Source organism: Tasmannia lanceolata, unplaced genomic scaffold (genome assembly GCF_043159265.1).
Source record: "Tasmannia lanceolata isolate RefF3 unplaced genomic scaffold, GAP_Taslan_0.1 ptg000257l, whole genome shotgun sequence".
In the NCBI taxonomy this organism is placed as follows: domain Eukaryota; kingdom Viridiplantae; phylum Streptophyta; class Magnoliopsida; order Canellales; family Winteraceae; genus Tasmannia; species Tasmannia lanceolata.
Window position 1 is genome coordinate 11,998 of NW_027518932.1, and position 135,502 is coordinate 147,499.

At 38.9% G+C, this 135,502-nt stretch overlaps 11 protein-coding genes across 11 annotated transcripts; all 11 read left to right on the forward strand.

Annotated features, from left to right (window-relative positions):
* The first annotated feature begins 13,601 nt into the window (after positions 1-13,601).
* LOC143867510 (germin-like protein 8-2) lies at positions 13,602-14,656 on the forward strand. Its single transcript, XM_077376113.1, has 2 exons — positions 13,602-13,788; positions 14,014-14,656. Exons 1-2 carry the CDS (start codon positions 13,671-13,673, stop codon positions 14,568-14,570), a joined length of 675 nt encoding a protein of 224 aa, XP_077232228.1. The 5' UTR covers positions 13,602-13,670; the 3' UTR covers positions 14,571-14,656.
* A 12,631-nt stretch (positions 14,657-27,287) lies between these two features.
* On the forward strand, positions 27,288-28,319 carry LOC143867513 (germin-like protein 8-2). The gene is made up of 2 exons (XM_077376115.1): positions 27,288-27,474; positions 27,700-28,319. Exons 1-2 carry the CDS (start codon positions 27,357-27,359, stop codon positions 28,254-28,256), a joined length of 675 nt encoding a protein of 224 aa, XP_077232230.1. The 5' UTR covers positions 27,288-27,356; the 3' UTR covers positions 28,257-28,319.
* Positions 28,320-32,560: 4,241 nt separating this feature from the next.
* Positions 32,561-33,509, forward strand: LOC143867509 (germin-like protein 8-2). The gene is made up of 2 exons (XM_077376112.1): positions 32,561-32,711; positions 32,937-33,509. The coding sequence occupies exons 1-2, from the start codon at positions 32,594-32,596 to the stop codon at positions 33,491-33,493; spliced, it is 675 nt and encodes a 224-aa protein (XP_077232227.1). The 5' UTR covers positions 32,561-32,593; the 3' UTR covers positions 33,494-33,509.
* A 9,099-nt stretch (positions 33,510-42,608) lies between these two features.
* Positions 42,609-43,688, forward strand: LOC143867503 (germin-like protein 8-2). Its single transcript, XM_077376106.1, has 2 exons — positions 42,609-42,759; positions 42,989-43,688. The coding sequence occupies exons 1-2, from the start codon at positions 42,642-42,644 to the stop codon at positions 43,543-43,545; spliced, it is 675 nt and encodes a 224-aa protein (XP_077232221.1). The 5' UTR covers positions 42,609-42,641; the 3' UTR covers positions 43,546-43,688.
* A 16,473-nt stretch (positions 43,689-60,161) lies between these two features.
* LOC143867508 (germin-like protein 8-2) lies at positions 60,162-61,180 on the forward strand. The gene is made up of 2 exons (XM_077376111.1): positions 60,162-60,312; positions 60,538-61,180. The coding sequence occupies exons 1-2, from the start codon at positions 60,195-60,197 to the stop codon at positions 61,092-61,094; spliced, it is 675 nt and encodes a 224-aa protein (XP_077232226.1). The 5' UTR covers positions 60,162-60,194; the 3' UTR covers positions 61,095-61,180.
* A 12,707-nt stretch (positions 61,181-73,887) lies between these two features.
* Positions 73,888-74,938, forward strand: LOC143867502 (germin-like protein 8-2). The gene is made up of 2 exons (XM_077376105.1): positions 73,888-74,026; positions 74,252-74,938. The coding sequence occupies exons 1-2, from the start codon at positions 73,909-73,911 to the stop codon at positions 74,806-74,808; spliced, it is 675 nt and encodes a 224-aa protein (XP_077232220.1). The 5' UTR covers positions 73,888-73,908; the 3' UTR covers positions 74,809-74,938.
* A 5,731-nt stretch (positions 74,939-80,669) lies between these two features.
* On the forward strand, positions 80,670-81,688 carry LOC143867514 (germin-like protein 8-2). Its single transcript, XM_077376116.1, has 2 exons — positions 80,670-80,820; positions 81,046-81,688. Exons 1-2 carry the CDS (start codon positions 80,703-80,705, stop codon positions 81,600-81,602), a joined length of 675 nt encoding a protein of 224 aa, XP_077232231.1. The 5' UTR covers positions 80,670-80,702; the 3' UTR covers positions 81,603-81,688.
* Positions 81,689-99,621: 17,933 nt separating this feature from the next.
* Positions 99,622-100,676, forward strand: LOC143867515 (germin-like protein 8-2). Its single transcript, XM_077376117.1, has 2 exons — positions 99,622-99,808; positions 100,034-100,676. Exons 1-2 carry the CDS (start codon positions 99,691-99,693, stop codon positions 100,588-100,590), a joined length of 675 nt encoding a protein of 224 aa, XP_077232232.1. The 5' UTR covers positions 99,622-99,690; the 3' UTR covers positions 100,591-100,676.
* Positions 100,677-113,307: 12,631 nt separating this feature from the next.
* Positions 113,308-114,339, forward strand: LOC143867517 (germin-like protein 8-2). The gene is made up of 2 exons (XM_077376119.1): positions 113,308-113,494; positions 113,720-114,339. Exons 1-2 carry the CDS (start codon positions 113,377-113,379, stop codon positions 114,274-114,276), a joined length of 675 nt encoding a protein of 224 aa, XP_077232234.1. The 5' UTR covers positions 113,308-113,376; the 3' UTR covers positions 114,277-114,339.
* Positions 114,340-118,580: 4,241 nt separating this feature from the next.
* LOC143867516 (germin-like protein 8-2) lies at positions 118,581-119,529 on the forward strand. The gene is made up of 2 exons (XM_077376118.1): positions 118,581-118,731; positions 118,957-119,529. Exons 1-2 carry the CDS (start codon positions 118,614-118,616, stop codon positions 119,511-119,513), a joined length of 675 nt encoding a protein of 224 aa, XP_077232233.1. The 5' UTR covers positions 118,581-118,613; the 3' UTR covers positions 119,514-119,529.
* A 12,711-nt stretch (positions 119,530-132,240) lies between these two features.
* On the forward strand, positions 132,241-133,272 carry LOC143867519 (germin-like protein 8-2). The gene is made up of 2 exons (XM_077376121.1): positions 132,241-132,427; positions 132,653-133,272. The coding sequence occupies exons 1-2, from the start codon at positions 132,310-132,312 to the stop codon at positions 133,207-133,209; spliced, it is 675 nt and encodes a 224-aa protein (XP_077232236.1). The 5' UTR covers positions 132,241-132,309; the 3' UTR covers positions 133,210-133,272.
* The last annotated feature ends 2,230 nt before the right edge of the window (positions 133,273-135,502 follow it).

Consider the following 135,502-nt stretch of genomic DNA (forward strand, 5'->3'; position numbering starts at 1 on the left):
AGAGAGAGGAAGAGAAGAAGAAGAAAAGGAGAGAGAGGAAGAGAAGAAGAAGAAGAAGAAAAAGAAAAGAAGAGTGAAGAAAGAGTAAAAGAGAGAGAGGGGGAAAAAGAGAGAGAAGGAAAAAGGAAATCCACTATCCAGGTAAGTCTGTCAATAGTTATTTATTTAAACAGTGAAATAACGGTGATATGGTTGGTTCTACCACCTATGGATAAAGCGTGCATATGAGGCGATAACTCGTTATCGATTATGCAAACTTTATCATCATATTTGAACGGTGAAATGCTCGCATAGTAACCGTAAAGTAACATACAGGGCCCACATGAATAGTACATACAGGGCCCACATGAATAGTAACATGCGGGGCCCACATGAATAGTAACATGCGGGGCCCACACGAATAGTAACATGCAGGGCCCACATGAATGAGTAACATGCGGGACCCACATGAATAGTAACATGCGGGGTCCACATGAATAGTGCATACTGGCCCCATAATCTTAAATTTGATAGAAAGGACACAGGGAATCAGAAAGGAATTTGATAGAAAGAACATTGAACACAGGAAACATCAGAATTTGAAAAGGGTACTTCTCAGCTACACTATCTCGCTCCTTTCCACGTACATTCAGGCAAGTGAATATGGACTCACTTCATAACGGTAATTCAGTGTAATTCCTATGATTATTTGATATGTGATTGTGTTAGAAGGTAAAAGTATCTTCAAAGGAAAAAGCATCTTCAATACCATATTGCTTTAAACTTTCATTTCAGAAAGCAAAATTTGCATATTCCAGAAAACAACATTGCATAAATTCTGCATGCCATTCTAGGTTGAAATGAAGGGAGGGAGGACTAAGGCAGACCCTTAAGATCCGAGATAGGACTAAGGCAGACCCTTAAGATCCGTGAGAGGACTAAGGCAGACCCTTAAGATCCAAGAAAGGACTAAGGCAGACCCTTATGATCCGTCCTTGGGCAAAAGCCAAAAGTTAGGACTAAGGCAGACCCTTAAGATCCAATAAAGGACTAAGGCAGACCCTTACGATCCGTCCTTGAGCAAAGCCAAAAGTTACCCAGGCTGAGAGCGTACGACACCTGGCTAATAATGCATATTCGGGTGGAACCATATGGTGACCCAAAGGAAATCCTAGAAAGGAGCACGTCTCATTAGGGGGACGGGGGTTCCTTGATGGTCAATAGTTGACGGCCAGGCCAAGGCCACCGAACATGATCTTATTGGGAATTGCCGTATGACTATTGGGGGAGAGAACATATTTGGGAATCACAGTGAGGATGAGAGTTCATACAAAGTTGATTTATTTCCAAATTTGATTTATTTGAGAAAAACTGTATAGTTTAAAATGGATTCTAATGTTGATCATTGAAAATTTTTATGGTTATTGTACTGTTTCTTTTATGTCGTGAACCTTTTTCCTTGCTCTTACGTTGCTACATTTCCCTCCACAGGATTAGTAGAAGAGGGAGCCTTCGCAAACGAAGACATATAAATAAAGCGGGAATGGGAAATAAATAGAGAGGGTGGAGTGACAGATGGGTCACCTGTCGTATTTAGACTCAGTTTAAGTATTTAATTTCGGACTGTAATAAATTTTATTTGGGATGCTAGGTCCTTAATTTAGAACAGAGTTAGTTTAAAATTTTAAATGGATTTCATTATTGAGAATACTTCCGCTGCTCATAAAGAAAAAAATCAGGTGAATTTGTCAAATAGGTGTAACGGCTTGGTTTTGAGAAAATCGGGTCGTTACAGTTATGGTATCAAAGCTGCGCCAGGTTTAGGCTGTGAGGAACCTGGTGAACGAGTCTTGGGTACGTCTTAAGATGGGATACGAAGACCTAATAATTAAAAGTTATGACATCTTCCTATTACCTCGGAACAAACTTAAAGGAAAACACACACCAACATAGATCGTTAAGATATTCGAGTTAAAATCTTCCAACACACCCTGGAAATGTAAATTAATTGTAGGCATCCCAACATCAGCCTCAAACTCTGAGACAGTCTGCCCCTCAGCAGAACCAGTGGAGGGGTAATCAGAATCAGTGGAGGGGTAATCAGAACCAGCCGCAAAATCAAGAGAAGAGAAACCAATATCGCCCTCTGAGTCAAGATGAGAAAGCGCAAGGAGGGTCAGGAAATCGTTTCTTTGCACTCGTTAACGACAGTGCTAAGACATCTACTGCGATAACTGAAGGTCAGGATTTTAATTACTATTCTCCTTACAATTTTATTATTCGTATAACTAAAAGTAAGCCTGCGAAAAGTTAGATATGAGATGGTAGGAGGCAAATCTTTGAGACATCTGTTCAGGAGTCACTCAGGATAAAAAGGCAGGAAGGCAGGAACTTGAGGTCATCATAATAGAAGATAGTGACTCCGAGAGTGAACCTTCAGAGATCAAGAAAATCCCATATTCAGCTCAGATTACTATGCGAATAGTAAATTTCGGGGACGAAATTTTCATTAAGGGGGGTAGAATGTAATAACCGGTAAAAATATATATATATATAGTCACTATGCAAGATTACTATGCAGAAATACTATGCAGAATTACTATTCAGAATACTATTCAAAACTACTATTCATAGTAGGACCCACCAAGTACTATTCACATCAGCGGGTCCCACATCAGCGGGCCCCACATCAGTAGGTCCCACATCAGCGGGCCCCACATCAGCGGGCCCCACACAAGTAGGTCCCACATCAGCAGGCCCCACACAAGCGGGACCCAACACAAGCGGGACCCAACACCAGTCAAGCACGCCGTTACGAGTCAAGCCCACCAACAACGAAAATAAATTTAAATAATAATTAAATAATAATTAAATAGTATTATTTTACTATTTAAGGTACTATTGAAAATAATTAAATATACTTAATTATTATTAAATAGTCTTTACTATTCACGCAGCAGCCTTCTACTATTCATAAATAATTAAATAATAGCCTTTACTATGCACAAAAATGCCTATAAATAGAGGAAGAGAAGAAGAAGAAAAAGAAAAGAGAAAGAGAGAGGAAGAGAAGAAGAAGAAAAGGAGAGAGAGGAAGAGAAGAAGAAGAAGAAGAAAAAGAAAAGAAGAGTGAAGAAAGAGTAAAAGAGAGAGAGGGGGAAAAAGAGAGAGAAGGAAAAAGGAAATCCACTATCCAGGTAAGTCTGTCAATAGTTATTTATTTAAACAGTGAAATAACGGTGATATGGTTGGTTCTACCACCTATGGATAAAGCGTGCATATGAGGCGATAACTCGCTATCGATTATGCAAACTTTATCATCATATTTGAACGGTGAAATGCTCGCATAGTAACCGTAAAGTAACATACAGGGCCCACATGAATAGTACATACAGGGCCCACATGAATAGTAACATGCGAGGCCCACATGAATAGTAACATGCGAGGCCCACACGAATAGTAACATGCAGGGCCCACATGAATGAGTAACATGCGGGGCTCACATGAATAGTAACATGCGGGGTCCACATGAATAGTGCATACTGGCCCCATAATCTTAAATTTGATAGAAAGGACACAGGGAATCAGAAAGGAATTTGATAAAAAGAACATTGAACACAGGAAACATCAGAATTTGAAAAGGGTACTTCTCAGCTACACTATCTCGCTCCTTTCCACGTACATTCAGGCAAGTGAATATGGACTCACTTCATAACGGTAATTCAGTGTAATTCCTATGATTATTTGATATGTGATTGTGTTAGAAGGTAAAAGTATCTTCAAAGGAAAACAACATTGCATAAATTCTGCATGCCATTCTAGGTTGAAATGAAGGGAGGGAGGACTAAGGCAGACCCTTAAGATCCGAGATAGGACTAAGGCAGACCCTTAAGATCCGTGAGAGGACTAAGGCAGACCCTTAAGATCCAAGAAAGGACTAAGGCAGACCCTTATGATCCGTCCTTGGGCAAAAGCCAAAAGTTAGGACTAAGGCAGACCCTTAAGATCCAATAAAGGACTAAGGCAGACCCTTACGATCCGTCCTTGAGCAAAGCCAAAAGTTACCCAGGCTGAGAGCGTACGACACCTGGCTAATAATGCATATTCGGGTGGAACCATATGGTGACCCAAAGGAAATCCTAGAAAGGAGCACGTCTCATTAGGGGGACGGGGGTTCCTTGATGGTCAATAGTTGACGGCCAGGCCAAGGCCACCGAACATGATCTTATTGGGAATTGCCGTATGACTATTGGGGGAGAGAACATATTTGGGAATCACAGTGAGGATGAGAGTTCATACAAAGTTGATTTATTTCCAAATTTGATTTATTTGAGAAAAACTGTATAGTTTAAAATGGATTCTAATGTTGATCATTGAAAATTTTTATGGTTATTGTACTGTTTCTTTTATGTCGTGAACCTTTTTCCTTGCTCTTACGTTGCTACATTTCCCTCCACAGGATTAGTAGAAGAGGGAGCCTTCGCAAACGAAGACATATAAATAAAGCGGGAATGGGAAATAAATAGAGAGGGTGGAGTGACAGATGGGTCACCTGTCGTATTTAGACTCAGTTTAAGTATTTAATTTCGGACTGTAATAAATTTTATTTGGGATGCTAGGTCCTTAATTTAGAACAGAGTGAGTTTAAAATTTTAAATGGATTTCATTATTGAGAATACTTCCGCTGCTCATAAAGAAAAAAATCAGGTGAATTTGTCAAATAGGTGTAACGGCTTGGTTTTGAGAAAATCGGGTCGTTACACGCCATGTATTCGGGCTCGGTACAGGATAATGCAACCGTTGGTAGCAAGTTTGACATCAAACTAATAAGACCATTCCTAAACTCGAATACATTACCCATAATAGATCTTCCTTTGTCCATAACATTAGCATAACTTGCATAAAAAAAACCATGCAGCGACTTCGAATCCTTCTCATATGTGATAGCATAATCACTAGTACCTCTTACATAGAAAAGCGCTCATTTGACTGAAACTCGGCAGTGGAATCAATATGCACGGCAGAAACAAGATTGAGCTAAAAACAAAAACTTTTCGATCCACCAACTGAACCAAGATCTTAGTTGCTAGATTAATCAATGTTTATGAATTGAAATTCGGATGGTTAAGGACATTTACCAATTGGTTGACCGATACTGCCAATCTCTGCTTGATCTACTCCCCATTAGGTACCCGACGTTTCTGAAACCCAAGCTGGTCCGGAAGTCGAAGTAGTGGCTTCTCAAACCGTGCGGTTGAAGGAGAAATAGGAGAGAACTTGGAATCCTCTCCCAAACTAAAACCAATAAGGCTTTCAAGTTCTTCTAAAGAACTAGAAACAAAACTAGAAGCGGGAAAAAGAAAGGAGAAAAATGAAATTGGGAGGGGAGATGGGCTGGACGAATTTTGCATATGGGTTTCCAAATTGTGCAAGTAATCCAAATTGTCCACCCATCCCCTCCGTTTATAGAGTTCCCTCTAGCAATTCGTTCCCTTGTATGTGTCCCCTTGATTTTGGAAACTAAATTCAATTAAAACTCTCTGTTTCTTAAACATGTAAAACACATGGATACTCAAAATGATTTTTTCTTATTGAATGTTACCAATAACCAATGGGACTTTTAGAAATAGGAAACCTTCTCCAACTCAAATTCTCTCTTTTCCTTTTTAAATTTCCACCAATAGGAAATTAGAATAAATCAACCAATGGGATCTCTCATAACTGTTATCCAATAGGATTTGAGCATTTAATAAGCACATGTTAATTAAGACATGTACACACCATAATATGGTGTATCTCATCTTTAATACATGTGTGTGCACCCTATGTATGGTGCTCTTCCTCCCTGTATCACATATAGTGGATCCAATCCATATCACACATACGATCAAATCTGAAACCCATATTGTCCAACAATCCATAAGGGTCTAGCGAGTTGTGAGTGTGATCGGCCCAGGGATCCAATGATCATTCTCACAGGGTCCACAATGGGCCCTACTGTGATCTCACGCAATGTAGTCCAACTACGATAGCATTAGGCAAGTGACCCCCACCATGACGTTACCCTGAAGAAGACCATTAGATCAAATTACCCAAATCACATCCAATGTGTAGTCCTTCCTCCAATCCTTCATTTACCGAGTTGGGTCTTGTGGAGGGTGGACATCAATTACCCCATGGGCTCACTCAATGGTATACCTTTCTATCTATCAAGCTTGGGCCCGCAAATGCATTTGCAGCTCCCTTTTGAAACAATCAATGTTTTTGAAAAACTTTGATAAACAATTTATCAAACGGATTGGCCAGTCATTATTTAATGGCCTAGCTGAGATCGAAATTGCAAATGATTTTCCTCTATGGGAGGGGTGGAGGATTCAATGATGGGCATCACTATTGACCCCACGGGTTTACCCCATGACCCAGCACTACCCGCTGGTAACCCCGGACCGGGGACTACTGTTAGATAGACCAAAGCCATAAGGTGCGCCCACAGACTAAAAATATCCCTCAGGTCTAAGGACATATCCAAGGGTCCTGTCTGACAGAATAACCTTATCCAATTCCTTGTCCACAGGTTATTCTACGAAGCCATCCGTTCAGTGTGTGATCCAATCATTTCGCCCATTCCACCTACTTAGAATCAACTACCTCAGTGACCTAGATAGGCCACCCCAATGCGTATATGGAGGCAGGTTCGATTCTAGTTGTGTACAGGTACGAGATGTCCAATCTCAACCCCAACCAAGAACATTCTAGGTCTGCAAAGAACCTGAAGATCATATCTCCCCACCACATAATCTCAATGTGCATGACCTATCCTACGATGCTACCTAAGGATAAAGGTGTGCCTAGAAGCACATTAGGTTAATGGTTTATCTATCTTTTAAGGGTTTCTAACATCTAAAACCTAAGGCTCCATGGGTTGACCAGTCTCATGCTTGGGTTGCATTCATGGAAGAGAATTGTGTCTCCACCCTTAAACAATTGGGCATATAAGTTAATAATATATTGTTGCCAGGCATATTCTCACGATTCACTCCAACAAATACCCAATAGATGTCATGTAACAATAAATAATAGTTGCAACATTACAACAACTGGATTTTGATTAGGGCACACACCCTAACAATGACGGCTTCTGAATGCGCTTTACCCAGATTCCCCATAAACCGGCTTAAAACTCCAACCGCGTAAGTAATTTTTGGCCTAGTATATACCATGGAAAACATCAAGCTCCCGACAAGGGTAGCATATGGGATTCGATCCATTTTCTTCACATCCTCTTCCGATTTTGGGCACTGATTGGAACATAACTTAAAGTAAGCTGCTAATGTGTCTTTATCGGCTTAGACTTGCTCATCCCAAACCATTCAAGCACCTTTTTTATAAACATCTTTTGTGAAAGCAACAAAGTTCCAAGGATAAAAAGAATGGAACTTTGTTGCTTTCACAAAATATGTTTGTAAAAAAGGGGCTTGAAAGGTTTGGGATAAGCAAATCTAAGCCGATAAAGCCATCATCAGCGGCTCACTTTAAGATATGTTCCGATCAATTCCCAAAATCGGAAGAGGAGATGAAGAAAATGGATCGAGTCCCATATGCTAGCATTGTTGGGAGCTTGATGTTTATCGTGATATGAACTAGGCCGAACATTGCTTATGCGGTTGGAGTTTTAATCCGGTTTATGGCGAATCCAGGTAAAGCACATTCGGAGGCCGCCAAATTGGTGCTTCGCTACCTAAGAAGTACTACTGATTATGTTATGATATATGGAAAGGATTCGAATCCGTTGCATGATTTTGTTGATACAAGTTATGCTAATGATATGGACAAAGAAAGATCTACTACGGGTTATATATTTAGGTTTGGGAATGGTCCTATTAATTAGATGTCAAAGCTGCAACCAACGGTTGCATTATCCACTATCGAGGCATTAAGTTAAAACCTATGGATTTATTTTGTGATAACATGAGTATCATTTATTTGGCCAAGAATTCAATTTTTCACAAAGGACCACATATATATCGGTTCAATATCACTACATTTAGGAAGTCATTAAAGATGGAAGGATCTATTTGTTGAAGGTGTGAACCAAAGAGAATGTGGTGGATATGCTCATAAAGATGGTTCAAGGAGAGAAGTTATATTGAAGTTTATCTTCCCCCAGTCTCAAGAAGGAAGGGTTGGCACGCTGGTGATTGTGCATCAAGGTGGAGATTGTTAAAATGGTGACGCATGAGCACCATTTTTTTATTTCTTTTTTCGAAGTCGGTATCTCTTGGTCTTTTAAATGGGATGTTTTCCTTGCCTCTCTCATATGGTTTTTTAAAGACAAAAGATAAATAGGGTTTAAAAAAGGAGAAGAGTGAGAGATTTGAGAGGAGAAAAGGTTTAGACAAGAAAAGAGGGGTTTCCTCTTGGGGCTTTAGGAGGGCTTTGTGGTAAAGCGAAAACAAGTTTCTTCTTCTTGGTTTTCCAAGGTGTGTTCCTCTTCTTATGGTGTGCCCATCAAATGGATGGTTTGGATCTTCCTATGGTGTGGCACGTACAGTACTTTTTGGCAAGTGGGATTGGAAATTAGGGATCTGCTAGGGACTATCGATCAATTAAATGAATCTGAGAGCAACCACCTTTGTCCTCAGGTTAATAAAATGAATAAGACAAAATCTTAGCCTGTGTGGGTTGTGTGGCTACTCTCACATGCAACAGCCAAGCCGCAACATGCCTGAAGTGATTGTCCCTAGTAAATCTTTAGTTTTAAACCTAACATTTAACAAAGTAAAGTGATTGTCGCCAAAGGATGTGGGGCGGGGATGGGGATTAGATATTCCCCATGGGGAGGGGAGGGGGATTCCCCATGATCCCCGCAGTGGGGAGGGGAAGGGGAGGGGGAAAATTCCCCGCATAGGGCAAGGGGTAGGGGACCCCAACATCCGGCCCCGACCCGCCCCGTTGCCAGCCTTAAGAAAGATCTCTCAAGGAAGAAGATGCTAGTGTGTTTAAATCTGTCAGTGATAACAAACTGATCTTGATCAGTTCTTCTTCATGCATTCAACAAGAAAATAATGGAATGAAGAGAAAAAGGACTATAACACTAGTCTACAATTCCAATTCATTAACAAGGAAAGAAAGAATAAAGGAGAAGAGCCTCTCTCTCTCTCTCTCTCAAATCAATGTCATTCTCAGAAATGAAATGAGATTGGCTTCATATAGACAGCCCTTACAACTAACATCAACCAACATAACCCCCAATGGTAAAGAGACTAAAAAAGGACATGTATAATAATCAAATGATTAATAATGATGACTACTAAATATAACAAAATATGGAAGGACAATAGTATAATAACATTACTATTGCAAGTAATGGTGAAGCAGATGCACCAAAGGATGTAGTGCATCACACTTGCCTTCTTAGAAAGAACTCGGCCCTGAGTTCACATAAATTCCACCCGGGAATTAGTCCACCTGGATCAAAGATGAAGATATACACACCCTCGTCCCAAGGAATATAACCTCCCACCTTAATTCTCTTATTGAGTTGTATCTTACCATGTGATGTGCGTGGGCTAGTAGAATACCTATAATCCCCAATTCAATGTCTGCTGAATATGACATATGTGTAGTAGTCCGCTGTTTAAACCAAATATGACATATGTGTAGCAGTCCACTATGTAAACGTATCATATATAGAATTGACAACCATTAGCCCCATCTCCTTCTCTTTGAAATGACAAGTGTAAGGGCCGTCTCTCTCTCTCTCTCTCTCTCTCTCTCTCTCTCTATCAGCATTAAAATCATTAAATGTTAAAAACGAAATAAATGTAAAGTGTAATGATAAAGGGCGGTGAAACTTTGAGAAATTCGGGTGATAGAATTTTTTTTTAATACTTTATAGGTTCTAATAGTTTATATAAAAATAAGCCATGGAAAATATTAATTATAAGGGCCGTGACTACAAGGTTCTAATTCTTCACACGCACACACACGCACACGCACGCACGCACTAGCACACTGGCGCACACGCACATAGGGATTTGCTAGCATTCATCGCAGAAGCCATTTTACGGCTGCGCTGTTGTATGTGAGGGCAGCCACCTCGTGAATGAAGACAAACTCTCACATCGCGGATGGTCTGTTGATGGATGCTAGCAAATCCCTACGTACACTCACACACGATATAGTTACTTAACTTTTAAAGAGGCAATTCCTTAATATTCTATTTGTAGATACGATTAATTTAAAATTAACCTATTTACACATTATGCCCCTTCGTATTTGATTGTTTAAGGCGTTCATATATTTGGCCCGATTGCGGATGGACCATTGTTTCAAAAATCTCCATTGTGAGACAATCTTAGAATCTAAATTTATGGCATATAAATGGATGAAAATGAATTATTGTAAGTTTAAAAAAAAAAAAAGATTAGCGGCATTAACTTATCTATTTTAGGAATGTTTTAAAAGATCAAGAATGGTAGGGATTATTATTTAAAAACAAGAATAAGTCGCACCCTTAGCGAATTCATCAGAATGATAATCTCTTCAAAATTTGGGGAGTTTTCTTAAAAAAATTGGACCATTTACAAATCCTAATTATAAGATATATAAGACCATATGTAGATACATAAGACATGAGAGATATAATAGCTTATATTACGAAATTTTATTAGTTTTTTTATAAACACATAAGATATAAGAGATTTACTCTTGGCATTTACACTTATCTGTTCAGATTGTATAATTATCTTCGTCATATGCAAAAGAAAATTTAGGGCAGAATGTGAAATTCTCATCATTTTTATTTGTACCATGAGCTTTATCTTAAATGCGAATGATTTTTTAAATTAAAAGAAATTTTGTGTAGTTGTTTGATTTTTTAACTTTTAATAATTTATGGACAAAGGAAGATCTATTATGGGTTATGCTAATGGGAATGGTCCTATTAGTTGGATGGCAAAGTTGCAACCAACGGTTGCCTTATCCACTATCGAGGCCGAGTACATGGAGACAGCGGAAGCTTGCTAGAAAGTAGTTTGGCTTCAAGGTTTGATGGGTGAGATTGGCATCGAGTCAAAACCCATGGATTATTTTTTTGTGATAACATGTGCATCATTTGTTTGGCCATGAATTCGGTTAATCACAAAAGGACCAAACATATATCGGTACAATATCACTACATTCAGGAAGTCTGATGGAAGGATCTATTTGTTGAAAGTGTGAACCAAGGAGAATGTAGTGGATATGATCGTAACGATGGTTCAAGGAGAAAAGTTAGATCGAAGTTTATCTTCTCTCGGTCTCAAGAAGGAAGACTTGGTATGCCGATGATTATGCATCAATGTGGAGATTGTTAAAATGGTGACGCATGAGCACCAGTTTTTTCATTTTTTGTTTTTTTGGAGCGGGTCTCACTTGGTCTTTTAAGTGGGATGTTTTCCATGCCTCTCTCATATGGTTTTGTAAAGGCAAGAGATAAAAAGGTTTTTAAAAAGGAGGAGAAGAGTGAGAGGTTTGAGAGGAGAAAAGGTTACTACAAGAAATGAGGGGTTTTCTCTTTGGGCTCTAGGAGGGCTTCTCTGGTGAGGCGAAAACATGTTTCTTCTTCCTGGTTACTTAGGGTGTGTTCCTCTTCTTTCATTCTTCATTTCCATTAGTTTTTCCTTGCAACCCTAGCATAATGTTGGAGGTTTTTTTAAGGGGATTTCTCCTCATACTTAGTGTATAGATTTGGGGGTTTTTTGTGATTGTATAGAAGGTTGGAGAGAAGGGTTTTTCGGTGGTTTTTACAAGTGTGGAGGTAACGTTGTGCTATTTGGTTTGAAATAATGGACCTGTGTTACCTTGTCGTTGGATGTAGCCCATTATGGTGAACTGCATATATTGTTTTCTTCTTGTGATTGCTTGTGATTTATTTCTTTTGCTCCTCTTAAAAACTGGGCTGCTGTTGGATCAAATATCAAGGGGGTACCGCCCACATGGGACTTGACCGTCGGGCACCGTATTAAAACTCTTGTTTTATAATATTGTAAAGTAGTAACGGTTTGCTAGAAGAACTCTTAATTTGACAATATATTTTCTGAATTATAGTTTATAATGTAAAAGATATTAACAAGGGAAAAGTGTTTCTACTCGGTCAAAAGTAGATAACGTCGTCTACTACGTCGCATGAAACAAAGTGGGCCCACATTGCTTGGATAATCCAGAGCATTCATTTGTTAGGCCCTGAGATAGATAGGGTGTGCCCTAAAAATCAACTTCAAACGATCATCCTAACCCTTCAATTTGTGGAGGTTAAAAATGGGAGGTTCATAGCCCTCCATATTTAACCTCCACAAATAGAAGGGTTGGGATGATCTTATGGTTTTTATTTTATTTTATTTTATTTTGGCACACCCTAACTATTGCGATCAGGACCCAAACAATGTGGGCCCCACTGTAACTTTGGCCGACGGAGTAGATAACGTATCTACTCGGCCGTGTAGAAACACTTTTCCCTATTAACAATTAGATTGGTATGGTAATTCCATCACAATATTATCCGAAAACATGAAATTGTCAAAACGATTTCCCGAAGGAAATGATATATTAAGACGTTTTTTGATAAATTTGCCATCAGTGGATCAGGATCATCCTATCATAGTTTTAACGTAGATGATGGATGGATTTTTTATGTGAGTGGGGGTCCACCATATCAACAGCTTGAACGACAGAAAATCGACACCAATTATTTCTCAAATCGCATATTTGAAAAACATCCAAATGGTCAAAGGAGTTTAAAATATATTTATTTACCATTTAACCAAGTTTTGGCAACTAATCTTTAATAGCGAAGTAACGAAAATAAAATTTTTTATAGATGCTGTAAGTTTTTTTATAATTACAAGTGAAATTTTATTTTCTACCCCATTCCTCCGCATATCCATCCTTTTGTTTGTGCTTTCTTGGAAATGACTATTTTCAGGGAAAGGCAAACAAAAGGTGGAAATATAGCCATTCTTACGAAAAGATAAACAAGAGGAGGTGGTAATGCTGAAAAGGGGTCGGGAAAAATCAATTTCCTAATTAGAGTGGTATTGGCCAACCTTAAAAAAAGGTCTGCAAATTAGCAATCAAATGGGTAGGTATAAATAGGGTAGGCATTGTTCGAGACCATGTGGGAGATCACCCAGTTTGATTTCAGCATGTCCTTCGCTCGGCTAATAGGGTAGCGGACCGTTTCGCGAGAGATGGAGTAAATTGGATCTTTGATTTTCTTCCTCCATAATATGTTGTTTCTTATTTTTCTTTGTCTGTACTCATGACCAGTTGGGTGGTGGGGCAAGCCCCACTTATTAATTTAGATCTAAGCATTTAAAAAAAGGGCAGGCATTTTTCAACTCAGATAAGTTACATTATAATTTAGGTACGAAAAGATTGTTTCAACTTTCACAGAAAAAAGAGTCTGACGACTGCTTCTATTCTTTGCGGGGAAAGATCTACTTGGATGAAAAAAATAGATTAGATAGCGTAGTTGTTAAACCATATATTGATTAAGTTGTAACAAGACCATTTCCATGAAATCACATGACACTTAAGCCATGCATCTGTTTCTCTCTCTCTCTCTCTCTGCCTATAAATATGCACCCATTCTAAGCTTCTTCCACACCATCAAAACACTCGCACCCAATACTCCTCTTTAGATTGATAAAATGGAGAAGGCTACTCCCCTCCTTGTACTTGTACTCCTTTCCTTGGCATCTTCTCTTACCTTTGCCGCTGATCCCAGTCCTCTACAGGACTTTTGTGTTGCTGACAATATGTCTCCAGGTACAAATGCTTTTTTTTTATTTCTCAATTTAACTTCCATTAGTATCATGATAATCACGTGTTTGTGCAAACCCAATTCCATTTTTGGTAGGTATTGTGGGGTTTGGCTAGATGACTTGAGAAATATTGTTATTGCATTTACTCTGCGTGTGGACACCGGCCCTACGTGCATGGGTTATGTTTTTTTTTATTGGCTGATCTTTTTTTGATGTTTTTCCTTCTCAGTGTTAGTCAATGGCGTGGTTTGCAAGGACCCAATGCTCGCTCAGGCAAGCGATTTCTTCTTTCCAGGGCTTGACATGCCACGCAACACAAATAACCGAGTTGGGTCCAATGTGACCGCAGTGAACGTGGTCCAAATACCAGGACTCAACACTCTTGGCATCTCCATGGCTCGCATAGACTTTGCACCCTACGGACTAAACCCTCCCCACACACACCCAAGGGGCACTGAGATGATTGTAGTTCAAGAGGGCACCCTCCTCGTTGGTTTCGTCACCTCTAACCTTGCAAATGGCGAAAATCGGCTCATATCAAAGGTCCTCAATAAGGGTGATGTGTTTGTGTTTCCAATAGGTCTCATTCACTTCCAATTCAATGTTGGACAGACCAATGCGGTGGCCATTGCCGCTCTGGCAAGTCAGAACCCAGGTGTGATCACCATAGCTAATGCCGTCTTCGGATCAAACCTGCCCATCTCCGATGATGTTCTCGCCAAGGCCTTCCAACTTGACAAGAAAGTAGTTGATTTTCTTCAGGCACAGTTCGGGCCCAAAAACTAGATAACTACCGACAAGGATCCCATGCATTAACTACAATAGTGTATTTGAATAAGCAAACTTGGTGTTTGCATTTCTTAAAATCGTAATAATAATACAGTTTGAGCATGTCAATGGGACAATCAAGCGATTGATTGAATATACAGTCTTGTTTTTCATGAATTCTCTCTCTCTCTCTCACACACACACACACACACACACACACCCAAATCCGAGATCCAGGCCGGGCAAACGACGGTGCCTCATACCTACAACGCGACCCTCACAATCTGGTAAGGTAATTAGAATCATATATCGGAAATAAATCCAGGCATATATCAGAGTAGTAAAGCCAATGTAAAACTAAAACATCGATATCCATCAATACTATTAAAAGATGTATACACGCTCAAGTGCAAATTACTAGTCCTTTGACCAAATAAAACGAGGGTACGCTCCCACTCCAGATCTTTGCACAAGTCCAATTTCAATATCTGAAAATTTTAAACTACGAGTGAGCTAACGCTCAGATAGTAAACAAGCATTACTCTAGCTGGGTCTAGCATGGTAGGGAAACAGAAGGCTGCAACAGAAAGTCAAAGTGAAGCCGAAACTTAGAGTGAGGGATACACTACACATTCTGATGGTTCAACACAAGTAATTTTGAGCCACACAAAATATGCTTAACACAAGGTAAATAATCAGGGATTCATATTACCACAAATGGATAAGAGCCAAAATAGAACATACAAAATTTGCATGTAGAAACCGAAACTGAAATGAGAAGCATGGCCACAATTATAAAAGCCGAAATAGGAGGCAAGGAGCAATGTGAAGTAAAATAGGCATAGAATGAGTAATCAGAGAATCATTTTCCCAAGATACGAACCAAACAAGATCAAATCACATACCTAGACTAAAAATGAAGCTGGAACTGAAATATGCAACAAGAAGCATGGTCGCGTATTTCAAAAGTTCACAGTGGAGATTTTACAAGCAGCATGATCAAACACAAGTAACTGAGATCAAAATATACCAATAGACATAGTCAGGATATTCAAAAGGATTCACTTATCACAAGACATAAACAAGGTCTTCATCATAATATTTTCAAGAAGATCAAAAGTTTGAACCTTCTTCCAAAAATGATTTTAGTAAAGAACTTGAATATTTGAAGGAAGAAAATGAAACCCTCAAGGAAGAAAATGAGGGATTAATTCTTGAATTTTCTTATCAAATTGTTGAATTAAAAAGTGATCATGAAAATTAATAAATACTCAAACAGGGAAAATCAAGAAGAAATTAATGATTTTTTAAACCAAATTCAAGATCTTAAAAGAGAAAATGAAAAGTTGAGAATATGTCTAAATAGGTTTATTAATGGGGATAGAATTGTAGACATTATTCTTAAAAGATCTAGATGCACAACTTACTATAGAACATATTTTGCATCTAGAAGGCATGCTAACCCATCCATAAGATGTCACTATTGTGGATCTTATGGACATTATAAATTTCAATGTGAGCATAGAAATCAATATTCTAAATGGGTTAGAAGGAATGGACCCAATAAAACTTGGGTTCTAAAAGCTCCAACATGAATCATTGTTTGAGTTTTTACTCAGATTTAGGGGCTGGAGCTAAAAATTGAAAAATCTTTACAATTTGAAAATGAATGTTGAAAATCATTTTGAGATGATGAGTTAAGCCGAAGGTTGAACTTAAAATGAAAATTCTAGAGTCCTTGGCAATTTCTTTTTGAAAACCCCCTCTTATATTGAATTTCTAAATAAAAAAAGAGGGAGTTGTAGTTTTAAATTCTATTTGACTAAGGCGAACCTAAAACTTATGTATTAATATTTCAAAACCCCTTGATATTTTGATATGCTCTCATCTCTTCTTTATGTGGATGACAAAGGAGGAAAGAAATTTGGTGTTATGTTTTAAAGTTCTAAGTTGGAATATCATTTACTTCAAAACATATTTTATTGGAAAATCCCTTGTATGATGTCATCAAAAAAGGGGGGAGATGTAAGCCTAATTGTTCAACCCTTGGCTATCTTCTATTTTATGATGATTCAAAACACAAATGATTATATGTACTAATTGTGTTTGTTATTTAAGTTGAAGGTTCGTCAAGGTTCAAAGTCAAAGCAAGAGGAGATCCATGAAGTTGAAAGGGACTAGAAGACACAATTTGAAGAAGATCAAAAGTCAAGTCTTGTGTCAAATAGAATGTAAAATCCAATCCCACACTTAGGATCCAAACAAGGCATCAAAAGAGGGTTAAAATACCCCAAGTAAGCTAATGGAATGAAGAAAATCAAGCGGACCAAGTTCCCAAGGCAAAACAATAGGAAAATATGAAATGGCCAAAATTCAGGGGGGGGACGGTCGATCGAGACATGGTCGGTCGACCGGTGCCATTCTGATATAAAAAAAAGGAAAAAAATACATTTACACCCCCTCTTGTTTCTGACAACTCTAACCCTGACTTTCAAAACGTGACAAGTACACCCCCTGAGGTTTCAATTTGTGACAAGTACACCCCCTCCTTCAACTGTCCGTCGGTTTAACCTGATAGAAAGACTAAAACTAACCATGGTTAATATTTTGACGCCAGAAACACCCTCATTTGCAGAGGGATTAGGGTTACGCCATTTTCCACTGCTGCCGTCGCCACCTTCGGCCACCGCCGACACCTCCGGCCACCGCCGTCACCTCCACCACAAACAATGAAACCCCACCCATGGCTACATCAAAGCCACATTTCAAGAAAAAAAATAAAACAAAAAAAGCCCTAAAATATTAGGGTTTATGTGCAATTCATGATAATGGTGCGAATGAAGATAAATAAAACTCCTAAATCAAGGGTTTATGTTGATAAATAAACAAGGGTTTGAATCAAACCCTAATTTCAGTTTTTAAGTAACCCTAATTTCAGTTTTTAAGTCTGAAAACCTTAATTTTCAGTTGGGGAAGACGAGGGCATTTTGGTCATTTCTACCTCGCCATCTACTCCGTCACGTTAAAACAACTTCAGGGGGTGTACTTGTCACGTTTTGAAAGTCAGGGTTAGAATTGAATGTGTTAGAAACTAAAGGGGGTGTGTCTGTATTTTTCCCTTAAAAAACATGAGAGAGCCTCTGGCGGTCCACCGTGAGTGACTTCGCAAGTATTTTAAATAGCCTAACGGCTAGTTTAAACTATCCATTACAGAGCCGTTGGGGGTGTCCCAAATGGCTAGTTTTTGGGTTTTTGGCTATAAAAGGGTTCTCAAACCACTTAGACAAAATCAACAAGCTCTAATATACACTTAAAGCATCTCTTGAGTGAAAAGTCACTCCTTGTGCCTCTCTTCGAGAAATCTTATGAGGGATTGGATTCAAGGCTTAAAATTGTATATCTTTATGAGAGCATCTTGTGTAATTGCCTTTGAACAATGCATTCCTTCATTCTTTTAATCTTATATTTGGCAAGTAATCAGAGATGCAGAGCCTTCTCCGAAGGTGAGTGTTGGGAGACATAGATCCGTCTCCGTCGACAAGTGTTGAGGCGCAGAGCAACCTCGTTGTATTGGTTTGATCTTCACCGTTAAGAACAGATTTTAGTGACCATCAACAGTTGTGGTGGAGATGTAGGTCTGGGGTTTTAAACCGAACCCCTATTAAATCTCATTGTACTCCTTCCCTTATCTCCTTTACTTTACTTGTGCATTGATTTTAAGTTCTTTGTGTTTATTGTTAAAATTTTCTTTGATTTAATTTCTTAATCAATCCTTTAAAAGGGCACAATTTTATAAATCTAATTCGCTTCCCCTTTGGGTTGCAATCACCTAGGCCTACACATATTTATTTTCAGATTCCTTGCAAGATTCCATTGCCGCCATGTATTCGGGCTCGGTACAGGATAATGCAACCGTTGGTAGCAAGTTTGACATCAAACTAATAAGACCATTCCTAAACTCGAATACATTACCCATAATAGATCTTCCTTTGTCCATAACATTAGCATAACTTGCATAAAAAAAACCATGCAGCGACTTCGAATCCTTCTCATATGTGATAGCATAATCACTAGTACCTCTTACATAGAAAAGCGCTCATTTGACTGAAACTCGGCAGTGGAATCAATATGCACGGCAGAAACAAGATTGAGCTAAAAACAAAAACTTTTCGATCCACCAACTGAACCAAGATCTTAGTTGCTAGATTAATCAATGTTTATGAATTGAAATTCGGATGGTTAAGGACATTTACCAATTGGTTGACCGATACTGCCAATCTCTGCTTGATCTACTCCCCATTAGGTACCCGACGTTTCTGAAACCCAAGCTGGTCCGGAAGTCGAAGTAGTGGCTTCTCAAACCGTGCGGTTGAAGGAGAAATAGGAGAGAACTTGGAATCCTCTCCCAAACTAAAACCAATAAGGCTTTCAAGTTCTTCTAAAGAACTAGAAACAAAACTAGAAGCGGGAAAAAGAAAGGAGAAAAATGAAATTGGGAGGGGAGATGGGCTGGACGAATTTTGCATATGGGTTTCCAAATTGTGCAAGTAATCCAAATTGTCCACCCATCCCCTCCGTTTATAGAGTTCCCTCTAGCAATTCGTTCCCTTGTATGTGTCCCCTTGATTTTGGAAACTAAATTCAATTAAAACTCTCTGTTTCTTAAACATGTAAAACACATGGATACTCAAAATGATTTTTTCTTATTGAATGTTACCAATAACCAATGGGACTTTTAGAAATAGGAAACCTTCTCCAACTCAAATTCTCTCTTTTCCTTTTTAAATTTCCACCAATAGGAAATTAGAATAAATCAACCAATGGGATCTCTCATAACTGTTATCCAATAGGATTTGAGCATTTAATAAGCACATGTTAATTAAGACATGTACACACCATAATATGGTGTATCTCATCTTTAATACATGTGTGTGCACCCTATGTATGGTGCTCTTCCTCCCTGTATCACATATAGTGGATCCAATCCATATCACACATACGATCAAATCTGAAACCCATATTGTCCAACAATCCATAAGGGTCTAGCGAGTTGTGAGTGTGATCGGCCCAGGGATCCAATGATCATTCTCACAGGGTCCACAATGGGCCCTACTGTGATCTCACGCAATGTAGTCCAACTACGATAGCATTAGGCAAGTGACCCCCACCATGACGTTACCCTGAAGAAGACCATTAGATCAAATTACCCAAATCACATCCAATGTGTAGTCCTTCCTCCAATCCTTCATTTACCGAGTTGGGTCTTGTGGAGGGTGGACATCAATTACCCCATGGGCTCACTCAATGGTATACCTTTCTATCTATCAAGCTTGGGCCCGCAAATGCATTTGCAGCTCCCTTTTGAAACAATCAATGTTTTTGAAAAACTTTGATAAACAATTTATCAAACGGATTGGCCAGTCATTATTTAATGGCCTAGCTGAGATCGAAATTGCAAATGATTTTCCTCTATGGGAGGGGTGGAGGATTCAATGATGGGCATCACTATTGACCCCACGGGTTTACCCCATGACCCAGCACTACCCGCTGGTAACCCCGGACCGGGGACTACTGTTAGATAGACCAAAGCCATAAGGTGCGCCCACAGACTAAAAATATCCCTCAGGTCTAAGGACATATCCAAGGGTCCTGTCTGACAGAATAACCTTATCCAATTCCTTGTCCACAGGTTATTCTACGAAGCCATCCGTTCAGTGTGTGATCCAATCATTTCGCCCATTCCACCTACTTAGAATCAACTACCTCAGTGACCTAGATAGGCCACCCCAATGCGTATATGGAGGCAGGTTCGATTCTAGTTGTGTACAGGTACGAGATGTCCAATCTCAACCCCAACCAAGAACATTCTAGGTCTGCAAAGAACCTGAAGATCATATCTCCCCACCACATAATCTCAATGTGCATGACCTATCCTACGATGCTACCTAAGGATAAAGGTGTGCCTAGAAGCACATTAGGTTAATGGTTTATCTATCTTTTAAGGGTTTCTAACATCTAAAACCTAAGGCTCCATGGGTTGACCAGTCTCATGCTTGGGTTGCATTCATGGAAGAGAATTGTGTCTCCACCCTTAAACAATTGGGCATATAAGTTAATAATATATTGTTGCCAGGCATATTCTCACGATTCACTCCAACAAATACCCAATAGATGTCATGTAACAATAAATAATAGTTGCAACATTACAACAACTGGATTTTGATTAGGGCACACACCCTAACAATGACGGCTTCTGAATGCGCTTTACCCAGATTCCCCATAAACCGGCTTAAAACTCCAACCACGTAAGTAATTTTTGGCCTAGTATATACCATGGAAAACATCAAGCTCCCGACAAGGGTAGCATATGGGATTCGATCCATTTTCTTCACATCCTCTTCCGATTTTGGGCACTGATTGGAACATAACTTAAAGTAAGCTGCTAATGTGTCTTTATCGGCTTAGACTTGCTCATCCCAAACCATTCAAGCACCTTTTTTATAAACATCTTTTGTGAAAGCAACAAAGTTCCAAGGATAAAAAGAATGGAACTTTGTTGCTTTCACAAAATATGTTTGTAAAAAAGGGGCTTGAAAGGTTTGGGATAAGCAAATCTAAGCCGATAAAGCCATCATCAGCGGCTCACTTTAAGATATGTTCCGATCAATTCCCAAAATCGGAAGAGGAGATGAAGAAAATGGATCGAGTCCCATATGCTAGCATTGTTGGGAGCTTGATGTTTATCGTGATATGAACTAGGCCGAACATTGCTTATGCGGTTGGAGTTTTAATCCGGTTTATGGCGAATCCAGGTAAAGCACATTCGGAGGCCGCCAAATTGGTGCTTCGCTACCTAAGAAGTACTACTGATTATGTTATGATATATGGAAAGGATTCGAATCCGTTGCATGATTTTGTTGATACAAGTTATGCTAATGATATGGACAAAGAAAGATCTACTACGGGTTATATATTTAGGTTTGGGAATGGTCCTATTAATTAGATGTCAAAGCTGCAACCAACGGTTGCATTATCCACTATCGAGGCATTAAGTTAAAACCTATGGATTTATTTTGTGATAACATGAGTATCATTTATTTGGCCAAGAATTCAATTTTTCACAAAGGACCACATATATATCGGTTCAATATCACTACATTTAGGAAGTCATTAAAGATGGAAGGATCTATTTGTTGAAGGTGTGAACCAAAGAGAATGTGGTGGATATGCTCATAAAGATGGTTCAAGGAGAGAAGTTATATTGAAGTTTATCTTCCCCCAGTCTCAAGAAGGAAGGGTTGGCACGCTGGTGATTGTGTATCAAGGTGGAGATTGTTAAAATGGTGACACATGAGCACCATTTTTTTATTTCTTTTTTCGAAGTCGGTATCTCTTGGTCTTTTAAATGGGATGTTTTCCTTGCCTCTCTCATATGGTTTTTTAAAGACAAAAGATAAATAGGGTTTAAAAAAGGAGAAGAGTGAGAGATTTGAGAGGAGAAAAGGTTTAGACAAGAAAAGAGGGGTTTCCTCTTGGGGCTTTAGGAGGGCTTTGTGGTAAAGCGAAAACAAGTTTCTTCTTCTTGGTTTTCCAAGGTGTGTTCCTCTTCTTATGGTGTGCCCATCAAATGGATGGTTTGGATCTTCCTATGGTGTGGCACGTACAGTACTTTTTGGCAAGTGGGATTGGAAATTAGGGATCTGCTAGGGACTATCGATCAATTAAATGAATCTGAGAGCAACCACCTTTGTCCTCAGGTTAATAAAATGAATAAGACAAAATCTTAGCCTGTGTGGGTTGTGTGGCTACTCTCACATGCAACAGCCAAGCCGCAACATGCCTGAAGTGATTGTCCCTAGTAAATCTTTAGTTTTAAACCTAACATTTAACAAAGTAAAGTGATTGTCGCCAAAGGATGTGGGGCGGGGATGGGGATTAGATATTCCCCATGGGGAGGGGAGGGGGATTCCCCATGATCCCCGCAGTGGGGAGGGGAAGGGGAGGGGGAAAATTCCCCGCATAGGGGAAGGGGTAGGGGACCCCAACATCCGGCCCCGACCCGCCCCGTTGCCAGCCTTAAGAAAGATCTCTCAAGGAAGAAGATGCTAGTGTGTTTAAATCTGTCAGTGATAACAAACTGATCTTGATCAGTTCTTCTTCATGCATTCAACAAGAAAATAATGGAATGAAGAGAAAAAGGACTATAACACTAGTCTACAATTCCAATTCATTAACAAGGAAAGAAAGAATAAAGGAGAAGAGCCTCTCTCTCTCTCTCTCTCAAATCAATGTCATTCTCAGAAATGAAATGAGATTGGCTTCATATAGACAGCCCTTACAACTAACATCAACCAACATAACCCCCAATGGTAAAGAGACTAAAAAAGGACATGTATAATAATCAAATGATTAATAATGATGACTACTAAATATAACAAAATATGGAAGGACAATAGTATAATAACATTACTATTGCAAGTAATGGTGAAGCAGATGCACCAAAGGATGTAGTGCATCACACTTGCCTTCTTAGAAAGAACTCGGCCCTGAGTTCACATAAATTCCACCCGGGAATTAGTCCACCTGGATCAAAGATGAAGATATACACACCCTCGTCCCAAGGAATATAACCTCCCACCTTAATTCTCTTATTGAGTTGTATCTTACCATGTGATGTGCGTGGGCTAGTAGAATACCTATAATCCCCAATTCAATGTCTGCTGAATATGACATATGTGTAGTAGTCCGCTGTTTAAACCAAATATGACATATGTGTAGCAGTCCACTATGTAAACGTATCATATATAGAATTGACAACCATTAGCCCCATCTCCTTCTCTTTGAAATGACAAGTGTAAGGGCCGTCTCTCTCTCTCTCTCTCTCTCTCTCTCTATCAGCATTAAAATCATTAAATGTTAAAAACGAAATAAATGTAAAGTGTAATGATAAAGGGCGGTGAAACTTTGAGAAATTCGGGTGATAGAATTTTTTTTTAATACTTTATAGGTTCTAATAGTTTATATAAAAATAAGCCATGGAAAATATTAATTATAAGGGCCGTGACTACAAGGTTCTAATTCTTCACACGCACACACATGCACACGCACGCACGCACTAGCACACTGGCGCACACGCACATAGGGATTTGCTAGCATTCATCGCAGAAGCCATTTTACGGCTGCGCTGTTGTATGTGAGGGCAGCCACCTCGTGAATGAAGACAAACTCTCACATCGCGGATGGTCTGTTGATGGATGCTAGCAAATCCCTACGTACACTCACACACGATATAGGTACTTAACTTTTAAAGAGGCAATTCCTTAATATTCTATTTGTAGATACGATTAATTTAAAATTAACCTATTTACACATTATGCCCCTTCGTATTTGATTGTTTAAGGCGTTCATATATTTGGCCCGATTGCGGATGGACCATTGTTTCAAAAATCTCCATTGTGAGACAATCTTAGAATCTAAATTTATGGCATATAAATGGATGAAAATGAATTATTGTAAGTTTAAAAAAAAAAAAAGATTAGCGGCATTAACTTATCTATTTTAGGAATGTTTTAAAAGATCAAGAATGGTAGGGATTATTATTTAAAAACAAGAATAAGTCGCATCCTTAGCGAATTCATCAGAATGATAATCTCTTCAAAATTTGGGGAGTTTTCTTAAAAAAATTGGACCATTTACAAATCCTAATTATAAGATATATAAGACCATATGTAGATACATAAGACATGAGAGATATAATAGCTTATATTACGAAATTTTATTAGTTTTTTTATAAACACATAAGATATAAGAGATTTACTCTTGGCATTTACACTTATCTGTTCAGATTGTATAATTATCTTCGTCATATGCAAACGAAAATTTAGGGCAGAATGTGAAATTCTCATCATTTTTATTTGTACCATGAGCTTTATCTTAAATGCGAATGATTTTTTAAATTAAAAGAAATTTTGTGTAGTTGTTTGATTTTTTAACTTTTAATAATTTATGGACAAAGGAAGATCTATTATGGGTTATGCTAATGGGAATGGTCCTATTAGTTGGATGGCAAAGTTGCAACCAACGGTTGCCTTATCCACTATCGAGGCCGAGTACATGGAGACAGCGGAAGCTTGCTAGAAAGTAGTTTGGCTTCAAGGTTTGATGGGTGAGATTGGCATCGAGTCAAAACCCATGGATTATTTTTTTGTGATAACATGTGCATCATTTGTTTGGCCATGAATTCGGTTAATCACAAAAGGACCAAACATATATCGGTACAATATCACTACATTCAGGAAGTCTGATGGAAGGATCTATTTGTTGAAAGTGTGAACCAAGGAGAATGTAGTGGATATGATCGTAACGATGGTTCAAGGAGAAAAGTTAGATCGAAGTTTATCTTCTCTCGGTCTCAAGAAGGAAGACTTGGTATGCCGATGATTATGCATCAATGTGGAGATTGTTAAAATGGTGACGCATGAGCACCAGTTTTTTCATTTTTTGTTTTTTTGGAGCGGGTCTCACTTGGTCTTTTAAGTGGGATGTTTTCCATGCCTCTCTCATATGGTTTTGTAAAGGCAAGAGATAAAAAGGTTTTTAAAAAGGAGGAGAAGAGTGAGAGGTTTGAGAGGAGAAAAGGTTACTACAAGAAATGAGGGGTTTTCTCTTTGGGCTCTAGGAGGGCTTCTCTGGTGAGGCGAAAACATGTTTCTTCTTCCTGGTTACTTAGGGTGTGTTCCTCTTCTTTCATTCTTCATTTCCATTAGTTTTTCCTTGCAACCCTAGCATAATGTTGGAGGTTTTTTTAAGGGGATTTCTCCTCATACTTAGTGTATAGATTTGGGGGTTTTTTGTGATTGTATAGAAGGTTGGAGAGAAGGGTTTTTCGGTGGTTTTTACAAGTGTGGAGGTAACGTTGTGCTATTTGGTTTGAAATAATGGACCTGTGTTACCTTGTCGTTGGATGTAGCCCATTATGGTGAACTGCATATATTGTTTTCTTCTTGTGATTGCTTGTGATTTATTTCTTTTGCTCCTCTTAAAAACTGGGCTGCTGTTGGATCAAATATCAAGGGGGTACCGCCCACATGGGACTTGACCGTCGGGCACCGTATTAAAACTCTTGTTTTATAATATTGTAAAGTAGTAACGGTTTGCTAGAAGAACTCTTAATTTGACAATATATTTTCTGAATTATAGTTTATAATGTAAAAGATATTAACAAGGGAAAAGTGTTTCTACTCGGTCAAAAGTAGATAACGTCGTCTACTACGTCGCATGAAACAAAGTGGGCCCACATTGCTTGGATAATCCAGAGCATTCATTTGTTAGGCCCTGAGATAGATAGGGTGTGCCCTAAAAATCAACTTCAAACGATCATCCTAACCCTTCAATTTGTGGAGGTTAAAAATGGGAGGTTCATAGCCCTCCATATTTAACCTCCACAAATAGAAGGGTTGGGATGATCTTATGGTTTTTATTTTATTTTATTTTATTTTGGCACACCCTAACTATTGCGATCAGGACCCAAACAATGTGGGCCCCACTGTAACTTTGGCCGACGGAGTAGATAACGTATCTACTCGGCCGTGTAGAAACACTTTTCCCTATTAACAATTAGATTGGTATGGTAATTCCATCACAATATTATCCGAAAACATGAAATTGTCAAAACGATTTCCCGAAGGAAATGATATATTAAGACGTTTTTTGATAAATTTGCCATCAGTGGATCAGGATCATCCTATCATAGTTTTAACGTAGATGATGGATGGATTTTTTATGTGAGTGGGGGTCCACCATATCAACAGCTTGAACGACAGAAAATCGACACCAATTATTTCTCAAATCGCATATTTGAAAAACATCCAAATGGTCAAAGGAGTTTAAAATATATTTATTTACCATTTAACCAAGTTTTGGCAACTAATCTTTAATAGCGAAGTAACGAAAATAAAATTTTTTATAGATGCTGTAAGTTTTTTTATAATTACAAGTGAAATTTTATTTTCTACCCCATTCCTCCGCATATCCATCCTTTTGTTTGTGCTTTCTTGGAAATGACTATTTTCAGGGAAAGGCAAACAAAAGGTGGAAATATAGCCATTCTTAAGAAAAGATAAACAAGAGGAGGTGGTAATGCTGAAAAGGGGTCGGGAAAAATCAATTTCCTAATTAGAGTGGTATTGGCCAACCTTAAAAAAAGGTCTGCAAATTAGCAATCAAATGGGTAGGTATAAATAGGGTAGGCATTGTTCGAGACCATGTGGGAGATCACCCAGTTTGATTTCAGCATGTCCTTCGCTCGGCTAATAGGGTAGCGGACCGTTTCGCGAGAGATGGAGTAAATTGGATCTTTGATTTTCTTCCTCCATAATATGTTGTTTCTTATTTTTCTTTGTCTGTACTCATGACCAGTTGGGTGGTGGGGCAAGCCCCACTTATTAATTTAGATCTAAGCATTTAAAAAAAGGGCAGGCATTTTTCAACTCAGATAAGTTACATTATAATTTAGTTACGAAAAGATTGTTTCAACTTTCACAGAAAAAAGAGTCTGACGACTGCTTCTATTCTTTGCGGGGAAAGATCTACTTGGATGAAAAAAATAGATTAGATAGCGTAGTTGTTAAACCATATATTGATTAAGTTGTAACAAGACCATTTCCATGAAATCACATGACACTTAAGCCATGCATCTATTTCTCTCTCTCTCTCTCTCTCTCTGCCTATAAATATGCACCCATTCTAAGCTTCTTCCACACCATCAAAACACTCGCACCCAATACTCCTCTTTAGATTGATAAAATGGAGAAGGCTACTCCCCTCCTTGTACTTGTACTCCTTTCCTTGGCATCTTCTCTTACCTTTGCCGCTGATCCCAGTCCTCTACAGGACTTTTGTGTTGCTGACAATATGTCTCCAGGTACAAATGCTTTTTTTTTATTTCTCAATTTAACTTCCATTAGTATCATGATAATCACGTGTTTGTGCAAACCCAATTCCATTTTTGGTAGGTATTGTGGGGTTTGGCTAGATGACTTGAGAAATATTGTTATTGCATTTACTCTGCGTGTGGACACCGGCCCTACGTGCATGGGTTATGTTTTTTTTTATTGGCTGATCTTTTTTTGATGTTTTTCCTTCTCAGTGTTAGTCAATGGCGTGGTTTGCAAGGACCCAATGCTCGCTCAGGCAAGCGATTTCTTCTTTCCAGGGCTTGACATGCCACGCAACACAAATAACCGAGTTGGGTCCAATGTGACCGCAGTGAACGTGGTCCAAATACCAGGACTCAACACTCTTGGCATCTCCATGGCTCGCATAGACTTTGCACCCTACGGACTAAACCCTCCCCACACACACCCAAGGGGCACTGAGATGATTGTAGTTCAAGAGGGCACCCTCCTCGTTGGTTTCGTCACCTCTAACCTTGCAAATGGCGAAAATCGGCTCATATCAAAGGTCCTCAATAAGGGTGATGTGTTTGTGTTTCCAATAGGTCTCATTCACTTCCAATTCAATGTTGGACAGACCAATGCGGTGGCCATTGCCGCTCTGGCAAGTCAGAACCCAGGTGTGATCACCATAGCTAATGCCGTCTTCGGATCAAACCTGCCCATCTCCGATGATGTTCTCGCCAAGGCCTTCCAACTTGACAAGAAAGTAGTTGATTTTCTTCAGGCACAGTTCGGGCCCAAAAACTAGATGACTACCGACAAGGATCCCATGCATTAACTACCATAGTGTATTGGAATATGCAAACTTGATGTTTGCATTTCTTAAAAGAGTAATAATAATACAGTCTGAGTATGTCACTGGGGAAATCAAGGGATTGATTGACTATACAATCTTGTTTTTCATGAATTCGTCTCTCTCTCTCTCTCTCTCTCTCTCTCTCTCTCTCTCTCTCTCTCTCTCACACACACACACACACACACACCGATCATGAAGTCTGCAACAGGATGATCCTAACCCACTGATGGGAAACATAAAGTCAAAGTGAAGCCCAAACTTAAAGCGAGGGATACACTACACATTCTGATGGTTATCTTTTATAGTTCATCACAAAGAAATTCACATAGGGTTCATCACAAGTGATTTGGAACCACACAAGGACCAATGTGAAGTAAAATAGGCATAGAATGAGTAATCAGAGAATCATTTTGCCAAGATACGAACCAAACAGGATCAAATCACATCCCGAGACTAAAAATGTAGCTGAAACTGAAACATGCAACGAGAAGCATGGTCGCGTATTTCAAAAGTTCACAGTGGAGATTTACAAGCATGATCAAACACAAGTAACTAAGATCAAAATATACGAATGAACAAAGTCGCGATATTCAAAAGGATTCATATATCACGTGACATAAACGATGTCTTCATCATAGTAGACCAAAACTGAAAATTAGCACCTTTAAACAAACGAACGTTTTGCTGAAAACTTGAAGAATTGGTATTGCCTGCCATATTGCCAACTTACCGAACCCGTGCCGGTCTTCTTTCGAAATTGTCCCCAGCCTTTCTGCTCTGATACCACTATGTAGAATTTAAAGAACAAGTAATACAGAAACACAGAAGAGAACAGAACACAAAAGAACTTTATTATATTGCTGAATGTATTTAACACACACGAAATAGCCTTTCAATAAGACTTTGACTTTGTATCTCGCGGCCAATCCATAAAGCATGTTTCCTATCTACTTTTAACCGATACAACACTACTCCAATCCGGTGTCTCTCTCTCTCTCCAACGTGCATGAACTGTTGGTGGGCCCAATAATTAATTTGTTTTAATTTGTGAGGAAGGTAGGTCCCACCATAGGATGATCCAAACCATCCATTCGATGGCCCACAACGTAAATAGGTTGCACCGCGAAATATTATTTCCAAAGCTCTGATCTAAAGAGAAACCTCTATAGATTTGAGGGTTGCGATCATCCTTTGAAAATGATATTTTGAAAATGATATTCTGGAGTGAAACCTATTTAAGTTGTGGGCCATCGAATAGATGGTTTGGATCATCCTATGGTTCAGGTCTTACAGTAACATTAAGGCCCAATTGTAGGTAGGGGTGGTTATTGGGTTTAACCGAACCGAATAGACCGAAATTTGGTAACCGAAATAATTTCAGTTACCAAATTTCGGTAACCGAAACCGAACCGAATAAAAATTCGGTTATTCAGTTATAACCGAATAACCGAATTGTAGGAGAAATAGAGGGGAAAAATTAAAATCTCGGTTTGGATCGGAGGGCTAGGATCATCCGATCAGAATGATTTTTTGAGCACAACCTAATTAAGTTGGGATCAATCAAATGGACGGTTTTAATGGACGATCAATCAAAAAAAACCAAAACCGAACCGAACCGACCAATTCGGTTCGGGTATTCGGTTTTAACCGAATAATGCTCACCCCTAACTGTAGGCCCCACTTATATTTTTCAAAATGAACTGTACGGTCCACACAATAGGAGGATCCAAGCCGTTCATTTGATGGGCCGCAACGTAAATAGGTTGTTCCCCCAAAATCATTTCCACGGGATGATCTCAAACCTCCGATCTATAATATTTTGGGGTGCAACCTATTTATGTTGTGGGCCATCAAATGGATGGTTTGGATCATCCTATGGTGGGGCCTACCTTGCTTGATGTAGTGTTGTACAGCTGTAGAGTAGAGTGGGGTGATTTTATCCTGGAAGGGGAGAGAAAAAGGAAATGACTGCTTCGTCGGTAAAAAGTAGATGGGAATCGTACTTTATAGTTAGTGGGCTGTCAAGAGGGAAACTAGCCTCCAAGGGGGCCGTCAAGGGCGAAAATATCAGCGCCCTAAAAATAAATTAACATGCAAAAGGAGTTTTGTATGCTTTCTAGATGACTATACGATGGACTTGAATTAGGTGGGCCCCACAAGTTTTTAATTACTTCATCTAACAATCTCGCAAGGGGGTTTTCCACATCACAAGTTCACAACTACCTCGTCACCTAGTTTAGTGAAATGACGTATACTCAGCTCAACAAATCAATAATTAGTGGGAACAGAAACTTTGAAAATGTATAAAACTGGACGTGGCATGGAACTGCATTGTTCTCTGTCGTTGGAGGATACACATCCTTGGATAAGCAATTCTTTGGATTGGCCTCCTTTCATATATAATTTCAAGACGAAAATGCTAAAATGAATGGTGCCCTTGCAAAAAACCATCTGCATGGGCGCTCCTATTGGGACTTCTGATCAAGGTGGATTTCTTTTTCCATTAATTTAATATCTGTCCGTGCCATTTTCATATTTTTCTGTGCTCTTTCAAATGATTTTTGTTGGGATGGACCAATGTGGAGCGACCTTTAGCTGGTTTTTGCAAGGCAGCCATTCCCATTATCATTTCTCTAATTTATATATGGAATAAACCCCTTGGATTAGCTACATATAGAGTATGCCTTTCCCGCTCAATAAGTGGTGCCCTTTTCAAGATAAATAGGGCATTAATTAAAGGGAAAAATACAGGATACATCCCCTCAACTAGGGCGAAATTCCACTTCTAACCCCGTGGTATCGAAGGTACCAAAGGCAACCCCTCAACTTTCTGACATTTTTAAGTAGATCCCCTACTTTTCACCCTATAGTTCAAAATCCATCAAAGACACCCCCTAACAATTTATTCGTTCCTGTACACCCCGTCATATAACAAGCATTATTGAAAACTAAGGGGGTGTCTTTGGTACCTTTGATACCACGGGGTTAGAAGTGGAATTTTACCATATTTGAGGGGGTGTATCTGTAATTTTCCCTTAATTAAATTATCCAACCTAATGAAAGTCCAGTTGGGAAAAAAGATGTATTAGGTAGTAGTAGATATACTATTGGAGCCATATTGGTACAAATATATAGATAAGGGCGTCTTAGTTGCCCCCAAAATTTATGATATTAAGTTATTGAAAAAATCGTTTTTAAATTCTTTAAGACGTTTTTTGAAAAATTTGCCATCAGTGGGTTAGGATCATCCTACCATAGTTTTAGCGTAGATGATGGATGGCCTTTCGGTGTGAGTGGGGGTCCACCAGATCAACAGCTTCAACGATAGAAAATCGACGCCATTTTTTTTTCTCAAATTGCATATTTGAAAAACAACCAAATGGTAAAAGGAGTTTAAAATATGTTTATTATTTTATTTACAATCTAACTAAGATTTCGCAAAGAATCTTTAATAACGAAGTAACTAAAATAAAAATTTTTAGAGATGCCATAAGTTTTTTTTAACAATTACAAGTGAAATTTTAATTTCTACCTCATTCCTCAGCATATCCATCCTTTTGTTTGTGCTTTCTTGGAAATGACTATTTTCAGAGAAAGGCAAACAAAAGGTGGAAATGTAGCCATTCTTAAGAAAAGATTAACAAAAGGAGAAGGAAATGCTGAAGAGGGGTCGGGAAAAATCAATTTCCTAATTAGAGTGGTATTGGCCAACCTTAAAAAAAGGTCTGCAGATTAGCAATGAAATGGGTAAGTATTTTGGGAATATATACATGGTATAAATAGGGTAGGCATTGTTTGAGGCCGTGTGGGAGATCACCCAGTTTGATTTCAGCATGTCCATCCCTCGGCTAATAGTGTAGCGGACGGTTTTGCGAGAGATGGAGTGAATTGGATCTTTGGTTTTCTTCCTGCATAATATGTCGTTTTTTATTTTTCTTTGTATACTTACGACCAGCTCGGTCGTGGGGCTCGTTCCACTTATTAATTTAGATCTTACCATTTCAAAATATTAAAAACAAAATTTACACACAAAAACAAGTCCGACGACTGCTTCTATTCTTTGCTGGAAAAGATCTACTTGGATAAAAAATTAGATTAGATAGCGTAGTTGTTAAACCGTGTATTGATTTGGTAGTAACAAGACCATTTCCATGAAATCACATGACCCCTAAGCCATGCATCTCTCTATCTATCTCTCTCTCTCTCTCTGCTATAAATATGCACCCTTTCTAAGTTTCTTCCACACCGTCAAAACACTTGCACCCAATACTCTTCTTTAGATTGATAAAATGGAGAAGGCTACTCCCCTCCTTGTACTTGTACTCCTTTCCTTGGCATCTTCTCTTACCTTTGCCGCTGATCCCAGTCCTCTACAGGACTTTTGTGTTGCTGACAATATGTCTCCAGGTACAAATGCTTTTTTTTTATTTCTCAATTTAACTTCCATTAGTATCATGATAATCACGTGTTTGTGCAAACTCAATTCCATTTTTGGTAGGTATTGTGGGGTTTGGCTAGATGACTTGAGAAATATTGTTATTGCATTTACTCTGCGTGTGGACACCGGCCCTACGTGCATGGGTTATGTTTTTTTTTATTGGCTGATCTTTTTTTGATGTTTTTCCTTCTCAGTGTTAGTCAATGGCGTGGTTTGCAAGGACCCAATGCTCGCTCAAGCAAGCGATTTCTTCTTCCCAGGGCTTGACATGCCACGCAACACAAATAACCGAGTTGGGTCCAATGTGACCGCAGTGAACGTGGTCCAAATACCAGGACTCAACACTCTTGGCATCTCCATGGCTCGCATAGACTTTGCACCCTATGGACTAAACCCTCCCCACACACACCCAAGGGGCACTGAGATGATTGTAGTTCAAGAGGGCACCCTCCTCGTTGGTTTCGTCACCTCTAACCTTGCAAATGGCGAAAATCGGCTCATATCAAAGGTCCTCAATAAGGGTGATGTGTTTGTGTTTCCAATAGGTCTCATTCACTTCCAATTCAATGTTGGACAGACCAATGCGGTGGCCATTGCCGCTCTGGCAAGTCAGAACCCAGGTGTGATCACCATAGCTAATGCCGTCTTCGGATCAAACCTGCCCATCTCTGATGATGTTCTCGCCAAGGCCTTCCAACTTGACAAGAAAGTAGTTGATTTTCTTCAGGCACAGTTCGGGCCCAAAAACTAGATAACTACCGACAAGGATCCCATGCATTAACTACAATAGTGTATTTGAATAAGCAAACTTGGTGTTTGCATTTCTTAAAATCGTAATAATAATACAGTTTGAGCATGTCAATGGGACAATCAAGCGATTGATTGAATATACAGTCTTGTTTTTCATGAATTCTCTCTCTCTCTCTCTCTCTCTCACACACACACACACACACACACCCAAATCCGAGATCCAGGCCGGGCAAACGACGGTGCCTCATACCTACAACGCGACCCTCACAATCTGGTAAGGTAATTAGAATCATATATCGGAAATAAATCCAGGCATATATCAGAGTAGTAAAGCCAATGTAAAACTAAAACATCGATATCCATCAATACTATTAAAAGATGTATACACGCTCAAGTGCAAATTACTAGTCCTTTGACCAAATAAAACGAGGGTACGCTCCCACTCCAGATCTTTGCACAAGTCCAATTTCAATATCTGAAAATTTTAAACTACGAGTGAGCTAACGCTCAGATAGTAAACAAGCATTACTCTAGCTGGGTCTAGCATGGTAGGGAAACAGAAGGCTGCAACAGAAAGTCAAAGTGAAGCCGAAACTTAGAGTGAGGGATACACTACACATTCTGATGGTTCAACACAAGTAATTTTGAGCCACACAAAATATGCTTAACACAAGGTAAATAATCAGGGATTCATATTACCACAAATGGATAAGAGCCAAAATAGAACATACAAAATTTGCATGTAGAAACCGAAACTGAAATGAGAAGCATGGCCACAATTATAAAAGCCGAAATAGGAGGCAAGGAGCAATGTGAAGTAAAATAGGCATAGAATGAGTAATCAGAGAATCATTTTCCCAAGATACGAACCAAACAAGATCAAATCACATACCTAGACTAAAAATGAAGCTGGAACTGAAATATGCAACAAGAAGCATGGTCGCGTATTTCAAAAGTTCACAGTGGAGATTTTACAAGCAGCATGATCAAACACAAGTAACTGAGATCAAAATATACCAATAGACATAGTCAGGATATTCAAAAGGATTCACTTATCACAAGACATAAACAAGGTCTTCATCATAATATTTTCAAGAAGATCAAAAGTTTGAACCTTCTTCCAAAAATGATTTTAGTAAAGAACTTGAATATTTGAAGAAAGAAAATGAAACCCTCAAGGAAGAAAATGAGGGATTAATTCTTGAATTTTCTTATCAAATTGTTGAATTAAAAAGTGATCATGAAAATTAATAAATACTCAAACAGGGAAAATCAAGAAGAAATTAATGATTTTTTAAACCAAATTCAAGATCTTAAAAGAGAAAATGAAAAGTTGAGAATATGTCTAAATAGGTTTATTAATGGGGATAGAATTGTAGACATTATTCTTAAAAGATCTAGATGCACAACTTACTATAGAACATATTTTGCATCTAGAAGGCATGCTAACCCATCCATAAGATGTCACTATTGTGGATCTTATGGACATTATAAATTTCAATGTGAGCATAGAAATCAATATTCTAAATGGGTTAGAAGGAATGGACCCAATAAAACTTGGGTTCTAAAAGCTCCAACATGAATCATTGTTTGAGTTTTTACTCAGATTTAGGGGCTGGAGCTAAAAATTGAAAAATCTTTACAATTTGAAAATGAATGTTGAAAATCATTTTGAGATGATGAGTTAAGCCGAAGGTTGAACTTAAAATGAAAATTCTTGAGTCCTTGGCAATTTCTTTTTGAAAACCCCCTCTTATATTGAATTTCTAAATAAAAAAAGAGGGAGTTGTAGTTTTAAATTCTATTTGACTAAGGCGAACCTAAAACTTATGTATTAATATTTCAAAACCCCTTGATATTTTGATATGCTCTCATCTCTTCTTTATGTGGATGACAAAGGAGGAAAGAAATTTGGTGTTATGTTTTAAAGTTCTAAGTTGGAATATCATTTACTTCAAAACATATTTTATTGGAAAATCCCTTGTATGATGTCATCAAAAAAGGGGGGAGATGTAAGCCTAATTGTTCAACCCTTGGCTATCTTCTATTTTATGATGATTCAAAACACAAATGATTATATGTACTAATTGTGTTTGTTATTTAAGTCGAAGGTTCGTCAAGGTTCAAAGTCAAAGCAAGAGGAGATCCATGAAGTTGAAAGGGACTAGAAGACACAATTTGAAGAAGATCAAAAGTCAAGTCTTGTGTCAAATAGAATGTAAAATCCAATCCCACACTTAGGATCCAAACAAGGCATCAAAAGAGGGTTAAAATACCCCAAGTAAGCTAATGGAATGAAGAAAATCAAGCGGACCAAGTTCCCAAGGCAAAACAATAGGAAAATATGAAATGGCCAAAATTCAGGGGGGGGGACGATCGATCGAGACATGGTCGGTCGACCGGTGCCATTCTGATATAAAAAAAAGGAAAAAAATACATTTACACCCTTTAGACGGCGAGGGAATCGGTAGAGGGACTTCCAATTAGGCATCGGCTTTAGTAACTTCATCAACTGTACCAAATCAATTGCAGCCAGCCATGTTCATTTTGCTATGCAAGCCTCTCCTAGGCTTCTTGGACCATGGATCGAGAGAGTGATAAAGAAAGACACTCAATTGCACAATGACTTGGATACAAGAAAACAGATTCATGCGAGTTCGGTAAAATGGGCGTATCTCCTTCAATATAGGCCAGAATGACCTGATTCCAAAACCAAAATTTCAAGGACTCAATGATCTAGAACTTTGATGAAGAAAGTTTTCTCTGAAAAATACTGTAAGGCAGTCGAAAACAAGATGGAAGTGGGGGTGGTCCAGCAAAGACTGAAATCAGTGTAAAGATAACAACTTCAATGGCTACTCTTCTAGGTTGCCAAGGAAGGTGGATAACATCAATTCTTCAAGATTGATGGTTTGCAACTCTTCAAGGATGCAAACAATAGAGGAAAAATCCTACTCTTCAAGGAAGGAGTGAAACTCTTCTAGGTTTCAAGGTTGAACTCTTCAAGGTTCAAGGAAAAATGCACAATGCAAAATTTTCATTCAATATTCACTAAAACTCCATTACATATGTTTGATACTCTTCAAATAGAGAAATACATGAGAAAATTTGTTCAAACTAGTCCACTAACTAGTTTAGGGACTCTCATACATCATTAATAGCTTAGGAACTCTAAACACATTAACTAGTCAAAGCTAACAAACACAGTCTACCAAAATAGCCATAACTCTTCAACCACGGGGTCAAATTAAGAGAGCCTTTGGCTGTCGACCGTGAGTGACTTTGCAAATGTTTTAAATAGCCTAACGGCTAGTTTAAACTATCCATTACAGAGCCGTTGGGGGTGTTCCCAACGGCTAGTTTTTGGGTTTTTGCCTATAAAAGGGTTCTCAAACCACTTAGACAAAATCAACAAGCTCTAATATATACTTAGAGCATCTCTTGAGTGAAAAATCACTCCTTGTGCCTCTCTTCGAGAAATTTTATGAGGGATTGGATTCGAGGCTTAAAATTGTATATCTTTATGAGAGCATCTCGTGTAATTGCCCTTGAACAAGGCATTCTTTCATTCTTTTAATCTTATATTTGACAAGTACTCAGAGACGCAGAGCCTTCTCCGAAGGCGAGTGTTGGGAGACAGAGATCCATCTCTGTCGACAAGTGTTGAGGCGCAGAGCCACCTCGTTGTATTGGTTTGATCTTCACCGTTAAGAAGAACGGGTTTTACTGAAGCCATCAACAGTTGTGGTGGAGTGGATATAGGTCTGGCGTTTTAAACCGAACCACTGCACTCCTTCCCTTATCTCCTTTACTTGTGCATTGATTTTAAGTTCTTTGTGTTTATTGTTAAATTTTTCTTTGATTTAATTTCTTAATCTATCCTTTAAAAGGGCACAATTTTATAAATCTAATTCGCCTCCCCTTTGGGTTGCAATCACCTAGGCCTACACATATTTATTTTCAGATTCCTTGCAAGATTCCATTACCGCCATGTATTCGGCCTTGGTACTGGATAATGCAACCGTTGGGAGCAAGTTTGACGTCAAACTAATAAGACCATTCCTAAACTCGAATACATTACCCATAATAGATCTTCCTTTGTCCATAACATTAGCATAACTTGCATAAAAAAAACCATGCAACGGCTTCAAATCTTTCTCATATGTGATAGCATAATCACTAGTACCTCTTACATAGAAAAGCACTCATTTGACTGAAAGTTGGCAGTGGAATCAATACGCACAGCGAAAACAAGATTGAGCTAAAAACAAAAACTTTTTCGATCCACCAACCGAACCAAGATCTTAGTTACTAGATTAATCAATGGTGATGAATTGAAATTCAGATGGTTAAGAGCACGTACCAATTGGTTGACCGATACTGCCAATCTCTGCTTGATCTACTCCCCATTAGGTACCTGACGTTTCTCAAACCAAAGCTGCTCCGGAAGTCGAAGTAGTGGCTTCTCACACCATGCGGTTGAAGGAGAAATAGGAGAAAACTTGGAATCCAATCCCAAATTGAAACCAATAAGGCTTTCAAGTTCTTCTAAAGAACTAGAAACAAAACTAGGAGAGAGAAGAAGAAAGGAGAAAAACGAAATTGGGAGGGGAGATGGGCTAGACGAATTTTGCATATGGGTTTCAAAATTGTGCAAGTAATCCAAACCGTCCACCCATCCCCTCCGTTTATAGAGTTCCCTCAAGCAATTCGTTCCCTTGTATGTGTCCCCTTGATTTTGGAAACTAAATTCAATTAAAACTCTTTGTTTCTTAAACATGTAAAACACATGGATACTCAAAACTATTTTTTCTTATTGAATGTTACGAATAACCAATGGGACTTTTAGAAATAGGAAACCTTCTCCAACCCAAATTCTCTCTTTTCCTTTTTAAATTTCCACCAATAGGAAATTAGAATAAATCAACCAATACGATGTCTCATAACTCTTATCCAATAGGATTTGAGCATTTAATAAGCACATGTTAATTAAGACATGTACACACCATAATATGGTGCATCTCATCTTTAATACATGTGTATGCACCCTATGTATGGTGCGCTTCCTCCCTGCATCACATATAGTGGATCCAATCCATATCACACATATGATCAAATCTGAAACCCATATTGTCCAACAATCCGTAAGGGTCTAGCAAGTTGTGAGTGCGATCGTCCTAGGGATCCAATGATCACTTTTGCAGGGTCCACAATGGGCTCTACTGTGATCTCATGCAATGTAGTCCAACTACGATAGCATTAGGCAAGTGACCCCCACCATGACGTTACCCTGATGAAAACCATTAGATCAAATTACCCAAATCACATCCAATGTGTTGTCCTTCATCCGATCCTACATTTACCGAGTTGGGTCTTGTGGAGGGTGGACATCAATTACGCCATGGGCTCACTCAATGGTATACTTTTCTATCTATCAAGCTTGGGCCCGCAAATGGATTTGCAAATCCCTTCTGAAACAATCAATGTTTTTGAAAAACTTTGATAAACAATTTATCAAACGGATAGGCCAGTCATTATTTAATGGCCTAGCTCAGATCGAAATTGTAAATGATTTTCCTCTATGGGAGGGGTGGAGGATTCCATGTTAGGCATCACTATTGATCACATGGGTTTACCCCATGACCCGGCACTACTCGCTGGTAATCCTGGACCGGGGACTACTGTTAGATAGACCAAAGCCATAAGGTCCGCCCATAGACTAAAACTATCCCTCAGGTCTAAGGACATATCCAACGGTCCTGTCTGACATAATATCCTTATCCAAATCCTTGTCCACAGGTTATTTTACAAAGCCATCCGTTCAGTGTGTGGTCCAATCATTTCGCCCATTCCACCTACTTAGAATCAACTACCCCAGTGACCTAGATAGGCCACCCCAATGTGTATATGGAGGCCGGTTCGATTCTAGTAGTGTACAGGTTCGAGATGTCCAATCTCAACCCCAACCAAGAACATTCTAGCCCTGCAAAGAACCTGAAGATCATATCTCCCCACCACATAATCTCAATGTGCATGACCTATCCTACGATGCCACCTAAGGATAAAGGTGTGTCTAGAAGCACATTACACACCCCAACAAGTACCCAATAGATGTCATGTAACAATAAATAATAGTTGCAACATTACAACAACTAGCTTTTAATTAGGGCACACACCCTAACAATGACGGCTTCTGAATGCGTTTTACCCAGATTCCCCTTAAACCGGCTTAAAACTCCAACTGCGTAAGTAATTTCCGGCCTAGTATATACCATGCCAACATCAAGCTCCCAACAAGGGTAGCATATGGGATTCGATCCATTTTCTTCACATCCTCTTCCGATTTTTGGCACTGATTGGAACATAACTTAAAGTAAGCTACTAATGTGTCTTTATCGGCTTAGACTTGCTCATCCCAAACCATTGAAGCACCTTTTTTATAAACATCTTTTGTGAAAGCAACAAAGTTCCAAGGATAAAAAGAATGGAACTTTGTTGCTTTCACAAAATATGTTTGTAAAAAAGGTGCTTGAAAAGTCTGGGATGAGCAAGTCTAAACCGATAAAGACATCATTAGCGGCTCACTTTAAGATATGTTTCGATCAATTCCCGAAATCGGAAGAGGAGATGAAGAAAATGGATTGAGTCCCATATGCTAACATTGTTGGGAGCTTGATGTTTTTCGTGATATGAACTAGGCCGAACATTACTTAAGCGGTTGGAGTTTTAATCCGGTTTATGGCGAATCCAGGTAAAGCACATTCGGAGGTCGCCAAATTGGTGCTTCGCTACCTAAGAAGTACTACAGATTATGTTATCAGATATGGAGAGGATTCGAATCCATTGCATGATTTTGTTGATACAACTTACGCTAATGATATGGACAAAGAAAGATCTACTACGGGTTATATATTTCGGTTTGAGAATGGTCCTATTAATTGGATGTCAAAGTTGCAACCAACGGTTGCATTATCCACTATCGAGGCATTAATTAACATGAGTATCATTTATTTGGCCAAGAGTTCAGTTCCACCCCTCACACACACACACACACACACACACACACACCGATATATATATATATAGGAAGTCATTAAAGATGGAAGGATCTATTTGTTGAAAGTGTGAACCAAAGAGAATGTGGTGGATATGCTCATAAAGATGGTTCAAGGAGAGAAGTTATATTGAAGTTTATCTTCTCCCAGCCTCAAGAAGGAAGGGTTGAAAAGCTGGTGATTATGCATCAAGGTGGAGATTGTTAAAATGGTGACGCATGAGCACCATTTTTTTATTTGTTTTTTGGAAGTCGGTATCACTTGGTCTTTTAAATGGGATGTTTTCCTTGCCTCTCTCATATGGTTTTTTAAAGGCAAGAGATAAATAGGGTTTAAAAAAGGAGAAGAGTGAGAGGTTTGAGAGGAGAAAAGGTTAAGATTAAAAAAGAAGGGTTTCCTCTTGGGGCTTTAGGAGGGCTTTGTGGTAAAGCGAAAACAAGTTTCTTCTTCTTGGTTTTCCAAGGTGTGTTCCTCTTCTTCCATTCTTCAGCTCCATTAGTTTTTCCTTGAAGCATAGCTTTGGATGGTATTTTAAAGACGGTTTTCCTCATACTCAATGTAGAGATTTGGGGTTATTTTGTTGTTGTATAGAAGGTTAGAGAGAAAGGTTTTTTAGTGGCTTTTATCAAGGTGGAGATAACACTGTACATATACAACGAGTATTGTGGCTATTTTGAGTGGGCCATCATCTTTTGTATTAGACTGAGGACTAGGCAACAGGGCTTTGTCAAATAAGTTCAATGTGATATCACTTTTAAATGTTTTCTACATTTATCTTAGGGAGTTAGAGTACACGCCATTAATATTTGATATCACTTAGTCACTCATACAGATAAGTGAGTAGTTCATCCTTTCTTATCAAAAGAATAGTAGACCTGGTCATTTCATACGAATGGCATCCTAGGGATACATTAGAGGGGGCTGTCCCATATACACTAGAGGGGGCTGTCCCATCCAAAAAAATAAAAAAATACACTAGAGGGGGCCGTCCCAAGTAAAAAAAGGTGAATATGTCACCATCCAAAGTAATACATGGTGTGAAAATTAGCAACTGAAGTAACACATTAATAATCAGTTCAATTGATGTAACACTTTAATAATCAGTTACTGACCTAGAAATTTCGCAAGGTGGTTTTCCACATCACAACCACCACGTCAACAAAATAAAATTACATCTTCAAGCTCTTAAAAAAATTATTTGCTTCGTTTTATATGGATGCAAGCAATGGAACGATAAGAGAGAGAGAGAGAGAGAGAGAGAGAGAGAGAGAGAGAGATGGCCTTTTGGTGTGAATGGGGGTGAAAACTTAAAAAAAAAAATTCTGAGATCCCACTTCAGCCAAGAGTACATGTAGTCCCTTAGGAAATCAGAGCACAATGCAATGATGTTTACACCAAATAGTGGGATTTGATTGGATTTTCTTGAGGGTGATGAATATGGGGCTGGATTTGGGGTTTTTTGAAGGTATTCGGTTGTATAGATGGTGTAAGTTTTTTTTTACAATTACAAGTGAGAAAAAAAGAAAAAACACAAACAAAAGGTGGAAATGTAGCCATTCTTAAGAAAATATACCATTTAGGAGATCACCCAGTTTGATTTCAGCATGTCCATCGCTCGGCTAATAGTGTGGCGGATGGGATGGAGTGAATTGGATTTTCGATTTTTTTTCCTCCATAATATGCCATTTCCTATTTTTATTCATGACCAGCTCCGTCGTGGGGCTTGCCCCATTTACTAATTCAGATCTTACCATTTCAAAACATAAAATTGGGAAGGCATTGTTTCAACTCAGATAAGTTGCATTTTTAATTTAGGTAAGAAAAGGATTGTTTCAACTTTCAACTAAAATGACATTCACACAGAAAAACGAGTCCGACGACTGCTTCTATTAGGATAAAAAATTAGATTAGATAGCGTAGTTGTTAAAACATATATTGATTTGGTAGTAACAAGACCATTTCCATGAAATCACATGACCCGGCCTTAAGCCATGCATCTCTCTCTCTCCTTCTCCCTATAAATATGCACCCTTTCTAAGCTTCTTTCACACCATCAAAACATTTGCACCCAATATTCTTCTTTAGGTTGATAAAATGGAGATGGCTACTCCCCTCCTTGTACTTGTACTCCTTTCCTTGGCATCTTCTCTTACCTTTGCCGATGATCCCAGTCCTCTACAGGACTTTTGTGTTGCTGACAATATGTCTCCAGGTACAAATGCTTTTTTATTTTATTTCTCAATTTAACTTCCATTAGTATCATGATAATCACGTGTTTGTGCAAAATAAATTCCATTTTTTTGTAGGTAATGTGGGGTTTGGCTAGATGACTTAAGAAATATTATTTTTGCATTTACTTTGTGTGTGGAGACCGGCCCTACTCGCATGGGTTATGTTTTTTTTCTATTGGCTGATCTTTTTATGATGTTTTTCCTTCTCAGTGTTAGTCAATGGCGTGGTTTGCAAGGACCCAATGCTCGCTCAAGCAAGCGATTTCTTCTTCCCAGGGCTTGACATGCCACGCGACACAAATAACCGAGTTGGGTCCAATGTGACCGCAGTGAACGTGGTCCAAATACCAGGACTCAACACTCTTGGCATCTCCATGGCTCGCATAGACTTTGCACCCTATGGACTAAACCCTCCCCACACACACCCAAGGGGCACTGAGATGATTGTAGTTCAAGAGGGCACCCTCCTCGTTGGTTTCGTCACCTCCAACCTTGCAAATGGCGAAAATCGGCTCATATCAAAGGTCCTCAATAAGGGTGATGTGTTTGTGTTTCCAATAGGTCTCATTCACTTCCAATTCAATGTTGGACAGACCAATGCGGTGGCCATTGCCGCTCTGGCAAGTCAGAACCCAGGTGTGATCACCATAGCTAATGCCGTCTTCGGATCAAACCTGCCCATCTCGGACGATGTTCTCGCCAAGGCCTTCCAACTTGACAAGAAAGTAGTTGATTTTCTTCAGGCACAGTTCGGGCCCAAAAACTAGATAACTACCGACAGGGATCCCATGCATTAACTACCATAGTGTATTTGAATAAGCAAACTTGATGTTTGCATTTCTTAAAGTAGTAATAATAATACAGTTTGAGTATGTCACTGGGGAAATCAAGGGATTGATTCACTATACAATATTGTTTTTCATGAATTCCTCTCCCTATCTCTCTCTCTCTCCCTCTCTCTCTCTCTCACAAACACACACACACACACCCCGATCTGAGATCCAGGCCGGGCTAGCGATGGTGCCGCATACCTGCAACGGGAACCTCACATTCTTGTTGTTGAATTTAAGAACCAAATACTTAACAAAAGAAAACAATAAAAGAACCAAATACTTAACAAAAGAAAACAATAAAAAAATTAGCTATGGTGATCACAAAAGAAAATAATAATACAGTTTGAGTATGTCACTGGGGAAATCAAGGGATTGATTCACTATACAATCTTGTTTTTCATGAATTCGTCTCTCTCTCTCTCTCACACACACACACACACCCCGATCCGAGATCCAGGCCGGGCAAGCGACGGTGCCGCATACCTACAACGCGAACCTTACAATCTTGTTGTTGAATTTGAGAACCAAATACTTAACACAAGAAAACAATAAAAGAACTTTTATTGAAGGAGAAAATAAGAACACTAAATTATGGTGAAATTTTTTTCTGATCAGAACTACTGCTTCATAACTCTATCCCAATTATTAATAAAATAAGTAGAACATAGAGCTGCTCCTTTGTACGGTGAATAGCCATATGACCATACGTTTCTTGACTTTCATGGTTGTAGTAGAACTCCTCCTAACACCATGACTCTTTAAAGGATAAGAATAAACAAATACTACTTCACACTAGGAACTCATGACCGACTCAAGCTCTATAAGATAAAGTTAAACTAGACTTGGGTGGACTTGGGTGGGCCCCACACAGTAATTCACTGTTTAAAATTACTTTCCAACACGCCCCCTAATTCAAACTAGGTGAATGACTGTACTCCCATCATCTGACGAAATTTCTTGAACTTTTTTTCTGGCAAAGCTTTGGTGAAAATATCCTCCACTTGATCTTTAGTGTTGCAATGTTTTAGTTCTAGTTCTTCTTTGGGTGTGACTTCTCTAATGAAATGGTGACGAATTTCAATGTGCTTCGTCCTCCCTTGAAGAAATAGATTCCTTGTCAAGGCAATTGTGGATTTGTTGTCACAAAACATCCACGCAGGCCAGCTTTCTTCGTCTTTCAAATCACGCTAAATCCTTCGAAGTCAAATTGCTTGAAAAGCTGTAGTTGTGGCAGCGATATACTCGGCTTCCGTGCTTGAGAGCGTCGTAGGGAATTGCTTCTTAGATGCCCAAGCTATGACACCTGATCCAAGGCTAAAACAATAGCCCGTTGTGCTTTTCCGATATTCTATGAAACCTGCCAAATCTCTATGAGAAAACTAAATCAATTTGTAGTTAGTGGCTTTTGAGTACACAATACCAAAATCGATTGTGCCTTGGATGTATCTTATAATTCTCTTTGCTGTCCCAAAATGATGCTTGCTTGGACTGTGCATAAATCTGGAAATAATGCTAATTGCAAACATAATATCTGGCCTTGTATGTGTTAGATAAATCAAACCACCAACTATGCTTCTAAAATTCTTCTCGTCTGCTTTTTCAACCCCATCTTGTAAAGTAAGTTTCTCATTAGTATTCATAGGTGTTTTTGTAGGCGTACAATTTGTCATACCAAAATTTTACAACAAATCCAAACATACTTTTTATGAAATTTGAAAATTCGATTAGGTCCTTGAATAACTTCAATTCCAAGAAAATAATGCAATAGACTCAAATCTAACATTTCAAAAATTTTCAACGTGCTCTCTTTAAATTCCTTAACCATATCAAGAGAACTCCCAGTATCTACCATGTCATCGACATATAAACAAACAAATATGATATCATCACCATGAATTTTAACATAAAGAGTTCGTTCACTAGCACTCTTTTGAAATGAGCTTTTAAGAAAATACCTGTCAATTTTACTATACCATGCTCTTAGTGCTTGTTTGAGCCCATAGAGTGTCTTCTTCAATTTGTACAGTTTATGCTCCATGCCTTTGATTTCAAAGCCTTGAGGTTGATCCACATACACTTATTCCTCAAGTTCTCCATTTAGAAAAGCTGATTACACATCAAGCTGAAAAACTTGCCAATTCTTTTGAGCAGTTAAAGCCAAAATTGTTCTAATAGTATCCATTCTAGCCACAAGTGCAAATGTTTCAAAGAAATTAATACATGGCTTTTGGGCATAACCCTTTGCAACTAACCAAGCTTTATGCCTTTGGAGAGAACCATCGGCATTGAACTTGGACTTGTAGATCCACTTAAGTCCAATTGCTTTTTTATTTGGAGGCAAATCCACCAATGTCCAAGTGTTGTTTTTAGTAATTGCATCAATTCCTTCATTGCTTCACACCATTATTTCTTGTAGGGAATTTACCGAGTAGAACTCAACCCTAAAAGCTAGCTGTTAGAGGGAGGGTGCTCATTCCCTCATAACCCATCCACATCCATCTCACATGTTTGATGTGGGACTATTGCTTTTGCGTGGAACCCTAACAATATCTCCCTCCACGCAGAAGTAACGTGGACAATCTCGCCCCTCCACGCGGCGGCAACGTGGGAACTACGAGATCTTCTCCGAGGGAATTCCACCGTCCTCGGAGGCACACTGGGGTTACCGAGATCTTCCCGGGTTACCACGCCCTAGCTCTGATACCACTTGTAGGGAATTTACAGAGTAGAACTCACCCCTAAAAGCTAGCTGTTAGAGGGAGGGTGCTGATTCCCTTATAACCCATCCACATCCATCTCACATGTCTGATGTGGGACTATTGCTTTTGCGTGGAACCCCAACATTTCTTTTTTACTGCATCTAAAACTAGAAGGCTCCATTGCAAAACAGGCAAACTCACATCAATCATATATATATCAGCAAGACTTCTCATTCTTATGGGAGTTAAATCACTCATCAGGATACTGTAAACAAATCTCAAGGGAAGGTGCCTCACATGATGTGTTTTCATTTAGAACACATATGGGGGCTTCTACACCATTTTTCCAATTCCAAGCATTTTTTTCATTAAAAATAACATCACGACTTATAATCAATTTTTTAGAAATAGGATCATAAAGCCGGTACCCTTTTGTCTCCACACTATAGCCAATAGAAATACACATTTTACTTTTATCATCTAACTTTTATCTTTCTTCAGATAGAACAAAAGCATAGGCTATTGAACCAAAAACTTTAAAATGACTCACATTGGGTTTTCTTCCACTCCAAGCCTCATATGGAGTTTTTCTTTGAACTGCTTTTGTAGGACGGCGATTGCATATGTATACTGTTGTGGCTACACCTTCAGCCCAATAATCATTAGGCAACCCCTTGTCTTTAAGCATGCTTCTTGCCGCCTCAACTAATGTTCTATTTTTCCGCTCTGCGACTCCATTATATTGTGGGGTATAGCTTACTGTCAACTGTCCTTTGATTCCACTTTCTTTGTAGAAATTCTGAAATTCCTTGAAAATAAATTCACCACCACGGTCAGTACGAAGAGTAATAATAGAATGACCACTTTGGTTTTCAACAAGGGCCTTGAACTGTTTGAAGATAGAGAAAGCCTCATATTTTCGTTCCCGAAAATAAACCTGTGTCATCCTTGTGTAATCATCAACAAATAGAATAAAATATCTATTTCTGCTCAAGGATAAGGTTTGCATAGGGCCACAAATATCGGCATGTATAAGCATCAAAGGCTTATATGCCCTCCAAGACTTACCACTTGGAAATTGCTCACGGTGGTGTTTTCCCAAAACGCAAGCTTCACACACTTTTCCACCAGATTTCAAAGAAGGAAAACCAACAATCATATTCAACTTTTGCAATAAAGACAATCCACCAAAATTCAAATGTCCATATCTCCTATGCCATAACATAGAGTCATCATCAGATGCACTAAAAGCATTTAATACTAGTTTTGACAACACTAGTGAAAACATCTTATTTTCTGTCTTCTTAATAGAAAATACTAATTTTATACTTTTCTTCTCATAGAGTTTACATTCTCCTTCATCAAAGATAGCACGGTACCCCTTTTTATCAATTGTCCCAAATTTAACAAATTTTGAGCCAACCCAGGAACATACATAACATCATGAATTTGTTTCTTGCCGACCATTGTAGAAACCACGATGGGACCAATTCCATGGGCATTAACATGATTTTTATCACCTATTCTTACTCGTGGTTTGACAGTTTTGTCTATTTCAAGAAAATAATCCTTGTTCCCGGTCATATGGTTACTACAACCACTATCTAAATACCATATTTCATCATTCAATTCAACATTGGCTTGAAATAATGGATCTGTATTACTTTGTCCGTGGATATAGCCCATTCTGGTGAACTGTATATATTATTGTCTTCCTGTGATAGCTTGTGATTTATTTCTTTTGCTCACCTTAAAAAGCTGGGTTGCTGTTGGATCAAATATCAAGGGCAGTATCGCCCACACGAGACTTGACTGTTGGGCACCGTATTAAAAATCTTGTTTTATAATATTGTCAAGTAGTAACGGTTTGCTAGAAGAACTCTTAATTTGACAATATGTTTTCTGAATTATATTTATTATTTAAAAGATATTAACAAGGGAAAAGTGTTTCTACTCGGTCGAGTAGATAACGTTATCTACTCCGTCGCATGAAACACAGTGGACCCATATTGTTTGGATAATCCAGAGCATTCATTTGTTAGGCCCTGCGATAGATAGGGTGTGCCTAAAAAATTGGCTTAATAGGATCATCCTAACCCTTCGATTTGTGGATAGGTTAAAAATGGACAGATTTGTGGAGGTTTATAGCCGTCCATTTTTAACCTCCACAAATAGAAGGGTTGGGATGATCCTATGGAGTTGTTATTTATTTATTTATTTGGCACACCCTATCTATTGCGATCAGGACCCAAACAGTGTGGGCCCCATTGTAATTTTGGCCAACGGAGTAGATAACAAATCTACTCCGCCATGTAGAAACACTTTTCCCTTTTAACAATTAGATTGGTAAGAAAATTCCATCACAATATTATCCGAAAACTTGAAATTATCAAAAAGATTTCCCAAAGGAAATGATATATGTGCCCCTTTTTCACTTGGGACAGCCTCGTCTAGTGTAAAAGAGTAGTCATAAATACAGTAGAGGGGGCTCTCCCAAGTAAAAAAAAAGGCGAATGCGTCACTTCCTTTTCCCAAATGATTTTATACGAATCAATTCTTGAACTAGTCCTCAATTTGTCAGCATATCCAAAGGAAATAATGGTGTGAAAATTAGCTAAGATCTATATTGACATGACTATCCACTCCTTTGAAGTATACGTTCAATTGATGTAACCCATTAGGGAGAGTGTAGGAAATTTCGCACGGCATCCTAGGGATACACATTAGACATTTTCTAAACATAAAATACACAAAACAAGAGGCACTCAAGACGTGCGGATAGCGGTGCAACTTGGGTCGGGTTGGATCGGGTCGAGTCCAAACCTAACCCAACCCGAGATAGCATTCCCTCAACCCTAAGCCAACCCAACCCGAGCCTCAGGTTGAGGATGGTCAACCCTAACCCAACAAGCCTCTAAATCTCTCAACCCTAACCCAATCCATCTAACTCGAAATCGGGTTGGGTTGGTTCGGGTTCACCTTGGGCCAAACAGAAAAATACAATAACCTAAAGAAAATCAAGGTAAAATCAGAGGACGAAGGTATGGTTCGGGTCAGGTAAGATTTCCAAGGCCTCAACCCTAACCCAACCCGAAATTAAATCAAGGTGGCTTTTCCCAACCCTAACCCAACCCAACGTGAGGAAATGCAAACCCAACTTGAGCCAAAATTGGGTTGAACCCGACCCAAGTTGCACCCTTACGTGCGGAGGCCTGATGCTTGCAGACATGTGCTTGTGACTAATTGAGAGAGAGAGAGAGAGAGAGAGAGAGAGAGAGAGAGAGAGAGAGAGAGAGAGAGATGGGTTTTTGTTTTATAATATTGAAGTAGAAAGGGTTTGCTAGAAGATCTCTTAATTTGACTTTATATTTTATGAATTAAAGTTTAGGAAATTTGACACAGGGGGGACAAATAAATGACATAATATCACAGGGGTCAAGTATTTGGTGAAAATCACAAAAGGGGGTCAAAACCCTGTTAACAAAAATTCGAATGACTAGAATGCCCCTCTGCAGAAACAGAGTGATTTGACTTAGAAAAATAAAAAAAACATTTAAGTTTTCCCTCTTCTCTCCTCTCGTCTTTGTTTTTTTTTTTTTTTCGTCCTCTCCTCCGGCGATCTCTACGGCAATCTCTCCGGCGATCTCGACGGCGATCTCGACGAAGGTGAAGCACGTATGAACGGTTGCGGTTCAAAAAATGTGAGTTATTTCGTCTCTCTCCCTCTCCTAACTGCCATGCCATATTTTTTTTTATTTTTTTTCTTCACCTATGTAACCATGAACTTTTTTTGATGGGTAATCTTTGATTTGTAACCATTTTTCTGCTAATTTGTGCTTGGATTTGTGATAGGATTTCAATGGTTGAAATATAGGATTTTTGAAGTGTGATGAGTGTCGGATTGAATCAATTGAAATGACTAAAGTTTCCAACAGTTGTGCTTGTTTAGTGTTTGATGAAAGTTGTGACTTAGCAATATCTTATCTTCCACAAAATTTAGACAATAAAACATGTCACCAAGTTTCCTTCTTGTTCCTTCTCATGATTTGTCTTCGGTGTGAACAGAATTTTGTCCAAGAGCTATTAATTTTACCTTAGAAAGTAATTGTTATCACTAAACATAAATCTTACTTTCGAAACATTCTGTAACAGGGGAACATTCAACTATACTATGAGGGAAACCATTCTTTAGGCCACATTAGGTATGAAAAGAAAACAAGCATTAAAAAAGAAGGTGTAAAAGGGGAACATTCAACTATGCTACAAGGGCAACCACTCTTTGGGCACATTAGGTATCAACAGAAAACAACCATTGAAGAAAAAAGGTATCAAAACAGGTTCATATGTCTTCTAATTCTTCATCTCAAGTGCAAACATCGTCCGAATGACATCAATCTCTAATTAGTTGCATTTATGCTTTTGAACTTTTCATGAATAAAAGCTTTCTTAAGATCCATTTATCTTGAGCATCAAATTCTTCAAACTAACAAATAAAGATTAATGTTAAGGAAATTGATGCTTTAACAATAGGGGATGAGTGTATATTTAGAAAAAAAAAAAACCATTTGTGGCAAACACACCGTTCTTACAGTTGGGGTACATGTTTCCAGATGGCATTCTTATACAATCACATATCTTTGTCCGTTGCCTTCACCCCCTTGTTATCTTTCATATTATTTTCTTTACTATCTGAAAGAAATAATTTCTAAAGATCTTATTTAAGGCAATTCTGGCAGTGTGATATAATAATGCGCAAAGGGTGGTTGTGGTCCATAAGATATTGCTGTTATTAGTAATTCAAAACTCATGCTATCCCATTTAGCTTTGGTGTTAAATGTGAAAGTGCCTGCGAAAACAAGACAGACATGAGTTTGATGAGTGTAGGGGTTGAATTTTTCATGTTGTGATTTGTTAGTGACATAAGAGATTCGGTCCCTGTTTGTATTTAATTTTTAATATCCTCTCTATTGAGCATTGGGTAAAACAAATGGCAATGATTTCATCTTGCAACTCATATTAGAAGTCTCATGTGGCGATTTGAAAAGAGGAAAAGAGCAGATTCAATGTGTAGGAGAAACATCACGATTTGAAGTATGACGGTAATTCAAGTCATTTGAGATTGAGAAAGCCAAGTCTATGGTTCGCTTCTATCAAAATAGGCAAAGAAAATATCCAGGTGGGTCGTGGCAATGCTCCAATTGGATGAATAATTTATTGTTGAGAGCTTAATTTTTTAGAACTCCAATTTCAGCCCCTTTTATTTCTGCACTCTATCATCAGTTGCACCTGCAATTCTATTCCCTAGAGCAATTCGAGATCTTTCTCATTCAATATCAGGCTTTCATTATACTACAATTATCACCTCTATTGGCTTTGATACAAACCTTTTAGCCCTCTAACAATGATCAGGTCTTATTTATCTCCAATTTCATCAAACTTTAAAACCCCACTCTCTCTCTCTGTTCGTTAAACATTGCCTATTTTTAGAACTTGTTAGAGGATGATGAAGGAGCTGCATTTGCAGATTTTAGAGAAAAAAAAACGGAACAGATTTACAGCCATCATTCCCACCATTTTCTCCGAGCTTAAACCAGGCAAGAAAAAGCAAATAGGAAAATAGGAGTGATCAGCCTACCTCTGTTTATGCACAAGATAAACCCATGAATCAGCTCCTGTTTTGCACAAGTTCCGATCTAGGATTCCCATTTATGTAGTTGAAAACCCTTGAGTTTGATGGGCCCTCCATGGTGACTTATTCAACCCCATTTGAGGGCCCATAATCCCTTCTGTAATACCATGTTCAGCTCCCCTCTATTGCCCTTGAGAAGCCCCCCCTCAGGTACTAGGAACCCCATTTTTGTAGCTGAAAAGCCATGACTTTGAACTTGATGAACATCTTCTGGATTTGATGGGCCCTCCAAGGGTACTTCTTCTACGCCATTTGAGAGGCCATAATCCCTTCTGTAATACCATGCGCAGCTCCCCTCTACTGCCCTTGAGAAGCCCCCCTTAGGTACTAGTAACCCCATTTTTGTAGCTGAAAACCCATCACTTTGAACTTGAGGAACATCTTCTGGATTTGATGGGCCCTCCAAGGGTACTTCTTCTACCCCATTTGAGGGCCCATAATCCCTTCTGTAATACCATGCGCAGCTCCCCTCTACTGCCCTTGAGAAGCCCCCCTTAGGTACTAGTAACTCCTTTTTGTAGCTGAAAACCCATCACTTTGAACTTGAGGACCATCTTCTGGATTTGATGGACCCTCCAAGGGTACTTCTTCTACCCCATTTGAGGGCCCATAATCTTTTGTAATACCATGCGCAGCTCCCCTCTACTGCCCTTGAGAAGCCCCCCTTTAGGTACTAGTAACCCCATTTTTGTAGCTGAAAAGCCATGACTTTGAACTTGAGGAACATCTTCTGGATTTGATGGGCCCTCCAAGGGTACTTCTTCTACCCCATTTGAGGGCCCATAATCCCTTATGTAATACCATGAGCAGCTCCCCTCTACTGCCCTTGAGAAGCCCCCCTTAGGTACTAGTAACCCTTTTTGTAGCTGAAAACCCATCACTTTGAACTTGAGGAACATCTTCTGGATTTGATGGGCCCTCCAAGGGTACTTCTTCTACCCCATTTGAGGGGCCATAATCCCTTCTGTAATACCATGCGCAGCTCCCCTCTATTGCCCTTGAGAAGCCCCCCTTAGGTACTAGTAACCCCATTTTTGTAGCTAAAAACCCATGACTTTGAACTTGAGGAACATCTTCTGGATTTGATGGACCCTCCAAGGGTACTTCTTCTACCCCATTTGAGGGCCCATAATCCCTTCTGTAATACCATGCGCAGCTCCCCTCTACTGCCCTTGAGAAGCCCCCCTTAGGTACTAGTAACCCCATTTTTGTAGCTGAAAACCCATCACTTTGAACTTGAGGAACATCTTCTGGATTTGATGGGCCCTCCAAGGGTACTTCTTCTACCCCATTTGAGGGCCCATAATCTCTTCTGTAATACCATGCGCAGCTCCCCTCTACTGCCCTTGAGAAGCCCCCCTTAGGTACTAGTAACCCCATTTTTATAGCTGAAAACCCATGACTTTGAACTTGAGGAACATCTTCTGGATTTGATGGGTGCTCCAAGGGTACTTCTTCTACCCCATTTGAGGGCCCATAATCCCTTCTGTAATACCATGCGCAGCTCCCCTCTACTGCCCTTGAGAAGCCCCCCTTAGGTACTAGTAACCCCATTTTTGTAGCTGAAAACCCATGACTTTGAACTTGAGGAACATCTTCTGGTTTTGATGGACCCTCCAAGGGTACTTATTCTACCCCATTTGATGGCCCATAATCCCTTCTGTAATACCATGCGCAGCTCCCCTCTACTGCCCTTGAGAAGCCCCCCTTAGGTACTAGTAACCCTATTTTTGTAGCTGAAAACACATGACTTTGAACTTGAGGAACATCTTCTGGATTTGATGGGCCCTCCAAGGGTACTTCTTCTACCCCATTTGAGGGCTCATAATCCCTTCTATAATACCATGCGCAGCTCCCCTCTTATTGCCCTTGAGAAGCCCCCCTTAGGTACTAGTAACCCCATTTTTGTAGCTGAAAACCCATGACTTTGAACTTGAGGAACATCTTCTGGATTTGATGGACCCTCCAAGGGTACTCCTTCTACCCCATTTGAGGGCCCATAATCCCTTCTGTAATACCATGCGCAGCAACCCTCTACTGCCCTTGAGAAGCCCCCCTTAGGTACTAGTAACCCCTTTTTGTAGCTGAAAACCCATCACTTTGAACTTGAGGACCATCTTCTGGATTTGATGGACCCTCCAAGGGTACTTCTTCTACCCCATTTGAGAGCTCATAATCCCTTCTGTAATACCATGCGCAGCTCCCCTCTACTGCCCTTGAGAAGCCCCCCTTAGGTACTAGTAACCCCATTTTTGGAGCTGAAAACCCATGACTTTGAACTTAAGGAACATCTTCTGGATTTGATGGGCCCTCTAAGGGTACTTCTTCTACCTCATTTGAGGGCCAATAATCCCTTCTGTAATACCATGCGCAGCTCCCCTCTACTGCCCTTGAGAAGCCCCCCCTTAGGTACTAGTAACCCCATTTTTGGAGCTAAAAACCCATGACTTTGAACTTGAGGAACATCTTCTGGATTTGATGGACCCTCCAAGGGTACTTCTTCTACCCCATTTGAGGGCCCATAATCCCTTCTGGTGTGATTTATTTAAGAAAATATTATATCCTTGCCAGATCTAACATGTGAAACTAATTTCTGGTACATTTCGTCTTTAAACTAGATTTGGTATTGTGACCTGTATACTTGAAATGCAATGTTCACTTAAGTGCAATTATTTGCATGCTTTAGTCTGGTATTAAATGTACTCTAAATAAAAATGTTATCATCTTCTTGTCATGTTTAAGTCTTAACCATATCATATACTCCTTTTGCAGACAAGTTCTCAATCAGGAAGCTCATATTTTGTTCTTTCAAGACCAGAGTTGTCTGGTTCACCTCCTCAACGTGTGCCTCCCAATGTTTTGGTTAAGCCGGCCTCTACTTATTCGCCTTAAGAAGCCCCCTTTACGTAGTGGTTCTTATGATATCTTGTTGGCCCTTTGCAGGTCTTCGTAAAGTGGCACGCACAATGGTTTCTGTACTGTTACACTATGATGGCATACTGAAGGATGAAGTTAATTGTGAATATGTTGGTGGGAGTAAGAAATTCTTATTGGTAAGTCCCCGAATGAATCTTAAAGAATTGGAGGCTCTAATCCACAGTCGAATTGGGAGTATTGCAGGACGGGTGTCACTATCCATCAAATGTCGATATGTTGTTGATCCATATATAAGCACTCTAATCGACGTTGATAGCGATGATATCTTCCAAACGTTGGTTAAGGTGCTTGAGAAAGATACTTTCAACTCTGTGATGCTATACATAACAAAAATTAACAATGGCCTATACAATGTCATACCTTCTACTTCAAGAGGGCACCCTCCTCGTTGGTTTCGTCACCTCTAACCTTGCAAATGGCGAAAATCGGCTCATATCAAAGGTCCTCAATAAGGGTGATGTGTTTGTGTTTCCAATAGGTCTCATTCACTTCCAATTCAATGTTGGACAGACCAATGCGGTGGCCATTGCCGCTCTGGCAAGTCAGAACCCAGGTGTGATCACCATAGCTAATGCCGTCTTCGGATCAAACCTGCCCATCTCCGATGATGTTCTCGCCAAGGCCTTCCAACTTGACAAGAAAGTAGTTGATTTTCTTCAGGCACAGTTCGGGCCCAAAAACTAGATGACTACCGACAAGGATCCCATGCATTAACTACCATAGTGTATTGGAATATGCAAACTTGATGTTTGCATTTCTTAAAATAGTAATAATAATACAGTCTGAGTATGTCACTGGGGAAATCAAGGGATTGATTGACTATACAATCTTGTTTTTCATGAATTCGTCTCTCTCTCTCTCTCTCTTTCTCTCTCTCTCTCTCTCACACACACACACACCGATCATGAAGTCTGCAACAGGATGATCCTAACCCACTGATGGGAAACAGAAAGTCAAAGTGAAGCCCAAACTTAAAGCGAGGGATACACTACACATTCTGATGGTTATCTTTTATAGTTCATCACAAAGAAATTCACATAGGGTTCATCACAAGTGATTTGGAACCACACAAAGTATACTTAAGACAAGGTAAATAATCAAGGATTCATATTACCACAAATCGATAAGAGCCAAAATAGAACATACAAAATTTACATGTAGAAACCGAAACTGAAATGTGAAGCATGGCCACAATAATAAGAACCGAAATAGGAGGCAAGGACCAATGTGAAGTAAAATAGGCATAGAATGAGTAATCAGAGAATCATTTTGCCAAGATACGAACCAAACAGGATCAAATCACATCCCGAGACTAAAAATGTAGCTGAAACTGAAACATGCAACGAGAAGCATGGTCGCGTATTTCAAAAGTTCACAGTGGAGATTTACAAGCATGATCAAACACAAGTAACTAAGATCAAAATATACGAATGAACAAAGTCGCGATATTCAAAAGGATTCATATATCACGTGACATAAACGATGTCTTCATCATAGTAGACCAAAACTGAAAATTAGCACCTTTAAACAAAGGAACGTTTTGCTGAAAACTTGAAGAATTGGTATTGCCTGCCATATTGCCAACTTACCGAACCCGTGCCGGTCTTCTTTCGAAATTGTCCTCAGCCTTTCTGCTCTGATACCACTATGTAGAATTTAAAGAACAAGTAATACAGAAACACAGAAGAGAACAGAACACAAAAGAACTTTATTATATTGCTGAATGTATTTAACACACACGAAATAGCCTTTCAATAAGACTTTGACTTTGTATCTCGCGGCCAATCCATAAAGCATGTTTCCTATCTACTTTTAACCGATACAACACTACTCCAATCCGGTGTCTCTCTCTCTCTCTCCAACGTGCATGAACTGTTGGTGGGCCCAATAATTAATTTGTTTTAATTTGTGAGGAAGGTAGGTCCCACCATAGGATGATCCAAACCATCCATTCGATGGCCCACAACGTAAATAGGTTGCACCGCGAAATATTATTTCCAAAGCTCTGATCTAAAGAGAAACCTCTATAGATTTGAGGGTTGCGATCATCCCTTGAAAATGATATTTTGAAAATGATATTCTGGAGTGAAACCTATTTAAGTTGTGGGCCATCGAATAGATGGTTTGGATCATCCTATGGTTCAGGTCTTACAGTAACATTAAGGCCCAATTGTAGGTAGGGGTGGTTATTCGGTTTTAACCGAACCGAATAGACCGAAATTTAGTAACCGAAATAATTTCAGTTACCAAATTTCGGTAACCGAAACCGAACCGAATAAAAATTCGGTTATTCAGTTATAACCGAATAACCGAATTGTAGGAGAAATAGAGGGGAAAAATTAAAATCTCGGTTTGGATCGGAGGGCTAGGATCATCCGATCAGAATGATTTTTTGAGCACAACCTAATTAAGTTGGGATCAATCAAATGGACGGTTTTAATCATCCTACGGAGTGCACATATAGCACTTTTTTTTGGAAAAAAAATGGTTTTCATCCATAATTTTGGTTATTCGGTTAACCGATTTTTTTTTTAGAAAACCGAAACCGAATTTCCAAAAAAAAAAAACCAAAACCGAACCGAACCGACCAATTCGGTTCGGGTATTCGGTTTTAACCGAATAATGCTCACCCCTAATTGTAGGCCCCACTTATATTTTTCAAAATGAACTGTACGGTCCACACAATAGGAGGATCCAAGCCGTTCATTTGATGGGCCGCAACGTAAATAGGTTGTTCCCCCAAAATCATTTCCACGGGATGATCTCAAACCTCCGATCTATAATATTTTGGGGTGCAACCTATTTATGTTGTGGGCCATCAAATGGATGGTTTGGACCATCCTATGGTGGGGCCTACCTTGCTTGATGTAGTGTTGTACAGCTGTAGAGTAGAGTGGGGTGATTTTATCCTGGAAGGGGAGAGAAAAAGGAAATGACTGCTTCGTCGGTAAAAAGTAGATGGGAATCGTACTTTATAGTTAGTGGGCTGTCGAGAGGGAAACTAGCCTCCAAGGGGGCCGTCAAGGGCGAAAATATCAGCGCCCTAAAAATAAATTAACATGCAATAGGAGTTTTGTATGCTTTCTAGATGACTATACGATGGACTTGAATTAGGTGGGCCCCACAAGTTTTTAATTACTTCATCTAACAATCTCGCAAGGGGGTTTTCCACATCACAAGTTCACAACTACCTCGTCACCTAGTTTAGTGAAATGACGTATACTCAGCTCAACAAATCAATAATTAGTGGGAACAGAAACTTTGAAAATGTATAAAACTGGACGTGGCATGGAATTGCATTGTTCTCTGTCGTTGGAGGATACACATCCTTGGATAAGCAATTCTTTGGATTGGCCTCCTTTCATATATAATTTCAAGACGAAAATGCTAAAATGAATGGTGCCCTTGCAAAAAACCATCTGCATGGGCGCTCCTATTGGGACTTCTGATCAAGGTGGATTTCTTTTTCCATTAATTTAATATCTGTCCGTGCCATTTTCATATTTTTCTGTGCTCTTTCAAATGATTTTTGTTGGGATGGACCAATGTGGAGCGACCTTTAGCTGGTTTTTGCAAGGCAGCCATTCCCATTATCATTTCTCTAATTTATATATGGAATAAACCCCTTGGATTAGCTACATATAGAGTATGCCTTTCCCGCTCAATAAGTGGTGCCCTTTTTCAGATAAATAGGGCATTAATTAAAGGGAAAAATACAGGATACACCCCCTCAACTAGGGCGAAATTCCACTTCTAACCCCGTGGTATCGAAGGTACCAAAGGCAACCCCTCAACTTTCTGACATTTTTAAGTAGATCCCCTACTTTTCACCCTATAGTTCAAAATCCATCAAAGACACCCCCTAACAATTTATTCGTTCCTGTACACCCCGTCATATAACAAGCATTATTGAAAACTAAGGGGGTGTCTTTGGTACCTTTGATACCACGGGGTTAGAAGTGGAATTTTACCATATTTGAGGGGGTGTATCTGTAATTTTCCCTTAATTAAATTATCCAACCTAATGAAAGTCAAGTTGGGAAAAAAGATGTATTAGGTAGTAGTAGATATACTATTGGAGCCATATTGGTACAAATATATAGATAAGGGCGTCTTAGTTGCCCCCAAAATTTATGATATTAAGTTATTGAAAAAATCGTTTTTAAATTCTTTAAGACGTTTTTTGAAAAATTTGCCATCAGTGGGTTAGGATCATCCTACCATAGTTTTAGCGTAGATGATGGATGGCCTTTCGGTGTGAGTGGGGGTCCACCAGATCAACAGCTTCAACGATAGAAAATCGACGCCATTTTTTTTTCTCAAATTGCATATTTGAAAAACAACCAAATGGTAAAAGGAGTTTAAAATATATTTATTATTTTATTTACAATCTAACTAAGATTTCGCAAAGAATCTTTAATAACGAAGTAACTAAAATAAAAATTTTTAGAGATGCCATAAGTTTTTTTTTAATAATTACAAGTGAAATTTTAATTTCTACCTCATTCCTCAGCATATCCATCCTTTTGTTTGTGCTTTCTTGGAAATGACTATTTTCAGAGAAAGGCAAACAAAAGGTGGAAATGTAGCCATTCTTAAGAAAAGATTAACAAAAGGAGAAGGAAATGCTGAAGAGGGGTCGGGAAAAATCAATTTCCTAATTAGAGTGGTATTGGCCAACCTTAAAAAAAGGTCTGCAAATTAGCAATGAAATGGGTAAGTATTTTGGGAATATATACATGGTATAAATAGGGTAGGCATTGTTTGAGGCCGTGTGGGAGATCACCCAGTTTGATTTCAGCATGTCCATCCCTCGGCTAATAGTGTAGCGGACAGTTTTGCGAGAGATGGAGTGAATTGGATCTTTGGTTTTCTTCCTGCATAATATGTCGTTTTTTATTTTTCTTTGTATACTTACGACCAGCTCGGTCGTGGGGCTCGCTCCACTTATTAATTTAGATCTTACCATTTCAAAATATTAAAAACAAAATTTACACAGAAAAACAAGTCCGACGACTGCTTCTATTCTTTGCTGGAAAAGATCTACTTGGATAAAAAATTAGATTAGATAGCGTAGTTGTTAAACCGTGTATTGATTTGGTAGTAACAAGACCATTTCCATGAAATCACATGACCCCTAAGCCATGCATCTCTCTATCTATCTCTCTCTCTCTCTCTGCTATAAATATGCACCCTTTCTAAGCTTCTTCCACACCGTCAAAACACTTGCACCCAATACTCTTCTTTAGATTGATAAAATGGAGAAGGCTACTCCCCTCCTTGTACTTGTACTCCTTTCCTTGGCATCTTCTCTTACCTTTGCCGCTGATCCCAGTCCTCTACAGGACTTTTGTGTTGCTGACAATATGTCTCCAGGTACAAATGCTTTTTTTTTATTTCTCAATTTAACTTCCATTAGTATCATGATAATCACGTGTTTGTGCAAACTCAATTCCATTTTTGGTAGGTATTGTGGGGTTTGGCTAGATGACTTAAGAAATATTGTTATTGCATTTACTCTGCGTGTGGACACCGGCCCTACGTGCATGGGTTATGTTTTTTTTTATTGGCTGATCTTTTTTTGATGTTTTTCCTTCTCAGTGTTAGTCAATGGCGTGGTTTGCAAGGACCCAATGCTCGCTCAAGCAAGCGATTTCTTCTTCCCAGGGCTTGACATGCCACGCAACACAAATAACCGAGTTGGGTCCAATGTGACCGCAGTGAACGTGGTCCAAATACCAGGACTCAACACTCTTGGCATCTCCATGGCTCGCATAGACTTTGCACCCTATGGACTAAACCCTCCCCACACACACCCAAGGGGCACTGAGATGATTGTAGTTCAAGAGGGCACCCTCCTCGTTGGTTTCGTCACCTCTAACCTTGCAAATGGCGAAAATCGGCTCATATCAAAGGTCCTCAATAAGGGTGATGTGTTTGTGTTTCCAATAGGTCTCATTCACTTCCAATTCAATGTTGGACAGACCAATGCGGTGGCCATTGCCGCTCTGGCAAGTCAGAACCCAGGTGTGATCACCATAGCTAATGCCGTCTTCGGATCAAACCTGCCCATCTCCGATGATGTTCTCGCCAAGGCCTTCCAACTTGACAAGAAAGTAGTTGATTTTCTTCAGGCACAGTTCGGGCCCAAAAACTAGATAACTACCGACAAGGATCCCATGCATTAACTACAATAGTGTATTTGAATAAGCAAACTTGGTGTTTGCATTTCTTAAAATCGTAATAATAATACAGTTTGAGCATGTCAATGGGACAATCAAGCGATTGATTGAATATACAGTCTTGTTTTTCATGAATTCTCTCTCTCTCTCTCTCTCTCTCTCTCTCTCTCTCTCACACACACACACACACACACACACACACACACCCAAATCCGAGATCCAGGCCGGGCAAACGACGGTGCCTCATACCTACAACGCGACCCTCACAATCTGGTAAGGTAATTAGAATCATATATCGGAAATAAATCCAGGCATATATCAGAGTAGTAAAGCCAATGTAAAACTAAAACATCGATATCCATCAATACTATTAAAAGATGTATACACGCTCAAGTGCAAATTACTAGTCCTTTGACCAAATAAAACGAGGGTACGCTCCCACTCCAGATCTTTGCACAAGTCCAATTTCAATATCTGAAAATTTTAAACTACGAGTGAGCTAACGCTCAGATAGTAAACAAGCATTACTCTAGCTGGGTCTAGCATGGTAGGGAAACAGAAGGCTGCAACAGAAAGTCAAAGTGAAGCCGAAACTTAGAGTGAGGGATACACTACACATTCTGATGGTTCAACACAAGTAATTTTGAGCCACACAAAATATGCTTAACACAAGGTAAATAATCAGGGATTCATATTACCACAAATGGATAAGAGCCAAAATAGAACATACAAAATTTGCATGTAGAAACCGAAACTGAAATGAGAAGCATGGCCACAATTATAAAAGCCGAAATAGGAGGCAAGGAGCAATGTGAAGTAAAATAGGCATAGAATGAGTAATCAGAGAATCATTTTCCCAAGATACGAACCAAACAAGATCAAATCACATACCTAGACTAAAAATGAAGCTGGAACTGAAATATGCAACAAGAAGCATGGTCGCGTATTTCAAAAGTTCACAGTGGAGATTTTACAAGCAGCATGATCAAACACAAGTAACTGAGATCAAAATATACCAATAGACATAGTCAGGATATTCAAAAGGATTCACTTATCACAAGACATAAACAAGGTCTTCATCATAATATTTTCAAGAAGATCAAAAGTTTGAACCTTCTTCCAAAAATGATTTTAGTAAAGAACTTGAATATTTGAAGAAAGAAAATGAAACCCTCAAGGAAGAAAATGAGGGATTAATTCTTGAATTTTCTTATCAAATTGTTGAATTAAAAAGTGATCATGAAAATTAATAAATACTCAAACAGGGAAAATCAAGAAGAAATTAATGATTTTTTAAACCAAATTCAAGATCTTAAAAGAGAAAATGAAAAGTTGAGAATATGTCTAAATAGGTTTATTAATGGGGATAGAATTGTAGACATTATTCTTAAAAGATCTAGATGCACAACTTACTATAGAACATATTTTGCATCTAGAAGGCATGCTAACCCATCCATAAGATGTCACTATTGTGGATCTTATGGACATTATAAATTTCAATGTGAGCATAGAAATCAATATTCTAAATGGGTTAGAAGGAATGGACCCAATAAAACTTGGGTTCTAAAAGCTCCAACATGAATCATTGTTTGAGTTTTTACTCAGATTTAGGGGCTGGAGCTAAAAATTGAAAAATCTTTACAATTTGAAAATGAATGTTGAAAATCATTTTGAGATGATGAGTTAAGCCGAAGGTTGAACTTAAAATGAAAATTCTAGAGTCCTTGGCAATTTCTTTTTGAAAACCCCCTCTTATATTGAATTTCTAAATAAAAAAAGAGGGAGTTGTAGTTTTAAATTCTATTTGACTAAGGCGAACCTAAAACTTATGTATTAATATTTCAAAACCCCTTGATATTTTGATATGCTCTCATCTCTTCTTTATGTGGATGACAAAGGAGGAAAGAAATTTGGTGTTATGTTTTAAAGTTCTAAGTTGGAATATCATTTACTTCAAAACATATTTTATTGGAAAATCCCTTGTATGATGTCATCAAAAAAGGGGGGAGATGTAAGCCTAATTGTTCAACCCTTGGCTATCTTCTATTTTATGATGATTCAAAACACAAATGATTATATGTACTAATTGTGTTTGTTATTTAAGTTGAAGGTTCGTCAAGGTTCAAAGTCAAAGCAAGAGGAGATCCATGAAGTTGAAAGGGACTAGAAGACACAATTTGAAGAAGATCAAAAGTCAAGTCTTGTGTCAAATAGAATGTAAAATCCAATCCCACACTTAGGATCCAAACAAGGCATCAAAAGAGGGTTAAAATACCCCAAGTAAGCTAATGGAATGAAGAAAATCAAGCGGACCAAGTTCCCAAGGCAAAACAATAGGAAAATATGAAATGGCCAAAATTCAGGGGGGGGACGGTCGATCGAGACATGGTCGGTCGACCGGTGCCATTCTGATATAAAAAAAAGGAAAAAAATACATTTACACCCCCTCTTGTTTCTGACAACTCTAACCCTGACTTTCAAAACGTGACAAGTACACCCCCTGAGGTTTCAATTTGTGACAAGTACACCCCCTCCTTCAACTGTCCGTCGGTTTAACCTGATAGAAAGACTAAAACTAACCATGGTTAATATTTTGACGCCAGAAACACCCTCATTTGCAGAGGGATTAGGGTTACGCCATTTTCCACTGCTGCCGTCGCCACCTTCGGCCACCGCCGACACCTCCGGCCAGCGCCGTCACCTCCACCACAAACAATGAAACCCCACCCATGGCTACATCAAAGCCACATTTCAAGAAAAAAAATAAAACAAAAAAAGCCCTAAAATATTAGGGTTTATGTGCAATTCATGATAATGGTGCGAATGAAGATAAATAAAACTCCTAAATCAAGGGTTTATGTTGATAAATAAACAAGGGTTTGAATCAAACCCTAATTTCAGTTTTTAAGTAACCCTAATTTCAGTTTTTAAGTCTGAAAACCTTAATTTTCAGTTGGGGAAGACGAGGGCATTTTGGTCATTTCTACCTCGCCATCTACTCCGTCACGTTAAAACAACTTCACGGGGTGTACTTGTCACGTTTGAAAGTCAGGGTTAGAATTGAATGTGTTAGAAACTAAAGGGGGTGTGTCTGTATTTTTCCCTTAAAAAACATGAGAGAGCCTCTGGCGGTCCACCGTGAGTGACTTCGCAAGTATTTTAAATAGCCTAACGGCTAGTTTAAACTATCCATTACAGAGCCGTTGGGGGTGTCCCAAATGGCTAGTTTTTGGGTTTTTGGCTATAAAAGGGTTCTCAAACCACTTAGACAAAATCAACAAGCTCTAATATACACTTAAAGCATCTCTTGAGTGAAAAGTCACTCCTTGTGCCTCTCTTCGAGAAATCTTATGAGGGATTGGATTCAAGGCTTAAAATTGTATATCTTTATGAGAGCATCTTGTGTAATTGCCTTTGAACAATGCATTCCTTCATTCTTTTAATCTTATATTTGGCAAGTAATCAGAGATGCAGAGCCTTCTCCGAAGGTGAGTGTTGGGAGACATAGATCCGTCTCCGTCGACAAGTGTTGAGGCGCAGAGCAACCTCGTTGTATTGGTTTGATCTTCACCGTTAAGAACAGATTTTAGTGACCATCAACAGTTGTGGTGGAGATGTAGGTCTGGGGTTTTAAACCGAACCCCTATTAAATCTCATTGTACTCCTTCCCTTATCTCCTTTACTTTACTTGTGCATTGATTTTAAGTTCTTTGTGTTTATTGTTAAAATTTTCTTTGATTTAATTTCTTAATCAATCCTTTAAAAGGGCACAATTTTATAAATCTAATTCGCTTCCCCTTTGGGTTGCAATCACCTAGGCCTACACATATTTATTTTCAGATTCCTTGCAAGATTCCATTGCCGCCATGTATTCGGGCTCGGTACAGGATAATGCAACCGTTGGTAGCAAGTTTGACATCAAACTAATAAGACCATTCCTAAACTCGAATACATTACCCATAATAGATCTTCCTTTGTTCATAACATTAGCATAACTTGCATAAAAAAAACCATGCAGCGACTTCGAATCCTTCTCATATGTGATAGCATAATCACTAGTACCTCTTACATAGAAAAGCGCTCATTTGACTGAAACTCGGCAGTGGAATCAATATGCACGGCAGAAACAAGATTGAGCTAAAGACAAAAACTTTTCGATCCACCAACTGAACCAAGATCTTAGTTGCTAGATTAATCAATGTTTATGAATTGAAATTCGGATGGTTAAGGACATTTACCAATTGGTTGACCGATACTGCCAATCTCTGCTTGATCTACTCCCCATTAGGTACCCGACGTTTCTGAAACCCAAGCTGGTCCGGAAGTCGAAGTAGTGGCTTCTCAAACCGTGCGGTTGAAGGAGAAATAGGAGAGAACTTGGAATCCTCTCCCAAACTAAAACCAATAAGGCTTTCAAGTTCTTCTAAAGAACTAGAAATAAAACTAGAAGCGGGAAAAAGAAAGGAGAAAAATGAAATTGGGAGGGGAGATGGGCTGGACGAATTTTGCATATGGGTTTCCAAATTGTTCAAGTAATCCAAATTGTCCACCCATCCCCTCCGTTTATAGAGTTCCCTCTAGCAATTCGTTCCCTTGTATGTGTCCCCTTGATTTTGGAAACTAAATTCAATTAAAACTCTCTGTTTCTTAAACATGTAAAACACATGGATACTCAAAATGATTTTTTCTTATTGAATGTTACCAATAACCAATGGGACTTTTAGAAATAGGAAACCTTCTCCAACTCAAATTCTCTCTTTTCCTTTTTAAATTTCCACCAATAGGAAATTAGAATAAATCAACCAATGGGATCTCTCATAACTCTTATCCAATAGGATTTGAGCATTTAATAAGCACATGTTAATTAAGACATGTACACACCATAATATGGTGTATCTCATCTTTAATACATGTGTGTGCACCCTATGTATGGTGCTCTTCCTCCCTGTATCACATATAGTGGATCCAATCCATATCACACATACGATCAAATCTGAAACCCATATTGTCCAACAATCCATAAGGGTCTAGCGAGTTGTGAGTGTGATCGGCCTAGGGATCCAATGATCATTCTTACAGGGTCCACAATGGGCCCTACTGTGATCTCACGCAATGTAGTCCAACTACGATAGCATTAGGCAAGTGACCCCCACCATGACGTTACCCTGAAGAAGACCATTAGATCAAATTACTCAAATCACATCCAATGTGTAGTCCTTCCTCCAATCCTTCATTTACCGAGTTGGGTCTTGTGGAGGGTGGACATCAATTACCCCATGGGCTCACTCAATGGTATACCTTTCTATCTATCAAGCTTGGGCCCGCAAATGCATTTGCAGCTCCCTTTTGAAACAATCAATGTTTTTGAAAAACTTTGATAAACAATTTATCAAACGGATTGGCCAGTCATTATTTAATGGCCTAGCTGAGATCGAAATTGAATATGATTTTCCTCTATAGGAGGGGTGGAGGATTCCATGATGGGTATCACTATTGATCCCACGGGTTTACCCCATGACCCAGCACTACCAACTGGTAACCCCGGACCGGGGACTATTGTTAGATAGACCAAAGCCATAAGGTGCGCCCACAGACTAAAATTATCCCTCAGGTCTAAGGACATATCCAAGGGTCCTGTCTGACAGAATAACCTTATCCAATTCCTTGTCCACAGGTTATTCTACGAAGCCATCCGTTCAGTGTGTGATCCAATCATTTCGCCCATTCCACCTACTTAGAATCAACTACCCCAGTGACCTAGATAGGCCACCCCAATGCGTATATGGAGGCAGGTTCGATTCTAGTTGTGTACAGGTACGAGATGTCCAATCTCAACCCCAACCAAGAACATTCTAGGTCTGCAAAGAACCTGAAGATCATATCTCCCCACCACATAATCTCAATGTGCATGACCTATCCTACGATGCTACCTAAGGATAAAGGTGTGCCTAGAAGCACATTAGGTTAATGATTTATCTATCTTTTAAGGGTTTCTAACATCTAAAACCTAAGGCTCCATGGGTTGACTAGTCTCATGCTTGGGTTGCATTCATGGAAGAGAATTGTGTCTCCACCCTTAAACAATTGGGCATATAAGTTAATAATATATTGTTGCCAGGCATATTCTCACGATTCACTCCAACAAATACCCAATAGATGTCATGTAACAATAAATAATAGTTGCAACATTACAACAACTGGATTTTGATTAGGGCACACACCCTAACAATGACGGCTTCTGAATGCGCTTTACCCAGATTCCCCATAAACCGGCTTAAAACTCCAACCGCGTAAGTAATTTTTGGCCTAGTATATACCATGGAAAACATCAAGCTCCCGACAAGGGTAGCATATGGGATTCGATCCATTTTCTGCACATCCTCTTCCAATTTTGGGCACTGATTGGAACATAACTTAAAGTAAGCTGCTAATGTGTCTTTATCGGCTTAGACTTGCTCATCCCAAACCATTCAAGCACCTTTTTTATAAACATCTTTTGTGAAAGCAACAAAGTTCCAAGGATAAAAAGAATGGAACTTTGTTGCTTTCACAAAATATGTTTGTAAAAAAGGGGCTTGAAAGGTTTGGGATAAGCAAATCTAAGCCGATAAAGCCATCATCAGCGGCTCACTTTAAGATATGTTCCGATCAATTCCCAAAATCGGAAGAGGAGATGAAGAAAATGGATCGAGTCCCATATGCTATCATTGTTGGGAGCTTGATGTTTATCGTGATATGAACTAGGCCGAACATTGCTTATGCGGTTGGAGTTTTAATCCGGTTTATGGCGAATCCAGGTAAAGCACATTCGGAGGCCGCCAAATTGGTGCTTCGCTACCTAAGAAGTACTACTGATTATGTTATGATATATGGAAAGGATTCGAATCCGTTGCATGATTTTGTTGATACAAGTTATGCTAATGATATGGACAAAGAAAGATCTACTACGGGTTATATATTTAGGTTTGGGAATGGTCCTATTAATTAGATGTCAAAGCTGCAACCAACGGTTGCATTATCCACTATCGAGGCATTAAGTTAAAACCTATGGATTTATTTTGTGATAACATGAGTATCATTTATTTGGCCAAGAATTCAATTTTTCACAAAGGACCACATATATATCGGTTCAATATCACTACATTTAGGAAGTCATTAAAGATGGAAGGATCTATTTGTTGAAGGTGTGAACCAAAGAGAATGTGGTGGATATGCTCATAAAGATGGTTCAAGGAGAGAAGTTATATTGAAGTTTATCTTCTCCCAGTCTCAAGAAGGAAGGGTTGGCACGCTGGTGATTGTGCATCAAGGTGGAGATTGTTAAAATGGTGACGCATGAGCACCATTTTTTTATTTCTTTTTTCGAAGTCGGTATCTCTTGGTCTTTTAAATGGGATGTTTTCCTTGCCTCTCTCATATGGTTTTTTAAAGACAAAAGATAAATAGGGTTTAAAAAAGGAGAAGAGTGAGAGATTTGAGAGGAGAAAAGGTTTAGACAAGAAAAGAGGGGTTTCCTCTTGGGGCTTTAGGAGGGCTTTGTGGTAAAGCGAAAACAAGTTTCTTCTTCTTGGTTTTCCAAGGTGTGTTCCTCTTCTTATGGTGTGCCCATCAAATGGATGGTTTGGATCTTCCTATGGTGTGGCACGTACAGTACTTTTTGGCAAGTGGGATTGGAAATTAGGGATCTGCTAGGGACTATCGATCAATTAAATGAATCTGAGAGCAACCATCGTTGTCCCCAGGTTAATAAAATGAATAAGACAAAATCTTAGCCTGTGTGGGTTGTGTGGCTACTCTCACATGCAACAGCCAAGCCGCAACATGCCTGAAGTGATTGTCCCTAGTAAATCTTTAGTTTTAAACCTAACATTTAACAAAGTAAAGTGATTGTCCCCAAAGGATGTGGGGCGGGGATGGGGATTAGATATTCCCCATGGGGAGGGGAGGGGGATTCCCCATGATCCCCGCAGTGGGGAGGGGAAGGGGAGGGGGAAAATTCCCCGCATAGGGCAAGGGGTAGGGGACCCCAACATCCGGCCCCGACCCGCCCCGTTGCCAGCCTTAAGAAAGATCTCTCAAGGAAGAAGATGCTAGTGTGTTTAAATCTGTCAGTGATAACAAACTGATCTTGATCAGTTCTTCTTCATGCATTCAACAAGAAAATAATGGAATGAAGAGAAAAAGGACTATAACACTAGTCTACAATTCCAATTCATTAACAAGGAAAGAAAGAATAAAGGAGAAGAGCCTCTCTCTCTCTCTCAAATCAATGTCATTCTCAGAAATGAAATGAGATTGGCTTCATATAGACAGCCCTTACAACTAACATCAACCAACATAACCCCCAATGGTAAAGAGACTAAAAAAGGACATGTATAATAATCAAATGATTAATAATGATGACTACTAAATATAACAAAATATGGAAGGACAATAGTATAATAACATTACTATTGCAAGTAATGGTGAAGCAGATGCACCAAAGGATGTAGTGCATCACACTTGCCTTCTTAGAAAGAACTCGGCCCTGAGTTCACATAAATTCCACCCGGGAATTAGTCCACCTGGATCAAAGATGAAGATATACACACTCTCGTCCCAAGGAATATAACCTCCCACCTTAATTCTCTTATTGAGTTGTATCTTACCATGTGATGTGCGTGGGCTAGTAGAATACCTATAATCCCCAATTCAATGTCTGCTGAATATGACATATGTGTAGTAGTCCGCTGTTTAAACCAAATATGACATATGTGTAGCAGTCCACTATGTAAACGTATCATATATAGAATTGACAACCATTAGCCCCATCTCCTTCTCTTTGAAATGACAAGTGTAAGGGCCGTCTCTCTCTCTCTCTCTCTCTCTCTCTCTCTCTCTCTATCAGCATTAAAATCATTAAATGTTAAAAACGAAATAAATGTAAAGTGTAATGATAAAGGGCGGTGAAACTTTGAGAAATTCGGGTGATAGAATTTTTTTTTTTAATACTTTATAGGTTCTAATAGTTTATATAAAAATAAGCCATGGAAAATATTAATTATAAGGGCCGTGACTACAAGGTTCTAATGCTTCACACGCACACACACGCACACGCACACGCACGCACGCACTAGCACACTGGCGCACACGCACATAGGGATTTGCTAGCATTCATCGCAGAAGCCATTTTACGGCTGCGCTGTTGTATGTGAGGGCAGCCACCTCGTGAATGAAGACAAACTCTCACATCGCGGATGGTCTGTTGATGGATGCTAGCAAATCCCTACGTACACTCACACACGATATAGTTACTTAACTTTTAAAGAGGCAATTCCTTAATATTCTATTTGTAGATACGATTAATTTAAAATTAACCTATTTACACATTATGCCCCTTCGTATTTGATTGTTTAAGGCGTTCATATATTTGGCCCGATTGCGGATGGACCATTGTTTCAAAAATCTCCATTGTGAGACAATCTTAGAATCTAAATTTATGGCATATAAATGGATGAAAATGAATGATTGTAATTTAAAAAAAAAAAAAAGATTAGCGGCATTAACTTATCTATTTTAGGAATGTTTTAAAAGATCAAGAATGGTAGGGATTATTATTTAAAAACAAGAATAAGTCGCACCCTTAGCGAATTCATCAGAATGATATGGATTCCTCTTCAAAATTTGGGGAGTTTTCTTAAAAAAATTGGACCATTTACAAATCCTAATTATAAGATATATAAGACCATATGTAAATACATAAGACATGAGAGATATAATAGCTTATATTACGAAATTTTATTAGTTTTTTTATAAACACATAAGATATAAGAGATTTACTCTTGGCATTTACACTTATCTGTTCAGATTGTATAATTATCTTCGTCATATGCAAAAGAAAATTTAGGGCAGAATGTGAAATTCTCATCATTTTTTTTTGTACCATGAGCTTTATCTTAAATGCGAATGATTTTTTAAATTAAAAGAAATTTTGTGTAGTTGTTTGATTTTTTAACTTTTAATAATTTATGGACAAAGGAAGATCTATTATGGGTTATGCTAATGGGAATGGTCCTATTAGTTGGATGGCAAAGTTGCAACCAACGGTTGCCTTATCCACTATCGAGGCCGAGTACATGGAGACAGCGGAAGCTTGCTAGAAAGTAGTTTGGCTTCAAGGTTTGATGGGTGAGATTGGCATCGAGTCAAAACCCATGGATTATTTTTTTGTGATAACATGTGCATCATTTGTTTGGCCATGAATTCGGTTAATCACAAAAGGACCAAACATATATCGGTACAATATCACTACATTCAGGAAGTCTGATGGAAGGATCTATTTGTTGAAAGTGTGAACCAAGGAGAATGTAGTGGATATGATCGTAACGATGGTTCAAGGAGAAAAGTTAGATCGAAGTTTATCTTCTCTCGGTCTCAAGAAGGAAGACTTGGTATGCCGATGATTATGCATCAATGTGGAGATTGTTAAAATGGTGACGCATGAGCACCAGTTTTTTCATTTTTTGTTTTTTTGGAGCGGGTCTCACTTGGTCTTTTAAGTGGGATGTTTTCCATGCCTCTCTCATATGGTTTTGTAAAGGCAAGAGAGAAAAAGGTTTTTAAAAAGGAGGAGAAGAGTGAGAGGTTTGAGAGGAGAAAAGGTTACTACAAGAAATGAGGGGTTTTCTCTTTGGGCTCTAGGAGGGCTTCTCTGGTGAGGCGAAAACATGTTTCTTCTTCCTGGTTACTTAGGGTGTGTTCCTCTTCTTTCATTCTTCATTTCCATTAGTTTTTCCTTGCAACCCTAGCATAATGTTGGAGGTTTTTTTAAGGGGATTTCTCCTCATACTTAGTGTATAGATTTGGGGGTTTTTTGTGATTGTATAGAAGGTTGGAGAGAAGGGTTTTTCGGTGGTTTTTACAAGTGTGGAGGTAACGTTGTGCTATTTGGTTTGAAATAATGGACCTGTGTTACCTTGTCGTTGGATGTAGCCCATTATGGTGAACTGCATATATTGTTTTCTTCTTGTGATTGCTTGTGATTTATTTCTTTTGCTCCTCTTAAAAACTGGGCTGCTGTTGGATCAAATATCAAGGGGGTACCGCCCACATGGGACTTGACCGTCGGGCACTGTATTAAAACTCTTGTTTTATAATATTGTAAAGTAGTAACGGTTTGCTAGAAGAACTCTTAATTTGACAATATATTTTCTGAATTATAGTTTATAATGTAAAAGATATTAACAAGGGAAAAGTGTTTCTACTCGGTCAAAAGTAGATAACGTCGTCTACTACGTCGCATGAAACAAAGTGGGCCCACATTGCTTGGATAATCCAGAGCATTCATTTGTTAGGCCCTGAGATAGATAGGGTGTGCCCTAAAACTCAACTTCAAACGATCATCCTAACCCTTCAATTTGTGGAGGTTAAAAATGGGAGGTTCATAGCCCTCCATATTTAACCTCCACAAATAGAAGGGTTGGGATGATCTTATGGTTTTTTTTTTTTTTTTGGCACACCCTAACTATTGCGATCAGGACCCAAACAATGTGGGCCTCACTGTAATTTTGGCCGACGGAGTAGATAACGTATCTACTCGGCCGTGTAGAAACACTTTTCCCTATTAACAATTAGATTGGTATGGTAATTCCATCACAATATTATCCGAAAACATGAAATAGTCAAAACGATTTCCCGAAGGAAATGATATATTAAGACGTTTTTTGATAAATTTGCCATCAGTGGATCAGGATCATCCTATCATAGTTTTAACGTAGATGATGGATGGATTTTTTATGTGAGTGGGGGTCCACCATATCAACAGCTTGAACGACAGAAAATCGACACCAATTATTTCTCAAATCGCATATTTGAAAAACATCCAAATGGTCAAAGGAGTTTAAAATATATTTATTTACCATTTAACCAAGTTTTGGCAACTAATCTTTAATAGTGAAGTAACGAAAATAATTTTTTTTATAGATGCTGTAAGTTTTTTTATAATTACAAGTGAAATTTTATTTTCTACCCAATTCCTCCGCATTTCCATCCTTTTGTTTGTGCTTTCTTGGAAATGACTATTTTCAGGGAAAGGCAAACAAAAGGTGGAAATATAGCCATTCTTAAGAAAAGATAAACAAGAGGAGGTGGTAATGCTGAAAAGGGGTCGGGAAAAATCAATTTCCTAATTAGAGTGGTATTGGCCAACCTTAAAAAAGGTCTGCAAATTAGCAATCAAATGGGTAGGTATAAATAGGGTAGGCATTGTTCGAGACCATGTGGGAGATCACCCAGTTTGATTTCAGCATGTCCTTCGCTCGGCTAATAGGGTAGCGGACCGTTTCGCGAGAGATGGAGTAAATTGGATCTTTGATTTTCTTCCTCCATAATATGTTGTTTCTTATTTTTCTTTGTCTGTACTCATGACCAGTTGGGTGGTGGGGCAAGCCCCACTTATTAATTTAGATCTAAGCATTTAAAAAAAGGGCAGGCATTTTTCAACTCAGATAAGTTACATTATAATTTAGGTACGAAAAGATTGTTTCAACTTTCACAGAAAAAAGAGTCTGACGACTGCTTCTATTCTTTGCGGGGAAAGATCTACTAGGATGAAAAAAATAGATTAGATAGCGTAGTTGTTAAACCATATATTGATTAAGTTGTAACAAGACCATTTCCATGAAATCACATGACACTTAAGCCATGCATCTATTTCTCTCTCTCTCTCTCTGCCTATAAATATGCACGCATTCTAAGCTTCTTCCACACCATCAAAACACTCGTACCCAATACTCCTCTTTAGATTGATAAAATGGAGAAGGCTACTCCCCTCCTTGTACTTGTACTCCTTTCCTTGGCATCTTCTCTTACCTTTGCCGCTGATCCCAGTCCTCTACAGGACTTTTGTGTTGCTGACAATATGTCTCCAGGTACAAATGCTTTTTTTTTATTTCTCAATTTAACTTCCATTAGTATCATGATAATCACGTGTTTGTGCAAACTCAATTCCATTTTTGGCAGGTATTGTGGGGTTTGGCTAGATGACTTGAGAAAAATTGTTATTGCATTTACTCTGCGTGTGGACACCGGCCCTACGTGCATGGGTTATATTTTTTTTTATTGGCTGATCTTTTTTTGATGTTTTTCCTTCTCAGTGTTAGTCAATGGCGTGGTTTGCAAGGACCCAATGCTCGCTCAGGCAAGCGATTTCTTCTTTCCAGGGCTTGACATGCCACGCAACACAAATAACCGAGTTGGGTCCAATGTGACCGCAGTGAACGTGGTCCAAATACCAGGACTCAACACTCTTGGCATCTCCATGGCTCGCATAGACTTTGCACCCTACGGACTAAACCCTCCCCACACACACCCAAGGGGCACTGAGATGATTGTAGTTCAAGAGGGCACCCTCCTCGTTGGTTTCGTCACCTCTAACCTTGAAAATGGCGAAAATCGGCTCATATCAAAGGTCCTCAATAAGGGTGATGTGTTTGTGTTTCCAATAGGTCTCATTCACTTCCAATTCAATGTTGGACAGACCAATGCGGTGGCCATTGCCGCTCTGGCAAGTCAGAACCCAGGTGTGATCACCATAGCTAATGCCGTCTTCGGATCAAACCTGCCCATCTCCGATGATGTTCTCGCCAAGGCCTTCCAACTTGACAAGAAAGTAGTTGATTTTCTTCAGGCACAGTTCGGGCCCAAAAACTAGATGACTACCGACAAGGATCCCATGCATTAACTACCATAGTGTATTGGAATATGCAAACTTGATGTTTGCATTTCTTAAAATAGTAATAATAATACAGTCTGAGTATGTCACTGGGGAAATCAAGGGATTGATTGACTATACAATCTTGTTTTTCATGAATTCGTCTCTCTCTCTCTCTCTCTCTCACACACACACACACCGATCATGAAGTCTGCAACAGGATGATCCTAACCCACTGATGGGAAACAGAAAGTCAAAGTGAAGCCCAAACTTAAAGCGAGGGATACACTACACATTCTGATGGTTATCTTTTATAGTTCATCACAAAGAAATTCACATAGGGTTCATCACAAGTGATTTGGAACCACACAAAGTATACTTAAGACAAGGTAAATAATCAAGGATTCATATTACCACAAATCGATAAGAGCCAAAATAGAACATACAAAATTTACATGTAGAAACCGAAACTGAAATGTGAAGCATGGCCACAATAATAAGAACCGAAATAGGAGGCAAGGACCAATGTGAAGTAAAATAGGCATAGAATGAGTAATCAGAGAATCATTTTGCCAAGATACGAACCAAACAGGATCAAATCACATCCCGAGACTAAAAATGTAGCTGAAACTGAAACATGCAACGAGAAGCATGGTTGCGTATTTCAAAAGTTCACAGTGGAGATTTACAAGCATGATCAAACACAAGTAACTAAGATCAAAATATACGAATGAACAAAGTCGCGATATTCAAAAGGATTCATATATCACGTGACATAAACGATGTCTTCATCATAGTAGACCAAAACTGAAAATTAGCACCTTTAAACAAACGAACGTTTTGCTGAAAACTTGAAGAATTGGTATTGCCTGCCATATTGCCAACTTACCGAACCCGTGCTGGTCTTCTTTCGAAATTGTCCCCAGCCTTTCTGCTCTGATACCACTATGTAGAATTTAAAGAACAAGTAATACAGAAACACAGAAGAGAACAGAACACAAAAGAACCTTATTATATTGCTGAATGTATTTAACACACACGAAATAGCCTTTCAATAAGACTTTGACTTTGTATCTTGCGGCCAATCCATAAAGCATGTTTCCTATCTACTTTTAACCGATACAACACTACTCCAATCCGGTGTCTCTCTCTGTCTCCAACGTGCATGAACTGTTGGTGGGCCCAATAATTAATTTGTTTTAATTTGTGAGGAAGGTAGGTCCCACCATAGGATGATCCAAACCATCCATTCGATGGCCCACAACGTAAATAGGTTGCACCGCGAAATATTATTTCCAAAGCTCTGATCTAAAGAGAAACCTCTATAGATTTGAGGGTTGCGATCATCCTTTGAAAATGATATTTTGAAAATGATATTCTGGAGTGAAACCTATTTAAGTTGTGGGCCATCGAATAGATGGTTTGGATCATCCTATGGTTCAGGTCTTACAGTAACATTAAGGCCCAATTGTAGGTAGGGGTGGTTATTCGGTTTTAACCGAACCGAATAGACCGAAATTTGGTAACCGAAATAATTTCAGTTACCAAATTTCGGTAACCGAAACCGAACCGAATAAAAATTCGGTTATTCAGTTATAACCGAATAACCGAATTGTAGGAGAAATAGAGGGGAAAAATTAAAATCTCGGTTTGGATCGGAGGGCTAGGATCATCCGATCAGAATGATTTTTTGAGCACAACCTAATTAAGTTGGGATCAATCAAATGGACGGTTTTAATCATCCTACGGAGTGCACATATAGCACTTTTTTTTGGAAAAAAAATGGTTTTCATCCATAATTTTGGTTATTCGGTTAACCGATTTTTTTTTTTAGAAAACCGAAACCGAATTTCCAAAAAAAAAAAACCAAAACCGAACCGAACCGACCAATTCGGTTCGGGTATTCTGTTTTAACCGAATAATGCTCACCCCTAATTGTAGGCCCCACTTATATTTTTCAAAATGAACTGTACGGTCCACACAATAGGAGGATCCAAGCCGTTCATTTGATGGACCGCAACGTAAATAGGTTGTTCCCCCAAAATCATTTCCACGGGATGATCTCAAACCTCCGATCTATAATATTTTGGGGTGCAACCTATTTATGTTGTGGGCCATCAAATGGATGGTTTGGATCATCCTATGGTGGGGCCTACCTTGTGAAAATCCGATGTAGGGGGGATGTAGGGGGGTCCCAAGTTATACTGGATTGGCAACACAATGAGGAGGGAGAATATGGTTGTTTAAGAAATAGAATCTACCAATTTAAAACCTTTAAACCGATTTTAAGATTAAGAGATCAAGAATCAATATTCAAGTTAAATCTAATGGTGCAATGCAAATAAAAGAGCAAAGAGATAGAAAGAGTGCACCCGAGATTTAAAGTGGTTCGGTCCTCAAATCCGAGGCCTACTCCACTCCACCAACCAAACCCGTTGATGGCTTCACTATTTGATCTTCTTAACCTTGGCGAAGATCGAATGCCAATTACAATAGCTTTAACTTTGGTGGCTATCCTCACCCCAATAGCTTTAACCTAGGTGGCTATCCTCACCACGGAGAATGGGCTTCGCTTCTCCGAATACTCGCCCGAATACAACACTCGAAGGTTTGAAAGAAAGAAATGAAAAATCCCTCACAAGGGTTACAAAATGGATGTACAAATTTGAGCCTATGATCCAAATCCTAAAGATGGTGATGAGAGGCACAATTGAAGTTTGATTCACTCTTGGATATTCAAATGAAGTTTTAGAGTGTTAGGATTTCATATATTGAATGTTTAGAACACACATATTTATAGGAAAAACAAAATATGACCGTTCAGTGGCATTACGGTAATTTCTGGAAAATTCCCAACGGCTCAAAATCCGACCGTTGTAGTGTTCTCGGAGTTCCGAGAATATTTCTCGGAGTTCCGAGCAAATTCTCGGAGTTCCGAGAAAAAATCTCGGAGTTCCGAGAATACACACAGAAGTTGGAAAATAGTCTACTGAACCATTTCTCGGAGTTCCGAGAATAATTCTCGGAGTTCCGAGAATAATTCTCGGAGTTCCGAGAAGCCTATGCAGAGCAGATTTTCAATTCTGTTTGGGCTTCCAATTCTCAACCAAGATGGGATTGCTATGAGGGTTCCAAGGTGTTGGAACACACAAATACAATCACTTGTTTATTTAGGGTGTGTGAGATTAACTTAATTATGCCTCTAAAAACCTTAATCTAGGTTTGGATCAATTACATTCTAAAAGACAAAAAATGGTCTTCAATATGAATTTCTTCATGTCTTCAAGTCTTCATGACTTCTTGCTTGATGACTTTGGCATTCCAATTAGTGGTCCAATGTGGGCTTCTTGGCCTTTAATCCAAGCATCCTTGATCTTAATTTTTCATGATCTACAACTTAGATAAACAAACACATTAGTGATAAATGATCACTTGTGTGTTGGAATCATCAAAACAAGATGGGAATGCCAAGGTAAAAACCATTGGGCTTACACCTTGCTTGATGTAGTGTTGTACAGCTGTAGAGTAGAGTGGGGTGATTTTATCCTGGAAGGGGAGAGAAAAAGGAAATGACTGCTTCGTCGGTAAAAAGTAGATGGGAATCGTACTTTATAGTTAGTGGGCTGTCAAGAGGGAAACTAGCCTCCAAGGGGGCCGTCAAGGGCGAAAATATCAGCGCCCTAAAAATAAATTAACATGCAAAAGGAGTTTTGTATGCTTTCTAGATGACTATACGATGGACTTGAATTAGGTGGGCCCCACAAGTTTTTAATTACTTCATCTAACAATCTCGCAAGGGGGTTTTCCACATCACAAGTTCACAACTACCTCGTCACCTAGTTTAGTGAAATGACGTATACTCAGCTCAACAAATCAATAATTAGTGGGAACAGAAACTTTGAAAATGTATAAAACTGGACGTGGCATGGAACTGCATTGTTCTCTGTCGTTGGAGGATACACATCCTTGGATAAGCAATTCTTTGGATTGGCCTCCTTTCATATATAATTTCAAGACGAAAATGCTAAAATGAATGGTGCCCTTGCAAAAAACCATCTGCATGGGCGCTCCTATTGGGACTTCTGATCAAGGTGGATTTCTTTTTCCATTAATTTAATATCTGTCCGTGCCATTTTCATATTTTTCTGTGCTCTTTCAAATGATTTTTGTTGGGATGGACCAATGTGGAGCGACCTTTAGCTGGTTTTTGCAAGGCAGCCATTCCCATTATCATTTCTCTAATTTATATATGGAATAAACCCCTTGGATTAGCTACATATAGAGTATGCCTTTCCCGCTCAATAAGTGGTGCCCTTTTCAAGATAAATAGGGCATTAATTAAAGGGAAAAATACAGGATACATCCCCTCAACTAGGGCGAAATTCCACTTCTAACCCCGTGGTATCGAAGGTACCAAAGGCAACCCCTCAACTTTCTGACATTTTTAAGTAGATCCCCTACTTTTCACCCTATAGTTCAAAATCCATCAAAGACACCCCCTAACAATTTATTCGTTCCTGTACACCCCGTCATATAACAAGCATTATTGAAAACTAAGGGGGTGTCTTTGGTACCTTTGATACCACGGGGTTAGAAGTGGAATTTTACCATATTTGAGGGGGTGTATCTGTAATTTTCCCTTAATTAAATTATCCAACCTAATGAAAGTCCAGTTGGGAAAAAAGATGTATTAGGTAGTAGTAGATATACTATTGGAGCCATATTGGTACAAATATATAGATAAGGGCGTCTTAGTTGCCCCCAAAATTTATGATATTAAGTTATTGAAAAAATCGTTTTTAAATTCTTTAAGACGTTTTTTGAAAAATTTGCCATCAGTGGGTTAGGATCATCCTACCATAGTTTTAGCGTAGATGATGGATGGCCTTTCGGTGTGAGTGGGGGTCCACCAGATCAACAGCTTCAACGATAGAAAATCGACGCCATTTTTTTTTCTCAAATTGCATATTTGAAAAACAACCAAATGGTAAAAGGAGTTTAAAATATGTTTATTATTTTATTTACAATCTAACTAAGATTTCGCAAAGAATCTTTAATAACGAAGTAACTAAAATAAAAATTTTTAGAGATGCCATAAGTTTTTTTTAACAATTACAAGTGAAATTTTAATTTCTACCTCATTCCTCAGCATATCCATCCTTTTGTTTGTGCTTTCTTGGAAATGACTATTTTCAGAGAAAGGCAAACAAAAGGTGGAAATGTAGCCATTCTTAAGAAAAGATTAACAAAAGGAGAAGGAAATGCTGAAGAGGGGTCGGGAAAAATCAATTTCCTAATTAGAGTGGTATTGGCCAACCTTAAAAAAAGGTCTGCAGATTAGCAATGAAATGGGTAAGTATTTTGGGAATATATACATGGTATAAATAGGGTAGGCATTGTTTGAGGCCGTGTGGGAGATCACCCAGTTTGATTTCAGCATGTCCATCCCTCGGCTAATAGTGTAGCGGACGGTTTTGCGAGAGATGGAGTGAATTGGATCTTTGGTTTTCTTCCTGCATAATATGTCGTTTTTTATTTTTCTTTGTATACTTACGACCAGCTCGGTCGTGGGGCTCGCTCCACTTATTAATTTAGATCTTACCATTTCAAAATATTAAAAACAAAATTTACACACAAAAACAAGTCCGACGACTGCTTCTATTCTTTGCTGGAAAAGATCTACTTGGATAAAAAATTAGATTAGATAGCGTAGTTGTTAAATCGTGTATTGATTTGGTAGTAACAAGACCATTTCCATGAAATCACATGACCCCTAAGCCATGCATCTCTCTATCTATCTCTCTCTCTCTCTCTGCTATAAATATGCACCCTTTCTAAGTTTCTTCCACACCGTCAAAACACTTGCACCCAATACTCTTCTTTAGATTGATAAAATGGAGAAGGCTACTCCCCTCCTTGTACTTGTACTCCTTTCCTTGGCATCTTCTCTTACCTTTGCCGCTGATCCCAGTCCTCTACAGGACTTTTGTGTTGCTGACAATATGTCTCCAGGTACAAATGCTTTTTTTTTATTTCTCAATTTAACTTCCATTAGTATCATGATAATCACGTGTTTGTGCAAACTCAATTCCATTTTTGGTAGGTATTGTGGGGTTTGGCTAGATGACTTGAGAAATATTGTTATTGCATTTACTCTGCGTGTGGACACCGGCCCTACGTGCATGGGTTATGTTTTTTTTTATTGGCTGATCTTTTTTTGATGTTTTTCCTTCTCAGTGTTAGTCAATGGCGTGGTTTGCAAGGACCCAATGCTCGCTCAAGCAAGCGATTTCTTCTTCCCAGGGCTTGACATGCCACGCAACACAAATAACCGAGTTGGGTCCAATGTGACCGCAGTGAACGTGGTCCAAATACCAGGACTCAACACTCTTGGCATCTCCATGGCTCGCATAGACTTTGCACCCTACGGACTAAACCCTCCCCACACACACCCAAGGGGCACTGAGATGATTGTAGTTCAAGAGGGCACCCTCCTCGTTGGTTTCGTCACCTCTAACCTTGCAAATGGCGAAAATCGGCTCATATCAAAGGTCCTCAATAAGGGTGATGTGTTTGTGTTTCCAATAGGTCTCATTCACTTCCAATTCAATGTTGGACAGACCAATGCGGTGGCCATTGCCGCTCTGGCAAGTCAGAACCCAGGTGTGATCACCATAGCTAATGCCGTCTTCGGATCAAACCTGCCCATCTCCGATGATGTTCTCGCCAAGGCCTTCCAACTTGACAAGAAAGTAGTTGATTTTCTTCAGGCACAGTTCGGGCCCAAAAACTAGATAACTACCGACAAGGATCCCATGCATTAACTACAATAGTGTATTTGAATAAGCAAACTTGGTGTTTGCATTTCTTAAAATCGTAATAATAATACAGTTTGAGCATGTCAATGGGACAATCAAGCGATTGATTGAATATACAGTCTTGTTTTTCATGAATTCTCTCTCTCTCTCTCTCTCTCTCTCTCTCTCTCTCTCTCTCTCACACACACACACACACACACACCCAAATCCGAGATCCAGGCCGGGCAAACGACGGTGCCTCATACCTACAACGCGACCCTCACAATCTGGTAAGGTAATTAGAATCATATATCGGAAATAAATCCAGGCATATATCAGAGTAGTAAAGCCAATGTAAAACTAAAACATCGATATCCATCAATACTATTAAAAGATGTATACACGCTCAAGTGCAAATTACTAGTCCTTTGACCAAATAAAACGAGGGTACGCTCCCACTCCAGATCTTTGCACAAGTCCAATTTCAATATCTGAAAATTTTAAACTACGAGTGAGCTAACGCTCAGATAGTAAACAAGCATTACTCTAGCTGGGTCTAGCATGGTAGGGAAACAGAAGGCTGCAACAGAAAGTCAAAGTGAAGCCGAAACTTAGAGTGAGGGATACACTACACATTCTGATGGTTCAACACAAGTAATTTTGAGCCACACAAAATATGCTTAACACAAGGTAAATAATCAGGGATTCATATTACCACAAATGGATAAGAGCCAAAATAGAACATACAAAATTTGCATGTAGAAACCGAAACTGAAATGAGAAGCATGGCCACAATTATAAAAGCCGAAATAGGAGGCAAGGAGCAATGTGAAGTAAAATAGGCATAGAATGAGTAATCAGAGAATCATTTTCCCAAGATACGAACCAAACAAGATCAAATCACATACCTAGACTAAAAATGAAGCTGGAACTGAAATATGCAACAAGAAGCATGGTCGCGTATTTCAAAAGTTCACAGTGGAGATTTTACAAGCAGCATGATCAAACACAAGTAACTGAGATCAAAATATACCAATAGACATAGTCAGGATATTCAAAAGGATTCACTTATCACAAGACATAAACAAGGTCTTCATCATAATATTTTGAAGAAGATCAAAAGTTTGAACCTTCTTCCAAAAATGATTTTAGTAAAGAACTTGAATATTTGAAGAAAGAAAATGAAACCCTCAAGGAAGAAAATGAGGGATTAATTCTTGAATTTTCTTATCAAATTGTTGAATTAAAAAGTGATCATGAAAATTAATAAATACTCAAACAGGGAAAATCAAGAAGAAATTAATGATTTTTAAACCAAATTCAAGATCCTAAAAGAGAAAATGAAAAGTTGAGAATATGTCTAAATAGGTTTATTAATGGGGATAGAATTGTAGACATTATTCTTAAAGATCTAGATGCACAACTTACTATAGAACATATTTTGCATCTAGAAGGCATGCTAACCCATCCATAAGATGTCACTATTGTGGATCTTATGGACATTATAAATTTCAATGTGAGCATAGAAATCAATATTCTAAATGGGTTAGAAGGAATGGACCCAATAAAACTTGGGTTCTAAAAGCTCCAACATGAATCATTGTTTGAGTTTTTACTCAGATTTAGGGGCTGGAGCTAAAAATTGAAAAATCTTTACAATTTGAAAATGAATGTTGAAAATCATTTTGAGATGATGAGTTAAGCCGAAGGTTGAACTTAAAATGAAAATTCTTGAGTCCTTGGCAATTTCTTTTTGAAAACCCCCTCTTATATTGAATTTCTAAATAAAAAAAGAGGGAGTTGTAGTTTTAAATTCTATTTGACTAAGGCGAACCTAAAACTTATGTATTAATATTTCAAAACCCCTTGATATTTTGATATGCTCTCATCTCTTCTTTATGTGGATGACAAAGGAGGAAAGAAATTTGGTGTTATGTTTTAAAGTTCTAAGTTGGAATATCATTTACTTCAAAACATATTTTATTGGAAAATCCCTTGTATGATGTCATCAAAAAAGGGGGGAGATGTAAGCCTAATTGTTCAACCCTTGGCTATCTTCTATTTTATGATGATTCAAAACACAAATGATTATATGTACTAATTGTGTTTGTTATTTAAGTTGAAGGTTCGTCAAGGTTCAAAGTCAAAGCAAGAGGAGATCCATGAAGTTGAAAGGGACTAGAAGACACAATTTGAAGAAGATCAAAAGTCAAGTCTTGTGTCAAATAGAATGTAAAATCCAATCCCACACTTAGGATCCAAACAAGGCATCAAAAGAGGGTTAAAATACCCCAAGTAAGCTAATGGAATGAAGAAAATCAAGCGGACCAAGTTCCCAAGGCAAAACAATAGGAAAATATGAAATGGCCAAAATTCAGGGGGGGGGACGGTCGATCGAGACATGGTCGGTCGACCGGTGCCATTCTGATATAAAAAAAAGGAAAAAAATACATTTACACCCCCTCTTGTTTCTGACAACTCTAACCCTGACTTTCAAAACGTGACAAGTACACCCCCTGAGGTTTCAATTTGTGACAAGTACACCCCCTCCTTCAACTGTCCGTCGGTTTAACCTGATAGAAAGACTAAAACTAACCATGGTTAATATTTTGACGCCAGAAACACCCTCATTTGCAGAGGGATTAGGGTTACGCCATTTTCCACTGCTGCCGTCGCCACCTTCGGCCACCGCCGACACCTCCGGCCACCGCCGTCACCTCCACCACAAACAATGAAACCCCACCCATGGCTACATCAAAGCCACATTTCAAGAAAAAAAATAAAACAAAAAAAGCCCTAAAATATTAGGGTTTATGTGCAATTCATGATAATGGTGCGAATGAAGATAAATAAAACTCCTAAATCAAGGGTTTATGTTGATAAATAAACAAGGGTTTGAATCAAACCCTAATTTCAGTTTTTAAGTAACCCTAATTTCAGTTTTTAAGTCTGAAAACCTTAATTTTCAGTTGGGGAAGACGAGGGCATTTTGGTCATTTCTACCTCGCCATCTACTCCGTCACGTTAAAACAACTTCAGGGGGTGTACTTGTCACGTTTTGAAAGTCAGGGTTAGAATTGAATGTGTTAGAAACTAAAGGGGGTGTGTCTGTATTTTTCCCTTAAAAAACATGAGAGAGCCTCTGGCGGTCCACCGTGAGTGACTTCGCAAGTATTTTAAATAGCCTAACGGCTAGTTTAAACTATCCATTACAGAGCCGTTGGGGGTGTCCCAAATGGCTAGTTTTTGGGTTTTTGGCTATAAAAGGGTTCTCAAACCACTTAGACAAAATCAACAAGCTCTAATATACACTTAAAGCATCTCTTGAGTGAAAAGTCACTCCTTGTGCCTCTCTTCGAGAAATCTTATGAGGGATTGGATTCAAGGCTTAAAATTGTATATCTTTATGAGAGCATCTTGTGTAATTGCCTTTGAACAATGCATTCCTTCATTCTTTTAATCTTATATTTGGCAAGTAATCAGAGATGCAGAGCCTTCTCCGAAGGTGAGTGTTGGGAGACATAGATCCGTCTCCGTCGACAAGTGTTGAGGCGCAGAGCAACCTCGTTGTATTGGTTTGATCTTCACCGTTAAGAACAGATTTTAGTGACCATCAACAGTTGTGGTGGAGATGTAGGTCTGGGGTTTTAAACCGAACCCCTATTAAATCTCATTGTACTCCTTCCCTTATCTCCTTTACTTTACTTGTGCATTGATTTTAAGTTCTTTGTGTTTATTGTTAAAATTTTCTTTGATTTAATTTCTTAATCAATCCTTTAAAAGGGCACAATTTTATAAATCTAATTCGCTTCCCCTTTGGGTTGCAATCACCTAGGCCTACACATATTTATTTTCAGATTCCTTGCAAGATTCCATTGCCGCCATGTAATAACCGGTAAAAATATATATATATATAGTCACTATGCAAGATTACTATGCAGAAATACTATGCAGAATTACTATTCAGAATACTATTCAAAACTACTATTCATAGTAGGACCCACCAAGTACTATTCACATCAGCGGGTCCCACATCAGCGGGGCCCACATCAGTAGGTCCCACATCAGCGGGCCCCACATCAGCGGGCCCCACACAAGTAGGTCCCACATCAGCAGGCCCCACACAAGCGGGACCCAACACAAGCGGGACCCAACACCAGTCAAGCACGCCGTTACGAGTCAAGCCCACCAACAACGAAAATAAATTTAAATAATAATTAAATAATAATTAAATAGTATTATTTTACTATTTAAGGTACTATTGAAAATAATTAAATATACTTAATTATTATTAAATAGTCTTTACTATTCACGCAGCAGCCTTCTACTATTCATAAATAATTAAATAATAGCCTTTACTATGCACAAAAATGCCTATAAATAGAGGAAGAGAAGAAGAAGAAAAAGAAAAGAGAAAGAGAGAGGAAGAGAAGAAGAAGAAAAGGAGAGAGAGGAAGAGAAGAAGAAGAAGAAGAAAAAGAAAAGAAGAGTGAAGAAAGAGTAAAAGAGAGAGAGGGGGAAAAAGAGAGAGAAGGAAAAAGGAAATCCACTATCCAGGTAAGTCTGTCAATAGTTATTTATTTAAACAGTGAAATAACGGTGATATGGTTGGTTCTACCACCTATGGATAAAGCGTGCATATGAGGCGATAACTCGTTATCGATTATGCAAACTTTATCATCATATTTGAACGGTGAAATGCTCGCATAGTAACCGTAAAGTAACATACAGGGCCCACATGAATAGTACATACAGGGCCCACATGAATAGTACATACAGGGCCCACATGAATAGTAACATGCGGGGCCCACACGAATAGTAACATGCAGGGCCCACATGAATGAGTAACATGCGGGACCCACATGAATAGTAACATGCGGGGTCCACATGAATAGTGCATACTGGCCCCATAATCTTAAATTTGATAGAAAGGACACAGGGAATCAGAAAGGAATTTGATAGAAAGAACATTGAACACAGGAAACATCAGAATTTGAAAAGGGTACTTCTCAGCTACACTATCTCGCTCCTTTCCACGTACATTCAGGCAAGTGAATATGGACTCACTTCATAACGGTAATTCAGTGTAATTCCTATGATTATTTGATATGTGATTGTGTTAGAAGGTAAAAGTATCTTCAAAGGAAAAAGCATCTTCAATACCATATTGCTTTAAACTTTCATTTCAGAAAGCAAAATTTGCATATTCCAGAAAACAACATTGCATAAATTCTGCATGCCATTCTAGGTTGAAATGAAGGGAGGGAGGACTAAGGCAGACCCTTAAGATCCGAGATAGGACTAAGGCAGACCCTTAAGATCCGTGAGAGGACTAAGGCAGACCCTTAAGATCCAAGAAAGGACTAAGGCAGACCCTTATGATCCGTCCTTGGGCAAAAGCCAAAAGTTAGGACTAAGGCAGACCCTTAAGATCCAATAAAGGACTAAGGCAGACCCTTACGATCCGTCCTTGAGCAAAGCCAAAAGTTACCCAGGCTGAGAGCGTACGACACCTGGCTAATAATGCATATTCGGGTGGAACCATATGGTGACCCAAAGGAAATCCTAGAAAGGAGCACGTCTCATTAGGGGGACGGGGGTTCCTTGATGGTCAATAGTTGACGGCCAGGCCAAGGCCACCGAACATGATCTTATTGGGAATTGCCGTATGACTATTGGGGGAGAGAACATATTTGGGAATCACAGTGAGGATGAGAGTTCATACAAAGTTGATTTATTTCCAAATTTGATTTATTTGAGAAAAACTGTATAGTTTAAAATGGATTCTAATGTTGATCATTGAAAATTTTTATGGTTATTGTACTGTTTCTTTTATGTCGTGAACCTTTTTCCTTGCTCTTACGTTGCTACATTTCCCTCCACAGGATTAGTAGAAGAGGGAGCCTTCGCAAACGAAGACATATAAATAAAGCGGGAATGGGAAATAAATAGAGAGGGTGGAGTGACAGATGGGTCACCTGTCGTATTTAGACTCAGTTTAAGTATTTAATTTCGGACTGTAATAAATTTTATTTGGGATGCTAGGTCCTTAATTTAGAACAGAGTGAGTTTAAAATTTTAAATGGATTTCATTATTGAGAATACTTCCGCTGCTCATAAAGAAAAAAATCAGGTGAATTTGTCAAATAGGTGTAACGGCTTGGTTTTGAGAAAATCGGGTCGTTACAGTTATGGTATCAAAGCTGCGCCAGGTTTAGGCTGTGAGGAACCTGGTGAACGAGTCTTGGGTACGTCTTAAGATGGGATACGAAGACCTAATAATTAAAAGTTATGACATCTTCCTATTACCTCGGAACAAACTTAAAGGAAAACACACACCAACATAGATCGTTAAGATATTCGAGTTAAAATCTTCCAACACACCCTGGAAATGTAAATTAATTGTAGGCATCCCAACATCAGCCTCAAACTCTGAGACAGTCTGCCCCTCAGCAGAACCAGTGGAGGGGTAATCAGAATCAGTGGAGGGGTAATCAGAACCAGCCGCAAAATCAAGAGAAGAGAAACCAATATCGCCCTCTGAGTCAAGATGAGAAAGCGCAAGGAGGGTCAGGAAATCGTTTCTTTGCACTCGTTAACGACAGTGCTAAGACATCTACTGCGATAACTGAAGGTCAGGATTTTAATTACTATTCTCCTTACAATTTTATTATTCGTATAACTAAAAGTAAGCCTGCGAAAAGTTAGATATGAGATGGTAGGAGGCAAATCTTTGAGACATCTGTTCAGGAGTCACTCAGGATAAAAAGGCAGGAAGGCAGGAACTTGAGGTCATCATAATAGAAGATAGTGACTCCGAGAGTGAACCTTCAGAGATCAAGAAAATCCCATATTCAGCTCAGATTACTATGCGAATAGTAAATTTCGGGGACGAAATTTTCATTAAGGGGGGTAGAATGTAATAACCGGTAAAAATATATATATATATAGTCACTATGCAAGATTACTATGCAGAAATACTATGCAGAATTACTATTCAGAATACTATTCAAAACTACTATTCATAGTAGGACCCACCAAGTACTATTCACATCAGCGGGTCCCACATCAGCGGGCCCCACATCAGTAGGTCCCACATCAGCGGGCCCCACATCAGCGGGCCCCACACAAGTAGGTCCCACATCAGCAGGCCCCACACAAGCGGGACCCAACACAAGCGGGACCCAACACCAGTCAAGCACGCCGTTACGAGTCAAGCCCACCAACAACGAAAATAAATTTAAATAATAATTAAATAATAATTAAATAGTATTATTTTACTATTTAAGGTACTATTGAAAATAATTAAATATACTTAATTATTATTAAATAGTCTTTACTATTCACGCAGCAGCCTTCTACTATTCATAAATAATTAAATAATAGCCTTTACTATGCACAAAAATGCCTATAAATAGAGGAAGAGAAGAAGAAGAAAAAGAAAAGAGAAAGAGAGAGGAAGAGAAGAAGAAGAAAAGGAGAGAGAGGAAGAGAAGAAGAAGAAGAAGAAAAAGAAAAGAAGAGTGAAGAAAGAGTAAAAGAGAGAGAGGGGGAAAAAGAGAGAGAAGGAAAAAGGAAATCCACTATCCAGGTAAGTCTGTCAATAGTTATTTATTTAAACAGTGAAATAACGGTGATATGGTTGGTTCTACCACCTATGGATAAAGCGTGCATATGAGGCGATAACTCGCTATCGATTATGCAAACTTTATCATCATATTTGAACGGTGAAATGCTCGCATAGTAACCGTAAAGTAACATACAGGGCCCACATGAATAGTACATACAGGGCCCACATGAATAGTAACATGCGAGGCCCACATGAATAGTAACATGCGAGGCCCACACGAATAGTAACATGCAGGGCCCACATGAATGAGTAACATGCGGGGCCCACATGAATAGTAACATGCGGGGTCCACATGAATAGTGCATACTGGCCCCATAATCTTAAATTTGATAGAAAGGACACAGGGAATCAGAAAGGAATTTGATAAAAAGAACATTGAACACAGGAAACATCAGAATTTGAAAAGGGTACTTCTCAGCTACACTATCTCGCTCCTTTCCACGTACATTCAGGCAAGTGAATATGGACTCACTTCATAACGGTAATTCAGTGTAATTCCTATGATTATTTGATATGTGATTGTGTTAGAAGGTAAAAGTATCTTCAAAGGAAAACAACATTGCATAAATTCTGCATGCCATTCTAGGTTGAAATGAAGGGAGGGAGGACTAAGGCAGACCCTTAAGATCCGAGATAGGACTAAGGCAGACCCTTAAGATCCGTGAGAGGACTAAGGCAGACCCTTAAGATCCAAGAAAGGACTAAGGCAGACCCTTATGATCCGTCCTTGGGCAAAAGCCAAAAGTTAGGACTAAGGCAGACCCTTAAGATCCAATAAAGGACTAAGGCAGACCCTTACGATCCGTCCTTGAGCAAAGCCAAAAGTTACCCAGGCTGAGAGCGTACGACACCTGGCTAATAATGCATATTCGGGTGGAACCATATGGTGACCCAAAGGAAATCCTAGAAAGGAGCACGTCTCATTAGGGGGACGGGGGTTCCTTGATGGTCAATAGTTGACGGCCAGGCCAAGGCCACCGAACATGATCTTATTGGGAATTGCCGTATGACTATTGGGGGAGAGAACATATTTGGGAATCACAGTGAGGATGAGAGTTCATACAAAGTTGATTTATTTCCAAATTTGATTTATTTGAGAAAAACTGTATAGTTTAAAATGGATTCTAATGTTGATCATTGAAAATTTTTATGGTTATTGTACTGTTTCTTTTATGTCGTGAACCTTTTTCCTTGCTCTTACGTTGCTACATTTCCCTCCACAGGATTAGTAGAAGAGGGAGCCTTCGCAAACGAAGACATATAAATAAAGCGGGAATGGGAAATAAATAGAGAGGGTGGAGTGACAGATGGGTCACCTGTCGTATTTAGACTCAGTTTAAGTATTTAATTTCGGACTGTAATAAATTTTATTTGGGATGCTAGGTCCTTAATTTAGAACAGAGTGAGTTTAAAATTTTAAATGGATTTCATTATTGAGAATACTTCCGCTGCTCATAAAGAAAAAAATCAGGTGAATTTGTCAAATAGGTGTAACGGCTTGGTTTTGAGAAAATCGGGTCGTTACACGCCATGTATTCGGGCTCGGTACAGGATAATGCAACCGTTGGTAGCAAGTTTGACATCAAACTAATAAGACCATTCCTAAACTCGAATACATTACCCATAATAGATCTTCCTTTGTCCATAACATTAGCATAACTTGCATAAAAAAAACCATGCAGCGACTTCGAATCCTTCTCATATGTGATAGCATAATCACTAGTACCTCTTACATAGAAAAGCGCTCATTTGACTGAAACTCGGCAGTGGAATCAATATGCACGGCAGAAACAAGATTGAGCTAAAAACAAAAACTTTTCGATCCACCAACTGAACCAAGATCTTAGTTGCTAGATTAATCAATGTTTATGAATTGAAATTCGGATGGTTAAGGACATTTACCAATTGGTTGACCGATACTGCCAATCTCTGCTTGATCTACTCCCCATTAGGTACCCGACGTTTCTGAAACCCAAGCTGGTCCGGAAGTCGAAGTAGTGGCTTCTCAAACCGTGCGGTTGAAGGAGAAATAGGAGAGAACTTGGAATCCTCTCCCAAACTAAAACCAATAAGGCTTTCAAGTTCTTCTAAAGAACTAGAAACAAAACTAGAAGCGGGAAAAAGAAAGGAGAAAAATGAAATTGGGAGGGGAGATGGGCTGGACGAATTTTGCATATGGGTTTCCAAATTGTGCAAGTAATCCAAATTGTCCACCCATCCCCTCCGTTTATAGAGTTCCCTCTAGCAATTCGTTCCCTTGTATGTGTCCCCTTGATTTTGGAAACTAAATTCAATTAAAACTCTCTGTTTCTTAAACATGTAAAACACATGGATACTCAAAATGATTTTTTCTTATTGAATGTTACCAATAACCAATGGGACTTTTAGAAATAGGAAACCTTCTCCAACTCAAATTCTCTCTTTTCCTTTTTAAATTTCCACCAATAGGAAATTAGAATAAATCAACCAATGGGATCTCTCATAACTGTTATCCAATAGGATTTGAGCATTTAATAAGCACATGTTAATTAAGACATGTACACACCATAATATGGTGTATCTCATCTTTAATACATGTGTGTGCACCCTATGTATGGTGCTCTTCCTCCCTGTATCACATATAGTGGATCCAATCCATATCACACATACGATCAAATCTGAAACCCATATTGTCCAACAATCCATAAGGGTCTAGCGAGTTGTGAGTGTGATCGGCCCAGGGATCCAATGATCATTCTCACAGGGTCCACAATGGGCCCTACTGTGATCTCACGCAATGTAGTCCAACTACGATAGCATTAGGCAAGTGACCCCCACCATGACGTTACCCTGAAGAAGACCATTAGATCAAATTACCCAAATCACATCCAATGTGTAGTCCTTCCTCCAATCCTTCATTTACCGAGTTGGGTCTTGTGGAGGGTGGACATCAATTACCCCATGGGCTCACTCAATGGTATACCTTTCTATCTATCAAGCTTGGGCCCGCAAATGCATTTGCAGCTCCCTTTTGAAACAATCAATGTTTTTGAAAAACTTTGATAAACAATTTATCAAACGGATTGGCCAGTCATTATTTAATGGCCTAGCTGAGATCGAAATTGCAAATGATTTTCCTCTATGGGAGGGGTGGAGGATTCAATGATGGGCATCACTATTGACCCCACGGGTTTACCCCATGACCCAGCACTACCCGCTGGTAACCCCGGACCGGGGACTACTGTTAGATAGACCAAAGCCATAAGGTGCGCCCACAGACTAAAAATATCCCTCAGGTCTAAGGACATATCCAAGGGTCCTGTCTGACAGAATAACCTTATCCAATTCCTTGTCCACAGGTTATTCTACGAAGCCATCCGTTCAGTGTGTGATCCAATCATTTCGCCCATTCCACCTACTTAGAATCAACTACCTCAGTGACCTAGATAGGCCACCCCAATGCGTATATGGAGGCAGGTTCGATTCTAGTTGTGTACAGGTACGAGATGTCCAATCTCAACCCCAACCAAGAACATTCTAGGTCTGCAAAGAACCTGAAGATCATATCTCCCCACCACATAATCTCAATGTGCATGACCTATCCTACGATGCTACCTAAGGATAAAGGTGTGCCTAGAAGCACATTAGGTTAATGGTTTATCTATCTTTTAAGGGTTTCTAACATCTAAAACCTAAGGCTCCATGGGTTGACCAGTCTCATGCTTGGGTTGCATTCATGGAAGAGAATTGTGTCTCCACCCTTAAACAATTGGGCATATAAGTTAATAATATATTGTTGCCAGGCATATTCTCACGATTCACTCCAACAAATACCCAATAGATGTCATGTAACAATAAATAATAGTTGCAACATTACAACAACTGGATTTTGATTAGGGCACACACCCTAACAATGACGGCTTCTGAATGCGCTTTACCCAGATTCCCCATAAACCGGCTTAAAACTCCAACCGCGTAAGTAATTTTTGGCCTAGTATATACCATGGAAAACATCAAGCTCCCGACAAGGGTAGCATATGGGATTCGATCCATTTTCTTCACATCCTCTTCCGATTTTGGGCACTGATTGGAACATAACTTAAAGTAAGCTGCTAATGTGTCTTTATCGGCTTAGACTTGCTCATCCCAAACCATTCAAGCACCTTTTTTATAAACATCTTTTGTGAAAGCAACAAAGTTCCAAGGATAAAAAGAATGGAACTTTGTTGCTTTCACAAAATATGTTTGTAAAAAAGGGGCTTGAAAGGTTTGGGATAAGCAAATCTAAGCCGATAAAGCCATCATCAGCGGCTCACTTTAAGATATGTTCCGATCAATTCCCAAAATCGGAAGAGGAGATGAAGAAAATGGATCGAGTCCCATATGCTAGCATTGTTGGGAGCTTGATGTTTATCGTGATATGAACTAGGCCGAACATTGCTTATGCGGTTGGAGTTTTAATCCGGTTTATGGCGAATCCAGGTAAAGCACATTCGGAGGCCGCCAAATTGGTGCTTCGCTACCTAAGAAGTACTACTGATTATGTTATGATATATGGAAAGGATTCGAATCCGTTGCATGATTTTGTTGATACAAGTTATGCTAATGATATGGACAAAGAAAGATCTACTACGGGTTATATATTTAGGTTTGGGAATGGTCCTATTAATTAGATGTCAAAGCTGCAACCAACGGTTGCATTATCCACTATCGAGGCATTAAGTTAAAACCTATGGATTTATTTTGTGATAACATGAGTATCATTTATTTGGCCAAGAATTCAATTTTTCACAAAGGACCACATATATATCGGTTCAATATCACTACATTTAGGAAGTCATTAAAGATGGAAGGATCTATTTGTTGAAGGTGTGAACCAAAGAGAATGTGGTGGATATGCTCATAAAGATGGTTCAAGGAGAGAAGTTATATTGAAGTTTATCTTCCCCCAGTCTCAAGAAGGAAGGGTTGGCACGCTGGTGATTGTGCATCAAGGTGGAGATTGTTAAAATGGTGACGCATGAGCACCATTTTTTTATTTCTTTTTTCGAAGTCGGTATCTCTTGGTCTTTTAAATGGGATGTTTTCCTTGCCTCTCTCATATGGTTTTTTAAAGACAAAAGATAAATAGGGTTTAAAAAAGGAGAAGAGTGAGAGATTTGAGAGGAGAAAAGGTTTAGACAAGAAAAGAGGGGTTTCCTCTTGGGGCTTTAGGAGGGCTTTGTGGTAAAGCGAAAACAAGTTTCTTCTTCTTGGTTTTCCAAGGTGTGTTCCTCTTCTTATGGTGTGCCCATCAAATGGATGGTTTGGATCTTCCTATGGTGTGGCACGTACAGTACTTTTTGGCAAGTGGGATTGGAAATTAGGGATCTGCTAGGGACTATCGATCAATTAAATGAATCTGAGAGCAACCACCTTTGTCCTCAGGTTAATAAAATGAATAAGACAAAATCTTAGCCTGTGTGGGTTGTGTGGCTACTCTCACATGCAACAGCCAAGCCGCAACATGCCTGAAGTGATTGTCCCTAGTAAATCTTTAGTTTTAAACCTAACATTTAACAAAGTAAAGTGATTGTCGCCAAAGGATGTGGGGCGGGGATGGGGATTAGATATTCCCCATGGGGAGGGGAGGGGGATTCCCCATGATCCCCGCAGTGGGGAGGGGAAGGGGAGGGGGAAAATTCCCCGCATAGGGCAAGGGGTAGGGGACCCCAACATCCGGCCCCGACCCGCCCCGTTGCCAGCCTTAAGAAAGATCTCTCAAGGAAGAAGATGCTAGTGTGTTTAAATCTGTCAGTGATAACAAACTGATCTTGATCAGTTCTTCTTCATGCATTCAACAAGAAAATAATGGAATGAAGAGAAAAAGGACTATAACACTAGTCTACAATTCCAATTCATTAACAAGGAAAGAAAGAATAAAGGAGAAGAGCCTCTCTCTCTCTCTCTCTCAAATCAATGTCATTCTCAGAAATGAAATGAGATTGGCTTCATATAGACAGCCCTTACAACTAACATCAACCAACATAACCCCCAATGGTAAAGAGACTAAAAAAGGACATGTATAATAATCAAATGATTAATAATGATGACTACTAAATATAACAAAATATGGAAGGACAATAGTATAATAACATTACTATTGCAAGTAATGGTGAAGCAGATGCACCAAAGGATGTAGTGCATCACACTTGCCTTCTTAGAAAGAACTCGGCCCTGAGTTCACATAAATTCCACCCGGGAATTAGTCCACCTGGATCAAAGATGAAGATATACACACCCTCGTCCCAAGGAATATAACCTCCCACCTTAATTCTCTTATTGAGTTGTATCTTACCATGTGATGTGCGTGGGCTAGTAGAATACCTATAATCCCCAATTCAATGTCTGCTGAATATGACATATGTGTAGTAGTCCGCTGTTTAAACCAAATATGACATATGTGTAGCAGTCCACTATGTAAACGTATCATATATAGAATTGACAACCATTAGCCCCATCTCCTTCTCTTTGAAATGACAAGTGTAAGGGCCGTCTCTCTCTCTCTCTCTCTCTCTCTCTCTCTCTCTATCAGCATTAAAATCATTAAATGTTAAAAACGAAATAAATGTAAAGTGTAATGATAAAGGGCGGTGAAACTTTGAGAAATTCGGGTGATAGAATTTTTTTTTAATACTTTATAGGTTCTAATAGTTTATATAAAAATAAGCCATGGAAAATATTAATTATAAGGGCCGTGACTACAAGGTTCTAATTCTTCACACGCACACACACGCACACGCACGCACGCACTAGCACACTGGCGCACACGCACATAGGGATTTGCTAGCATTCATCGCAGAAGCCATTTTACGGCTGCGCTGTTGTATGTGAGGGCAGCCACCTCGTGAATGAAGACAAACTCTCACATCGCGGATGGTCTGTTGATGGATGCTAGCAAATCCCTACGTACACTCACACACGATATAGTTACTTAACTTTTAAAGAGGCAATTCCTTAATATTCTATTTGTAGATACGATTAATTTAAAATTAACCTATTTACACATTATGCCCCTTCGTATTTGATTGTTTAAGGCGTTCATATATTTGGCCCGATTGCGGATGGACCATTGTTTCAAAAATCTCCATTGTGAGACAATCTTAGAATCTAAATTTATGGCATATAAATGGATGAAAATGAATTATTGTAAGTTTAAAAAAAAAAAAAGATTAGCGGCATTAACTTATCTATTTTAGGAATGTTTTAAAAGATCAAGAATGGTAGGGATTATTATTTAAAAACAAGAATAAGTCGCACCCTTAGCGAATTCATCAGAATGATAATCTCTTCAAAATTTGGGGAGTTTTCTTAAAAAAATTGGACCATTTACAAATCCTAATTATAAGATATATAAGACCATATGTAGATACATAAGACATGAGAGATATAATAGCTTATATTACGAAATTTTATTAGTTTTTTTATAAACACATAAGATATAAGAGATTTACTCTTGGCATTTACACTTATCTGTTCAGATTGTATAATTATCTTCGTCATATGCAAAAGAAAATTTAGGGCAGAATGTGAAATTCTCATCATTTTTATTTGTACCATGAGCTTTATCTTAAATGCGAATGATTTTTTAAATTAAAAGAAATTTTGTGTAGTTGTTTGATTTTTTAACTTTTAATAATTTATGGACAAAGGAAGATCTATTATGGGTTATGCTAATGGGAATGGTCCTATTAGTTGGATGGCAAAGTTGCAACCAACGGTTGCCTTATCCACTATCGAGGCCGAGTACATGGAGACAGCGGAAGCTTGCTAGAAAGTAGTTTGGCTTCAAGGTTTGATGGGTGAGATTGGCATCGAGTCAAAACCCATGGATTATTTTTTTGTGATAACATGTGCATCATTTGTTTGGCCATGAATTCGGTTAATCACAAAAGGACCAAACATATATCGGTACAATATCACTACATTCAGGAAGTCTGATGGAAGGATCTATTTGTTGAAAGTGTGAACCAAGGAGAATGTAGTGGATATGATCGTAACGATGGTTCAAGGAGAAAAGTTAGATCGAAGTTTATCTTCTCTCGGTCTCAAGAAGGAAGACTTGGTATGCCGATGATTATGCATCAATGTGGAGATTGTTAAAATGGTGACGCATGAGCACCAGTTTTTTCATTTTTTGTTTTTTTGGAGCGGGTCTCACTTGGTCTTTTAAGTGGGATGTTTTCCATGCCTCTCTCATATGGTTTTGTAAAGGCAAGAGATAAAAAGGTTTTTAAAAAGGAGGAGAAGAGTGAGAGGTTTGAGAGGAGAAAAGGTTACTACAAGAAATGAGGGGTTTTCTCTTTGGGCTCTAGGAGGGCTTCTCTGGTGAGGCGAAAACATGTTTCTTCTTCCTGGTTACTTAGGGTGTGTTCCTCTTCTTTCATTCTTCATTTCCATTAGTTTTTCCTTGCAACCCTAGCATAATGTTGGAGGTTTTTTTAAGGGGATTTCTCCTCATACTTAGTGTATAGATTTGGGGGTTTTTTGTGATTGTATAGAAGGTTGGAGAGAAGGGTTTTTCGGTGGTTTTTACAAGTGTGGAGGTAACGTTGTGCTATTTGGTTTGAAATAATGGACCTGTGTTACCTTGTCGTTGGATGTAGCCCATTATGGTGAACTGCATATATTGTTTTCTTCTTGTGATTGCTTGTGATTTATTTCTTTTGCTCCTCTTAAAAACTGGGCTGCTGTTGGATCAAATATCAAGGGGGTACCGCCCACATGGGACTTGACCGTCGGGCACCGTATTAAAACTCTTGTTTTATAATATTGTAAAGTAGTAACGGTTTGCTAGAAGAACTCTTAATTTGACAATATATTTTCTGAATTATAGTTTATAATGTAAAAGATATTAACAAGGGAAAAGTGTTTCTACTCGGTCAAAAGTAGATAACGTCGTCTACTACGTCGCATGAAACAAAGTGGGCCCACATTGCTTGGATAATCCAGAGCATTCATTTGTTAGGCCCTGAGATAGATAGGGTGTGCCCTAAAAATCAACTTCAAACGATCATCCTAACCCTTCAATTTGTGGAGGTTAAAAATGGGAGGTTCATAGCCCTCCATATTTAACCTCCACAAATAGAAGGGTTGGGATGATCTTATGGTTTTTATTTTATTTTATTTTATTTTGGCACACCCTAACTATTGCGATCAGGACCCAAACAATGTGGGCCCCACTGTAACTTTGGCCGACGGAGTAGATAACGTATCTACTCGGCCGTGTAGAAACACTTTTCCCTATTAACAATTAGATTGGTATGGTAATTCCATCACAATATTATCCGAAAACATGAAATTGTCAAAACGATTTCCCGAAGGAAATGATATATTAAGACGTTTTTTGATAAATTTGCCATCAGTGGATCAGGATCATCCTATCATAGTTTTAACGTAGATGATGGATGGATTTTTTATGTGAGTGGGGGTCCACCATATCAACAGCTTGAACGACAGAAAATCGACACCAATTATTTCTCAAATCGCATATTTGAAAAACATCCAAATGGTCAAAGGAGTTTAAAATATATTTATTTACCATTTAACCAAGTTTTGGCAACTAATCTTTAATAGCGAAGTAACGAAAATAAAATTTTTTATAGATGCTGTAAGTTTTTTTATAATTACAAGTGAAATTTTATTTTCTACCCCATTCCTCCGCATATCCATCCTTTTGTTTGTGCTTTCTTGGAAATGACTATTTTCAGGGAAAGGCAAACAAAAGGTGGAAATATAGCCATTCTTACGAAAAGATAAACAAGAGGAGGTGGTAATGCTGAAAAGGGGTCGGGAAAAATCAATTTCCTAATTAGAGTGGTATTGGCCAACCTTAAAAAAAGGTCTGCAAATTAGCAATCAAATGGGTAGGTATAAATAGGGTAGGCATTGTTCGAGACCATGTGGGAGATCACCCAGTTTGATTTCAGCATGTCCTTCGCTCGGCTAATAGGGTAGCGGACCGTTTCGCGAGAGATGGAGTAAATTGGATCTTTGATTTTCTTCCTCCATAATATGTTGTTTCTTATTTTTCTTTGTCTGTACTCATGACCAGTTGGGTGGTGGGGCAAGCCCCACTTATTAATTTAGATCTAAGCATTTAAAAAAAGGGCAGGCATTTTTCAACTCAGATAAGTTACATTATAATTTAGGTACGAAAAGATTGTTTCAACTTTCACAGAAAAAAGAGTCTGACGACTGCTTCTATTCTTTGCGGGGAAAGATCTACTTGGATGAAAAAAATAGATTAGATAGCGTAGTTGTTAAACCATATATTGATTAAGTTGTAACAAGACCATTTCCATGAAATCACATGACACTTAAGCCATGCATCTGTTTCTCTCTCTCTCTCTCTCTGCCTATAAATATGCACCCATTCTAAGCTTCTTCCACACCATCAAAACACTCGCACCCAATACTCCTCTTTAGATTGATAAAATGGAGAAGGCTACTCCCCTCCTTGTACTTGTACTCCTTTCCTTGGCATCTTCTCTTACCTTTGCCGCTGATCCCAGTCCTCTACAGGACTTTTGTGTTGCTGACAATATGTCTCCAGGTACAAATGCTTTTTTTTTATTTCTCAATTTAACTTCCATTAGTATCATGATAATCACGTGTTTGTGCAAACCCAATTCCATTTTTGGTAGGTATTGTGGGGTTTGGCTAGATGACTTGAGAAATATTGTTATTGCATTTACTCTGCGTGTGGACACCGGCCCTACGTGCATGGGTTATGTTTTTTTTTATTGGCTGATCTTTTTTTGATGTTTTTCCTTCTCAGTGTTAGTCAATGGCGTGGTTTGCAAGGACCCAATGCTCGCTCAGGCAAGCGATTTCTTCTTTCCAGGGCTTGACATGCCACGCAACACAAATAACCGAGTTGGGTCCAATGTGACCGCAGTGAACGTGGTCCAAATACCAGGACTCAACACTCTTGGCATCTCCATGGCTCGCATAGACTTTGCACCCTACGGACTAAACCCTCCCCACACACACCCAAGGGGCACTGAGATGATTGTAGTTCAAGAGGGCACCCTCCTCGTTGGTTTCGTCACCTCTAACCTTGCAAATGGCGAAAATCGGCTCATATCAAAGGTCCTCAATAAGGGTGATGTGTTTGTGTTTCCAATAGGTCTCATTCACTTCCAATTCAATGTTGGACAGACCAATGCGGTGGCCATTGCCGCTCTGGCAAGTCAGAACCCAGGTGTGATCACCATAGCTAATGCCGTCTTCGGATCAAACCTGCCCATCTCCGATGATGTTCTCGCCAAGGCCTTCCAACTTGACAAGAAAGTAGTTGATTTTCTTCAGGCACAGTTCGGGCCCAAAAACTAGATAACTACCGACAAGGATCCCATGCATTAACTACAATAGTGTATTTGAATAAGCAAACTTGGTGTTTGCATTTCTTAAAATCGTAATAATAATACAGTTTGAGCATGTCAATGGGACAATCAAGCGATTGATTGAATATACAGTCTTGTTTTTCATGAATTCTCTCTCTCTCTCTCACACACACACACACACACACACACACCCAAATCCGAGATCCAGGCCGGGCAAACGACGGTGCCTCATACCTACAACGCGACCCTCACAATCTGGTAAGGTAATTAGAATCATATATCGGAAATAAATCCAGGCATATATCAGAGTAGTAAAGCCAATGTAAAACTAAAACATCGATATCCATCAATACTATTAAAAGATGTATACACGCTCAAGTGCAAATTACTAGTCCTTTGACCAAATAAAACGAGGGTACGCTCCCACTCCAGATCTTTGCACAAGTCCAATTTCAATATCTGAAAATTTTAAACTACGAGTGAGCTAACGCTCAGATAGTAAACAAGCATTACTCTAGCTGGGTCTAGCATGGTAGGGAAACAGAAGGCTGCAACAGAAAGTCAAAGTGAAGCCGAAACTTAGAGTGAGGGATACACTACACATTCTGATGGTTCAACACAAGTAATTTTGAGCCACACAAAATATGCTTAACACAAGGTAAATAATCAGGGATTCATATTACCACAAATGGATAAGAGCCAAAATAGAACATACAAAATTTGCATGTAGAAACCGAAACTGAAATGAGAAGCATGGCCACAATTATAAAAGCCGAAATAGGAGGCAAGGAGCAATGTGAAGTAAAATAGGCATAGAATGAGTAATCAGAGAATCATTTTCCCAAGATACGAACCAAACAAGATCAAATCACATACCTAGACTAAAAATGAAGCTGGAACTGAAATATGCAACAAGAAGCATGGTCGCGTATTTCAAAAGTTCACAGTGGAGATTTTACAAGCAGCATGATCAAACACAAGTAACTGAGATCAAAATATACCAATAGACATAGTCAGGATATTCAAAAGGATTCACTTATCACAAGACATAAACAAGGTCTTCATCATAATATTTTCAAGAAGATCAAAAGTTTGAACCTTCTTCCAAAAATGATTTTAGTAAAGAACTTGAATATTTGAAGGAAGAAAATGAAACCCTCAAGGAAGAAAATGAGGGATTAATTCTTGAATTTTCTTATCAAATTGTTGAATTAAAAAGTGATCATGAAAATTAATAAATACTCAAACAGGGAAAATCAAGAAGAAATTAATGATTTTTTAAACCAAATTCAAGATCTTAAAAGAGAAAATGAAAAGTTGAGAATATGTCTAAATAGGTTTATTAATGGGGATAGAATTGTAGACATTATTCTTAAAAGATCTAGATGCACAACTTACTATAGAACATATTTTGCATCTAGAAGGCATGCTAACCCATCCATAAGATGTCACTATTGTGGATCTTATGGACATTATAAATTTCAATGTGAGCATAGAAATCAATATTCTAAATGGGTTAGAAGGAATGGACCCAATAAAACTTGGGTTCTAAAAGCTCCAACATGAATCATTGTTTGAGTTTTTACTCAGATTTAGGGGCTGGAGCTAAAAATTGAAAAATCTTTACAATTTGAAAATGAATGTTGAAAATCATTTTGAGATGATGAGTTAAGCCGAAGGTTGAACTTAAAATGAAAATTCTAGAGTCCTTGGCAATTTCTTTTTGAAAACCCCCTCTTATATTGAATTTCTAAATAAAAAAAGAGGGAGTTGTAGTTTTAAATTCTATTTGACTAAGGCGAACCTAAAACTTATGTATTAATATTTCAAAACCCCTTGATATTTTGATATGCTCTCATCTCTTCTTTATGTGGATGACAAAGGAGGAAAGAAATTTGGTGTTATGTTTTAAAGTTCTAAGTTGGAATATCATTTACTTCAAAACATATTTTATTGGAAAATCCCTTGTATGATGTCATCAAAAAAGGGGGGAGATGTAAGCCTAATTGTTCAACCCTTGGCTATCTTCTATTTTATGATGATTCAAAACACAAATGATTATATGTACTAATTGTGTTTGTTATTTAAGTTGAAGGTTCGTCAAGGTTCAAAGTCAAAGCAAGAGGAGATCCATGAAGTTGAAAGGGACTAGAAGACACAATTTGAAGAAGATCAAAAGTCAAGTCTTGTGTCAAATAGAATGTAAAATCCAATCCCACACTTAGGATCCAAACAAGGCATCAAAAGAGGGTTAAAATACCCCAAGTAAGCTAATGGAATGAAGAAAATCAAGCGGACCAAGTTCCCAAGGCAAAACAATAGGAAAATATGAAATGGCCAAAATTCAGGGGGGGGACGGTCGATCGAGACATGGTCGGTCGACCGGTGCCATTCTGATATAAAAAAAAGGAAAAAAATACATTTACACCCCCTCTTGTTTCTGACAACTCTAACCCTGACTTTCAAAACGTGACAAGTACACCCCCTGAGGTTTCAATTTGTGACAAGTACACCCCCTCCTTCAACTGTCCGTCGGTTTAACCTGATAGAAAGACTAAAACTAACCATGGTTAATATTTTGACGCCAGAAACACCCTCATTTGCAGAGGGATTAGGGTTACGCCATTTTCCACTGCTGCCGTCGCCACCTTCGGCCACCGCCGACACCTCCGGCCACCGCCGTCACCTCCACCACAAACAATGAAACCCCACCCATGGCTACATCAAAGCCACATTTCAAGAAAAAAAATAAAACAAAAAAAGCCCTAAAATATTAGGGTTTATGTGCAATTCATGATAATGGTGCGAATGAAGATAAATAAAACTCCTAAATCAAGGGTTTATGTTGATAAATAAACAAGGGTTTGAATCAAACCCTAATTTCAGTTTTTAAGTAACCCTAATTTCAGTTTTTAAGTCTGAAAACCTTAATTTTCAGTTGGGGAAGACGAGGGCATTTTGGTCATTTCTACCTCGCCATCTACTCCGTCACGTTAAAACAACTTCAGGGGGTGTACTTGTCACGTTTTGAAAGTCAGGGTTAGAATTGAATGTGTTAGAAACTAAAGGGGGTGTGTCTGTATTTTTCCCTTAAAAAACATGAGAGAGCCTCTGGCGGTCCACCGTGAGTGACTTCGCAAGTATTTTAAATAGCCTAACGGCTAGTTTAAACTATCCATTACAGAGCCGTTGGGGGTGTCCCAAATGGCTAGTTTTTGGGTTTTTGGCTATAAAAGGGTTCTCAAACCACTTAGACAAAATCAACAAGCTCTAATATACACTTAAAGCATCTCTTGAGTGAAAAGTCACTCCTTGTGCCTCTCTTCGAGAAATCTTATGAGGGATTGGATTCAAGGCTTAAAATTGTATATCTTTATGAGAGCATCTTGTGTAATTGCCTTTGAACAATGCATTCCTTCATTCTTTTAATCTTATATTTGGCAAGTAATCAGAGATGCAGAGCCTTCTCCGAAGGTGAGTGTTGGGAGACATAGATCCGTCTCCGTCGACAAGTGTTGAGGCGCAGAGCAACCTCGTTGTATTGGTTTGATCTTCACCGTTAAGAACAGATTTTAGTGACCATCAACAGTTGTGGTGGAGATGTAGGTCTGGGGTTTTAAACCGAACCCCTATTAAATCTCATTGTACTCCTTCCCTTATCTCCTTTACTTTACTTGTGCATTGATTTTAAGTTCTTTGTGTTTATTGTTAAAATTTTCTTTGATTTAATTTCTTAATCAATCCTTTAAAAGGGCACAATTTTATAAATCTAATTCGCTTCCCCTTTGGGTTGCAATCACCTAGGCCTACACATATTTATTTTCAGATTCCTTGCAAGATTCCATTGCCGCCATGTATTCGGGCTCGGTACAGGATAATGCAACCGTTGGTAGCAAGTTTGACATCAAACTAATAAGACCATTCCTAAACTCGAATACATTACCCATAATAGATCTTCCTTTGTCCATAACATTAGCATAACTTGCATAAAAAAAACCATGCAGCGACTTCGAATCCTTCTCATATGTGATAGCATAATCACTAGTACCTCTTACATAGAAAAGCGCTCATTTGACTGAAACTCGGCAGTGGAATCAATATGCACGGCAGAAACAAGATTGAGCTAAAAACAAAAACTTTTCGATCCACCAACTGAACCAAGATCTTAGTTGCTAGATTAATCAATGTTTATGAATTGAAATTCGGATGGTTAAGGACATTTACCAATTGGTTGACCGATACTGCCAATCTCTGCTTGATCTACTCCCCATTAGGTACCCGACGTTTCTGAAACCCAAGCTGGTCCGGAAGTCGAAGTAGTGGCTTCTCAAACCGTGCGGTTGAAGGAGAAATAGGAGAGAACTTGGAATCCTCTCCCAAACTAAAACCAATAAGGCTTTCAAGTTCTTCTAAAGAACTAGAAACAAAACTAGAAGCGGGAAAAAGAAAGGAGAAAAATGAAATTGGGAGGGGAGATGGGCTGGACGAATTTTGCATATGGGTTTCCAAATTGTGCAAGTAATCCAAATTGTCCACCCATCCCCTCCGTTTATAGAGTTCCCTCTAGCAATTCGTTCCCTTGTATGTGTCCCCTTGATTTTGGAAACTAAATTCAATTAAAACTCTCTGTTTCTTAAACATGTAAAACACATGGATACTCAAAATGATTTTTTCTTATTGAATGTTACCAATAACCAATGGGACTTTTAGAAATAGGAAACCTTCTCCAACTCAAATTCTCTCTTTTCCTTTTTAAATTTCCACCAATAGGAAATTAGAATAAATCAACCAATGGGATCTCTCATAACTGTTATCCAATAGGATTTGAGCATTTAATAAGCACATGTTAATTAAGACATGTACACACCATAATATGGTGTATCTCATCTTTAATACATGTGTGTGCACCCTATGTATGGTGCTCTTCCTCCCTGTATCACATATAGTGGATCCAATCCATATCACACATACGATCAAATCTGAAACCCATATTGTCCAACAATCCATAAGGGTCTAGCGAGTTGTGAGTGTGATCGGCCCAGGGATCCAATGATCATTCTCACAGGGTCCACAATGGGCCCTACTGTGATCTCACGCAATGTAGTCCAACTACGATAGCATTAGGCAAGTGACCCCCACCATGACGTTACCCTGAAGAAGACCATTAGATCAAATTACCCAAATCACATCCAATGTGTAGTCCTTCCTCCAATCCTTCATTTACCGAGTTGGGTCTTGTGGAGGGTGGACATCAATTACCCCATGGGCTCACTCAATGGTATACCTTTCTATCTATCAAGCTTGGGCCCGCAAATGCATTTGCAGCTCCCTTTTGAAACAATCAATGTTTTTGAAAAACTTTGATAAACAATTTATCAAACGGATTGGCCAGTCATTATTTAATGGCCTAGCTGAGATCGAAATTGCAAATGATTTTCCTCTATGGGAGGGGTGGAGGATTCAATGATGGGCATCACTATTGACCCCACGGGTTTACCCCATGACCCAGCACTACCCGCTGGTAACCCCGGACCGGGGACTACTGTTAGATAGACCAAAGCCATAAGGTGCGCCCACAGACTAAAAATATCCCTCAGGTCTAAGGACATATCCAAGGGTCCTGTCTGACAGAATAACCTTATCCAATTCCTTGTCCACAGGTTATTCTACGAAGCCATCCGTTCAGTGTGTGATCCAATCATTTCGCCCATTCCACCTACTTAGAATCAACTACCTCAGTGACCTAGATAGGCCACCCCAATGCGTATATGGAGGCAGGTTCGATTCTAGTTGTGTACAGGTACGAGATGTCCAATCTCAACCCCAACCAAGAACATTCTAGGTCTGCAAAGAACCTGAAGATCATATCTCCCCACCACATAATCTCAATGTGCATGACCTATCCTACGATGCTACCTAAGGATAAAGGTGTGCCTAGAAGCACATTAGGTTAATGGTTTATCTATCTTTTAAGGGTTTCTAACATCTAAAACCTAAGGCTCCATGGGTTGACCAGTCTCATGCTTGGGTTGCATTCATGGAAGAGAATTGTGTCTCCACCCTTAAACAATTGGGCATATAAGTTAATAATATATTGTTGCCAGGCATATTCTCACGATTCACTCCAACAAATACCCAATAGATGTCATGTAACAATAAATAATAGTTGCAACATTACAACAACTGGATTTTGATTAGGGCACACACCCTAACAATGACGGCTTCTGAATGCGCTTTACCCAGATTCCCCATAAACCGGCTTAAAACTCCAACCACGTAAGTAATTTTTGGCCTAGTATATACCATGGAAAACATCAAGCTCCCGACAAGGGTAGCATATGGGATTCGATCCATTTTCTTCACATCCTCTTCCGATTTTGGGCACTGATTGGAACATAACTTAAAGTAAGCTGCTAATGTGTCTTTATCGGCTTAGACTTGCTCATCCCAAACCATTCAAGCACCTTTTTTATAAACATCTTTTGTGAAAGCAACAAAGTTCCAAGGATAAAAAGAATGGAACTTTGTTGCTTTCACAAAATATGTTTGTAAAAAAGGGGCTTGAAAGGTTTGGGATAAGCAAATCTAAGCCGATAAAGCCATCATCAGCGGCTCACTTTAAGATATGTTCCGATCAATTCCCAAAATCGGAAGAGGAGATGAAGAAAATGGATCGAGTCCCATATGCTAGCATTGTTGGGAGCTTGATGTTTATCGTGATATGAACTAGGCCGAACATTGCTTATGCGGTTGGAGTTTTAATCCGGTTTATGGCGAATCCAGGTAAAGCACATTCGGAGGCCGCCAAATTGGTGCTTCGCTACCTAAGAAGTACTACTGATTATGTTATGATATATGGAAAGGATTCGAATCCGTTGCATGATTTTGTTGATACAAGTTATGCTAATGATATGGACAAAGAAAGATCTACTACGGGTTATATATTTAGGTTTGGGAATGGTCCTATTAATTAGATGTCAAAGCTGCAACCAACGGTTGCATTATCCACTATCGAGGCATTAAGTTAAAACCTATGGATTTATTTTGTGATAACATGAGTATCATTTATTTGGCCAAGAATTCAATTTTTCACAAAGGACCACATATATATCGGTTCAATATCACTACATTTAGGAAGTCATTAAAGATGGAAGGATCTATTTGTTGAAGGTGTGAACCAAAGAGAATGTGGTGGATATGCTCATAAAGATGGTTCAAGGAGAGAAGTTATATTGAAGTTTATCTTCCCCCAGTCTCAAGAAGGAAGGGTTGGCACGCTGGTGATTGTGTATCAAGGTGGAGATTGTTAAAATGGTGACGCATGAGCACCATTTTTTTATTTCTTTTTTCGAAGTCGGTATCTCTTGGTCTTTTAAATGGGATGTTTTCCTTGCCTCTCTCATATGGTTTTTTAAAGACAAAAGATAAATAGGGTTTAAAAAAGGAGAAGAGTGAGAGATTTGAGAGGAGAAAAGGTTTAGACAAGAAAAGAGGGGTTTCCTCTTGGGGCTTTAGGAGGGCTTTGTGGTAAAGCGAAAACAAGTTTCTTCTTCTTGGTTTTCCAAGGTGTGTTCCTCTTCTTATGGTGTGCCCATCAAATGGATGGTTTGGATCTTCCTATGGTGTGGCACGTACAGTACTTTTTGGCAAGTGGGATTGGAAATTAGGGATCTGCTAGGGACTATCGATCAATTAAATGAATCTGAGAGCAACCACCTTTGTCCTCAGGTTAATAAAATGAATAAGACAAAATCTTAGCCTGTGTGGGTTGTGTGGCTACTCTCACATGCAACAGCCAAGCCGCAACATGCCTGAAGTGATTGTCCCTAGTAAATCTTTAGTTTTAAACCTAACATTTAACAAAGTAAAGTGATTGTCGCCAAAGGATGTGGGGCGGGGATGGGGATTAGATATTCCCCATGGGGAGGGGAGGGGGATTCCCCATGATCCCCGCAGTGGGGAGGGGAAGGGGAGGGGGAAAATTCCCCGCATAGGGGAAGGGGTAGGGGACCCCAACATCCGGCCCCGACCCGCCCCGTTGCCAGCCTTAAGAAAGATCTCTCAAGGAAGAAGATGCTAGTGTGTTTAAATCTGTCAGTGATAACAAACTGATCTTGATCAGTTCTTCTTCATGCATTCAACAAGAAAATAATGGAATGAAGAGAAAAAGGACTATAACACTAGTCTACAATTCCAATTCATTAACAAGGAAAGAAAGAATAAAGGAGAAGAGCCTCTCTCTCTCTCTCTCTCAAATCAATGTCATTCTCAGAAATGAAATGAGATTGGCTTCATATAGACAGCCCTTACAACTAACATCAACCAACATAACCCCCAATGGTAAAGAGACTAAAAAAGGACATGTATAATAATCAAATGATTAATAATGATGACTACTAAATATAACAAAATATGGAAGGACAATAGTATAATAACATTACTATTGCAAGTAATGGTGAAGCAGATGCACCAAAGGATGTAGTGCATCACACTTGCCTTCTTAGAAAGAACTCGGCCCTGAGTTCACATAAATTCCACCCGGGAATTAGTCCACCTGGATCAAAGATGAAGATATACACACCCTCGTCCCAAGGAATATAACCTCCCACCTTAATTCTCTTATTGAGTTGTATCTTACCATGTGATGTGCGTGGGCTAGTAGAATACCTATAATCCCCAATTCAATGTCTGCTGAATATGACATATGTGTAGTAGTCCGCTGTTTAAACCAAATATGACATATGTGTAGCAGTCCACTATGTAAACGTATCATATATAGAATTGACAACCATTAGCCCCATCTCCTTCTCTTTGAAATGACAAGTGTAAGGGCCGTCTCTCTCTCTCTCTCTCTCTCTCTCTCTATCAGCATTAAAATCATTAAATGTTAAAAACGAAATAAATGTAAAGTGTAATGATAAAGGGCGGTGAAACTTTGAGAAATTCGGGTGATAGAATTTTTTTTTAATACTTTATAGGTTCTAATAGTTTATATAAAAATAAGCCATGGAAAATATTAATTATAAGGGCCGTGACTACAAGGTTCTAATTCTTCACACGCACACACATGCACACGCACGCACGCACTAGCACACTGGCGCACACGCACATAGGGATTTGCTAGCATTCATCGCAGAAGCCATTTTACGGCTGCGCTGTTGTATGTGAGGGCAGCCACCTCGTGAATGAAGACAAACTCTCACATCGCGGATGGTCTGTTGATGGATGCTAGCAAATCCCTACGTACACTCACACACGATATAGGTACTTAACTTTTAAAGAGGCAATTCCTTAATATTCTATTTGTAGATACGATTAATTTAAAATTAACCTATTTACACATTATGCCCCTTCGTATTTGATTGTTTAAGGCGTTCATATATTTGGCCCGATTGCGGATGGACCATTGTTTCAAAAATCTCCATTGTGAGACAATCTTAGAATCTAAATTTATGGCATATAAATGGATGAAAATGAATTATTGTAAGTTTAAAAAAAAAAAAAGATTAGCGGCATTAACTTATCTATTTTAGGAATGTTTTAAAAGATCAAGAATGGTAGGGATTATTATTTAAAAACAAGAATAAGTCGCATCCTTAGCGAATTCATCAGAATGATAATCTCTTCAAAATTTGGGGAGTTTTCTTAAAAAAATTGGACCATTTACAAATCCTAATTATAAGATATATAAGACCATATGTAGATACATAAGACATGAGAGATATAATAGCTTATATTACGAAATTTTATTAGTTTTTTTATAAACACATAAGATATAAGAGATTTACTCTTGGCATTTACACTTATCTGTTCAGATTGTATAATTATCTTCGTCATATGCAAACGAAAATTTAGGGCAGAATGTGAAATTCTCATCATTTTTATTTGTACCATGAGCTTTATCTTAAATGCGAATGATTTTTTAAATTAAAAGAAATTTTGTGTAGTTGTTTGATTTTTTAACTTTTAATAATTTATGGACAAAGGAAGATCTATTATGGGTTATGCTAATGGGAATGGTCCTATTAGTTGGATGGCAAAGTTGCAACCAACGGTTGCCTTATCCACTATCGAGGCCGAGTACATGGAGACAGCGGAAGCTTGCTAGAAAGTAGTTTGGCTTCAAGGTTTGATGGGTGAGATTGGCATCGAGTCAAAACCCATGGATTATTTTTTTGTGATAACATGTGCATCATTTGTTTGGCCATGAATTCGGTTAATCACAAAAGGACCAAACATATATCGGTACAATATCACTACATTCAGGAAGTCTGATGGAAGGATCTATTTGTTGAAAGTGTGAACCAAGGAGAATGTAGTGGATATGATCGTAACGATGGTTCAAGGAGAAAAGTTAGATCGAAGTTTATCTTCTCTCGGTCTCAAGAAGGAAGACTTGGTATGCCGATGATTATGCATCAATGTGGAGATTGTTAAAATGGTGACGCATGAGCACCAGTTTTTTCATTTTTTGTTTTTTTGGAGCGGGTCTCACTTGGTCTTTTAAGTGGGATGTTTTCCATGCCTCTCTCATATGGTTTTGTAAAGGCAAGAGATAAAAAGGTTTTTAAAAAGGAGGAGAAGAGTGAGAGGTTTGAGAGGAGAAAAGGTTACTACAAGAAATGAGGGGTTTTCTCTTTGGGCTCTAGGAGGGCTTCTCTGGTGAGGCGAAAACATGTTTCTTCTTCCTGGTTACTTAGGGTGTGTTCCTCTTCTTTCATTCTTCATTTCCATTAGTTTTTCCTTGCAACCCTAGCATAATGTTGGAGGTTTTTTTAAGGGGATTTCTCCTCATACTTAGTGTATAGATTTGGGGGTTTTTTGTGATTGTATAGAAGGTTGGAGAGAAGGGTTTTTCGGTGGTTTTTACAAGTGTGGAGGTAACGTTGTGCTATTTGGTTTGAAATAATGGACCTGTGTTACCTTGTCGTTGGATGTAGCCCATTATGGTGAACTGCATATATTGTTTTCTTCTTGTGATTGCTTGTGATTTATTTCTTTTGCTCCTCTTAAAAACTGGGCTGCTGTTGGATCAAATATCAAGGGGGTACCGCCCACATGGGACTTGACCGTCGGGCACCGTATTAAAACTCTTGTTTTATAATATTGTAAAGTAGTAACGGTTTGCTAGAAGAACTCTTAATTTGACAATATATTTTCTGAATTATAGTTTATAATGTAAAAGATATTAACAAGGGAAAAGTGTTTCTACTCGGTCAAAAGTAGATAACGTCGTCTACTACGTCGCATGAAACAAAGTGGGCCCACATTGCTTGGATAATCCAGAGCATTCATTTGTTAGGCCCTGAGATAGATAGGGTGTGCCCTAAAAATCAACTTCAAACGATCATCCTAACCCTTCAATTTGTGGAGGTTAAAAATGGGAGGTTCATAGCCCTCCATATTTAACCTCCACAAATAGAAGGGTTGGGATGATCTTATGGTTTTTATTTTATTTTATTTTATTTTGGCACACCCTAACTATTGCGATCAGGACCCAAACAATGTGGGCCCCACTGTAACTTTGGCCGACGGAGTAGATAACGTATCTACTCGGCCGTGTAGAAACACTTTTCCCTATTAACAATTAGATTGGTATGGTAATTCCATCACAATATTATCCGAAAACATGAAATTGTCAAAACGATTTCCCGAAGGAAATGATATATTAAGACGTTTTTTGATAAATTTGCCATCAGTGGATCAGGATCATCCTATCATAGTTTTAACGTAGATGATGGATGGATTTTTTATGTGAGTGGGGGTCCACCATATCAACAGCTTGAACGACAGAAAATCGACACCAATTATTTCTCAAATCGCATATTTGAAAAACATCCAAATGGTCAAAGGAGTTTAAAATATATTTATTTACCATTTAACCAAGTTTTGGCAACTAATCTTTAATAGCGAAGTAACGAAAATAAAATTTTTTATAGATGCTGTAAGTTTTTTTATAATTACAAGTGAAATTTTATTTTCTACCCCATTCCTCCGCATATCCATCCTTTTGTTTGTGCTTTCTTGGAAATGACTATTTTCAGGGAAAGGCAAACAAAAGGTGGAAATATAGCCATTCTTAAGAAAAGATAAACAAGAGGAGGTGGTAATGCTGAAAAGGGGTCGGGAAAAATCAATTTCCTAATTAGAGTGGTATTGGCCAACCTTAAAAAAAGGTCTGCAAATTAGCAATCAAATGGGTAGGTATAAATAGGGTAGGCATTGTTCGAGACCATGTGGGAGATCACCCAGTTTGATTTCAGCATGTCCTTCGCTCGGCTAATAGGGTAGCGGACCGTTTCGCGAGAGATGGAGTAAATTGGATCTTTGATTTTCTTCCTCCATAATATGTTGTTTCTTATTTTTCTTTGTCTGTACTCATGACCAGTTGGGTGGTGGGGCAAGCCCCACTTATTAATTTAGATCTAAGCATTTAAAAAAAGGGCAGGCATTTTTCAACTCAGATAAGTTACATTATAATTTAGTTACGAAAAGATTGTTTCAACTTTCACAGAAAAAAGAGTCTGACGACTGCTTCTATTCTTTGCGGGGAAAGATCTACTTGGATGAAAAAAATAGATTAGATAGCGTAGTTGTTAAACCATATATTGATTAAGTTGTAACAAGACCATTTCCATGAAATCACATGACACTTAAGCCATGCATCTATTTCTCTCTCTCTCTCTCTCTCTCTGCCTATAAATATGCACCCATTCTAAGCTTCTTCCACACCATCAAAACACTCGCACCCAATACTCCTCTTTAGATTGATAAAATGGAGAAGGCTACTCCCCTCCTTGTACTTGTACTCCTTTCCTTGGCATCTTCTCTTACCTTTGCCGCTGATCCCAGTCCTCTACAGGACTTTTGTGTTGCTGACAATATGTCTCCAGGTACAAATGCTTTTTTTTTATTTCTCAATTTAACTTCCATTAGTATCATGATAATCACGTGTTTGTGCAAACCCAATTCCATTTTTGGTAGGTATTGTGGGGTTTGGCTAGATGACTTGAGAAATATTGTTATTGCATTTACTCTGCGTGTGGACACCGGCCCTACGTGCATGGGTTATGTTTTTTTTTATTGGCTGATCTTTTTTTGATGTTTTTCCTTCTCAGTGTTAGTCAATGGCGTGGTTTGCAAGGACCCAATGCTCGCTCAGGCAAGCGATTTCTTCTTTCCAGGGCTTGACATGCCACGCAACACAAATAACCGAGTTGGGTCCAATGTGACCGCAGTGAACGTGGTCCAAATACCAGGACTCAACACTCTTGGCATCTCCATGGCTCGCATAGACTTTGCACCCTACGGACTAAACCCTCCCCACACACACCCAAGGGGCACTGAGATGATTGTAGTTCAAGAGGGCACCCTCCTCGTTGGTTTCGTCACCTCTAACCTTGCAAATGGCGAAAATCGGCTCATATCAAAGGTCCTCAATAAGGGTGATGTGTTTGTGTTTCCAATAGGTCTCATTCACTTCCAATTCAATGTTGGACAGACCAATGCGGTGGCCATTGCCGCTCTGGCAAGTCAGAACCCAGGTGTGATCACCATAGCTAATGCCGTCTTCGGATCAAACCTGCCCATCTCCGATGATGTTCTCGCCAAGGCCTTCCAACTTGACAAGAAAGTAGTTGATTTTCTTCAGGCACAGTTCGGGCCCAAAAACTAGATGACTACCGACAAGGATCCCATGCATTAACTACCATAGTGTATTGGAATATGCAAACTTGATGTTTGCATTTCTTAAAAGAGTAATAATAATACAGTCTGAGTATGTCACTGGGGAAATCAAGGGATTGATTGACTATACAATCTTGTTTTTCATGAATTCGTCTCTCTCTCTCTCTCTCTCTCTCTCTCTCTCTCTCTCTCTCTCTCTCTCACACACACACACACACACACACCGATCATGAAGTCTGCAACAGGATGATCCTAACCCACTGATGGGAAACATAAAGTCAAAGTGAAGCCCAAACTTAAAGCGAGGGATACACTACACATTCTGATGGTTATCTTTTATAGTTCATCACAAAGAAATTCACATAGGGTTCATCACAAGTGATTTGGAACCACACAAGGACCAATGTGAAGTAAAATAGGCATAGAATGAGTAATCAGAGAATCATTTTGCCAAGATACGAACCAAACAGGATCAAATCACATCCCGAGACTAAAAATGTAGCTGAAACTGAAACATGCAACGAGAAGCATGGTCGCGTATTTCAAAAGTTCACAGTGGAGATTTACAAGCATGATCAAACACAAGTAACTAAGATCAAAATATACGAATGAACAAAGTCGCGATATTCAAAAGGATTCATATATCACGTGACATAAACGATGTCTTCATCATAGTAGACCAAAACTGAAAATTAGCACCTTTAAACAAACGAACGTTTTGCTGAAAACTTGAAGAATTGGTATTGCCTGCCATATTGCCAACTTACCGAACCCGTGCCGGTCTTCTTTCGAAATTGTCCCCAGCCTTTCTGCTCTGATACCACTATGTAGAATTTAAAGAACAAGTAATACAGAAACACAGAAGAGAACAGAACACAAAAGAACTTTATTATATTGCTGAATGTATTTAACACACACGAAATAGCCTTTCAATAAGACTTTGACTTTGTATCTCGCGGCCAATCCATAAAGCATGTTTCCTATCTACTTTTAACCGATACAACACTACTCCAATCCGGTGTCTCTCTCTCTCTCCAACGTGCATGAACTGTTGGTGGGCCCAATAATTAATTTGTTTTAATTTGTGAGGAAGGTAGGTCCCACCATAGGATGATCCAAACCATCCATTCGATGGCCCACAACGTAAATAGGTTGCACCGCGAAATATTATTTCCAAAGCTCTGATCTAAAGAGAAACCTCTATAGATTTGAGGGTTGCGATCATCCTTTGAAAATGATATTTTGAAAATGATATTCTGGAGTGAAACCTATTTAAGTTGTGGGCCATCGAATAGATGGTTTGGATCATCCTATGGTTCAGGTCTTACAGTAACATTAAGGCCCAATTGTAGGTAGGGGTGGTTATTGGGTTTAACCGAACCGAATAGACCGAAATTTGGTAACCGAAATAATTTCAGTTACCAAATTTCGGTAACCGAAACCGAACCGAATAAAAATTCGGTTATTCAGTTATAACCGAATAACCGAATTGTAGGAGAAATAGAGGGGAAAAATTAAAATCTCGGTTTGGATCGGAGGGCTAGGATCATCCGATCAGAATGATTTTTTGAGCACAACCTAATTAAGTTGGGATCAATCAAATGGACGGTTTTAATGGACGATCAATCAAAAAAAACCAAAACCGAACCGAACCGACCAATTCGGTTCGGGTATTCGGTTTTAACCGAATAATGCTCACCCCTAACTGTAGGCCCCACTTATATTTTTCAAAATGAACTGTACGGTCCACACAATAGGAGGATCCAAGCCGTTCATTTGATGGGCCGCAACGTAAATAGGTTGTTCCCCCAAAATCATTTCCACGGGATGATCTCAAACCTCCGATCTATAATATTTTGGGGTGCAACCTATTTATGTTGTGGGCCATCAAATGGATGGTTTGGATCATCCTATGGTGGGGCCTACCTTGCTTGATGTAGTGTTGTACAGCTGTAGAGTAGAGTGGGGTGATTTTATCCTGGAAGGGGAGAGAAAAAGGAAATGACTGCTTCGTCGGTAAAAAGTAGATGGGAATCGTACTTTATAGTTAGTGGGCTGTCAAGAGGGAAACTAGCCTCCAAGGGGGCCGTCAAGGGCGAAAATATCAGCGCCCTAAAAATAAATTAACATGCAAAAGGAGTTTTGTATGCTTTCTAGATGACTATACGATGGACTTGAATTAGGTGGGCCCCACAAGTTTTTAATTACTTCATCTAACAATCTCGCAAGGGGGTTTTCCACATCACAAGTTCACAACTACCTCGTCACCTAGTTTAGTGAAATGACGTATACTCAGCTCAACAAATCAATAATTAGTGGGAACAGAAACTTTGAAAATGTATAAAACTGGACGTGGCATGGAACTGCATTGTTCTCTGTCGTTGGAGGATACACATCCTTGGATAAGCAATTCTTTGGATTGGCCTCCTTTCATATATAATTTCAAGACGAAAATGCTAAAATGAATGGTGCCCTTGCAAAAAACCATCTGCATGGGCGCTCCTATTGGGACTTCTGATCAAGGTGGATTTCTTTTTCCATTAATTTAATATCTGTCCGTGCCATTTTCATATTTTTCTGTGCTCTTTCAAATGATTTTTGTTGGGATGGACCAATGTGGAGCGACCTTTAGCTGGTTTTTGCAAGGCAGCCATTCCCATTATCATTTCTCTAATTTATATATGGAATAAACCCCTTGGATTAGCTACATATAGAGTATGCCTTTCCCGCTCAATAAGTGGTGCCCTTTTCAAGATAAATAGGGCATTAATTAAAGGGAAAAATACAGGATACATCCCCTCAACTAGGGCGAAATTCCACTTCTAACCCCGTGGTATCGAAGGTACCAAAGGCAACCCCTCAACTTTCTGACATTTTTAAGTAGATCCCCTACTTTTCACCCTATAGTTCAAAATCCATCAAAGACACCCCCTAACAATTTATTCGTTCCTGTACACCCCGTCATATAACAAGCATTATTGAAAACTAAGGGGGTGTCTTTGGTACCTTTGATACCACGGGGTTAGAAGTGGAATTTTACCATATTTGAGGGGGTGTATCTGTAATTTTCCCTTAATTAAATTATCCAACCTAATGAAAGTCCAGTTGGGAAAAAAGATGTATTAGGTAGTAGTAGATATACTATTGGAGCCATATTGGTACAAATATATAGATAAGGGCGTCTTAGTTGCCCCCAAAATTTATGATATTAAGTTATTGAAAAAATCGTTTTTAAATTCTTTAAGACGTTTTTTGAAAAATTTGCCATCAGTGGGTTAGGATCATCCTACCATAGTTTTAGCGTAGATGATGGATGGCCTTTCGGTGTGAGTGGGGGTCCACCAGATCAACAGCTTCAACGATAGAAAATCGACGCCATTTTTTTTTCTCAAATTGCATATTTGAAAAACAACCAAATGGTAAAAGGAGTTTAAAATATGTTTATTATTTTATTTACAATCTAACTAAGATTTCGCAAAGAATCTTTAATAACGAAGTAACTAAAATAAAAATTTTTAGAGATGCCATAAGTTTTTTTTAACAATTACAAGTGAAATTTTAATTTCTACCTCATTCCTCAGCATATCCATCCTTTTGTTTGTGCTTTCTTGGAAATGACTATTTTCAGAGAAAGGCAAACAAAAGGTGGAAATGTAGCCATTCTTAAGAAAAGATTAACAAAAGGAGAAGGAAATGCTGAAGAGGGGTCGGGAAAAATCAATTTCCTAATTAGAGTGGTATTGGCCAACCTTAAAAAAAGGTCTGCAGATTAGCAATGAAATGGGTAAGTATTTTGGGAATATATACATGGTATAAATAGGGTAGGCATTGTTTGAGGCCGTGTGGGAGATCACCCAGTTTGATTTCAGCATGTCCATCCCTCGGCTAATAGTGTAGCGGACGGTTTTGCGAGAGATGGAGTGAATTGGATCTTTGGTTTTCTTCCTGCATAATATGTCGTTTTTTATTTTTCTTTGTATACTTACGACCAGCTCGGTCGTGGGGCTCGTTCCACTTATTAATTTAGATCTTACCATTTCAAAATATTAAAAACAAAATTTACACACAAAAACAAGTCCGACGACTGCTTCTATTCTTTGCTGGAAAAGATCTACTTGGATAAAAAATTAGATTAGATAGCGTAGTTGTTAAACCGTGTATTGATTTGGTAGTAACAAGACCATTTCCATGAAATCACATGACCCCTAAGCCATGCATCTCTCTATCTATCTCTCTCTCTCTCTCTGCTATAAATATGCACCCTTTCTAAGTTTCTTCCACACCGTCAAAACACTTGCACCCAATACTCTTCTTTAGATTGATAAAATGGAGAAGGCTACTCCCCTCCTTGTACTTGTACTCCTTTCCTTGGCATCTTCTCTTACCTTTGCCGCTGATCCCAGTCCTCTACAGGACTTTTGTGTTGCTGACAATATGTCTCCAGGTACAAATGCTTTTTTTTTATTTCTCAATTTAACTTCCATTAGTATCATGATAATCACGTGTTTGTGCAAACTCAATTCCATTTTTGGTAGGTATTGTGGGGTTTGGCTAGATGACTTGAGAAATATTGTTATTGCATTTACTCTGCGTGTGGACACCGGCCCTACGTGCATGGGTTATGTTTTTTTTTATTGGCTGATCTTTTTTTGATGTTTTTCCTTCTCAGTGTTAGTCAATGGCGTGGTTTGCAAGGACCCAATGCTCGCTCAAGCAAGCGATTTCTTCTTCCCAGGGCTTGACATGCCACGCAACACAAATAACCGAGTTGGGTCCAATGTGACCGCAGTGAACGTGGTCCAAATACCAGGACTCAACACTCTTGGCATCTCCATGGCTCGCATAGACTTTGCACCCTATGGACTAAACCCTCCCCACACACACCCAAGGGGCACTGAGATGATTGTAGTTCAAGAGGGCACCCTCCTCGTTGGTTTCGTCACCTCTAACCTTGCAAATGGCGAAAATCGGCTCATATCAAAGGTCCTCAATAAGGGTGATGTGTTTGTGTTTCCAATAGGTCTCATTCACTTCCAATTCAATGTTGGACAGACCAATGCGGTGGCCATTGCCGCTCTGGCAAGTCAGAACCCAGGTGTGATCACCATAGCTAATGCCGTCTTCGGATCAAACCTGCCCATCTCTGATGATGTTCTCGCCAAGGCCTTCCAACTTGACAAGAAAGTAGTTGATTTTCTTCAGGCACAGTTCGGGCCCAAAAACTAGATAACTACCGACAAGGATCCCATGCATTAACTACAATAGTGTATTTGAATAAGCAAACTTGGTGTTTGCATTTCTTAAAATCGTAATAATAATACAGTTTGAGCATGTCAATGGGACAATCAAGCGATTGATTGAATATACAGTCTTGTTTTTCATGAATTCTCTCTCTCTCTCTCTCTCTCTCACACACACACACACACACACACCCAAATCCGAGATCCAGGCCGGGCAAACGACGGTGCCTCATACCTACAACGCGACCCTCACAATCTGGTAAGGTAATTAGAATCATATATCGGAAATAAATCCAGGCATATATCAGAGTAGTAAAGCCAATGTAAAACTAAAACATCGATATCCATCAATACTATTAAAAGATGTATACACGCTCAAGTGCAAATTACTAGTCCTTTGACCAAATAAAACGAGGGTACGCTCCCACTCCAGATCTTTGCACAAGTCCAATTTCAATATCTGAAAATTTTAAACTACGAGTGAGCTAACGCTCAGATAGTAAACAAGCATTACTCTAGCTGGGTCTAGCATGGTAGGGAAACAGAAGGCTGCAACAGAAAGTCAAAGTGAAGCCGAAACTTAGAGTGAGGGATACACTACACATTCTGATGGTTCAACACAAGTAATTTTGAGCCACACAAAATATGCTTAACACAAGGTAAATAATCAGGGATTCATATTACCACAAATGGATAAGAGCCAAAATAGAACATACAAAATTTGCATGTAGAAACCGAAACTGAAATGAGAAGCATGGCCACAATTATAAAAGCCGAAATAGGAGGCAAGGAGCAATGTGAAGTAAAATAGGCATAGAATGAGTAATCAGAGAATCATTTTCCCAAGATACGAACCAAACAAGATCAAATCACATACCTAGACTAAAAATGAAGCTGGAACTGAAATATGCAACAAGAAGCATGGTCGCGTATTTCAAAAGTTCACAGTGGAGATTTTACAAGCAGCATGATCAAACACAAGTAACTGAGATCAAAATATACCAATAGACATAGTCAGGATATTCAAAAGGATTCACTTATCACAAGACATAAACAAGGTCTTCATCATAATATTTTCAAGAAGATCAAAAGTTTGAACCTTCTTCCAAAAATGATTTTAGTAAAGAACTTGAATATTTGAAGAAAGAAAATGAAACCCTCAAGGAAGAAAATGAGGGATTAATTCTTGAATTTTCTTATCAAATTGTTGAATTAAAAAGTGATCATGAAAATTAATAAATACTCAAACAGGGAAAATCAAGAAGAAATTAATGATTTTTTAAACCAAATTCAAGATCTTAAAAGAGAAAATGAAAAGTTGAGAATATGTCTAAATAGGTTTATTAATGGGGATAGAATTGTAGACATTATTCTTAAAAGATCTAGATGCACAACTTACTATAGAACATATTTTGCATCTAGAAGGCATGCTAACCCATCCATAAGATGTCACTATTGTGGATCTTATGGACATTATAAATTTCAATGTGAGCATAGAAATCAATATTCTAAATGGGTTAGAAGGAATGGACCCAATAAAACTTGGGTTCTAAAAGCTCCAACATGAATCATTGTTTGAGTTTTTACTCAGATTTAGGGGCTGGAGCTAAAAATTGAAAAATCTTTACAATTTGAAAATGAATGTTGAAAATCATTTTGAGATGATGAGTTAAGCCGAAGGTTGAACTTAAAATGAAAATTCTTGAGTCCTTGGCAATTTCTTTTTGAAAACCCCCTCTTATATTGAATTTCTAAATAAAAAAAGAGGGAGTTGTAGTTTTAAATTCTATTTGACTAAGGCGAACCTAAAACTTATGTATTAATATTTCAAAACCCCTTGATATTTTGATATGCTCTCATCTCTTCTTTATGTGGATGACAAAGGAGGAAAGAAATTTGGTGTTATGTTTTAAAGTTCTAAGTTGGAATATCATTTACTTCAAAACATATTTTATTGGAAAATCCCTTGTATGATGTCATCAAAAAAGGGGGGAGATGTAAGCCTAATTGTTCAACCCTTGGCTATCTTCTATTTTATGATGATTCAAAACACAAATGATTATATGTACTAATTGTGTTTGTTATTTAAGTTGAAGGTTCGTCAAGGTTCAAAGTCAAAGCAAGAGGAGATCCATGAAGTTGAAAGGGACTAGAAGACACAATTTGAAGAAGATCAAAAGTCAAGTCTTGTGTCAAATAGAATGTAAAATCCAATCCCACACTTAGGATCCAAACAAGGCATCAAAAGAGGGTTAAAATACCCCAAGTAAGCTAATGGAATGAAGAAAATCAAGCGGACCAAGTTCCCAAGGCAAAACAATAGGAAAATATGAAATGGCCAAAATTCAGGGGGGGGACGGTCGATCGAGACATGGTCGGTCGACCGGTGCCATTCTGATATAAAAAAAAGGAAAAAAATACATTTACACCCCCTCTTGTTTCTGACAACTCTAACAGTGACTTTCAAAACGTGACAAGTACACCCCCTGAGGTTTCAATTTGTGACAAGTACACCCCCTCCTTCAACTGTCCGTCGGTTTAACCTGATAGAAAGACTAAAACTAACCATGGTTAATATTTTGACGCCAGAAACACCCTCATTTGCAGAGGGATTAGGGTTACGCCATTTTCCACTGCTGCCGTCGCCACCTTCGGCCACCGCCGACACCTCCGGCCACCGCCGTCACCTCCACCACAAACAATGAAACCCCACCCATGGCTACATCAAAGCCACATTTCAAGAAAAAAAATAAAACAAAAAAAGCCCTAAAATATTAGGGTTTATGTGCAATTCATGATAATGGTGCGAATGAAGATAAATAAAACTCCTAAATCAAGGGTTTATGTTGATAAATAAACAAGGGTTTGAATCAAACCCTAATTTCAGTTTTTAAGTAACCCTAATTTCAGTTTTTAAGTCTGAAAACCTTAATTTTCAGTTGGGGAAGACGAGGGCATTTTGGTCATTTCTACCTCGCCATCTACTCCGTCACGTTAAAACAACTTCAGGGGGTGTACTTGTCACGTTTTGAAAGTCAGGGTTAGAATTGAATGTGTTAGAAACTAAAGGGGGTGTGTCTGTATTTTTCCCTTAAAAAACATGAGAGAGCCTCTGGCGGTCCACCGTGAGTGACTTCGCAAGTATTTTAAATAGCCTAACGGCTAGTTTAAACTATCCATTACAGAGCCGTTGGGGGTGTCCCAAATGGCTAGTTTTTGGGTTTTTGGCTATAAAAGGGTTCTCAAACCACTTAGACAAAATCAACAAGCTCTAATATACACTTAAAGCATCTCTTGAGTGAAAAGTCACTCCTTGTGCCTCTCTTCGAGAAATCTTATGAGGGATTGGATTCAAGCTTTAAATTGTATATCTTTATGAGAGCATCTTGTGTAATTGCCTTTGAACAATGCATTCCTTCATTCTTTTAATCTTATATTTGGCAAGTAATCAGAGATGCAGAGCCTTCTCCGAAGGTGAGTGTTGGGAGACATAGATCCGTCTCCGTCGACAAGTGTTGAGGCGCAGAGCAACCTCGTTGTATTGGTTTGATCTTCACCGTTAAGAACAGATTTTAGTGACCATCAACAGTTGTGGTGGAGATGTAGGTCTGGGGTTTTAAACCGAACCCCTATTAAATCTCATTGTACTCCTTCCCTTATCTCCTTTACTTTACTTGTGCATTGATTTTAAGTTCTTTGTGTTTATTGTTAAAATTTTCTTTGATTTAATTTCTTAATCAATCCTTTAAAAGGGCACAATTTTATAAATCTAATTCGCTTCCCCTTTGGGTTGCAATCACCTAGGCCTACACATATTTATTTTCAGATTCCTTGCAAGATTCCATTGCCGCCATGTATTCGGGCTCGGTACAGGATAATGCAACCGTTGGTAGCAAGTTTGACATCAAACTAATAAGACCATTCCTAAACTCGAATACATTACCCATAATAGATCTTCCTTTGTCCATAACATTAGCATAACTTGCATAAAAAAAACCATGCAGCGACTTCGAATCCTTCTCATATGTGATAGCATAATCACTAGTACCTCTTACATAGAAAAGCGCTCATTTGACTGAAACTCGGCAGTGGAATCAATATGCACGGCAGAAACAAGATTGAGCTAAAAACAAAAACTTTTCGATCCACCAACTGAACCAAGATCTTAGTTGCTAGATTAATCAATGTTTATGAATTGAAATTCGGATGGTTAAGGACATTTACCAATTGGTTGACCGATACTGCCAATCTCTGCTTGATCTACTCCCCATTAGGTACCCGACGTTTCTGAAACCCAAGCTGGTCCGGAAGTCGAAGTAGTGGCTTCTCAAACCGTGCGGTTGAAGGAGAAATAGGAGAGAACTTGGAATCCTCTCCCAAACTAAAACCAATAAGGCTTTCAAGTTCTTCTAAAGAACTAGAAACAAAACTAGAAGCGGGAAAAAGAAAGGAGAAAAATGAAATTGGGAGGGGAGATGGGCTGGACGAATTTTGCATATGGGTTTCCAAATATTGCAAGTAATCCAAATTGTCCACCCATCCCCTCCGTTTATAGAGTTCCCTCTAGCAATTCGTTCCCTTGTATGTGTCCCCTTGATTTTGGAAACTAAATTCAATTAAAACTCTCCGTTTCTTAAACATGTAAAACACATGGATACTCAAAATGATTTTTTCTTATTGAATGTTACCAATAACCAATGGGACTTTTAGAAATAGGAAACCTTCTCCAACTCAAATTCTCTCTTTTCCTTTTTAAATTTCCACCAATAGGAAATTAGAATAAATCAACCAATGGGATCTCTCATAACTGTTATCCAATAGGATTTGAGCATTTAATAAGCACATGTTAATTAAGACATGTACACACCATAATATGGTGTATCTCATCTTTAATACATGTGTGTGCACCCTATGTATGGTGCTCTTCCTCCCTGTATCACATATAGTGGATCCAATCCATATCACACATACGATCAAATCTGAAACCCATATTGTCCAACAATCCATAAGGGTCTAGCGAGTTGTGAGTGTGATCGGCCCAGGGATCCAATGATCATTCTCACAGGGTCCACAATGGGCCCTACTGTGATCTCACGCAATGTAGTCCAACTACGATAGCATTAGGCAAGTGACCCCCACCATGACGTTACCCTGAAGAAGACCATTAGATCAAATTACCCAAATCACATCCAATGTGTAGTCCTTCCTCCAATCCTTCATTTACCGAGTTGGGTCTTGTGGAGGGTGGACATCAATTACCCCATGGGCTCACTCAATGGTATACCTTTCTATCTATCAAGCTTGGGCCCGCAAATGCATTTGCAGCTCCCTTTTGAAACAATCAATGTTTTTGAAAAACTTTGATAAACAATTTATCAAACGGATTGGCCAGTCATTATTTAATGGCCTAGCTGAGATCGAAATTGCAAATGATTTTCCTCTATGGGAGGGGTGGAGGATTCAATGATGGGCATCACTATTGACCCCACGGGTTTACCCCATGACCCAGCACTACCCGCTGGTAACCCCGGACCGGGGACTACTGTTAGATAGACCAAAGCCATAAGGTGCGCCCACAGACTAAAAATATCCCTCAGGTCTAAGGACATATCCAAGGGTCCTGTCTGACAGAATAACCTTATCCAATTCCTTGTCCACAGGTTATTCTACGAAGCCATCCGTTCAGTGTGTGATCCAATCATTTCGCCCATTCCACCTACTTAGAATCAACTACCTCAGTGACCTAGATAGGCCACCCCAATGCGTATATGGAGGCAGGTTCGATTCTAGTTGTGTACAGGTACGAGATGTCCAATCTCAACCCCAACCAAGAACATTCTAGGTCTGCAAAGAACCTGAAGATCATATCTCCCCACCACATAATCTCAATGTGCATGACCTATCCTACGATGCTACCTAAGGATAAAGGTGTGCCTAGAAGCACATTAGGTTAATGGTTTATCTATCTTTTAAGGGTTTCTAACATCTAAAACCTAAGGCTCCATGGGTTGACCAGTCTCATGCTTGGGTTGCATTCATGGAAGAGAATTGTGTCTCCACCCTTAAACAATTGGGCATATAAGTTAATAATATATTGTTGCCAGGCATATTCTCACGATTCACTCCAACAAATACCCAATAGATGTCATGTAACAATAAATAATAGTTGCAACATTACAACAACTGGATTTTGATTAGGGCACACACCCTAACAATGACGGCTTCTGAATGCGCTTTACCCAGATTCCCCATAAACCGGCTTAAAACTCCAACCGCGTAAGTAATTTTTGGCCTAGTATATACCATGGAAAACATCAAGCTCCCGACAAGGGTAGCATATGGGATTCGATCCATTTTCTTCACATCCTCTTCCGATTTTGGGCACTGATTGGAACATAACTTAAAGTAAGCTGCTAATGTGTCTTTATCGGCTTAGACTTGCTCATCCCAAACCATTCAAGCACCTTTTTTATAAACATCTTTTGTGAAAGCAACAAAGTTCCAAGGATAAAAAGAATGGAACTTTGTTGCTTTCACAAAATATGTTTGTAAAAAAGGGGCTTGAAAGGTTTGGGATAAGCAAATCTAAGCCGATAAAGCCATCATCAGCGGCTCACTTTAAGATATGTTCCGATCAATTCCCAAAATCGGAAGAGGAGATGAAGAAAATGGATCGAGTCCCATATGCTAGCATTGTTGGGAGCTTGATGTTTATCGTGATATGAACTAGGCCGAACATTGCTTATGCGGTTGGAGTTTTAATCCGGTTTATGGCGAATCCAGGTAAAGCACATTCGGAGGCCGCCAAATTGGTGCTTCGCTACCTAAGAAGTACTACTGATTATGTTATGATATATGGAAAGGATTCGAATCCGTTGCATGATTTTGTTGATACAAGTTATGCTAATGATATGGACAAAGAAAGATCTACTACGGGTTATATATTTAGGTTTGGGAATGGTCCTATTAATTAGATGTCAAAGCTGCAACCAACGGTTGCATTATCCACTATCGAGGCATTAAGTTAAAACCTATGGATTTATTTTGTGATAACATGAGTATCATTTATTTGGCCAAGAATTCAATTTTTCACAAAGGACCACATATATATCGGTTCAATATCACTACATTTAGGAAGTCATTAAAGATGGAAGGATCTATTTGTTGAAGGTGTGAACCAAAGAGAATGTGGTGGATATGCTCATAAAGATGGTTCAAGGAGAGAAGTTATATTGAAGTTTATCTTCCCCCAGTCTCAAGAAGGAAGGGTTGGCACGCTGGTGATTGTGCATCAAGGTGGAGATTGTTAAAATGGTGACGCATGAGCACCATTTTTTTATTTCTTTTTTCGAAGTCGGTATCTCTTGGTCTTTTAAATGGGATGTTTTCCTTGCCTCTCTCATATGGTTTTTTAAAGACAAAAGATAAATAGGGTTTAAAAAAGGAGAAGAGTGAGAGATTTGAGAGGAGAAAAGGTTTAGACAAGAAAAGAGGGGTTTCCTCTTGGGGCTTTAGGAGGGCTTTGTGGTAAAGCGGAAACAAGTTTCTTCTTCTTGGTTTTCCAAGGTGTGTTCCTCTTCTTATGGTGTGCCCATCAAATGGATGGTTTGGATCTTCCTATGGTGTGGCACGTACAGTACTTTTTGGCAAGTGGGATTGGAAATTAGGGATCTGCTAGGGACTATCGATCAATTAAATGAATCTGAGAGCAACCACCTTTGTCCTCAGGTTAATAAAATGAATAAGACAAAATCTTAGCCTGTGTGGGTTGTGTGGCTACTCTCACATGCAACAGCCAAGCCGCAACATGCCTGAAGTGATTGTCCCTAGTAAATCTTTAGTTTTAAACCTAACATTTAACAAAGTAAAGTGATTGTCGCCAAAGGATGTGGGGCGGGGATGGGGATTAGATATTCCCCATGGGGAGGGGAGGGGGATTCCCCATGATCCCCGCAGTGGGGAGGGGAAGGGGAGGGGGAAAATTCCCCGCATAGGGCAAGGGGTAGGGGACCCCAACATCCGGCCCCGACCCGCCCCGTTGCCAGCCTTAAGAAAGATCTCTCAAGGAGAAGATGCTAGTGTGTTTAAATCTGTCAGTGATAACAAACTGATCTTGATCAGTTCTTCTTCATGCATTCAACAAGAAAATAATGGAATGAAGAGAAAAAGGACTATAACACTAGTCTACAATTCCAATTCATTAACAAGGAAAGAAAGAATAAAGGAGAAGAGCCTCTCTCTCTCTCTCTCTCTCTCTCTCTCTCTCTCTCTCTCAAATCAATGTCATTCTCAGAAATGAAATGAGATTGGCTTCATATAGACAGCCCTTACAACTAACATCAACCAACATAACCCCCAATGGTAAAGAGACTAAAAAAGGACATGTATAATAATCAAATGATTAATAATGATGACTACTAAATATAACAAAATATGGAAGGACAATAGTATAATAACATTACTATTGCAAGTAATGGTGAAGCAGATGCACCAAAGGATGTAGTGCATCACACTTGCCTTCTTAGAAAGAACTCGGCCCTGAGTTCACATAAATTCCACCCGGGAATTAGTCCACCTGGATCAAAGATGAAGATATACACACCCTCGTCCCAAGGAATATAACCTCCCACCTTAATTCTCTTATTGAGTTGTATCTTACCATGTGATGTGCGTGGGCTAGTAGAATACCTATAATCCCCAATTCAATGTCTGCTGAATATGACATATGTGTAGTAGTCCGCTGTTTAAACCAAATATGACATATGTGTAGCAGTCCACTATGTAAACGTATCATATATAGAATTGACAACCATTAGCCCCATCTCCTTCTCTTTGAAATGACAAGTGTAAGGGCCGTCTCTCTCTCTCTCTCTCTATCAGCATTAAAATCATTAAATGTTAAAAACGAAATAAATGTAAAGTGTAATGATAAAGGGCGGTGAAACTTTGAGAAATTCGGGTGATAGAATTTTTTTTTAATACTTTATAGGTTCTAATAGTTTATATAAAAATAAGCCATGGAAAATATTAATTATAAGGGCCGTGACTACAAGGTTCTAATTCTTCACACGCACACACACGCACACGCACGCACGCACTAGCACACTGGCGCACACGCACATAGGGATTTGCTAGCATTCATCGCAGAAGCCATTTTACGGCTGCGCTGTTGTATGTGAGGGCAGCCACCTCGTGAATGAAGACAAACTCTCACATCGCGGATGGTCTGTTGATGGATGCTAGCAAATCCCTACGTACACTCACACACGATATAGTTACTTAACTTTTAAAGAGGCAATTCCTTAATATTCTATTTGTAGATACGATTAATTTAAAATTAACCTATTTACACATTATGCCCCTTCGTATTTGATTGTTTAAGGCGTTCATATATTTGGCCCGATTGCGGATGGACCATTGTTTCAAAAATCTCCATTGTGAGACAATCTTAGAATCTAAATTTATGGCATATAAATGGATGAAAATGAATTATTGTAAGTTTAAAAAAAAAAAAAGATTAGCGGCATTAACTTATCTATTTTAGGAATGTTTTAAAAGATCAAGAATGGTAGGGATTATTATTTAAAAACAAGAATAAGTCGCACCCTTAGCGAATTCATCAGAATGATAATCTCTTCAAAATTTGGGGAGTTTTCTTAAAAAAATTGGACCATTTACAAATCCTAATTATAAGATATATAAGACCATATGTAGATACATAAGACATGAGAGATATAATAGCTTATATTACGAAATTTTATTAGTTTTTTTATAAACACATAAGATATAAGAGATTTACTCTTGGCATTTACACTTATCTGTTCAGATTGTATAATTATCTTCGTCATATGCAAAAGAAAATTTAGGGCAGAATGTGAAATTCTCATCATTTTTATTTGTACCATGAGCTTTATCTTAAATGCGAATGATTTTTTAAATTAAAAGAAATTTTGTGTAGTTGTTTGATTTTTTAACTTTTAATAATTTATGGACAAAGGAAGATCTATTATGGGTTATGCTAATGGGAATGGTCCTATTAGTTGGATGGCAAAGTTGCAACCAACGGTTGCCTTATCCACTATCGAGGCCGAGTACATGGAGACAGCGGAAGCTTGCTAGAAAGTAGTTTGGCTTCAAGGTTTGATGGGTGAGATTGGCATCGAGTCAAAACCCATGGATTATTTTTTTGTGATAACATGTGCATCATTTGTTTGGCCATGAATTCGGTTAATCACAAAAGGACCAAACATATATCGGTACAATATCACTACATTCAGGAAGTCTGATGGAAGGATCTATTTGTTGAAAGTGTGAACCAAGGAGAATGTAGTGGATATGATCGTAACGATGGTTCAAGGAGAAAAGTTAGATCGAAGTTTATCTTCTCTCGGTCTCAAGAAGGAAGACTTGGTATGCCGATGATTATGCATCAATGTGGAGATTGTTAAAATGGTGACGCATGAGCACCAGTTTTTTCATTTTTTGTTTTTTTGGAGCGGGTCTCACTTGGTCTTTTAAGTGGGATGTTTTCCATGCCTCTCTCATATGGTTTTGTAAAGGCAAGAGATAAAAAGGTTTTTAAAAAGGAGGAGAAGAGTGAGAGGTTTGAGAGGAGAAAAGGTTACTACAAGAAATGAGGGGTTTTCTCTTTGGGCTCTAGGAGGGCTTCTCTGGTGAGGCGAAAACATGTTTCTTCTTCCTGGTTACTTAGGGTGTGTTCCTCTTCTTTCATTCTTCATTTCCATTAGTTTTTCCTTGCAACCCTAGCATAATGTTGGAGGTTTTTTTAAGGGGATTTCTCCTCATACTTAGTGTATAGATTTGGGGGTTTTTTGTGATTGTATAGAAGGTTGGAGAGAAGGGTTTTTCGGTGGTTTTTACAAGTGTGGAGGTAACGTTGTGCTATTTGGTTTGAAATAATGGACCTGTGTTACCTTGTCGTTGGATGTAGCCCATTATGGTGAACTGCATATATTGTTTTCTTCTTGTGATTGCTTGTGATTTATTTCTTTTGCTCCTCTTAAAAACTGGGCTGCTGTTGGATCAAATATCAAGGGGGTACCGCCCACATGGGACTTGACCGTCGGGCACCGTATTAAAACTCTTGTTTTATAATATTGTAAAGTAGTAACGGTTTGCTAGAAGAACTCTTAATTTGACAATATATTTTCTGAATTATAGTTTATAATGTAAAAGATATTAACAAGGGAAAAGTGTTTCTACTCGGTCAAAAGTAGATAACGTCGTCTACTACGTCGCATGAAACAAAGTGGGCCCACATTGCTTGGATAATCCAGAGCATTCATTTGTTAGGCCCTGAGATAGATAGGGTGTGCCCTAAAAATCAACTTCAAACGATCATCCTAACCCTTCAATTTGTGGAGGTTAAAAATGGGAGGTTCATAGCCCTCCATATTTAACCTCCACAAATAGAAGGGTTGGGATGATCTTATGGTTTTTATTTTATTTTATTTTATTTTGGCACACCCTAACTATTGCGATCAGGACCCAAACAATGTGGGCCCCACTGTAACTTTGGCCGACGGAGTAGATAACGTATCTACTCGGCCGTGTAGAAACACTTTTCCCTATTAACAATTAGATTGGTATGGTAATTCCATCACAATATTATCCGAAAACATGAAATTGTCAAAACGATTTCCCGAAGGAAATGATATATTAAGACGTTTTTTGATAAATTTGCCATCAGTGGATCAGGATCATCCTATCATAGTTTTAACGTAGATGATGGATGGATTTTTTATGTGAGTGGGGGTCCACCATATCAACAGCTTGAACGACAGAAAATCGACACCAATTATTTCTCAAATCGCATATTTGAAAAACATCCAAATGGTCAAAGGAGTTTAAAATATATTTATTTACCATTTAACCAAGTTTTGGCAACTAATCTTTAATAGCGAAGTAACGAAAATAAATTTTTTTATAGATGCTGTAAGTTTTTTTATAATTACAAGTGAAATTTTATTTTCTACCCCATTCCTCCGCATATCCATCCTTTTGTTTGTGCTTTCTTGGAAATGACTATTTTCAGGGAAAGGCAAACAAAAGGTGGAAATATAGCCATTCTTAAGAAAAGATAAACAAGAGGAGGTGGTAATGCTGAAAAGGGGTCGGGAAAAATCAATTTCCTAATTAGAGTGGTATTGGCCAACCTTAAAAAAAGGTCTGCAAATTAGCAATCAAATGGGTAGGTATAAATAGGGTAGGCATTGTTCGAGACCATGTGGGAGATCACCCAGTTTGATTTCAGCATGTCCTTCGCTCGGCTAATAGGGTAGCGGACCGTTTCGCGAGAGATGGAGTAAATTGGATCTTTGATTTTCTTCCTCCATAATATGTTGTTTCTTATTTTTCTTTGTCTGTACTCATGACCAGTTGGGTGGTGGGGCAAGCCCCACTTATTAATTTAGATCTAAGCATTTAAAAAAAGGGCAGGCATTTTTCAACTCAGATAAGTTACATTATAATTTAGGTACGAAAAGATTGTTTCAACTTTCACAGAAAAAAGAGTCTGACGACTGCTTCTATTCTTTGCGGGGAAAGATCTACTTGGATGAAAAAAATAGATTAGATAGCGTAGTTGTTAAACCATATATTGATTAAGTTGTAACAAGACCATTTCCATGAAATCACATGACACTTAAGCCATGCATCTGTTTCTCTCTCTCTCTCTCTCTGCCTATAAATATGCACCCATTCTAAGCTTCTTCCACACCATCAAAACACTCGCACCCAATACTCCTCTTTAGATTGATAAAATGGAGAAGGCTACTCCCCTCCTTGTACTTGTACTCCTTTCCTTGGCATCTTCTCTTACCTTTGCCGCTGATCCCAGTCCTCTACAGGACTTTTGTGTTGCTGACAATATGTCTCCAGGTACAAATGCTTTTTTTTTATTTCTCAATTTAACTTCCATTAGTATCATGATAATCACGTGTTTGTGCAAACCCAATTCCATTTTTGGTAGGTATTGTGGGGTTTGGCTAGATGACTTGAGAAATATTGTTATTGCATTTACTCTGCGTGTGGACACCGGCCCTACGTGCATGGGTTATGTTTTTTTTTATTGGCTGATCTTTTTTTGATGTTTTTCCTTCTCAGTGTTAGTCAATGGCGTGGTTTGCAAGGACCCAATGCTCGCTCAGGCAAGCGATTTCTTCTTTCCAGGGCTTGACATGCCACGCAACACAAATAACCGAGTTGGGTCCAATGTGACCGCAGTGAACGTGGTCCAAATACCAGGACTCAACACTCTTGGCATCTCCATGGCTCGCATAGACTTTGCACCCTACGGACTAAACCCTCCCCACACACACCCAAGGGGCACTGAGATGATTGTAGTTCAAGAGGGCACCCTCCTCGTTGGTTTCGTCACCTCTAACCTTGCAAATGGCGAAAATCGGCTCATATCAAAGGTCCTCAATAAGGGTGATGTGTTTGTGTTTCCAATAGGTCTCATTCACTTCCAATTCAATGTTGGACAGACCAATGCGGTGGCCATTGCCGCTCTGGCAAGTCAGAACCCAGGTGTGATCACCATAGCTAATGCCGTCTTCGGATCAAACCTGCCCATCTCCGATGATGTTCTCGCCAAGGCCTTCCAACTTGACAAGAAAGTAGTTGATTTTCTTCAGGCACAGTTCGGGCCCAAAAACTAGATGACTACCGACAAGGATCCCATGCATTAACTACCATAGTGTATTGGAATATGCAAACTTGATGTTTGCATTTCTTAAAAGAGTAATAATAATACAGTCTGAGTATGTCACTGGGGAAATCAAGGGATTGATTGACTATACAATCTTGTTTTTCATGAATTCGTCTCTCTCTCTCTCTCTCTCTCTCTCTTTCTCACACACACACACACACACACACACACACCGATCATGAAGTCTGCAACAGGATGATCCTAACCCACTGATGGGAAACATAAAGTCAAAGTGAAGCCCAAACTTAAAGCGAGGGATACACTACACATTCTGATGGTTATCTTTTATAGTTCATCACAAAGAAATTCACATAGGGTTCATCACAAGTGATTTGGAACCACACAAGGACCAATGTGAAGTAAAATAGGCATAGAATGAGTAATCAGAGAATCATTTTGCCAAGATACGAACCAAACAGGATCAAATCACATCCCGAGACTAAAAATGTAGCTGAAACTGAAACATGCAACGAGAAGCATGGTCGCGTATTTCAAAAGTTCACAGTGGAGATTTACAAGCATGATCAAACACAAGTAACTAAGATCAAAATATACGAATGAACAAAGTCGCGATATTCAAAAGGATTCATATATCACGTGACATAAATGATGTCTTCATCATAGTAGACCAAAACTGAAAATTAGCACCTTTAAACAAACGAACGTTTTGCTGAAAACTTGAAGAATTGGTATTGCCTGCCATATTGCCAACTTACCGAACCCGTGCCGGTCTTCTTTCGAAATTGTCCCCAGCCTTTCTGCTCTGATACCACTATGTAGAATTTAAAGAACAAGTAATACAGAAACACAGAAGAGAACAGAACACAAAAGAACTTTATTATATTGCTGAATGTATTTAACACACACGAAATAGCCTTTCAATAAGACTTTGACTTTGTATCTCGCGGCCAATCCATAAAGCATGTTTCCTATCTACTTTTAACCGATACAACACTACTCCAATCCGGTGTCTCTCTCTCTCTCCAACGTGCATGAACTGTTGGTGGGCCCAATAATTAATTTGTTTTAATTTGTGAGGAAGGTAGGTCCCACCATAGGATGATCCAAACCATCCATTCGATGGCCCATAACGTAAATAGGTTGCACCGCGAAATATTATTTCCAAAGCTCTGATCTAAAGAGAAACCTCTATAGATTTGAGGGTTGCGATCATCCTTTGAAAATGATATTTTGAAAATGATATTCTGGAGTGAAACCTATTTAAGTTGTGGGCCATCGAATAGATGGTTTGGATCATCCTATGGTTCAGGTCTTACAGTAACATTAAGGCCCAATTGTAGGTAGGGGTGGTTATTGGGTTTAACCGAACCGAATAGACCGAAATTTGGTAACCGAAATAATTTCAGTTACCAAATTTCGGTAACCGAAACCGAACCGAATAAAAATTCGGTTATTCAGTTATAACCGAATAACCGAATTGTAGGAGAAATAGAGGGGAAAAATTAAAATCTCGGTTTGGATCGGAGGGCTAGGATCATCCGATCAGAATGATTTTTTGAGCACAACCTAATTAAGTTGGGATCAATCAAATGGACGGTTTTAATGGACGATCAATCAAAAAAAACCAAAACCGAACCGAACCGACCAATTCGGTTCGGGTATTCGGTTTTAACCGAATAATGCTCACCCCTAACTGTAGGCCCCACTTATATTTTTCAAAATGAACTGTACGGTCCACACAATAGGAGGATCCAAGCCGTTCATTTGATGGGCCGCAACGTAAATAGGTTGTTCCCCCAAAATCATTTCCACGGGATGATCTCAAACCTCCGATCTATAATATTTTGGGGTGCAACCTATTTATGTTGTGGGCCATCAAATGGATGGTTTGGATCATCCTATGGTGGGGCCTACCTTGCTTGATGTAGTGTTGTACAGCTGTAGAGTAGAGTGGGGTGATTTTATCCTGGAAGGGGAGAGAAAAAGGAAATGACTGCTTCGTCGGTAAAAAGTAGATGGGAATCGTACTTTATAGTTAGTGGGCTGTCAAGAGGGAAACTAGCCTCCAAGGGGGCCGTCAAGGGCGAAAATATCAGCGCCCTAAAAATAAATTAACATGCAAAAGGAGTTTTGTATGCTTTCTAGATGACTATACGATGGACTTGAATTAGGTGGGCCCCACAAGTTTTTAATTACTTCATCTAACAATCTCGCAAGGGGGTTTTCCACATCACAAGTTCACAACTACCTCGTCACCTAGTTTAGTGAAATGACGTATACTC

Excerpts from the sequence above, each read along its gene's own strand:
- LOC143867517 (XM_077376119.1), top strand. The coding sequence starts at position 113,377 with ATGGAGAAGGCTACTCCCCTCCTTGTACTTGTACTCCTTTCCTTGGCA. Across the intron at positions 113,495-113,719 it reads TGCTGACAATATGTCTCCAG|TGTTAGTCAATGGCGTGGTT; the intron begins GTACAAATGCTT and ends TTTCCTTCTCAG.
- LOC143867515 (XM_077376117.1), top strand. The coding sequence starts at position 99,691 with ATGGAGAAGGCTACTCCCCTCCTTGTACTTGTACTCCTTTCCTTGGCA. Across the intron at positions 99,809-100,033 it reads TGCTGACAATATGTCTCCAG|TGTTAGTCAATGGCGTGGTT; the intron begins GTACAAATGCTT and ends TTTCCTTCTCAG.
- LOC143867508 (XM_077376111.1), top strand. The coding sequence starts at position 60,195 with ATGGAGAAGGCTACTCCCCTCCTTGTACTTGTACTCCTTTCCTTGGCA. Across the intron at positions 60,313-60,537 it reads TGCTGACAATATGTCTCCAG|TGTTAGTCAATGGCGTGGTT; the intron begins GTACAAATGCTT and ends TTTCCTTCTCAG.
- LOC143867509 (XM_077376112.1), top strand. The coding sequence starts at position 32,594 with ATGGAGAAGGCTACTCCCCTCCTTGTACTTGTACTCCTTTCCTTGGCA. Across the intron at positions 32,712-32,936 it reads TGCTGACAATATGTCTCCAG|TGTTAGTCAATGGCGTGGTT; the intron begins GTACAAATGCTT and ends TTTCCTTCTCAG.
- LOC143867519 (XM_077376121.1), top strand. The coding sequence starts at position 132,310 with ATGGAGAAGGCTACTCCCCTCCTTGTACTTGTACTCCTTTCCTTGGCA. Across the intron at positions 132,428-132,652 it reads TGCTGACAATATGTCTCCAG|TGTTAGTCAATGGCGTGGTT; the intron begins GTACAAATGCTT and ends TTTCCTTCTCAG.
- LOC143867502 (XM_077376105.1), top strand. The coding sequence starts at position 73,909 with ATGGAGAAGGCTACTCCCCTCCTTGTACTTGTACTCCTTTCCTTGGCA. Across the intron at positions 74,027-74,251 it reads TGCTGACAATATGTCTCCAG|TGTTAGTCAATGGCGTGGTT; the intron begins GTACAAATGCTT and ends TTTCCTTCTCAG.
- LOC143867513 (XM_077376115.1), top strand. The coding sequence starts at position 27,357 with ATGGAGAAGGCTACTCCCCTCCTTGTACTTGTACTCCTTTCCTTGGCA. Across the intron at positions 27,475-27,699 it reads TGCTGACAATATGTCTCCAG|TGTTAGTCAATGGCGTGGTT; the intron begins GTACAAATGCTT and ends TTTCCTTCTCAG.
- LOC143867503 (XM_077376106.1), top strand. The coding sequence starts at position 42,642 with ATGGAGATGGCTACTCCCCTCCTTGTACTTGTACTCCTTTCCTTGGCA. Across the intron at positions 42,760-42,988 it reads TGCTGACAATATGTCTCCAG|TGTTAGTCAATGGCGTGGTT; the intron begins GTACAAATGCTT and ends TTTCCTTCTCAG.
- LOC143867510 (XM_077376113.1), top strand. The coding sequence starts at position 13,671 with ATGGAGAAGGCTACTCCCCTCCTTGTACTTGTACTCCTTTCCTTGGCA. Across the intron at positions 13,789-14,013 it reads TGCTGACAATATGTCTCCAG|TGTTAGTCAATGGCGTGGTT; the intron begins GTACAAATGCTT and ends TTTCCTTCTCAG.
- LOC143867516 (XM_077376118.1), top strand. The coding sequence starts at position 118,614 with ATGGAGAAGGCTACTCCCCTCCTTGTACTTGTACTCCTTTCCTTGGCA. Across the intron at positions 118,732-118,956 it reads TGCTGACAATATGTCTCCAG|TGTTAGTCAATGGCGTGGTT; the intron begins GTACAAATGCTT and ends TTTCCTTCTCAG.
- LOC143867514 (XM_077376116.1), top strand. The coding sequence starts at position 80,703 with ATGGAGAAGGCTACTCCCCTCCTTGTACTTGTACTCCTTTCCTTGGCA. Across the intron at positions 80,821-81,045 it reads TGCTGACAATATGTCTCCAG|TGTTAGTCAATGGCGTGGTT; the intron begins GTACAAATGCTT and ends TTTCCTTCTCAG.